Raw genomic sequence first — 140,218 nt, 5'->3', positions numbered from 1 at the left:
AAATAACCAATTTCGGGGTCTGTCCTGGCACAAAATTGCATGGTGGATGCGTGAATATTACATTAGACAACACCAACAACATCGTTAAAATTCCATCCATCAAATGATTGACGATTAATGCACATGCTCAATATGGTACAGAATCTAATGGACATGTTCAAATATAGATCAAGTCCATCCCCACAATGTGCTTTTTACGTCACGTGAATTATAAGGAGGATCTTGAAGCGCAATCAGTGCTGCAACTAAGCCTGCATTGCTGGCTATGTTCGGTTCAGTGAACCTTTGGTTGGTCCTCTGATCCATGAAATTGTCATTAGTGTCTGGTCCTCCCACCATGGCTCCCAAAAGAACCTGCGGATTTGGATCTTTAGAGTTTAGCCATCTCTTACCATCGTCACAATTGTAAGGTTGGTTATTCCAAGGGATTGATGCACTTCTATGATGAACTTGGACAGGATACCTGTCACCATAGCCCACTAAATAACTCATTTTCATAGGGTTCTGCCCCAAGATGTAGTTAACCTGAACAACACATGAAAAAAGGAAGCATAAATATACTTTTTCCAATTTACATGCAATGCAACAACCAAATGGTAAGGAAGCTAGGAATTGCCTGAGAAGTGGCAAAATCACGAAGCATTTTCACAGAGAATGAATCAGTCTCGCAACTTGCACCAGACATTTTGAGATGATCCAGGTAATCGCTGTATAATTTACTGAGAAAAGATGCTGTAGCAGCAAACTGGAGTAATGGTTCATTATCAGGTTTCAGGATAATCAATCCACCTATCATTATGCTTAACATGTCATATACATAGGTAAATAATGGCAAACAAACAAAGTATATATGTTGATCGTAGAATTAATTACCAGGTGTCCTGCTAAAGTATTTACTGAATAGATAAGAACACATGTGGGCCTCGGTTAAGTTAGATGAAAGTTTCAAAGCATCCTCATATGGGAAACCAGGATCACGGAAATATCGAATACCGGTTAGCAAAACCTACAAATATCAAAGATCAGATTAAAAACAAATTCTCCTGAAAATTGAGTTTGTGTATCTATTGGAATTACCTCCACAGCATTGAGCTTGTTATTCCAGTAAACAACTCCTTTGTCAACGCTTGATTCATTACCCTTGGCTGAAAAAAAAGTTTCAGTTGCAGTTGCAAGGTAATTAGTGTCTTCAGTAGCAAGAAATAACCATGTTGCTCCCCAAGCCAACTCATCTTGGTAGCTGGTTGAGTTATAAAGCATTCTTGCTTGTTTTCCACATCCATCAACCATGGTGTAAGTCCCTTGTTTTGCAGGTATTGCCCCAAACAGCCTTTCTGCTGCCTCCACAAGTCTCTTTGAGTAATCTCTGTCGTCCTTGAATACCATCGATGCTGCAGATAATGCTGCCACGATTTCACCAGCTAAATCTGTAGCAGAGCCATCGCAAATTGAAACTGATCTCTCATATTTCATATCTTCGGGCCGTTGCCAGCAACTCAAATCACTATGTTCATTGTTAATTCTGATGGTACTTCCAACCTAATCAAATTGAATAAAACAAATAAAAAGGATCAATTTATATTCATATCTATTAGTATTTAATTCAGAATAGGAATTATGGCACAAAAATAAGACTGAATCCTCTCATAAATTTTTTTTAGCATTAATTTAAATTTTGCTTGCATCTCTCATGGTGCCCCCAATAATTTGAACATAATGTGTCATATTATCATACACACAAGATTCATTCTCAACAAAAAAAAAATTGTAACTTGCCTGGGAATACAGTGTCAAGTTTGATCCATCTGCTGAATTTGGCAGAATGAACACCTTGAGAAGGTAGTCACTACCCCATCTAATGATGTCCCTAACATGATCAAGTTCACCAATATCAGCATATTTACTTTGATATTCCATGACAGTCCAACTCAACAAGGTCATTGTATAAGCTGTGGTAAAGGTAAACTTAATGTTGTTGCCAGAATCATAAAATCCACCAGTAAGATCAGTGTTAGCCGAATCCCCATCTTGTAATCCTGAATCTCCTCGAAATTTCACTGGACTGTTGCTTGGATAATGTCCAGCTGCAAAAAAAAAACATAATAAATAGCTGAACTACACCAATAATTTTTTTTTGTAGCAGCACAAATAGAAGTATTACATTTTTGGGCATCATAAAATGTTAGAGCCTGGTTTATTGCCACTTTGAGATTGATTGAAGACCCTTGATGCTTGTGCTTCTGAGGTAAAAAATACACCAATAGAACAGCTGCTAGGATGGCTAAAATTATTGTTACAAGAACAAAAATAAAACAATGAAAGTGCTTCCTGTCAGTGATGACAAGATCGTAGTCAACAGATTTTGGGTATTGAGAAGGGATAGATTCATAGGCGGTGGAAGAGTGAGGAGCAAGTTTAAAATCAAGTGCTATGGAGTTCCATTGGCTAGCTGAAGGAAGAAGGCGACCAGCCTCTGAAACTGTATGCACATATATCACAGGGGCTCTCTCTGACTCAAAAGCAGATGACACTGCTGGTGGCATTATTATGGAGAGGAGATTGCTATATTTGGATCTGTTGAAGAAAAAACTAAAATGAACAAAATAAATCATATATTGTCATAGAAGAATTTGGCTTCTAGTTTCTATCTAAACTACTAGTTTTGCCAGTATATACACACATACAGCTGGTTCGGAAACAAGGCTAAGAAATTTGGAGAACATAATCTTATTTGTTGGTATATGGTTATGAATAATTCTTATTTGCAAAATTCTTAGGCTCACAGCTAATCATATTAACTAACCGTTGCTTTTGTCTAAGTTTAGCTCTCACCCCATAAGTATAAGCTTCAAATATGCTGCAGAAAGTTAGAAAATAATCTCTGTATAATAATGTATATGGTGTGTAAACTAAGAGATACAAAATGTGAGGCTGTCTAATTAATTACTAATGTAACAAAGAGATTTTCAGAAAAGAAAATAATAATCTCCAAAGGTTGATATATTAGTAAATCAATTTGGTTCATATAACTAAACTATGTTATTGGTTGTGTTGGTGAGTTGGGTCACCATAGCTTATTGGAATTGATTTGGGTTGATATTCCAAAGCATGGGTTTTGTCTTTTCTGTGCCGTCCGAATTCCAGCACTATAGGTGTCAAGATTGTATTATAGTAATAGCAATTAAGCTCAAAAGTTGAAGCTGAATGAACAATGAATAAAGCCTAGTCTGAATAATCCTTCCAATAATTTAGGGATGCATATCTTCTCTACTACTCCCATTGTTAATTACTTGGTTTGACCTAATTATAGACGGATTTTTTAAATATGTAAATAACAAAGTAAAATTCAAGAATTTAAGAGATTTAATACATTTTTTTTTCTATTTCCACTCTAAATCATCAAATATTTTCTCTATGCAAAGTTTTGATTTCTTCTTAGAGATGAAACGTTTTGTATTAGATTAATTTTAATTTCTTGATCAATAGCCGTTTTTTCAAATTAAAAACTCTAATTTCTTCGAGCATCTTTGATATTGTTGCTTAGCTGAGTTCTTAAATATAAGAAGTAAACCCAACCTTTATTCATGGTTGGAGCAAGTTTATATAGAAAGCCACATGTAAACAACCATGCTTTAATTAGTCTTTTTTTATATAATTATAGAACTCGCATTACCACATGAAAAATATCAGTAAAATATAAAAATATAAGTAAAAATTGGAGATTAAACCAAACTCACATAAACATAAAAAAAAAAAAAAAAACTCTCTCAAGATATATTTTCAAATTGATCTCTAACCTTTTTTAATATTTATCTTATAAAATTATTTTGTTGTAGTTTTGAAAAGGGTAAGCAGAATATGCATCTAAAGATAACTTTTATTAATTATAAACTTCAAATAAAATAGTGTGCATTTTCCAGATAAACAATGTACGAAGGAATAATAAAAGAATTGGAGTTAAATAATAGATATGGGATTATACATGATTATATAAAATAATTAAAGAATATATAAAATATTGATTCTTCATATATTTGACAAATATTTTACCATTAAACATCACAGCATATCATAAGAATTAAGATTTATTCCTAATATTTCATTATATTAATTAAATTTAATGAGATCCAAGAATCATTTTTAAATTATTTCCTTAAGTTTTAAAATTATAAATTATAGAATCCTCTCATAATTTAAACATTAAAAATAAAAATTCAATATATTTATTTTTAGTTAATTAATATATTGAAACGATTTTAATAAAACTTAATTTTAAAAGATAAGTTTGCATGTATCTTCTTAAAATTTATTATAAAAAATTAAATATTTAACACATAAATAAAAAAATTGAGGATATACTAAATTATTAATATCGAAAGAGAATATTACAATAAATTATAGTCATTCATTATAAGATAAGATGATAATGTATTCAATCACATAAAGTGTCACGTGATGACTTTACATATAATAAAAACACTAGATAACAAAAAATGACGTTTCCTAAGTTGTTTCATGGTGGAAAAGCTTACATTAAGAAATTATATATGCATTCTTATCTCCAACTCCTCTTCATATACTTTTCTCCCCAGCCACTATTTTCTATAAAAGCATGCGTTGATAAAGAACACATTACATTAAGTATGAGTTAATTGTTCAAATAATCTTCATTAAATTTGAAGAAATGTGATGTCTTTTGGAAAAAAATGTTAACAAGATTGGATTTTAGCATGCTCAATTTGTGCTCCAGTCAAAATTTCACGGTTTCAACATTCTTCCCTTGTTAAAGTGTTGGTATGTTATTCTCTTTTTCTTTTTTGTCCTCTACTTAATTCTTTTCTTCTCTTCTTTCCTTTTATCTAAAGAAAAGTCTAAATCATGTAAAAATGTGTATAAGTATATTATTTATATATTTTATTTTAAGATTTTTTATGTTTTAGTTACAAGTAAATACTATAATTTATTTCTTAATATATTTAAGAATTAACATTTTTTTATTTTTCTCATTTTATATAAATTATTTGCAATTTAAACCTCGAAAAAGCTAATATCATGGACTTGCTTATTTAGTTTAGGACATGACATACACCTTAAGAGAAACAATATATTTGGAACTTTTTAATATAAAATAATATTTCCATTACCTTAAATATAAAAAAAAAATACTTAATATTTAGATTTCTTTTAACAATGAGAATTGTGTGTAGTTGATATACGTGATTTAAAATAATTTAGAGGAAAATATTTAAGTGAAACAATTGTATATAAGATGAAAAAAAAGTAAGGAATGTGTGCGAATTGTTTTCTAAATTATTAATTTATCATATGTAAATTTTTATATTTTTTGTCATTTATTTTTTAAATAATTTTATTTATTGAATTTTCCTTGACTTTTTTATAATAATTATTATCGAACTAAAATTATTATTTTGAAAATCATTAATATTTTTATAAAATAATATATTTTCATTTTCTCAACCAATATTTTTCTAAAAAAATATACATTTTCACATTACACTTAAAAAACAATTTATCTACTTCTATTAATTGAGTAAAACTTTATACTTTGAAATCATTTTATTTATTGTTTACTTTTTCCTTTCAAAAATATCAATTCTTCACTTTTCATCCTCCAATCAAACAAAGCATCTTCTGAATGAAAAGTTTAAGAGATTGAATTCTTTATTCTCCTTACAAAAAAGTAAACATGTGATGTGATTGAGATTAACCTACTTAAATTGTAACTTTATACCTGCAACCTTTTAGGATGGAGGCGGCTATTGCCAAGTATACATCAATACTTTTAATTTAATTAATAGCTTTAAGTTAAATATTTTATTAAATATTCTTAAGAAAATACTTTATTGTTTATAATAAATTTCTTTGAATTAAGAAAAATATATTTTATAAAAATATTTAGATTTTATAGTAGTAGATTTTTTAATTAAATATATTTTTCTTTTCAATATTATAACACGAAATTCTTTTTGTATTTTATCAAAAAAAAATTATAATTATAATAAAAGAAATATGAGAATGAGTTATTGTGAGTCATAATATTATAATAATATAATACAATATACGTTATATATAAATTAGTATAAAATATTTTAATATTTTAATTCACACGTATAAATTAATATGAAATATTTTAATATTTTAATTTAAATTAAAAATTTATTTATTAAATAAATTAAAAATTTATTTATTAAATAAATAAAGAAATAATAATGACTTATTTAAATAATTTTTTATTACAAATATTTAGCTGACCTAAAATTTTAATTAAGAACGAAAACTAATTTTGCGTAGGACGATGAAAAATATATTTAATTTTAAATTTTTTATTGTAAAATTATAATATCATAATTTATAATCATAAATGCTTTTTAGAAAATTATATTAAACTAAATTTTGTAATATATATGATTTATTTAAAAATATAAAATTAAAATAGGAGAGAAAAGAATGCATGAATGATTTAGAAGATAAATGAACGTAGTTTAAAATTGTCTATATTAAGAATGTGAAATTAGTAAAATCTGAAGCGTGAGAGTTTTGCCCTCCAAAAATTGTGCATTCCTATTTCTAACCGTTTTTTTCATAGTATATATTTTAAATTAACTCAATCAAAAAACATATAATAAAAATAGATTTAGAAATTTATATACTATAACTAATCTTCCAATTTGTTTATAGTATATATAGAAGGAAATGACTATTAATAATTATTTTAGTTAAAAAGATAGATCAATATTTTTTTAGCTCTCAATGAAAGTTTTATTCTCTTCATAAATATTCATTTGGATAGAAATAGATACTGAAGAAAGTAGAAAAAAAAGAAAAGATTGTTATAAAATTGTTTTCTCCATGGATCATCTAAAATGTAAGGTGTTTTAGGTCTATTCACAAAAATAGAAGAACTGAAAATGTTATGGTCAATTTTAACAGGCTGCAAAAACTAATGCAGCCGACAGTACAAGATAAGAGAGAATATCAAAGAAAAAAAAATATAAGAAAATGATTTGCAAATAGAAAATTTAAGAATTTTCAACACTCCTCTTAAATGGTGTGTCGAATACATGTATCAGACACCGACACTCGTAGACACATAACCGTGAAGTGTCCAAGTCAAAAAATATTTGTTGAATTTATGATAATTATAGCATAGTTTTAACACAATTTAAAAAAAAATTACATTAATTTTTTAAAAAATTAAATTTATTGTATAATTTTTTATTATGATTATAAAAATAAAAAACAAATCATTTTGAATCTCTCATGAAAAACATTTTTCTACTTCAAAAAATAATTTGAAACATACTTGTACACATAAATATTTATTATTAATTTATATAATATATAAATTTGTGTCCCAATTATACGTATTCTGTGTCAGTGTATATGTTTGAATAAAAAATTATTACTTTTAAAGTAAAAATATAATTATTATTTTTATCACAACTATACTTATTACACAGCCACCATTAAAAGATATACTATTAAAAATATATTGGATACATTGAAGATGACTTAGGAAAGGGAGTTGCAGAAGCTTATTATTACATGGGGGATAGGGGATATTACCAGTAAATTACAACTTTAATGGTAGGATTAGGGTGTAAAACCTAGCAATTAAAGAAGGCAGAAATAAGTTTTGCAACTATAGTTTTATTGAAGGTTAAACTTTTTGAACATGTTGTTCTCTAACCAGTGTTCCTGAGTACAGGACAGGTCGCAACAGCATCTTCAGCACTGCCCTCAAACTCACCACCTTTCAGGAGACCTGCCAGCAGTTCCGCAGGATCATAAAAGAACTCCACCTTCACTACTTTTGAATTCTCATCCAACTATCACCATAGATATATACATCAATCAATCTATAGTCTTATCAATATATTCATTATTGACAGTAATTAGTATAAAGTAATGTATTATTACCGTGAAAATGGCCATTCCATAGAGTTCAATTTTGTCCCCAGTGGGTGCGTGGCCTTTGAAGGGCCCCTCCATGTAACCCCAGTGCCTGAACTTGTACACAATCTCCGGTGGTCCTGAATAGACGTGCAGAATCTCCAGAGCAAAGCCGCGGGGAAAGGCTGTGGTAAAGGCCTTGTGAGATGAATCTGCTGTTTCTGCATATGGATTGTAGGGCCTCAGTTTCTCTGGCAGAGAGGTTTGCAGAAGAGGGATATACCCTCCACCAAGCTTCCTTTTCTCTTCCAAATTTATGCTCTTCCTTCCTGTCCAAACAGTTAACATCAAACAAATTCAAACCATCAAATAAAAACAACAACTGACTCTGATTCTGCAGATAAAACGCTACCGTTTAGGCTGAAAGTGTATTTCTCCGGATCCACTGATCGGTTCTCCAGGAAATCAAGCTTGTGGAACATTTCCATCTCCCATTGCTTCACTATAGTCTGCACCCGCTCTTCCAGTGAACCCGGAGCCCATACCTGTCATCAAAAAAATCATAATCAAACTCTTGATTAAGCTATACATATACAAAATTAATTAGCATTAAACTCGTTGAAACAGAAGAAGAAAAAAAGCCCTAATTATTACCTTTGTTCGGCCTTCTTCAAATAGTTTGTTGACAGCTTCATAACTTGGAGGTCCGTATCTCCATTTGGTGTTCTCCTCAATGTCTTGGCGCAAGAAGGGACGGTATTTGTCTTCTTCTACACTTGACGCTGCCATCTTTAGAACACTGTGGTGTTTTTCTCATCTCTCCTTCTTTTATGGAGATTGATGGAAAATGACTTAGATACACTCAAAATATCCCTGAACACTCAAAATATCCCTGAACACTAAAAATATAATAATGATAAGTTTATAGGATATATAATATGACAAGTCAGAATAGTAAGATTATAAAAAAATAAGATCCATAAAATAAAAAATATTTTTCTATTGTTAAAAAATATATTTTTTTCCAAAAAAATAAATAAAATATTAGTAAAAGTGTGAGTTTTATAAAATTATTATTTTAAATAAAATTATAAAAATATATTTGAAAAGGATATGACACATTAGAATTTAAAAAAAAAAAGTTAAATTAAGACTCAATAGAAGTACCTCCTGTTAAGAGAAAAGATAAATAAATAAAACGTTTAATTTATGTATATGAAAAAATTGAGGTATACCTATCATTATTCTTGATTTTGGAAAGAGTATTATGTTATTATGTGGAAAGAATTTAAAACCAACTAATCTTTTATTTTCCATGTTCTAAATATACAATTTTATCTTAAAATTCGTAGATTACATAAATTATGTAACTTCTGTGCATGAATGATTAAAAATAATTAATCTATACTTTATAAAAATTATATAAAAAGAGGATTTCTTTTTATAATCGTTTTTTATTTTATTTTATTCTTATAACAATTTTTCATTCTCTTAAATTATTATCATAGGCATTTCGTAGAACAATTTTCAATTTGATTTAAGAAGAGTTTTTAATTTCTTTTTACTTGATTCTTTATTAAATTTGAATATCTCTAGCTACTACACATAACTCAAGTACACATCCTACTTCTCACTTTCTTTTATGTATCTACTTCTCATTTTTTTTTCTTTCTTTTTCACTTTCATTTAAAAACATACTTTCATTCTTACTTTTCTTCCTCTTTCTATGTTTTGATTAATATTTGTGGAACCTTAATATGACATTTGTCTTATGAAATTGATATTGAAGTTTGTGACTAGATGGAAGAGAAAAACTTAACAAAAGGAGTTGCGGGCACCATCACAACAATCGATAATTCTCTTTACGTGCAGTTCAATGTGTGAAACACTAATTTGTCATTTTTCTTATGAAATTGTAATTGAAACATGTGACTAGAGGAATAAGAATGACTCAACAACAAGAGGAGGCATAGGGTACATGATGAAAGTCCTTGATTATAAGACGTTTTTTTGGAGTAGTTTTATGGATTTAAATAAAAATCATACAGAACAGTGACTAAAATATATTCTCATTTCCTCACGGAAAAGTTACATCCGATTTTCTGATTTTTTGTCATACCACTTATGTCTATGTTATTCCTCTATATTTTCTTCTTTTAGATTTTTCTTTTCGACAGTACAATCATCTTAACTTTTTATAAATTGCAGATTCAAGAGACCACCTTCAAAATAGAGATAGTGGGATTTGGTCACCAGATAACATTATGGAAAGAAGGTATGTCACTAGTCTTTGTTTGTTCTTTATTTATTAATTGTAGATGGTTAAATTTCATAGCAAAATAGAGAAAGAAGAGAATGAAAAATTTCATAAGTAGTAACAAGAGTTTGTCTTCTTCCCACGAGTTTATCTTCTCCCCATTTTTTATTTATTTTTTCTTAGTTTATTATTACTGATTCATAATCTTCAAACATGAAGAAACTTCCGTTAGAAGAATGTAAAAAGAGGAAAAACGTAGAAAAAGGAAGACACTGAACCCCAAGACACTATTTTCCCTACACTTTTATATAACTGTCGTGCTTACTCCTCAAGCACAAGTTAACAAACAAAGCAGTTTTTTAATTTTAAAAATTCATTTTATTTATTGTCACTTAATAGTTGTTAGATGTTGACCACTTTATTTGGAGAGAGTGGAGAAATTTGTATGCTCCTGTTTTAGACTATTTTTTTTCAATTGCTATAAAGTTTTGAATTTATGAAATTTATGATTGGCTTTTATATTAACGATTTTTAATCTCATTGATTATGGTATAATGCATTTTATTACTTTTTTTTAATTTTTAATTTGATTCAAATTAATCACGAAATAGATTGGTTTTGAGTTGTGGCCGGTTTGCTTTAGAAACAACTTTTCTGTTTTAAACTGATTTTCTTCTTTATTTTTAAAATTAAAGATATTTGTAAATTTGTCATATATAACATACACTATGTTGACTATGTTTCCTTTACAATATGTCAATAGATGCACTTAGACCATTTATAAATCTTCTCACGTATATTCATATTTATTAAAATATACTATAATAATATTAATATTATTATTCAAATTTTAATATTAAATATAAATATATATAAATAATAATAAAAAAAATACAAATACATAGAAACGGTATTCCCGCAAGTATTGATAATTGACAATGTAGATACAACACAAAAACTTATAATTATTTTACTTAAATGTAATTTTGGTATATTTTATCTTGTATGATAAAAATATTTAGTTTCAAGATAAACACTATTATTTGAATTATTTTGAACCATAATTTATTAATAAAATAATAAAAGAGTAAAAGATTAAAAATTGACAGAGAAAAATAAGGAAATTATAGTAAAAGTGAAAACTGTTGAAGATCCCACATCGACTAGAGATTAGAGCCTTTCATTGTATATAAGTGGGTGCAAACCTCAACCCTATGAGCCGGTTTTATGGGGTCATCGACTTAAAGTCCACTTCGTAATAAAAACCTTAAAAGTATAACTATAAATTATACACCTTAATAAATTTACAAAATGTAACAATTAATTTTTTATAAAATAATGTATTTTTTCATTGATTTTAATTTTACAATTTAATTCAACCCAATATTATCGACACACTAAAATAATAAACATTTTTTATGATTGTTAAAATAAAAAATAAATTTTTTATATAAGTTTTTAATTACCTCATAAAAAATTTAAACTTTCTATAATTAACATAGAAAGTGCATTTTTTTTATTTTAAAAACATTGTGATATTGTGATATGTATTCATTTTCCTACTTACATACAAATACTCTCATTAATAATACTATTTATTCATCATAATAAGTAATGTAATGACATTTATGTAATAAATTATAAATTTATTATGACTCTTGTATCTAAATATTACTAGTAACATCTTATGATGGTGAAAATATTATATGTCATAGAAAATGAATTTTTTTTATGATGGTTGTACAATCGTCATAAAAAATACAAATTTTTTATGTTGTATGTATCTATGACAGGTCTAAAATCGACATAAAAAAGACATATTTTAACTGTCATAAAAAGTGTTTTTTACATTAGTGTCTATACAATAAACAAGCACAAATTTCTAAATAAAAATTTTGTTGCATTAACAATTTTATTAAAAGTTAATATATTCTACTACATAAAATATTGTTAACTATAGAAAGTTGTTAATCTTTACATGGTCATTTTTAATAAATACATAAACAAAATTATGATCATTGTACTTTTTGTAACACTTCATCTTTCAATGAAAATGAAACATATATAATTGTATAGGTTATATCGTGATAGTGGTTGTCATTGCACCGAGTTGCTGAAGGATACTAGAATGTGATTATTAGGATGTGGTTATGAATGACTAACAACTTTCTTTTCTTTTCTGAGAATTATTTTGTACATATAAAAAAATCAAATAACATTAATATACATTAATTTAATTAATTGTAATAAAAAAAGACAAATGCATAGTTTATAATTTAAGGAAGAAAATATACCCTCACACGTGAATATTAATATGTTTATATCTAGTTATGCATGTCGAGTTACCAATACTACTTTTAAGTAGTTTTAAGTCAAGAAATTAGATATTAGTATGATTCAAATAATGTAGTACATATTTTTGAAAGAAAACCATACAATTATAATATATATCAATTTGTATTTCCATTTCAAAGTAATTATTGTATAAATAAATATTATAAAATAAAATAAATAAACAAAAGAGAACAAAGATAAATAAAAGAGTAAAAGGAAGACAAAAGATATGAGAATGAAGATCTCTTCAATTGTGTTTATAATCCACTTCATAATAATAAAGATTATCATGGATTTATAATCCCAACCACTATTAACAAAATCATTGAAATATAAAGGCTATTAGGATAATAATATTGGTTAGGATTATAAACCATGTTAATATTTTTTTATGCAATAATTTCTTTTGAGAGAAAAGATACATGTTATTTATACATTTTTTTTCCACTCTACTCTAATTCATAAAATACATTCACGAAAATGAAAATGAAAAACAACCCTTATTAAAATTATGATTCTCGATAAGTTAGTCTATAATGAAGAAAACGACTTTAATGACTATTGTAAAAACAAAACTTGATTTTGTTAATATTGGTTGGCATTACAACTTGATTCAAAAAAAGCTTTTCCCTATATGGAGTGTACAGAAGCCCACTTGCCATTTCAATTTAACAATGTAAGTTATACATATTATATTGTTCCTCAATTTAACTTCCTTTTTTCAATCTTCCAAAAGAAACAATATAGTTTTGCATTTACATTTTTCTATCGTATTTTCACTTAAAACGAAATAAGTTTTTTAAATTTATTTCTGTATTTCATTTAAGTATCTAAAATTAATATTGATGTATTATATTATTAGTTGAGTGACTTAAATGATAATAATAACATATATTTAAAAAACAAAAAGGAAAGTTATACAACATAGAAACAAAAAAAAATTGTATGGTACATGCATCTAGCACATAACCTTAATAATGTTTTAATAATTATGCGGTGTTGGTAATATGGTAAAGTAAATTTTTTGCTCTAACTTTTGATTAATAAGTAATGAAAAAAATATGAATGCCTTAAAAGCATTAAGAGGAAGAGGAACAAGGGTTGGGATATTTGATTAAGGAATAATAGGGTAGGATTGAAAAGAAAGATAGTTGCTGCTGAGAGGAGTCGATCCACTCTCTCTTGCCTTCTTCCTTTCCCCTTTCCATTTTACAATTCTTTCTCCCCTTTCTCCCTTATTTATTTATTTATTTATTTATTCATCTTTTATTATTCTTTCTTTTTTTTCTCAATTATTCTTCTCCTTCGAAAATAGGAGAAAAATAGAGAGACCACCAGAAAAAGTGAAAAAAAAGTAGGTGACAGGAAAGAAACTGTAAGGATCTCCAGAAGGATCCACCAACCTATTGCAGCGCCGGTATGTTTTTAGTTTTTACTTTCGTTTTGTTTTGGAAATTTGGTTTCGATTAAAGAATTTTATACGATCCCTGATTTTCTATCGCTGCTGAATGATATGATTGTGTATGCTATTTTGGAAATTCGCTCAATTGTTTAGCCGTTTGTAGATTGTAGTTACTGTAGATTGTAGTGATCAAGGCATGATTTGGGGATGTTGATAATGAATCGATTATGCTCAGTTTTTGGTATCAACTAAAATCTTTGCATATGTATTGGGGACTTTTACGATGACCGGGTGCTGCTGTGGGGACGTTCAACAATTTTTTGCTATTGCGATAGTACATTTTAGGAATGTGTGATATTCTTCTTTTTCTTTGAAACAGATATTATTTTCTAGATTATGCCTCTGTTACCCACTGCCTTGCTGTGTATTTCATGGTTAAATTAGCAATAAGGAACTGGATTTCCTGCAGCTGAGGACTGGGATTGCACATGTGGTTGTTACTCTCTAAGTATGACCCAGCAATCGGTGTGATAATTGGTATTCATAAATCTTATTCCTCACTTTGGATCGCTGCCTGTGTTATTGTACAACCTGATTGGAGGGGTGATCATCAAAACTAATTTCTCTGATAGGTTACTAAGATCTCTTTAAGATATTCATATGACCTAGATCTTTATTGCCAAATTGACTATTAATGGTATATTATTTGAGGATATGATTTGGTTTCTTTTGAAGACATTTATAATTTTGTTGTTTCCTAATCATGCTACTAATATTTAAAGTTATTATAAATATAGTTGGATAAACCTGTTAGAAAACTGATTTCGGACTTAGGAATTGATTGAGAGCCTGAAATGCTATTATGTGCGTGCATATTGGGCCTTAGGAATGTGTCCAAGAATCTAGTTATGTGTTGCTGATATTTAGAATAACTTAGTTCTTATTGATGATTCATTATGTGCTTGTATATTGGGCCTTAGGAATGTGTTGTTTGATCTCAACTCATAACTCGTAACAACTCTTCTTATCTCAACCTTTTTATCTGATTTCACAAACACAGTGGAGGATGTCGGGGCGGGTTCAGATTGATGATTCCAAAAACGACGACGTTCCAAAGGATGAATCCTCTCCGGTTCAACACGACGAACCAGAAGAGAAGCTCCGTAAACGGGACTACATCGACATCTTTTCTCACCCCAACTTGATGAGGCTTCTGAACAAGCAAGGTTGAAGCTTCCCTCAAAGTAACTCATTTTTTTTCCAAAATTAAAAAAATATTTATCACTCTTATACCAGTTATTTTAATATGCGTCTTATTTATGAAATTTAAGAGTAACGCATTACAATTCATGAAAATCTTATATATTGTTGTAGAAGAAAAACAGACACAGTAATTCGTGAAAATCTCAAATGTTGTGTGGGGTTCGGTTTTCAGGTGACCAGATCGTTCTATTTGCAGATAAAGTTTTGAAGTTCACTGGTTCTGGAAAGATGAAATATCGATTTCTGATGATTACGGATTTTGCGATTTACATAATTGACCCTGAAACTGATTCCCTTAAACGGAGGATAGCCCTCGCAGCGGTTGAGAAGATTTGTGTCAGTGAGCTAACTGATAACTTTCTTGCAGTTATAATTCCGACAGAGTATGATTTGCTTATAGCTAGCGCTAGAAAGAATGAAATCATCACTGCCTTTGTTGAAGCTTATGAACCTGAGGTCGTTTCTTCCAATAGGTACTTGGAGTTTACAGCTATTATTACATTTCTCCATCCCTTGTCATTGCATTTGTATGTTATTGTTTATGTGATCTACAGTGGGTTCCCGAGGATTTCTACAGAATGTGTTTAGAAATTTTGAATACACATGCTAGCAAACAATTGAATTTTTGGCAATCCTTCATTTTCAAATTCATGGTTTAAAGAGAGATGGCATGCTTACAAATTAGCTTGTTAAAAGATTTTTTTTCCTTGTTTCAACAAATCGTGTTACATTTCATGCTACTCCGTTTAGCTGCAATCTTCTGTGTGGGCTACTGATTGAAGTTTTACACTATAAACATTGAAAAAACCTAGAGATTATAAGAAATTAGTCCATTTGTACCATCCCAGTATTTCACCCTTGTCTATCTTGGTTAGGTACGATGATATTTGGTATGACTCTGGTAGCTGTATAAAATTATTGATTATGTAGGAAAATATGGTACATTTCCAATGGGAATTCTAAATAATTTGTTATACCATTTAAAAGATATTCCTTGACTCCTATAAAGATCAGTATCCCATTTCTGAAGTCCTAATACTCACAAGGTAGGTTCTGATGAATGAAAACGTCACGCTGGCTATACACACACTATAGACCTGCATACCCTGATCCCTTTTTTGTTGTATCTCTCTGTTTTACTCTTCTGTTGAGTGTCTCTCAGTTTTAGTTATGTAGGACAAGAAGCTGTTTACATTTTTTTTCTATGTTTGTAACCTTGTAATGTGCTTTTTTATGTGTATCTCTTGTGCCCTTTATTATTTTTTTTGTTGATAAATAAAATTACATAGTTAGATTTGTAATAACATTTTCTAACCCGAGTTTTAAGTTGTTTCTAGTAAGTTGTTTTTTGTTTATAGACATGGTCCGTGCTGTATTCCAAAGCTGACAATCAAGGACTAATATGTGTTCACGGGATGTGGTTTCCCCTAACCAAATATTACTTCAACCCTGCAGGAATTTACTAAGTTTGATTAATTTTTTTGTATGGTCTTCTTTATAATATTGTTTTCAACCATTACCTCGAAATTTTCTTGACTTTAATCTAGCACTAAATACATGTTTTGTAAGTCCTTTTCAGGTTTGAGTATAATGCAGCATCCGACTTGGTTAAGGAGATTGAATTTGAGGAAGTTGAAGGTATGTGGAGGAAGTTTTTCTTTCCTTTAATTTTTTTTAAAAGTTGGGGGAGGAGCTTGGAAGGGGAATTAACGATCTAGGTCAACATTCCATGCTTATTTCTCTTATTATAGTACTTTCAGCTGCATTTTTTTAGTTTTCTCTTATTTTTCTTATAATATATTTCAGGCGGTGTCAAAACAAGAATTTTGAGGAAGTGAATTTCTTTTGTATTTTCGTGATAATGTCTGTAAACTTGGTGGATATACGTGCAAGAAATTATTGTTGAGCGATTGTGTAGAAAAGGTTCTTCTTAAGTTTAAGCAAACTGCACGGGTGAAATTAGTACCATATTGCTTTAATCTGTTATGGCATGTTTGGACTACTGTTCCTTATATGCTGAATGTACTTTTGGAGAAGGATAGTCTTTGTATTTTTTTATACTAAATGTATTTTTGGAAGCTTTCAAATGGCAATACAAACATGCCTATAGATTCCCTTGGATATGCTCTTGGATATGCGGAAGAATTCATTTATGGCAGATTCTTCCTGCACCAGATGATTTTGGACTGCACTCAATATATGTAAAGAAAAAGACCAAAATACTTTTAATGAAATGAAAATTAGAGTTTAGGTAAAATGTGCGCCTAACCCACACCCAACCCAGAAGTGCACCCTTCATTTATCTGTGGTCATTGTGAGACAGCGCCCCGGAAGCTTGGAAACTTAAACAAAGAGCAACTCAAGCACTTCCATTCTTATTCTTCTTGCGACTGTGGCAGCATTGAAACTTGGAAGTAGCTTTGATGCATCGCGACGATAGCAAACGAAATCACTAGAGAAGGATTGAAGCCACTGAAGGATATGAAGCCACCAAAAAAGGACTGCTGCCTCATAGTGACCACAAAAAAACGAGGGGTGCACGACTGGGTTGGGTGTGGGTTGGGTGCACATTTTACCTAAACCCTAATTTTCATTTCATTAATGGTATTTTGGTATTTTCCTTTACATATATTGGGTGCAGTCCAAAATGATCTGGTACAGGGAGAATTTGCCTTTGTTTCTCCCTACATCTCCATATATGTTCTTCGGACATTCCATACAAAACATGAAAATACATTTTTATCTTTCTTGTACCACCTTCATTCAAAACATGAAAATACATTTTTATCCTTTTTTTGCCACTCTCATATTTTGGATTATATAATTTGGAAGTTAATTTCAAATTCAGAAATAGTTTATGAATTATGTAATTTGGAATATATTTTTAAAAAATGGTATTTTGGATTATATAGTTCAGAAGTCTGAATTTGAAAGTAGCCCCGTATTATATAATTTTAAATATTTTCAAAAAAAATAATATTTTGGATTATATAATCTAAAAGTCTGAATTTGAGAGTAGCTTCTAGATTATGTAATCTAGACATGTGTTTGAAAACAGACTTTCAGATTAAATAATCTAGAAGTTAAAAAGACTTCCAAATTAAATAATCTAGAAACTAACTCTGTATTTGAAAAATGATTTTTGGATTATATAATTCAAAAATCAATGTGAGAGACATTTTTTAAAATACCAAAATTAGAAAACATGAGGTAAAATGTCTCAAATAATCAAATGTTGGTCGTTTCCTAATTCATGTCCCGGTGGTAAAAAATTGACCCAGCTCTCTATTGTAGTGGCCAACTTCTTCTTGCACCTCTACAAATTTCTTCCTGCACCCCATCATTTCCAGAGAAGACTTTTGGATTATTCTTTATGAAATATTTCTCGAATATCTTTTCTGAAACATGTTTTATGAATTCTGGATTTATCAATCTGAAAATAAAAAAATGTATGTGTGTTCAAGAAAAGTTGTTCTGGAATGACTTTTTTGTCTTATGAATTTTTTATTTCAAAAATACTCTTTGTTTAAAGAATCACTATTCTGGAAACACCTAAAACAGCAAAGGATAATTTTGGTATTTTGGAATAATGTAGGAGCTGAAAGAAAAAATGTAGAGGTGTAGGAAGAAATTACCTTGTAATGGACAAGGCTCATACTTCATGGCCCAAAAGTCTGTTTCATTAACCGAAAGTACAGGAATTAGGCAAATTCTTACACCCAACATATTTGAAACTTTATCTAACATAATTTTAAAATTCTGAAAATAATCTTTATTCTGAAATGAAAATTCGGAATAGAAAATAATACATCTAGAAGAGTTTTTTGTGTTATGTCTATAAAAATCCGGAAAAAAATTAAAAACCCATTCTGGACAAGAAAATCTGGAATACAAAAAATAATATTTCGTCTTTTCCATTTGGAATTGGATGCAGTTATATGGTTATATGGTACAGGAAGCAATTGCCCAGGAATTAATGAATTTTGCGAGTGTTTGTTGATGGAAGGTTCAATAGGAGACGTCAACCTATAGAGAAAACTTCTTTACACTGATAGTACGTACATATTTGTATAATGGAGAATTATGAGCGTTCAACTTCTCGTAGTTTTGTCTCCCAAAGTTATTTTTCATCTCCCTCTTAGCATGGCAGATTTTTCCCCCCCACGAGTGATAAAAAAAATTTAACATTTGCCGTTTAGTTTTGCTTCATTTGTAAGTAAATTGGTAAGATTTAGCTTCATGTTGAGCTTTAACAAACAAACAATACAGGATAAAAAGTTCGATTATAAAATATAAGTACGAAGTAGACAATTTATTTAATTTTTAAATATTGACTAGTGGAACAAATTTGTCATTCACAATAAAAGAATGTTTAAATTAAAAATAAATAAATTAATACTTATAATTGTAAAAGATGTATGCAAAAATTTGGCAATGTAATAAATTTTAATAAGTTAAAAACAAAATTAATCAATAAAGTAATAAATTTAATTAATAAAAATGTTGGATTATAAATTTTTTCTTCTTATAAAAAATAATTAAAAATTAAATATAAATTATTTATTTATGCATAAAACTAGTCCGAATTAAAATACAATTTCCAGTATGATTAAATATCTCAGTTAAAAGAAAAAAAATTATTTGATATTGACGTAACAAATTATTTGATAAATAAATATTATTTAAATATTTATATTTATAAAAATTTAATTAAAATTTAATTTTTATATTAAATTTAAATAATAATATTATTTTTATATCTTTTCATAATTAATATTATTATAATATACTTTTTTTTTATTATATGTAGATATTTGTTAGCAATAAACTTTATTTATATATATATATATATGTGGTGCTAGATCTTTATTCACACGTTATATATATATATATATATATATATATATATATATATATATTTATTCACACGTTATATATATATATATTTATATATATATATAAAACGTGTGAAATTGAAAAAAAGTTCTGAGCAGTTGGTCGCGTTTATAAATGTGGGTAAATTCTCTATCTAGCACCATTTATATTTTTATTTCTCCCATTTAACACCCTTTTGTTTTTATTTCCCTATCTAACACCCTTTTGTTTTTATTTCCCTATCTAACACTCTTTTGTTTTTATTTTCCTATCTAACACCCTTTTATTTTTTATTTCCCTATCTAGCACCATTTCAAAAATAAATAAAAATAATAATAAATTAAAAAAGTTGATAATTTTAATTTTGAATCCATTAAAAAATAAATATTTTTAATGTTTAAAATAGTTAGAAATATAATTAATGAATAAAGAAATGAGTTTTTACAAAATAAAAATAAAAAATTAATAAATTTAAAATATTTAGTTTAATTTCTTTTTAAGAATGAAGATAATAAAAAATTAAACTCTAGGACAACATAAAAGTTGAATCTATAAACATAAATTAGTATTTATTTTTATTATTATTGATGATGTAATCATGTTAATTTCAAGTAAAAAAATACAAGACATAATTATAAAAAAATCAAGTTGAATAAAGACTGATATGGACATAAGAGAACAACATGATCAAATAAAAAAACGTTCATATTGTCAAACACTAGGACACACATAAAGAACATGTCCCAACATTATTGGATTGTGCACTTCTCGTCATTAATTATGTTTCATTTCGCACAAACTATTTAATGTATCATTGAAGAAAATATTAAATGGATGATCATCTTTCATTTATTTTCTTTTTTATTATCAACATATACTTATTTAATATCGCAGTATATCTCTTATATTTATCTTATTTGGATTTTTTTTATATCTTTTATCTTTATCTTATTTTGTTTTGTCTTTATTTTATATCTTTTATGTTTTTAGTTATTATTTTTTTCTGTCATTCTTTATTTATTTTTGTTTTTTGTTTTTATTTTATTGTTATTGTTTTTATTTTCTAGACTTATTTATTTTTGCATTTTCTTCTTCTCATTTTTAAGTATTAAGTGTAACATTTGCATTAGTTTTTTTTAGGATTTTGCATTTAGAGTAGACACTTCAATATTATTTGTGTGTCCACCTATGTAACACGGATACAGACACTTACACGATATGAATGCAGACATGGAGATACGTATAATCTCTAAAATGTAGGATACGGGGACACAAATCTATATATTATAAAATTTTGAATTATATAAATTGAAAATAAATATTTATGTGCAAAAGTATGTTCCAAATTCTTTAGGGAGTAGGAAGATATTTTTCATGACTGGTTCAAAAGAATTTGTTCTTATTTTTATAATCATAATAAAAATTTATACAATAAATTTGAGTTTTTAGAAAGTTATTGTATTTATACCTTTTAAAATTGTGTTAGAATCGTGCTAGAATTTTCAAAAATCCAACAAATATTTTTTTGAATTGAACACTTCACCGATAAGTATCCTACGAGTGTCGTAAGATTGTCGGCACGAATACGTGTGTCCGATACGGATACGCCATTTAAGAAGAAGTGTCTGAGCCTATTAATTAATACTAACTGACTTTGTTTTTTTTTATAATTATGTCCTGTATTTTTGACTTAAAATTAAAATAATTACATCATCAATAATAATAAAAATAAATACTAATTTATGTTTATAGATTCAACTTTTATGTTGTTGTAGGGTTTAATTTTTTATTTTCTTCATTCTTAAAAAAATAATTTTAAACTAAACATTTTAAATTTATTACTTTTTTATTTTTATTTTGTAAAAACTCATTTCTTTATTCATTAATTATATTTCTAACTATTTTAAACATTAAAAATATTTATTTTTTAATGTATTCAAAATTAAAATTATAAAAAAAATTCATTTTTTAATTATTTTTTAAATAGTGCAGATAGAAAAATAAAAAATAAAAGAGTACAAATAAAAATAAAATGATACTAGGAAAATAAAAGTATAAATAGTGCTAGATTGAGAATTTACCCTAAATGTTGAATTAAAAGCTATTCTTTAATTTTCAAGTATCTAATTTTTCTGCGTAGCGAAATTATGTGTTCTCTGAAGACATCACATAGCTAATATTCATACGCACCACCACAATGAAGGAACTGGGCGTGGTTACAGCGATATTGACGTCACAGTTAATGGATGTGATCGTCAACACTCTCAGCAAAGCAGCTATGAAGAAGGGCATCAATAACTTTGTATTCGTCATCTACTCCAACGCCTTTGCACCTTCCTTCCTCTTTCTCTTTACCTTCATCTTTTCTAGGTAAATTTAACAATTCAAAATAGTTCTTATCTTATTATATATGTAAGTTAATTTTCAATATTATAGTTAAAGTAATTTGTTTATTTTGGAGGATCCTAAATGTAAATCCTAGATATTTCAGAAATTCACTAATAGTCTGGAATAGGTACATAATTTTCATAGTTAATCCTTAAATTTATTTGGGTTTAATCTCGGGTTTTTGATCATCATGGGGTTATTTTTTTACTGTTTATCAAAATGGGGTTCGTTTTAAAAAAATTACAAATTTAGGCAAGTCGTGCCAATTTGACACAACTTCATATGCACAAATCGTCCCAATTAGACACGACTTTGCCATGTCATAATGAACTCGTGCCAACTTGCCACGACTTCTGCCTTATCATACTGAAGTCGTGTCAACTTGGATGTTCTAAGAGTGTTATGGATGAATAAATACATAGATAAAGAAAATGAGAAAATTAATAATCAAACTTGAATTGAATTTTATTATTAAGCTTGTCTGTGCGGACAATTGCTTCTATTGTGACCTTCCATTCTACAATATGAACATATTTTTGGCTTATTTGGAATTGAATCATCCATTTCGTTACGAATGTGTTGAGTGCTAGGTCTTCCTGATTGATGTCGACGCATGATGGGGTCAGGTAAGAAATTTGGTCCCGTGTAAGTAGACCAATAATCCTGATTTCGAACTGGATTAAATTGGACCTCATAAGCCTTTAAAATATTGTGCAAATTGTATAATGGGACCTTTTAAATAACGACATTTGTGGTCCAATATATAAACAATAAAATTTTAAAAAAATTATGACATGGCAGAAGTCATGCCAAGTTGGCACGACTTCAGTATGACATGGCAGAAATCGTGTCAAGTTGGCACAACTTCAGTATGACAAGGTAGAAGTCGTGCCAAGTTGGCACAACTTCAGTATGACATGACAGAGTCGTGTCTAATTGGGACAATTTGTACATATGAAGTCGTGTCGAATTGACACGACTTGCCTAAATTTGTAATTTTTTTTAAACGGACCCCATTTTGATAAAAAACAAAAAAAAATAACCCATCATAGTCAAAAACCCTTTAACCTCTATACTTTCCGTTCCTACTGCATTGATTTCAGAAAAGCTTTGAGACTAGGATTTAACCAACAATTCAAAAGAGTTTATCATATATATAGTGTCTTGCTAACGTTTTTAATGTGTCTGTATTTCTCGGGTGCATGAAGAATATTTACAAGGGTCTAACAACTTACTTGATTTATCTGCAGTGTTATCGGAGCAGGCATAGTAGTTATTGGTTTTTATGCTGTTCTTTGGGGGAAAACTCAAGAGAAGGTGGATGAAGAACCCACAGTGTGCGGTTCCGAACCACATAATAATGAGGCCACTCTTTTACTGAAATAAGAAATGGTGTGAAAATTACTCAAAATCAAACCATTTGTAGAGCTTAGGACATTGTTTGTTGTTGTACCACTAGATGGATGGTGCACTATATTGTCTACAATGTTGGAGATAGTAAATAATGTGTAACCGTTTTTTCTTCTTTTTGTTATGAGGTTGGTCTATGTATAAAGTTACTTGATAAGAAGAATGTGATCTTAGTCTGCATTCTTTTATTTAATAGACATTTTTTTTCTTTCGAAAGTTAAGAAGATTTAAAAATATCACTACAAAAATTATTAATTTTAAGAAGGATTTATTAGAGGAGGTTATAATAATAACCTCTATTAAAACATCTATTTTTTTTAGGTTTTCCAGTAAGTCTTAGGTTTTTTTTTTAATAAATCACTGTAAAAAAATTATTATTTTAATTTTTTTGTGTTTTAAGAAACTACCTCTGATATTTACAATTTTCAATAGAATGAGAGAAGCATAACCAGAGAAAGAAAGAAGATGGATTATCTTGAAAATGTTCAAAACATGATCAACACCGAATCAAAGATGAATAACCAAACCTTAAATTTCAAATCTCAAAATCCTTAATCACCACCACAATTTCCACTTTTAAATCAACAATTAAAATCAATAAATGTCTAACTTTTTGCATGAAATTTCACTAAATAATGAGATTTATAAATCTACAAGGACGTTGGTGGTTAAGAGTGCTAGCTTCTCGGTTTGTTAAACATTTATAATGAAATATGATCAAAATAGAAAGTTGTGTTTTGAATTATTTTTTGTATGATTGTTGTTATACTGAAGAAAACACATTATAGTATTCATTGTATAATGGAAAAGTCTTATAGACTAAAACTTGAGACTCCTAAGCACATATTTACTAGAATGTTTGAGTATGTTCATGCATATATTTTTGGGTTTTGGGTTTGACATGAACTTAGATCTTTGGATGAAATTTTTACTTTCTGACCATCATAAATGATTATCGAGGAATGTGAGATATACATCTTGAGAATTAAATTGAAAATTTAAAAGATTTAAGGAGTGATACAATCTAGTTGAAAATTAACGGATAACCAAACTAAAAATCTTAAGACTAACAATGATTTGATATTTATCTTAAATAAGTTTAAGAATAACATTTTTTGTTGTTAAAGCGACGACATTTTTGTCATTAGAAAACTTATATAGCCTAGAGGAAAAACATGTTTGTGTTAGCAAAAGTTAATTTGTGACTAGTTTTACCACAAATGCAAAGTTTTCTATGTTCCTCTGATATCCGTATATTAGTCAAGAATTTGTTGTCAAAACATTGACATTCTTGTTACGCACCACAAAAAAGGATATTGACAAAATAGATGATAAAAGATCCATAAGAGTAGAACATTAGATATGACATTACTATATTGATAATCTAATGTATGTAAAAATAATATGACTTGATCCTCTATTTTTTGTTTAAAAATAACAGTTAAAATGTTAAAAAACACTTTGTGATGCCGATATACACAATATTAAGGATGAAATTATCAAGTTCATTCCAAAACCCACAGTTTAGTAAAGAAATTAGTCATAAAAACATCACCTTATTTTACTGAAGAAGCTTTAAACGAGAGATAAAAACTTACATGTAATGTAACACTTGAAAAAAAAAAAAACTATAAACAAAAGGCAAACTACTACAACAGTAGAAGGTGCACAACACCTACAAGATACACTACAAGAAAATCATAAAACAAATTTTAGAAAAAAAAATAATTAATTGTTATAGTGACTAAATTATAGATTATTTTAGAAACTAAAAAAAAAATTGATTTCTAATTTAGTTTCTATTATTGTTAAATGGTTTCTAAATTGGTAGCTAATTAAAAACTAAATAATTGGTAGTTAAAACCTAGGTAGCTAATTAGATATCAATTTAGAAACTATTTAGAAACTAACTTTAGAAACCATTTTTTTTAGTTTCTAAAATGATCTTTAATTTAGTTACTATTGCAACTAATTATTTTGGTATCTAAAAATTGATTTTTATTTGATGATTTTCTTGTAGTGATAACATATAACAATCAAGACAAACATAAAAATAAATAATAATAATAGGATTATACTAAATTAAGCTAACACGTGTTTTAGAATAATTAGAGGATCAACACCCTAATTAAAACTTCAATATACAAGAAGATAAAATTATAGATTAACAAAATAACTAAAATGACAAGGTAGATGTACACAAAATCAGTCATCCTTCCGTATATTTATTTTACAAAATAAGGCCTTCAAGTGTGAGCAAGAGAGACAATAAACCGTTCTGAGCATGAATAAAAAATATCGGTGAAGATATGAAATTTCAAAATTTTAAGTTGTAGTTTTTTTAAGTTTAACAATGCTAGGGCAATTTAAAAAAAGAGAGTAGATTTTTTTTAAAAAAACTAGGAGAGTATGAGTTAATTGTGTTTTAATGATGTGTCTTCTTTTTTGTATTTAAAAATATAATTATACCTTTTAATTATGCTCACTTTAAAATAGACTTACGTTTAATTTTTTTAAATTGCGTTTCAAAACAGTAATTATATATATAGATATATATATATATATATATATTTGTTATTTTTTTAAAACAACTTTTAAAAGTTACTCTCTCCTCTTAACGGACCTTCCTTTTTTGTATTGACGTTATTGTATTTATGAAAAATAAAGAGAATGCAAGATCTTGATTTAGAGAAAAGACAGGTTTTTGTCGACATTCTCACCATACGCACTTTCCTTTGTCATAGGGTTTCATTCACCTGTTGTAGTAAATTTAGCGACAGTTCTGCACTTGAAAGGAAAAGATGCGTCCAACACAGCACAACATCATCATTTGGTACAAGTGTGTCTTTTCTTCTTACACGTTATCTAATCCACCTTATCAACCATTTTTTGAGTTTTGAAGATATTTTCTTGTTCTCTGTGCCCCCACAAATTTCAGTCATTTTCACTGGATCAGCTCCACTTGAACACAGGTGCCTCTCATCTTTATAAACAACTCATACTCAGAAAATGCTTACCAAATTGTATTCACCAGAAATTCCTTCAGAAGACCACCATGAGGGAATTGTGCGTGGTTGCTCTCCTGTTAGCCATAGAGTTCTTGGATGTGATTGTTTACACTGTGAGCAAAGCAGCCATGACGAAGGGCATGAACGATTTTGTGTTTGTCATGTACTCCAATGCCTTTGCATCTTTCTTACTTCTTCCCTTAACCGTATTCTTTCACAGGTATCTCCGTCAATACTTCTTTTCTTTTCCCTTTACCCATATATTAAATAATTCCAAACAAGTCAATACATTGTCCTCTCTCTCTCTCTCTCTTTTTAATCGATTTGATGACTTAGCAGGAAAAGAGATCTTCCGCCACTCACTTATTGCATAGTGGCCCAAATATTTTTTAATGGCTTGTTGAGGTAATTGTTTATTTCACCTATATTGTAAACAATCTCAATTTTAGTTTAATCTGAATGAATAAGGTGGACTTCCTTTCACCTTTTTTTTCTTCGAACTCGTGTTGTCTGTCTTGCAGTTGCAGTGTTCAGATGCTCAGGTTTTTTGGAATAGGTTTCAGCTCTCCTACTTTAGCAACTGCAATGTCCGATTTGATCCCTGCTTTTACCTTCATACTTGCCATCCTCTTCAGGTTGGTATGTTTTCTCTCATTTTGTAACATTTGTTTTCTCTTGAAGGCACTGAAACTTGAGATCTCAGCAATGAACAGTGATGAATGCAATCAAATTTTGGAATTAATAACTACCTTATAAGTATTGCTTCATTTTCTGAATTAGTCCTTAAGCTTATCCTTTTGGTAATTGTTGTTACAGGATGGAAAAATTGGATTGGAAAACTAATAGCACACGGGCCAAGTCCATTGGGACATTTCTATCAATTATTGGAGCCTTAATAATTACTCTGTACAAAGGCCAGGCAATCATACAAAATCATCCATCTAATAAATTGTATCCCAAAAACCTTGTTTCATCTGAGCAATTTGATTGGGTAGTTGGAGCAGTGTTGCTTGCGGGTCATAGCATTGTTCTCTCATTGTTGTTTATAGTTCAGGTAATTAATGCCAATATCGAACACCCTTTTGGCTTATATGCAAATAAGTATAACAATTGCTAAAAATGATTGGTTTTACTTAGTTTCTTTCCTATTTGTAGACATGGATAATCAGAAATTACCCTGCAGAGCTTGTGGTGGTACTCACTCGCGGTGTTTTAGTCGCTCTGCTATCTGTTCCAGCTTCACTGATTTCAGTAGAGGATCCAAAAGCTTTGAGATTGGGATTTGATGTGCAGTTGATAGCTATTGGATGTCAAGTAAGAATAGAGACAGTGATACTATTTCCTGTATTATATAAGTCTTGTTGTTCTGATTTTGAGTTAACTTGATGAGTTTCTGAATGTAGGCAATTTTCAGCGTATCCTTTCGAAGTGTTGTTCATATATGGGTGATGGGAAAGAAGGGCCCTCTCTATGTTGCAATGTATAAGCCAATTGGAATAGTCTTTGCGGCCATAATGGGCATTTCGTTTCTTGGTGACTCTCTCTATCTTGGCAGGTATAAATTTCTTTCATGTCTTCATCATAAGAGAAATTTTGAGAGAAGCTTTTTGTTTGCGTGTGAGTGATGGCAGTCTAAGGAAGACAATTAGGAAAGGGGAATATTCTTCTTTTGTGCATGAATGCAATTGAAAAAATACTTTAGTCTTAGAAGTCTTGGCTTTGTTTTATGTACAGTGTTCTTGGAGCAGCCATAGTGGTGATTGGTTTTTATGCTGTTCTTTGGGGGAAAAGCCAAGAGAGAACGAAGGAAGAGAGTGAGGTTCAGACGTTGGAATCATACTCCCCCGTTGTCCCTCTTTTGCAGAACAAGACAGTGGAAGAATAGAATCATCCCACTGATATTGATGGAATCAAACACTTTGACTTTTGTTTAGGCAAATGCTGAATTTATGAGCATTTCTAGATCTTCAAGTTAAATGTCTCATGATGTAATTTTTGGCAACAGACTGAACAAATAATAAAAAAATGAGTCATTGTTCGGTTCATTTGAGACCTTAGTCTAATTTAATAAGATAACATGGGTCTGTTTTATGTTCAAATCAAATCATTGGCCCCTTCATTTGCAGCACTGCACCTATGACAGTTTCTTGCATCAGATGTTCATTCTTGAATATCAATATAATCTGTTTTAATTGTCAGCGCATTTGCTATTTTTGAATAACTTAAGTATGATTCATGGCACATACATAAAAAAAAAACATTAAATATAGTTAGAAAAATACCATAAAATACAGGTACTTGATAATATTACATCTCTTCTTATTTGTTAATGGGTTATTCACATTTCCATATTAATTTTGCTTTCAGTGTTATGTTATTTTACTTAATTTTCAATCAATATTATACTTAAAAATATAAATTAAATATGTAAACTCAAATTTTTAACTTTTTTATTATAATAATGAGTATTTTTATCTTCTTTTTCCTTGTAGAATCTGAAATATATTCTATAGTTTATAATCTAAAATATATTTTTGAATGTGATTGGATTAATAAATCTGAAGTACATTTCAAGATTGTAAAATTTGGAAATTGTAAAATTTGGAAATGCATTTAAACATCTTAAAACACATTTAAGATTATATAACCTATATATATATAAATGTATTTTAAATCACATAATTAGGATATATTTTTGAATTATAAAATCTAAAAATCTATATTTTTTTATTAAGTAATTCAAAAGCGTAATTTGAAATATATTTTTAATCAGATTGTGTAATTCATGTTTCCAAATTCAACAATATGGAAAATTAAAGCATGGACATTTTAATTTCTTCAATACTCACATGAAGATGAAGATGTAAGAAGTAAACATGGAGGAGGAAAAAGTAATTACCTCGGTTGTATTTGGGAACTAACTACTTTTCAGTTGATTTTTTTAATGATAAATTTTTTTGTACTTTCATACTTTCCTTCAACATTTTCATATCTTTTAATAATATTCTTCTCAATATGGTTGAGAGTTTGATGTTTTTTTCTTTATTTTCGGTAGTTATTTGTGGTGAATATTAATGATTAAAATAAGTTTTGTGGTATTTCTATTGACATGATTATGTTTTTCTCACTTATTTTTAAATTTAATACAATGTAATTAGTTTTCATATATTTATTTTTATTTAAAATAACTCAAGTATATACTTCTAAAATTATTCTCATTATAAAAAAAATAAAAGTCTTTTTTCTAAAAAAATAAAATCACAGTACTAAAGTCTAACCTAATAAGAACAATTTCAATGGAATGAATTTAATATAACTGAAATCGTGAATCTAATAAGAACAATTTCAATGGAATGAATTTAATATAACTGAAATAGTGGACACTAAATAGTACTAGTTTATCAGTTTTACATTAAAGTAGGACTACTTACGGTTACACAATATTTAAAAAGTTGCACTTTACACTTACAACTTCAGTACTAATTATTTTTTTTCGCGTTTTAAGTACTACTAATTAAAATCATATGCACATCTTTTATTTATTTTTATATATATATATATATATATATATATATTTTTTTTTTTAATTTTTAAAAATCCTGAACATATGACGATTTCTTTAAAATCATTTCTCCTCGAGATGTATGACTTATCCAATTTCAATTTTTTTCCATGTCAAAAATTAATAAATCTAATTACACTGGAAGAAAACATATAAATGATAATAAGAAAGGTAGTAGTATCTCAGAAGAGATCAACTCAAATTTTGTGAGTTCTGATGTGTTAAGTTATTTCAAAGACTTTTGTAACTTTTTTCATATTTAATTAATATTTAATTTAATAGTTCATAGAAATACACATTTTAAAGATATATGCATATATATATATTATTTTATCTTTATAATTTAGAGTTTTAAGTTTTACATTTTCAGTGTATATAGGAAAATTTTATACGACTCAGATTTTAAAATTAGTTGTGTCTTTGAGTATAGTCTTTACAATAGAAATGTCCTAGATCCTTGCATCATAAATATTAAATTTGTTTTATTCTTTCAAAATACTGAATTTTTATTTGTTTCATTTAATATTTGTTTTAAGTTAATAGGAAATTAAGATGCTACTACATATTTAATTTACAATAATTTAAAGACAGTTATATAAATTATTGAAAACAATGCATTTAAATTACATTTCTGTCCCCAGCAACCAGGCCGTTAGGTCACGTAACCTCTGCTCAGTGACAATCTTGCAGAGTCACCACGATCTAATCCGACGGTTGTGGTACAGAGAAAACCTTGATAGAAACACCGGACAGGATCCAAACTGGTTCATAAGAATGAGGAAGAAACACAGAGTGGAAGTTGACTCTTCTTGAAGATTGCTGCGGATAATAATAAGTGCAATTTATGTGAAAATGGGGAAGTTGACTCTTCCGTTTGTTGGAATGATCATGGCTGAACTTGCTCAGGTTGGGTTAATCATATTGAGCAAACAAGCCATGTCACAAGGAATGACCAATTTCATCTTCATCTTCTATTCCAACGCAATCGCTGCCCTCCTCCTTCTTCCCATTTCCTTCCTTATACACAGGTTACTACCTATCTCTCTGTAAATTATTATCAGTTCCTATTTTTCTGAAGTGGACTTCGCCATTAATGATTGTCTTATAATACTTGGCAGGTTTGAACGTCCTCCAATCACCTTTTCCACCCTTTGTGGATTCTTCCTACTTGCACTGCTCGGGCAAGTTCAAAAATTCACCTTCATCTATATGTGCTCTGCAAAAAAATGTGTTTTCAGTTTTTATACATATTTCTTTTGTTAAACTTGATTTTGTTCTTTATGTTTTTAAATTGATTAATTTACGGACAGTTTTTTACAAAGTGAAAAAGAGACTAAATTCACATAGTTGGATAATTAATTTATTGATTTAAAAGTATAGAGATCAAAACCGATTTTTTCCACAAAATATAGGGAATAATAAAAGCATAGTTTTTCCTATTTCATGTTATACATATGAATGAGCTAAAAAAAACTATTGACTCTAGTGCCTGAAATGCCTTTTGTTTTAGTTTGTTTTAGTTATTTGGCGCAGGCTTTTGGGTACGCTGGGATTTACTACGGCTCAGCTACACTCAGCACATCCATGCTCAACCTCGTTCCTGGTTTTACTTTCATACTTGCTGTTCTCTTTAGGTTCTGCCCATTTCCTTCTTCTTGCTTATGTCCTTGCCCTTCCTTCACTATGTGCTCTTGCTTCCTATACTTAACTCTAGCATGAATTATTTCGTTATGGGGCATTGCGAATGTCATGTTTTGTTCCACAAACTAGATGTGATTTTCAAGTTTTTACTTGCCAATGGGTTAAACGTGTCGTTTTCATGATTTATTGTTTCTTTTCTTAGCTCCAATATGAATGTTTTGAAATATTTTGTTTAGCCAGTTTTTGCAACTTGAAGATGTAACTTACCAAGTATACTTTCGTTTTAATTCTAGAAAGAGTTTATGATTACGGCTGATAATGTAGAGTGTGTTTAACGCTTTATACAAATATATCAATGGTCGTATAACAAGTGTTGGTAATCTCTAAAAAGTATGATAAGTTATAGCTTGCACAAAACGCACACATTAGAAGTTTCATTATAAAGAACATATACATATACGAGTCTCATTAAATATTGTTATCATCAAAATATTTATATAGGGATGGCTTAGTAGTTCTAAATTGGTTAGACCGTCTGAGTCTTAACAAGAGTTTGATTCAAAGTTGGAATTCTAGTGTACATTGGGCTTTCTAACCATAACGACCGGCTTTTTGGGATGGCTCTCCCAAGGTTCTTATCATAGTCTTTGAATTCCATTTCTGGTTTGTTTTTTCAGAATTTCTGTTCCCTTTAGATGAAGTTGTTCCAGATAATCTGGACCTATCCCTCCAAGCACTCTGGTTGTGGCCATCGTAATGATGAATAAAGAGGAAAATTGGACTATGGAGCCTTCTAGTTTTTGTCTAACTCTTTGGTATTCTAGGAGCTATAGATTGATAATTATGTTGTCTTGAAAATGGAAAACATTTCATTTTGGAGTTTGGACACCTGGTGCCAACACGATAACTTTATGATTCCGTATATATATAAACATAAATCTGGATCGATTGATGAGTTCAGTTGGGTTGATGAATTGGAAAGTCTGTTGTAGTTATTTTAAAATTAAAGGCTCGCTAAATATTCACTTTATTTCATTAAAGAGCAAATGATGACATTGTTGTTCTTTCTATTGGTGGTTCACCGCTATAGATTTATTTAAACTTTTCCCACTTTCTGGTTTCAGAATGGAACAATTAGATTGGAGAAAATTTAGCAGCCTAGCTAAGTCCTTGGGAACAATAGTATCAATTTCTGGTGCATTTATTGTGACTTTGTACAAGGGCCCTGCACTTTTGCTGGGAGTGTCATCTGCAAACTCATCTCCGAAGCCACTTTTCACGGATGATTCTAATTGGATACTCGCAGGATTATTTCTTGCTGCTGATTGTGTAATGGCTTCAGCATATATTATTTTACAGGTAAAGTTACCAACGTAGTATTATTGATAGAGCTTCATAATCTGTGATTTCTACCCTCATATTGCAAATACTCTATAATTGCTTAATTGTAATTTGCTATATTACAGGCTTCTATTCTTAAGAAATATCCAGCAGAGTTGATTGTTGTATTCTTTTATTGTTTCTTTGTGGCCATTCAATCTGCTGTGACTTGTTTAGTTGTGGAAAGAGACATCAGTGCTTGGAGCTTGGAACCTAAGTTAAGGTTGCTTGCAGTTTTATACTCGGTAATCAAAATAATTTAAATTACCACTAATAATTATTGCATTATCTTTACCTAGAAGTCTGAACTTCATCTGTAAACATTGACAGGGAGTTATGGGCTCTGCATTTCAAGTTGGTATTATTTCTTGGTGTTTGCACAAGACAGGACCAGTTTTTGTTTCCATGTTCAAGCCCTTAGGAATAGTCATATCAGTGGTTTTAGGTGTTCTCTTCCTCGGAGACGCATTCTATCTTGGAAGGTGAGTTGTGTAGCTTGTGTTTAACTGTACTGTTGAGTTTATTTTATCTAACATGAATTCATTGTTACCATTCAATGCAGTCTGATTGGTGCTATTGTGATTGTTGCCGGGTTTTATTCTGTATTATGGGGGAAAGCCGAAGACATTAAAGATGGTGGAGTGAGAATGATACGTTACCAGAAAGTAGGAGATGAGTTCCTTTTGGAGGAAAACAGCCATGAAGACATACAAGGGCATTAGTTCATTTTAAAAGGATGCTCCAATTCTGCCATCAAATAGGAAGTTTCAGTTGTTTTACTCAGAAGAATAAAGGAATCTGCCCTGTCTCTGAAGTATATTATTTCTCTCCTTTCTTTTGGGGATGAGTACTAGTGTTTACCTATATACTAGTGTGTAGATGTAGTGTCGAACTACAGTTGGAATTTAAAGATGACATCAACCTTGTGAGTTGTAACATCTTTTGTTCATCAAATCTTGAAGACAAGTAATGTTGTAATATCCTTATTCTTGTAAAGAAAAAAAATGTTCTGTGGATACCAAAAGTTTGTCCACACTCTACTCCATGAGAGAGAAAGACTGTGAAGAGGGAGGGGTTGATAACATGGTAGGTGATAAGATTTGACAAAAAGAAAAATGAAAGTGAGATGTTAAATGGGTATTTATATTTGTTGATGTCTACATATCTTTGTTGGAAAAGTAAAATTCATCTAATATGAGCATGAAGTTGCATTTCAAGAAAATAAGAAGCCTAGTTAGAACAATCTATAACATCATTCAGAAATGAAAATCCTACTGCAGTAAACAAAATGCTATGACATCTCGTGGAAATGATAGTTCCAATATCTTCAATGAAGACTACAAAGAAGTGAGTAGGAAAAGTGATAAATATCTGAACAATTTAAACACATTTCTCAACTATTTCTGAAAAACTAAAGTATCTGTATTCTTCAAAATAGTTCGTGGAGCAAATACACTCATTTCCCATTGTAGAAGCAGACCCCCCTTGTTTATGGTCTAGAAAGAGAATTGACTTTTATTTCCTTTCAATTGAACCACTCTGAACTTTTCTCTCCTCTCCCGTCCCCGTCATAAGAGTTCTATTCAGGAATCATAGGTAGGAACTTGAAGAAAAGGTGCATTACTATATGAGAATATACTACACAAATACACACGCTTTAGCTTTTGTTCTCTTCTGCGCTCCTATGCTACCTGATGGAATTAATTGGTAAGATTAGGTTTGAACAATTCGTGTCATTAATCTATACTATAAATTTATGTTGGAATGTTTGCTAATATTGAAATGCAAAATTGATTTTCCAACTTTAAAACAAGCCGAGGCCATAGTCATACGGTTTCTAAGAGCACTTATTGACTTTGTTGATATTCATACACATTGACTTTCATTTAGAATGCAAAATGATGATCCATTTTTCATCATGCTCTCAATGTAGTTCCTATCATTTTGACTTTAATGAATGAAGTTCGTTGTATTAAAAGAGTAAACTCCTTCTGATATATCAGTTGTGTTGACATTGGTCAATATATATTGAAGAAAGAGTGCTTGCTTAGGTGTACAGTTATTGAATTTGGGGAAGGTGGGTATAATATGCCATTTGCTTTTTGGTGAATGACCAGAAAGTTAGGAGTGCTTATAAAGTTAAACATTTTGGTTGAACAAAATCAGTCAATAATTATACCTGTTTTATTTATCTGTTTCAAATATTATACCTGTCTTTTTTAAAAAAAAAAAATCATGTTAAATATTATTATGAAAATTGACATTTCAGTTAGATTGGCATTCCAAATTTTAATTATTATTATTATGAAAAAAAATAAAGAGAATACATAACTACTATGTTAAAAGTGTCCTTAAATTAGTTCTTTGATAGTATGTCTAAATGAAGAAATATTGAGTGTAAGTATATTATTACAATATCGCTTCAGTATAATTAATTAATTGATTGAATAACAAACTAAGACATTGTGTTATATTTTATAAATACACCGACCTTATACATCATTCAGCCCAATATTTTAAAAACGCCAAAGTGATAGTTTTTTATTTTTGGCTTTTCCATTTCAAGCGAAAGAAACTTCCCAATTTTTTTATTTAAAATTATTAAAGGTCGTATACGATGATGAGTTCTAACTTGGAATGAGGAAGCAAAGAAAAGTCATTTTTCCCTTTAAATGTCAATTTGATACTAAACATATATTAATTCATATTAAGTAAATTTATATAAATGGTCTGTTTATCTTAAGCTTGTATGTTTACTCTACTAATTTAACCAAACAAAATGTGATTATGTGAATGCTCTAGTAGGATGTTAACAGATTTGGATCCATTCAATCAAATTGATAGTTTAAATTAAATTAGTTTATATTTTTAAATTCATAAAATATAATTTGATCCAATTCAATGTTAATTAATTTCAGCATTGAATTTATAATTTACAAATATTTTGAACACCCAAGTTAAACTATGAATATGTATTTTTCCTATTATTACTTATTATGGGAATTTTATCTTATAATATTTTTTTTTTATAAATTTTGCTATCATTTTGTTTGTAGAAGTCTATTACAATTAAATATACTAATGACATTTTTTAATAATAGAAACATATGTGATTTTTTTTATAAAATTATATTTAAAAAAAACACATTTATATAGTATTAAATACAATTAATATACTCATGAAAATTAATTGACTTTGATTTTATTTTCTTCTAAATCTAAATTGATCAATAAACACCCTTATTAATTTTGTGACAATGTCGCTTAAAAAAGATGTCAAACTTTTTTCTTTATATGTTTTGGTCCACCTTACAGAATGAAATGATATAAGCACTTATCCATTGCTGTTAGTAGCAAAGCAAATAGATATCCTTATTTTATTTAAATTTTCACTAAGTTGCCTCTGTCAACCCTATTTTATCATTGACCACTTTTATAAAATAAAATTAAAAAAAGAGAGTTAGTGGTAGCACATTGTGGATATTATTGTATAAAAGCTTTTTGTGAGGGGCTCTTGTATATGAAAGGAATTTAAATGAAAGAATAAAAGGGAAGAAGTTCAGCCCTCTCCTCATAGCAACCTTTCACATTCTGAAGGAGCAACAGTAACAATGTTATGGGCTCAGTTTGGTGGTTTCTCCCAACACTGTATTGACTCTGTCAGGCTTGGCCAACAGGCCCACCACCAAGCATGAGTCTTGACGACAACCTGGTGGAGTTTGATTCATTTGACAAAAGTGTGCAAAGATTCATAAAATATTCCACTCTAATACACAAGGTGAAATTAGTAAAATAGTTAAATTAGTTCATATTAGTTTTTCCTTTTCAACTAGTGAGTTACTTGCTTGTTTTTAACTATTAGATTATTCTGTCTTGGTAGTTGTTACATTGATAGTAATTTTGTTACTTATTTTCCATTTCTAAAGTATATATATATATATGTAATTCTCTATTGGTTTTTCATAATAATGAAGAAGATTGATTATTTAATATATTTAAGTTTCAATTATTATTTTGTTATGATATCAAAATACTATTAATGAGTTCTCGTGCACATTTCAATGACTGATGAAATGACATATTCCTATATTTTACAGATGCATGTAATGCATCAAATTCTCTATACATCCATTTGAATGAAAGTTCATCTACCGTTCTTGTGTTGTCACTATTCACTAACAAGAACTATCACAATTGGTCTAGTGCGACGAGGATGAGCTTGTCAATGAAGAACAAATTAGGGTTTGTAGATGGCACATTGGCAAAACCACCAAAAAACCATGCAGTTTTTCCTTTTCGAGAACGAGGGAACATGTTGGTTCTCAGTTGGCTGATAAAATCAATGAGCATGGAGATTGTACAGTCATTCTCTAGCGTGAGAAGACTTCAAATGTGTGGAAGGAACTTGGTAAGATATTTTCTCACACTTTAGAATATCACAAATTCAAGAAGAAATCTTCAATCAAAGGCAATATGACAATTTTGTCTCAAAATGCTACACTTCTTGAAATCTCTATGGGACGAATTAGATGTTTTGAATCCTCTCCCTGTTTGTATGTGCAACCCCAAATGTTTATCCAGCACAATCAAGAACATTGAAGAAGAACAAAACAAAAATTAGGTGGTTAGATTCTTGAGAGGGTTGAATGATCAATATTCAGGGGTTAGATCACAAATCATGTTATTAGACACTCTTCCCAATGTGACCCTAATCACTTAGCAAGAATGATAATTTCAATTGTTTCAAATCTCATAATTAGTATTTCCTAAACATTGGTTCCTCTCTAATCATGATGATCCAATAAGCAAATTACTACGATAAGATCCTCATGTGAAGTTGAGTATCAAACACTTGCAAAAACAATATGTGAAATACAATGGTTTTCTTATTTGCTACAAGATCTACAACTTGTTGAGTCCTCACATGTGTCACTCTTCTACGATAATCATCTCGCAATTCATATTGCTCATAATCTCAACTTTCATGAATACACAAAACATATCAAGTTAGACTACCACATTGTTCAAGAAAAGCTCAACCAAGGACTTATTCATCTCATACATTTCTCTTCAACACAACAATTTGCTGACATTTACACAAAACATTTGATCATTGCACCATTTAGATCCATTTCTTCCAATGGGAATGATTGATATTAATTTTTCAGTTTGAGGGGGCTAATACACAAAATCAAAATGGTCCAATTAATTAACTTTATACTCTAAAGTCTAAGGTATATATATGTTATTTAAAAGTGGATTTTTTCATTCACTTATATACTATAAAATGTTTTTATCTCTAATCGATGTGAGATTGACAATATACACCTCATGTTGATGCCCTCAAACTAATGCGTGAGACTATATATTTATAGTGATCTTCAAATAGTAGGTAGCCTAATAGGTCAACAAACTCTCACTAGATAAACTCTAATACCATATTAAACCGTAAACTTTAAACATAACTTAACTTTATAAAAACAAATTTATATCCATTAAAATATTTTTATTTATAGTGTTACATATAAAATAAGATTAACCATTTAATATATTCAATTGTTATTTTATTGGACGCAGTAACATTGAGATGCTAATTGAATATTTCATAATTACATAAAAACGTGCAGGTTTATATGCAGGCGATATTAAATATTCTCAATGGTAGGGCCATAAAAGATGTATACCACTAATACATTCCAAACCATACAAGAAAGCTTTCCCTTATTGGTCCAGAATTATTCATGTATTATACCATGGTTAAAAACTACATAAACAAGCCAGATCATTTGTACATATAAAAGTGTTTTTTAACCTTTGGTTCGAAGAGAAAATGTGAAATTAAGACAAAAAGAAGAGAGGACAAATAATGAACGGAAATATGAGCACAAGATCTACCCAAAATAAATAAAAAATAAATGATTTCAAGCTACTTGGGACGTCAGCTTTGGTCCTTTGTTTAAGAATTTGGGACACACGAGTTGCAACTTCTCCTCCAAAGTAGCTTCCCCATTTTGTGAAGGGTTATACTTGCATGGCCCCATGTCTTCTATTCCTCTCTCTTTGCTTCTTATATATATTAGGAAGAGAAAGCAAGCTTTTCAACACCAACTCAATATAAGAGGGTAAGAGAGGTTGTTCTTGGAGCTCAAGCTCCTACTTAGGGTGTGCATATATAAAGCACCTTTAGTTATTAGTAAGAAAGGAAGAGCTTTATATACCACCACTCACATATATCACTCTCTAAGTGAGAACACAAGAAAATTCAAATGGAGGGTAGGACTGAGATGTCTGAGGTGCTGCCATTCATAATCATGGTGATTATGGAAGGTTGGACCATAGGACTCACCATTTTTGCAAAAACTGCAATCACTAATGGAATGAGCCCATTGGTGTTCATAGTGTATACCAATGCTTTGGCCACTATAATACTGTTCCCTTGTTCCTTTTTATCACACAAGGAGGACAGGTCTCTCTCTTCCTAGATCTTTTTCTTTTTCCTTAAGACTCAAGTTGCTAGCAACATGCACAAAGTTGTTTGCATGGAAGATTTGTTTTGGTTCTGATCTTCAATGTTCTCTTTTTTGCACAGAAAGGAGCTGCCAACGTTTACTTTCTCTTTGTTCAAGCGATTCTTGTTCCTTGGTTTTATAGGGTATACATGCATTTCTCTCTCTTGAGGGTTCTTGAATAATTGAATTAAACTTTTATGCATTTTTTATGTCCTTCGAATACCTCATATGTGCATTTATTGGTTACAGTATTCATGATTTTACATTGATGGATTTTGCAGGATAAGCATGGCTCAGAGCTTTTTATTCCTGGGTCTAACTTATAGTTCGCCAATTCTTGTGTGTGCCATGGGCCTCTTGATTCCAACGTTTAACTTTCTTCTCTCTCTCATTCTCAGGTATCCTCAAAAACTTTCAGTGACTTGATTGTTTATACACCTCTTCATTTCGATCATATTGCACATTTGCCATGTAACAGGGTGTATCAAAAGATTTATGCGATATAACTTTATTAGTAACTTGTAAAATTGTATATATATAAAAAAATAATACATGTATAATTTTTAAAAAGTAAAACGTTAATGGGTATCAAAACGGCTTTAGATCATTTCTACGAATGTAAAATAAAATTTGGATGTGAACTTTTATTCCAACTTACTCGTTAATAATCTTGCACAAGAAAGATTATTATTTCATTTTTTTAATATAAGAAATGAGAACTATAAACACAGAAAACAGTTTATATATCCAATTATCATTACTATGAGTAAATTTAATATTTTTTTTCAATTAATATTATACAAGAAAAAATAAATTATTTTTTCTCATAAATTAAAATTAATTTATACTTAAATGAAATAAGTTTAGTAAAAAAAATCATATATTCAACCAAATGTATACTATAATCAAATAAATAAAACTGTGTGAATAATTTATTAAGTTTTATGAAAATATTCCAAAAGTTATGTTTATCGTGAATTCAATTTAGTTGATAATAAATATATATAATGAACAAAATTTTAAAATCTAATAATAATATAGCTTTTGATCATATACTTGAAGGATGGATACTAAAAAAATACACATATATATGTTTAAGAGATGAAAAGTATGATGTGAAGTGTATAACTAAACTTATAATAAATGATTGAGTTTTATTTCAGGAAGACAGAGTTGAATTTGAGAAGCCCTGGTATCCAAGTCCAAGTAATTGGTATCCTGGTATCAATAATGGGAGCAGTGTTAGCTGAGTTCTGGAAGGGACCACTTATAAGACCCTCTTCTCACCACCTTCTACAAACTAAACAACTTCTTGTCTTCTCCTCAACACCAGAGTTTTGGCTTCTTGGTGGCGCTTTGCTTGCTACAGCTTTTTTCTCTCTTTCACTTTCCAACGTTATCCAAGTATGCACCTTCTCTTTTAATTTTCAAACCCCTTTTCATACTTTTTTCTGTTCTTAAAATATTTCCCTTTTGAATGAATCTTCATGGTAATTAATTCAAGGTTGTTCTTAATTTACTTTTCACCCTGCTAGAAAGAAACCCTCCAGCTATATCCAGAACCAATGAAGGTGATTTCTTATTCTAGCTTAATTGGAACGATCCTCAGTGCAACAGTGTCGTGTTTTGTTGAGAGGGACATAAATACTTGGAAGATAAAACGTAACAAGGATCTTATTCTCATTGTTCTAACTGTGAGTATCAACAGTACATATAGTTGAATCTCATTGATATGCATAATTAAATAAATGTGTTGATGAGAAATATATGTAACAGGCACTAGTTGGAGGTGTGATTCGTCCAAATATTCAAGTATGGTTAACTAGCCTGAAGGGTCCACTCTATGTGTCACTGTTCAAGCCCTTTGGTATTGCCTTCGCCACTACTTTTGGACTTTGCTTCTTCTCTAACAGTCTTCATTATGGAAGGTACTTGAATTCTCTTCACCCCAGATGGAGATTTTTATACGTCTTTTCTTTTCTGAAGTAATTAATTATGCACAAGACTTTTGGTTCACTTGATTTGTCTTTATCTCTCCTTTATACGTAATTTGTTTTTATTTGATTTTTTTTTTGCAGTGTGATAGGAGCAACTTTACTTGGAATGGGATATTATACAGTGATATATGGACAAATCAAAGGAAATGAAGACGAGACAAGCGGTGACGATAGCTCTGATTCTTTGGACAAGATACCTCTTCTGCAAGAAAAGATGGAAGTTTGAACAGTTATTATCATCATCATAATTTTTTCTCTCTTTCGTGTGAATAAAAGTTCGAAAGAAATGGTAGAGGAATTCATCTATTTACCAGAACTTCCTCCATACCATATCGTTTCAAACCGATCGTGATAGAACTTTCCAGCTATATATATAACATGAAACATGTAAGTATGCAAAACAAAAAAGGTGGAATTTGAGACTTTTAATTATAATATCTTCGTTGTACAAAATTTTCTGTGTATATAACATGTATATCCATGGCTACTGCATTGCTGTACGTGACCCACATATTTCTTGTCCAGTCATTCAAATTTCCCATCGAGGTTATATAAAAGAAATTCACAAAACAGCCAAAACATGCACAGTATAAGGGTGATGAACTCTTCAAATGAGAACCAGACTTTTTGGTTGAAAAAGACAGCCAAAATCATCATTAGACAAACTAAAAATTATAAATTTAAGTGCATGATATTATTATAAAATCAAAAGCTAAAAGAAATTTTCAAAAAAATAGACTTAATATTCCAAAGATAAAGTGTACAAAAGATGCTTTTATTCGAAATACAATAGTTTTACAAAGCCCTTATCAAGATAAAAAGACGAACCATAAGAGAAATGCATCTTTTCTTCTGCTACATCTATTAATATTGGTGGTGAGTGATCAGTGCCATAAATAATATTAAATTACTTAATAATTGGCGCATTTAATTTTAAATTAAGTTGTCATCTAATATTTATGTTAAATAGTTGTTTTTTATGTTTAAATTAGTAGTTTTTTTAAACTTTGGACGCAACTAGAATATGCCTTATAATAGATACTGATTGATTTATTACTGATCTTATATCTTCCATGGTGATAAAATATTTTTGGACTAGGGATGAATCACCCATTGAACAATTCATAAATTTAACATGAGTATAAGATTATAAGATCTTTCCTAGTAAATTATAGTTTGCCTGTAGGATTGAACCTTGATTAATAGCTGATGTAAAAATAAATAAAAAAAACTTGTCAACAGTCACATTAATTTCCTTGTTTCATTTAGTATTGTTCAATTAGTCAAACTGGTTCTAAATTCATTCAATAAGATTTTAGTGGTTTCTTTTTAAAACTTATATATCTATATATTTCATTGCTTTCTTTTAAATTGTCATTTCTTAATAAAAAAAATATTTATTTTATTTGTTATTTTTTTTAAACTTAAGATAGCATATTTTTATTTGATTATATCTTGAAATAATTAACATGAAAAAAATAGTCATAATAACATAGAGAAATAAAATTATATATAAATGTATATTAAAATTAAAAAATATAATAGATAACTTACTTAAAGTTATATTAAAAATAAAAAAAAATCAAATATTCTTCTTAATTTAAATGAAAACTATTAAATTATTATTATAAAATAATGGCAGAAGTAAATATTTTTTATATTGTTTTGTGCAATTAAAACAAGACATTTTATCATAATAACTTATATAGTGACATTTGATAAAATAATTTATTACACTGATGAACAAGATAAAATTATTATTGTTCTAATTGGAAAGGACACCGGTGAGACATACATTGGACGGAACAAGATGAATTAAAGTTTTATCCTTTTTACTATAAGTTTTTATTTCTTCATCTTCAGAATTAATTTTTACTTGTTCATGTTCTATAAATAAATATGTACGCCACTTCTGTTTATGTCAGCAATTTGCTAGCAACCACCATAGATGCCGGTGGACCTCCACCGAGGGCCCACCCACCCACCATGACCATCTTTCAGGGACCCACCTCATATCATTTGGCCAAAATGGTGGTATCCGACTAGTTAAGGTTGTTTTTCTAATAAAAAAGAGAGACTAAAATGTGACCTAAACATACAGTCTCTGAACCAAAAAAGAAATGTAGTGTATGGAATTCCATCTTTAACTATAGTGCCTTAATACTTTTATTATGCGCATAAATCTTGTCTTTACCTTAATCTACAGTTATGTTTTCATTATCCACCAAACTTTTGTCATGTCAAGATTTAGTATAAATAAACTATAGAAAGGCCAAAACATCACATTCAATCTAAAATAGTAATATACATTTTTAGAAATGCTTTTACTTGCGGATAAAAAAAATACTTATATATTATTAATCTATTTAATTTTATCTAATGTCGAACTTTCGAACTCATCTTTTATTATATATTTTTTTCTATTTGGAAACAAATGGCATGAGATATGGAAGTGTAACCCATGAAACCACATGTGTACTAAAGAAGCTAAGCTTCAAATACATGAAGTGAATTGTCATTTATTTTCTTTTAGAGAGAACTTGTTCCTCCCAATTTAAGAGACTTCTCTTCTTTTTCTTCTTTTCCTTCTTTTCCTTCTTTCCACACCCTCCATATATAATCTCTCTCATATGTTAACTCTATTTTTTTTTCTTTAAGTAGCGAGAATATACATTAACTTCAAGGTTGGTTAACTCAATCTTTATGACACTTTTTTAGGAGTCAACTCCATCTGCAAAATAGTAATAGTAGAAATAATGCTGATTTTTTTCAACTATTTTGGGCTACTAAAGCAATGTCAAATGCACTTGGGTTGACTTGGAGGATTACCGTGGAGAAAGTGACTACGAGAACAAGCCTAGTTAGAAAGGGAATAAATTTAGATACTTTGCTAAGCTCTGTTTAGAGCAGAAGGAAACTGTTGAACATCTCTTTTTTACGTGTAATGTTGCATCTACAGTTTGGAATTTGTGTAATGGTTGGATTGGAATCCAATATGTTTCACACAACTCTCATTTGAATATTTTTTTTGTAATTTCACTATTTTAAGCTAGATAAAAAACAAAATAATGTATGGAAAGAGTTATGGATTGTTATTGTCAGCATTATATGAGATCATAGATATAACAGTTTTTAATGATGTCAGATAGATGCTGAGGACATTTTTTACACGACAGGATTTTTTACACAATAGCTAAGCATTTACTCATGGAGGGTACTACATGCTAGTTTTATGTGGCATTGGAATTCTAAAGTGTGGTTTACTTTTGGATAATGCAATACTATGATCCCTTAGCTCTGTGTCAATAATGATGGAACCAACCACCAAAGTAATGGCTGCATATGAAATTACTCTAGGCTATGTGGAGTTTAAAGCAAGTGAGGGTGATCTATATGCTAAACAAGCTCAAGTTGATATGTTTAATGTTTAGAACTAATATAAACAAGGTAATGTTATGCTAAACATTTTTTGTGGAGGTTGGGAGCAAGCTAGGACTTGAAAGGGATTAAAGAAAATGTAATGTAGAATACCTAGCTAACAGTTCTACCTCTTATTTGGAACTTATAACTGAGTTTTTTTGAAATATTTCTTTTTTTTAGTCTTAGGCTCATAACAACTTTGTTTCTTTGTGTTTAGAATTGTGTTCTTGGCTAAGAAGCCCAGGTATGGATACGACACAAACACGGATACAAAGATACGGTTAAACTGAAAATTATAGGACACGGGACACGACTATATATAAATTTAAATGTAGTAATATATTTTGTTATATGAAAAAAAATCAAGAAAAACATAATGTTTAACTTTTACTTTTTTGAAGATTTTAATATTTTGTTTGAGATTTTATCATATTTATGTGAGATTTAGTGTGGAAAAGAAGAGGTCTTTAAAACATTGAACAACGTTTTTTTTTCTAGCTTTTCTGACGTGTTCAAGGAGAGAAACATGTCTCCTCCGACGTATCCAGAAAAGGGTCGTTTCCGACCCAATAAAAAACGTCTAACACCGTGTCGGTCACGCTTCCGCTGCGTGTCCGTGTCTGCTGTGTATCAAAAACACCGACGACACCTTTTTAACGGTATCCGAGCTTCATAGGTTCTTGGTAGAACTAATTAACAAGCTCTAGGCACATCTATGTAATCAATAATATTATAGGTGTTTTGTATGACTTTTTAAAGATCTGCTGATATTTATTAGGATATTTTTTTGCTTGATGTTATTTTTGTTGAGTTATGCAGGAATCATAACGTTAGTTGTAATAGATGGAAGCATTCCTAAAATATTTTAAATTTATTCATTATTTGTTAAATAAAAAAAATTCTCCATTTATTAGTTGTTATTAACAATTTTCACTCAACTTTTAAAAGGAAGGAGTGATGTACCATTAGAATTATCTCTTAAAGTCCTCTTTTCTTTTAATATTTGTTTAATCTACTTAAAAGAAAAATGAGAGAGCATCTTATTGTTTTCTTCATTTATATAAAACATAAATGTTACTAAATTTTTTTATTTATTTTTATATTGTTCTTCTTTACTCATATCTTATTTTTTAGCTATTAATTTATTAGTTTTATAGCCATCAGTGATATTAGAGACTTTAAGTCACCGATATTAATTATTTTGCTGCAACACACGTATACAGTATTGGATATAGGAAAATTCTTATTATGATATTCCACGTTTGATAAAAATATACTAGTAATATAGTGTAGCAGTATGATAATTTTTATGTTTTAAAAAATTAATAAAATTTAGTCATTCGAAATATAATTTAGGAATTTAATAATTTTAATCACTCTTGTATTTTGTTGAAAGTTTTCCATGCGAGAAAGTTTGAATCATATAAAGCGTGAGTTAAACAAAATCTTCTATAACTACTACACGAAAATCATGAAATAGAAGAGACAAAAAATAATTAGTTACTATAGTGACTAGATTAAAAAAATTTGATTTCTAAATTAGTTTCTATTATTGTTAAATAGTTTCTAAATTGGTATCTAATTAGCGACCAAGATTTTTGCTACCAAATTTAGAATTTAAATAATTAGTAGTTAAAACTTTGGTAGCTAATTAGATACTAATTTTATAAACTATTTAACAATAAAAAAAACTAATTTAGAAACCATCTTTTTTTAGTTTCTAGAATAGTCTCTAACTTAGTTACTAGAAAATGAAAATCATAATTGTGGTTTATGGAACCTTGTTTTTGTTAGGGAAGATGCGGACCGGCCTATAGTCAGCTACCAAAAAGTGCGGGGCACACTCACTAAGCTAGTTCGTTGACTTGCTTTGGTCCGTCCTGCGTAACCCGTACCTCATGCGGGTTAACAACGGGGCAGGGCGGGTTGGCCGCTGGCCTGCATAAATAAAAAATAAAATTAAAAAATCATACTTCATTCATCCATTATTGTAGAGTGACCTTTATTTTATTTAAAAAAAATGAATGTTTTATTTTAATCATTTAAAGGAGTTAGTATTAAGAGTGACAGTAAATTTAGTTTTAAGTAAAGTCTTATATATAAAATTTGTTAATAAAAAGATAATATAAAGAAGAGATTTCAATAGGATAGTTAAAAAATTAGTCTTTTTCATTAAAATATTTTGTAGCAAAACTTTGATAAGATACTTTTATATATTTACATACATATATAAAAAAAAATAGATGTAAAACAAAATTTTAATTATTTTTAATTAAAAATTCCAACAATCCTCATACTTGAATTTGTAGTTTTATCTTAATTTAACGGATTGAAACACAAATAAAATTTTAATTTTTCAATAATAAAAATAGGATTTTTTTATAATTAATAAAATTTTAATTTAAAAAAAAAAATTTAATACGAACTGATCCACACACTCGCAAATTATCTCTTATGAGCCAAATCCATATTTTATGAGCCAAACTCATAACATGGCTATGCGCCGGCGAACAAACCCACATTCCACCCCTAATTGTATGTCCACTGCAAACCAATCAAAATTGGGCTCTTCAAGAATAGAATTTCAACCAGGTATTTGCTCTTTTTTATATAAAAGAACGGTTTTTAACAAAAACAATTAAAATTGTAAGATAATGCATTTTAAATAAATTTATTTTAAACTAGTTTTTAATAAAATGATAATATTTTAAAATGCATTTATTATTTTTAAAATGGAAAATAATTTAAAAACTTTAATTTAGTTTATTTAATATTAATAATAAATTTATTAGTATATTTTTATTCATGAATTAATAAATTAATTATTTTTTATTTATTTAATTTTAATATATTAATACATTTATTTATTTTACATAAATTTGTTGTTAATACATTAAAAGATTATATAAAATTATTATTATGATTAAAATAAATTTGTAAAGTAAATAGAAACATTTAATTTAAAAGTATTGATGTTTGAAATTATTTTTTTTAATTCATTTTTAGAAACAAAAAAAAAATGTTTTCAATTTGTTATTGTTTTAAATTTATTTTATATAAAATTAAAAGCGTAAAATTTAATTTTAAGAATAAAAAATAATACTTTGAATACAAATTGAGATTTTAAATTTATATTTAAATTAAAAAAATAGTATTTTTATTTTTATTAATTGAAACATTTTAAAATTTTATTATTATTAGCATTAAGGTTAATTTATTTATATTATTAAATATGTAAAATTAGTGTTAGTTTTAAAAATATTATTACAGATAAATTTATTATTATTAATTTAAAGGTTTGATTGATACTATTAATAAATTGTATTTTGTATAGGTTATCTACAAATTTTGGCAAGGCTAATTACTATCATCACCACTTCTTATTTACATGATTTATTTCATTAAATATAACATTACCATGCTTTGGTCTATAATATCTATACATAATCTCGTAAATAGTACACACAAAGTTCAAAAAATATTATTTTAAATTATGGATAATAATACATGAAAAATATGAAATACATCAATTATTTAATTATTTAAAGTTGACATAAGTAACTGAAGACACTTGTTTCTGGTGTGATAATAAAAATAATATTTTAACAACCATGTACATTTTGATTCTAATTATACTTAATTTAAGATGATCCAAGATTTTCTTTTTCATTTTGTGTATTGGGATATAGATTTATAGCATATTGTACGGTGACCAATAATCTTCGAGTCTTAGTTATCCAAATAATTTTTCTATGCCTTCAAAATTTTATTATATAATTTATATACATCTTCGAACTATGTGAATATGTTTGCAATCAATAAATACGTGTAAGCATGGTGTGATGAAACTTTCCACACTTATATCACATTTGTCTATTCTTACTCTAAAAGTTTGTATTGGTTGTATCTCTTTTAATTAATTGTTTCGCCCACTAGAAATCTTGCACTTATTTGACCAAAGTCAAAGTCAAGTACTTAATGAGTTTTTTTACTTTGGTTATGATTTTTGGTTATGATTTTGAAGTGTTTTACCTACAATTTTATAGTAGACATGAATAATTGTAATCATGTAGTCACTTTTAGAAGTTATTTTATCTTGTGTGTTTAAAAATGACAAGTCTCTATCTCCAACTCTATGTTTCTGGTATGTTCTCATTGTTTAAAATGGTGCTTATGACATTGATTAAAACATATCAATTACACAATTTAGATTAAAACATATTAATTACACAATTTTATGTGACATTATTATTTACTCATCAAGAATTCAAAATCCGTCATATATGATGTTAGTTGTCATCCAGTAAGAATTTTATACATAATTTCCTTTAACACAGTGTTTCAAACCCAAATTTATTATATGCTAAAACACCAAATAAATGGCCATAATTGCATTGACAAATTCAGTGATCTATATCTTTCCAATTAACCTATAAATAGATGTTTATGACAATTGCTTACTCACACGTCTATTTGCATTTTGCTTCTTATAACAACTTTCTTTTCCTATACCAATATTATTAACCATGACAACAACATAGACAAACTTATCATAAAGAGAAAAGTTTTGTTGACACCATAAATAAAAAATATATATTTTATACTGTTTATAATAATATAATAATACTTTTAAATTAAAAAGAAAATATTAATTTATTATGGTATGAAGTGTATGTTTTCACTGGGTGTTAATATATAGCACCATATCATAAAACATTAACAATTTCATCGACGGAACCCTTTATTTTGATGACCACATATAATCTTCAACAATAAAAATGATTTTGATACCACATTCGCATATTTTCAACCAAGAAAAAATAACAACAAACTTCCACATATACTGATCTTTAGTAAACTGTGATATGAACATTAGATTGTCGACTTTAAAAAGATGTCACGAAATTATAGTACTGTCATTCTCTTGGAGTTATTGAATCGAAGCTTGTTCACAACTTTGTTCAAATAAAAGTTTATGCTAATATGACTAAATCTTAGTTTAAGAGAAAAGATTTTATACCATTTTTTTTTCCAAAAAGTTTGTAAGACAATATTAATTTTTTTTGGTACAAAATTTATGTATGACTACCGTTAAAAATGTATTTCTATGACTCAAAATAACTCCAGTTACTGAAACAAACAAGAGAAACAAGTGATATTTCTTTGTGTTTTTTACATTTTAAATATCATTTTTCATTATTGTTATCATCTTAATTAATGATATTTGTATTTTATTTTAATAATTTAAATTTAATATTTTAAATTATGTTTAATAAAAAAAGTACCCTTTTAATAAACTAAATTAATATAAATAACTTTAGATATTCTTTGAAAAAATATTTAAAGTTAAAGTTTAATAATAATAATATATTTAAGTTAATAAAAGATTTAACAAAATATCATTAATTTAGTACTAAATTTTAATAAATAATGATACTAAATTTTAATTATTTTCAAGTTTCAACATTAACAATGATAAATTTAATCATTTAATTGTTGTAATATAAATTTAAATTTTATGTTGTTAATTTATATTATTCATTTAATATTTATATTAATCATACATATTAATATAATTTTCTATTTTTCTTGAACCCGAAACCAAAACAAAAACTAGACTAGAATTCGTTTCTAAAAAGTCGAATTCCAACTAATTTCTTACTGGAGTAAAAAACACAGCTTTTATTCTCACCTTTGATAAAAAAGTGCAATTCGGTAAATAATATGATATTTTGACACCATTAAAAGATAAAATACACTTATTTGATATCAAAGACAAAACATTCATTTATTTTTTAATATAAAATCATAATGTATATTGTTATATCATTAAAGTGAAGTGAGAGTAAATTTGTAGGAGTCAAAAGTAATTTTCTTTTTATGAACTCATGAGTGTAGTTTGGAATTAAAAAAAAAACGTTTAATTGGGGTAAACATGTCACCTCACTCATACGAGGTACAGGGTCCCACAAACTTGACCACACTGCAAAGATTCAGAAAATAAAATATTCCACAGAATAATATTTTATTCAGATTCTAATTGAATCTTTCTCCATTTATCGATAAATAGGTAGCTTAGCAATAAATATCCTCTAGTGGTAGGGCCACAATTGATGTCTGCCACCAATGCATTCCCAACCATACTATAAAGCTTCTTCTTATTGGTCCCAATTATTTATATATTATACCATGGTTAATTAACTCCACAAGATCAACTGCACTAAGCCAAAGACTGATAAACAACACTACATATAAACAACTGTTTTTTTGCCCTTGGTTTACATTAATGATGCCAAAATAAGATAAAGAAAAAAGAGGACAAATTAACAGAGAACAAGTGCACAAGATCTACCAAGAAGAAAATAACTCAAATCATTAAAAACTCCCTCACACGTCATCTTTGGTCCCTTGTTTAAGAATTTGGGACACTCGAGTTGCAACTTCACCTCCAAAGTAGCTTCCCCTTTTTCTGAAGGGTTGCAACTTGCAGGGTCCCATCTCCTTTCTTCCTCCACCTTTGCTTCTTATAATAGCAGCAAAAACAAGTTTCTCAATTCCAGCTATACACACAGGGTAAGTGGGTTTCTTGGTGCTGCTTGCACAAGCTCCTACTTGGGGCTCACACAGACCAAGACAAGATCCATATATACCACATACTCAAACTTCCTCCCTCTCTATACCTATAAATATATAAGGAAGAAACTTCTATTCTCTTTTTGTATCTCCATTAACATATCATCACTCTCTGACTAAGAACACAACAAGGAAAATTCAATGGAGGCTAAGACTAAGATGTCTGAGGTGCTGCCATTCATAATCATGGTGATTATGGAAGGTTGGACCATAGGACTCACCATTTTTGCAAAGACTGCAATAACTAATGGAATGAGCCCGTTTGTGTTCATAGTGTATACCAATGCTTTGGCCACCATAATACTGTTCCCTTGTTCCTTTTTGTCACAACAAGAGAACAGGTCCTTCTCTTCCTCTTTTCTTTCTCCTTGTGTTGCTAGCTAGCTACCTCGTGAAGTTTCTTGCATGGAGGTTTTGTTTTGGTTCTGATCTTCAGTATTCTCTCTTCTACACAGAAAGGATCGGCTAACTTTTACTTTCTCCTTGTTCATGCGATTCTTGTTCCTTGGTTTAATAGGGTATATACACATACATACTCTCTCTCTCTCTCTCTCTTGTTACCCTACTTGTTAATTATCAAGTGCTGAAGATTCTTATTTAGCACAACAGTACTATTCATATTTGTAACATTCATTTACATTAATGGATTTTGCAGGGTAACCATGACTCAGGCCTTTTTATTCTTGGGTCTAAGCTATAGTTCACCAATACTTGTGTGTGCCATGAGCCACTTGGTCCCAACGTTCAATTTTCTGCTCTCTCTCATTCTCAGGTTTCTCATCATCAAAACTCACTCATTTCTCTGTTTGTATTATCTCTTCATTTTTGCCATCTATTGTGATGCATCCAAATATTTTACTAGAGAAGGTGAAATGAAACATATTTTAATTTTCTCTCTTCCAGATCTGATCCCTGTTTTTCATCATTTTATGCTTTTTTAAATTTTCGTTCACAATTTTTTTAAAATATATAATTTGTATCCAATTCTTAATTCCAAGAATGTTTAATTTTTTAATTTCAGTTTAATTGAACCCTCAAATTTATCATATTCATTTAAGATGCTACCAAGGATTGATTTAATTAATTAAATTAAAAAAATAAACATGTACAAAATTGATAATTGAACTAAAATTGTAAACTTTTTAAAATCTGAAAATTAAAATTATAGAAAAAAATAAAAAGACCAAAATGGTAAATTTAAAATTAAAGAGTACTAAATTATAATAACTAACACACACACATATAGATTTTAAATCACAGAATTATATTAATACTGTTTTATATTTAAAAAATGAAATCTGAGTGTAAGTAAAAAATATTATCTAATCTTTAACAATGTGCTTAAATTTAAGATACTATTTGTAAATCTAAAGAAATTGAAATTAAAATTGTGAATTATTTTTCAAGAGTTTGGTGTAAATGTATTTAGTTTATACTGTTTATATCAGGAAGACAGAATTGAATCTGAGAAGGCCTAGTATTCAAGTCCAAGTGATCGGTGTCTTGGTATCAGTAATGGGAGCAGTGCTAGCTGAATTCTACAAGGGACCACTTGTAAGACCTTCTTCTCACCACCTTAGACAAACTAAGCAACTCTTTCTCTTCTCCTCAACACCTGAGTTTTGGCTTCTTGGTGGCGCTTTGCTTGCTGCATCTTCCTTCTCACTTTCAATCTCCAACTTCATCCAGGTATACTTCTTTTCTTTCTTATACCCTTTTAATGTTTTTTCCCTTCTATTCTTAAAATCGTATTTTCCCTCTGAATGAATACTTGTGCTCATTCAAGTTTATTCCTTTCTTTTCACCCTGATAGAAAGAAACTCTAGAGCAATATCCACAACCAATGAAGGTGATTTCTTATTCTAGCTTAATTGGAATGATCCTCAGTGCAACAGTATCGTGTATTGTTGAGAGGGACATACAAGCTTGGAAGATAAAACGTAACAAGGATCTTATTCTCATTGTTCTAACTGTGAGTATCAACAGTGCATATAGTTGAATCTCATTGATATGCATAATTAAATAAATGTGGTGATGAGAAATATATGTAACAGGCACTAGTTGGAGGTGTGATTCGTCCAAATATTCAAGTATGGTTAACTCGCACGAAGGGTTCACTTTATGTGCCACTTTTCAAACCCTTTGGTATTGCCTTTGCCGCTACTTTTGCAGTTTGCTTCTTTTCTAACAGCCTTCATTATGGAAGGTACTTGGTTTAAATTCTCCTTCATTTGTTGACCCCCGATGGATATTTTTTTATACAAGTATGAAAAATTTGGTACACTGAATTTGTCTTTATGTCTCCTATATAATATTTTTAAACAAAATGTGCAGTGTGATAGCAACAAGTATACTTGGAATGGGGTATTATACAGTAATGTATGGACAAATCAAAGGAAATGAAGAAGAGACAAGGTGTGACGATAGCTCAGATTCCTTGGACGAGAAGATACCTCTTCTGCAAGAAAAGATGGAAGTTTGAACAGAACTTTGAAAGATTCTAGAGACAGAGGAATTCACCTATTTTCCAGAATTTTCCTCAGGATCATATAGTTTCAAACTGATTGTGATACAAGTGTCTCCCATGTTGCAAATAGTTCAACTGTATATAAATCATGAAACATGTAAGTAGCACAATAAAAAAGGTGGTTGAAACCTTTGCATTGTCGTTGTACAAAAATATCTATTTGTGTATGTAAATACTTTGGACATGTATCTCGAGTTTTACTGTATTGATATGAGGTTTGGAATGATGAAATTTGCAGTTATGGTTATATAAAAGAAGGCATTAAATCAGCCAAAGACTTGAAAAATCAAGCACAGTGTAAGCGAGATGGAGAGTTCACATCAGTACATGACGGCCCTTCTTTTGATCGAAAAAGACAACCAAAATTATCTTTTCCACAAAAAATTAAACAAACTAAAAATTTATGAATTAAACGGAGTGATATTTTATAAAATCAAAAGCTAAAGTAAAAGTTTCATAATTCATTACTATCAAGTTACTATCAGCGTAACAGACAAAGTCTATTGAAAAAATTACAATTCACAGCCAATTCAATTATAAATATTTTAACCTGATTTCTAAGATAATTAAAAAAAATATAATCATACATTTCTTTTCAGCTGCTACAGATCTAACTTTCGACGATAAATGTTGGTTTTATTAAGGAATGAAATGGAATTGTTTTAATGGAAAGTGCTGTTGAAAAGCTAAGTTTTCTCAAAGTAATAATAACAAACAAAAGTTGCTGCTGCTATTCCTACGGGAAAATAAACAAATATTCAGTTCTATGAATATTTATAAATAGATCTAAAAGAAACCAGAGGCAAAATTTAGTGAAATGGTATTTTTAATACATTTTATTATGGATAAATTTTATCAACTAATTGTTGAATCATGTAATATTATCACGATGATTGTGTATATAAATTATACATGGTATACATATATAGACATGACATTGAATACGGATTGTCTTTGAATATTACTTATATTTAAAACGATGCATCATAAATTTGAATAAAGTATAATTATAAAAGTCGATTAACTTTTAATTGCGTTAAATTTATAAATTGAATATATTTCATAAAATATAATTTCGCTGTTAAATTAATAAATTTACTTATTGTAATATGATGCGATTTGATTGTGTCCCATATTGTTGTTATCGATAAAATCACATAAATTAAGTATAAAAATAAATATTTTTTAAGCTTTTATTTTGAAAGCTTTAAAATTAGTTTAATTATTAAAATTTTATTTTAATTATAATTTATAAATATCTCATTATATTATATGTTAATTTTTTTTATAAATACACATTTATCATTATCTTATGAGATAGAAAATAAATAATATAATTTAGAATTGTAATTTCAAGTAGGTTAGAACTTTGCGCTCCTTCCTCCCCTTTCTTTCAACAAAGACGAGATATAAATTTTTTTAATAAAATTTCTTTGATACTTTTTTTTATTACCCTTTCATTATTTTTTTTTCTATTAAAACTCAGACTAGAAAATATGTGTCATTACATAAATCAAAAACGAAAACAATAATGAAGACTAGACTAAACTCATGGAAAATAAAGAAACTCTAAAATGATATATGATAACGAATATTTTCATCTATCCTCTTTTTTCCTCCTTAAAAAATAAAATTATTGTTCTGGTAATTCAATATAGTCCTACATATTTAAAAGTCGAGATCAATGACAATTTATAGATATATTTTTCCTTTAATCCTCCTATACGTTTTTAAGGATAAAACTCATGACGGAACTCCAAATTTCAAAGCAGACAATACCTTAGATGTGATGATTGACTCTAACAACGAACTTGAGGTCGAAACATTGATATTATATGTGGATATCAAAAACTCATTTCCTTAACCCTCAACTGAGAGTTTGTTTTAGTACACTCAATATAGTCTCACACATTGCTTAGGTGTGAGCATCATAAACTTGTTTTCTTAGTCCTTTGGGAGGCTTGTTAAATATAATCCAATCAAACAAAGACAAAACTAAAAACTTTTAATATATTCTCATTTTTAGAATTAAACTTTTTGTTCTAATCTAACTTTTAATTTTAATTTTTGAACATATTATATCAATAAATATTAATATTTTCAAAAACTAAAATATTATTTATATATTTTTATTATAATAATAAAATTCTAATTATTATTAATAATAAAGCTTACTTTTTTAATTTTATAAATTTTATTTAAATTTAAAACTAACGTAGTTCTTCTTTTGTTTTCAACATTTGGGTTTTCCCCATTGATGTCTTATATTGTAAGGACTGAGAAAATTAGTCTTAGAGTACAAGTGGTACAATTAAAATGGATTAAAAAATTAGGCTTTATTATTAATAATAATTAAAGTTTTATTATTATAATAAAAATATATAAATAATATTTTAATTTTTTTTTATAAAAAGTTTTCATGTTAGGCATCATTATGCTACTTGACATCTCAGCTAGACTAACACCTCAAGTAACAATAATCATTTGTCATCACATGAAAAAAGTATTATTAAAAAAAAATACAACTATATGGAAGGAGTAGACCAAAACTCATATGTTAACAAAAACAATACATAGGTAGACTATACCTATTAATAAAGAATTCTAAGAACAGACTAGATGGAAACCTATTATACCAATGAAATGATTCTCTATGAATAAATCCTAAATTATCTAACTTATCATCACATAATATTTTAGTTTTCAACATTTGGGTTTTCCCCATTGATGCCTTATATTGTAAGGACCGAGAAGATTAGTCTTAGAGTATAAATGGTACAATTAAAATGATACCTTAATATTTTATTATTAAAGTGAACAGACTATATATAAATAGAAATTCAATTATTTAGGTATCATTTTTAAAAAACCACCATCTCTCTAAAAACCTTTTTTGTTTCCTTTCTTCTGCCTTCTCTCTAAGATTTTAACCTCATAGCTCATCAGATCAACGATCGGAATCCGTCATTGAACTCCTGACAGTGAACTCTACAAAACTACCCGATCAAAATATCATATAGAGTAAGTTCATTTTGGCTCCTTTTACTTTGAGTTAGGTTTGACTTTAGTTTAAACTCATGTTGTAAGGATCTATAAAATAACCTTAGAGTAGAAGTGATATATTTTAAATGATACCTGAATATTTTATTATTAAAATGAAAATGACATATAAATAGAAAATTCAGTTATTCCGGTTTCATTTTAAAATAACCACCATCTCTCTAAAAGTTTCCCTTTTCCTTTCTCTCCCTTTTCTCTAAGATTCTGACCTCCTCGTTCATCGATCAGACTCCTGGCAGCAAAGACTACAAGACTACCCGATCAAAATATATGATAGAGTAAGTTTATTTTCGTACCCTTTTCCTTTCCTCTCCTTCTCTATATGATTCTGACATCCTCAGTTATCAGTTTGACGATCGGAGTCTGCCATTGAACTCCTGCCAATGAACTCTACAAGATTGCCCGATCAAAATCCTAAATAGAGTAAGTTCATTTTTGGCCCTTTTCTTTGAGTCAAATTTTGAACTTGATAGGTTGTCTACATGAGTTTTACATGTGACTCTTTTAGCTTTAGGGTTAATCTCTATTAACTCAAGGTCCTAGTTATATAGTTAGATTTTGATTAGGACTCTGTGGTGCAGGTTAATTACCTTTAAGCTTTTGGGTAGGTTTGGAGCTCTTAGTGAGCATCAATTAAAGTTCAGGTAAGGGAAGCTAGTCTTATTATTTTCAATAAAACCCTAGGTTAGAAGATTCTGGATGTGGAGGTGACGTGGTCACCAATTCTAATTGTTTTTGCTTGCAGGATTGTCTCTCTTGAAGAGTAAAGTAATATATTGACTGGAATGGTTGATTTTGAATCTGTTATGGGAATAATTTGTTGAAATTGTTTGTGATTGAGAATTGAAAGTGTTTGAATGATAATATAAATGAGTTGAACTATTCTTTTTGAATATTTTGGTTGAATTACTTAAGTTAGATGTTTGATGAGAAGTGTTGTGTGATTTCAGATGATGATTGTTTTAAAGAGCATATATTTGGAATTAATTATGTGTTTTAAGTAAAGTTTGAGATATATTTGGATTGTTTAGAAAGTTTATATATATGAAGTGATTGAGTGGTGCATTGATATGTTAAATGATGTATGTAATGAGGTTAAAGTGTGATCAAGACGTAGTATTTTCTGGAAAGGAAATACCATGTTGAGATTGTTATTAGGGTGTATTGATTTGTGAGTGTCCTGTGAATGAGACGATCCTGACTCTACTGATATAATGGAATCAAATAGATGAAGTTATTCAGTTGGTGAGAGTCGAAGGAGGTCCATTTGGCTGATTCTGAGGTTTGAAAGAACTGATCAGAGCACAAATGGATTTACCCTGTCATATGAAGATGATGAGATATTGAGATAATTATGTGCATGGCTGTGTGGGTTTCACAGCAGTAGTATGACAGGTGCAGGTCTCTGAATGCTAATTTCAATACACGAGTCTTCCAGAAGTAGAGTCAAGTGTCTATGTGTTGTGAGTCAGTAAAAGTCTGACATATGAAAGATGAATTTTATGAATGTAATAGACACTTGATGGTTTGAGAAATCATATGAGAATTGATGAATTATGCTTATTAATTTGAAATTTAAATTATATCAAAACTTTTTATATAGATAGCTAATAAGTGTCTAATTTCAGTAATATTTCATATTAAAATATAGGCACTTATGAGGATTTATTGCTAATTTACATATAAAATAATCCCTAATTTATGAATTTATACCTTTTTACATTTTGTATGATCTTTATTTGAATAAGAGTATTTTATTCCCAAATTTGGTGTTAATTGCAGATTTCTGAGGAAGATTGGAGATTTGGATTAAAGATGAATGATTTGAGCCAAAAAGATAAAGATAGAAGGTCCCAGAATGAAAGAAAAAAAGAAAGAAAGATTGGGCCTTTTTATGTTTTATCATTTAGCCCATTAGCGCGACACAATAAACAACCTAACCCTAGAAAACTAGGATAAATAGAGGGCTAGAGGCTCAAACTTAGTGTGCCAGATTGAGAGGAAAACACCATAGAGTGAATTGTAACCAAGGTGATAGAAGTATGCGTGGCTAATTCTACCCTTTGGGATTGGGAGTAATCTGCTCAAACTCTTATGTATTGAGGTGATATTTTATATATTAATATTCAGTTCTTGATTGATTATTGGTATTGTTGTTTTACTTTTAATTCTCCGTGACAAATTGAGAATCTTAAATCTGGCCGGGAGGTATTTTTAGGGTTCGGACCTAAACAACAATACTTAACATATCTGAGCTTCGTTCTAAGTTGTTCTTATAAGTATGCGAGGGATCGATAGTTAGGGAACATTCTTAAGGATTTTATATGCGATGAATCGATATAAATGATTTTTATACGGGCATCAATTTCAATTAAAAAACTTAATATTAACATGCTAATCAAAATACATGAGAGTGAGAGAGATGAAACTTAATCCCAATTTTTCCAATTGAAGCAACTAATTCTTTGTTTGCTTTCTTATTAATCAGTGCCAACATAATCACTTCACACTCTTCTGTTGTTATATTTAGCGAATATTGTACTCGATGATTCACTGTTCTTTGTGGGATCGATATCCGTCCTTAGGGACAATCATTACTTCTGACAAACGCGGTGCACTTGCCGTAAAAAGTCATCAATAGCTTACCCTGTTATTTGTTTGTGTTTGTTTCTTTATCTGTGATGATCGTGTTTTACATGGGAGCAGATGAGATTTCAGGTGATAGAGCTCCTTAGTGAACAGCTGGGATAGTTTTATTTGAATGTTTTGTTTTGTTGTTAAAACTTTTGATGTATATATATTAAATCCCTATGAAGAGGGATATTTCTTTTGAGATACACATATGAGAAAGTAGTATATGTTATTTGTAATTAGATATTGTTTGTTTTACTTTTATTACATTATATATGGGTAAAATTAAGGATGTTACACATGTGATGCTTTTATCTTTAAAATTAGTCTATGTTAGTTCAAAGTCCTAGTGATATAGTTACATTTTTTAGGACTTTGCGGGGCAGGTTAAGTTACCCTTGAAAACCTATAGGATTTGGAGCTCTTAGTGAACATTTGTTCAAGTTCAGGTGTAAGTCTCTGGATGCTAATTTCAATACACGAGTCTTTCGGAAGTAGATTCAAGTGTCTATGTGTTGTGAGTCAGTAGAAGTCTGACATGAGAAAGATGAATTGTGAATTATAATAGACACTTGATGGTTTGTAAAAATGTATGAGAATTGATGACTTTATATTGATATTTAAAGTTTTAAAAATAGCTAGTTTACCCGGTTGTTTGCATTGTGTTTTATTTTCTTTAATTTGCGATGATGATATATTTACACGGGAGCCGATAATGTCGAGGTGAAAGAACTCCTCAGTAAAAAACTAGAGGATGAAAATATAATATATTTTGAAACATTGTATGAAAGAATAATATATATGACCGATTATGATTATTAGATAAGATTATGGTTATTAAACATGGAATAAATATAAGAATATTACATATATCATAAACAAAAGTGTTTCATTCAATTAAATTTATAAGAATCACAAGGTATTTTTAATTTAAATATATTAAATCAAATAAATTAAGTCATTTAAAATTACTAAAGTATAAAAATTAGTTTAAATAGATAAAAGAATGTAAGAAGCTTCAATTTAAGATTTTAAAATTAAAAATTGAACAAGAACAATTTCAAAATATATGCAAACAAAACTGTTTATATATAAAAGTGCAGTATGATTTAAAAAAGGCTGTGGTTTGGTACCCAATTTAGCTTAAAAATCCAGGTATTTATTTCTGTACTTTCATACTTTTCTCTATGTACTTAGGAAAATTGTATAAGCTGAAAATTAAAAATTAAAAGTGTTTTTCAAATTTTATAATTTAGCAGTTATTTTTAATTTTCAAATTACATAATTTAAAAATGACATTTTTCTTAAAAGAAAGTTTTCAGATTTTAATATCCAAAAATCAAGTTTGGGATGACTTGTGGGTTGTCCAGATTAGAATTGAATTTGTTTCCTTTCTCTTTCTCTATTCCTTCACCCCTGAGTAGGACTCAGTAGGAGAGACAGCGTAAGCCATTTCTCCTCCATTGCCTTCTCACTGACAAGTGCCACTGACCACTCCTCCACCATCTCAACATCTATCTGCTTATGCCGCCATCGCCAACCTCATCACTGGGTTTCAAATTACATCGTATGGTATAAATTTAAAATACTTTCTTTCCTGTGGAATCTGGAAGGAGATCAAGGACAAGTTAGATAATAAGATTTCATAATCAGAAGTAATTTTTAATTTGAATTTAGAGTTCACAATTTAAAAGTTATTTTTAATTTTTGGATTCCATAATTTAAAAATTACTTTTAACTTTCAAATCATATAGTACATAAATTTTTTAAGGATTTTTTTTAAATTGATGTAATTTAAGAATTAAAAATGACTTTAAATCTACATTTTAGAAAGAGTTTTCAAATTATAAAATTTGAAAAACTATGAGGAGGATAAAGTATATATTTATGGAGGTAGAAAGAGTATGGATATGTTAGCTGAGAAATACCCAACTATACATTTGATCCTTGTCGGCTTGAGATGGTTCATGGTAGGGATGATAATGCATGACTTTACTTGTATTTGGTCTATAAAATGTGTCAGATTGACCTGTCTTAGTGTAGAAACTAATTAAAATTCTACAAAATTGTGAGATGACTGATTCATAATAAAATTTAAATTAATAACTAATATTTAAAGTTAATAAAATCTAAACTAATAACCAAGTAAGAAAATTATTTTCTAAAAGTAAAATGTTATTAATTAAAAAAATATATTTTTATATATATGTATCAGAATATCTTATTAAAGTTTCACTGCAAAATATTTGAATGAAAATGACTAATTTGTTAAAAGTATTTTAATAAAATCTCTTTTTTATATATTTTTTATTAATAAAATTTAAATATAAAAATTTATTTAAAACTATATTTACTCTCCCTCTCTTAATATTAACTCTTTTAAATGATTAAAATAAAATATTAAATTTTTAGTATATTAAATTTTTTTTTTTTTAAAAAACAAAATAAAAGTCACGTTATAATAATAAGTGAATGAAATATAATTTTATTTATAATAACTAAAATAATTTATTTGTTTATACAAACTAGCAGGGAAACACTAAACTCTACTATTAACTCGTCCAAACTACAAAGTAGGTGGCGGATGATCGGCATAATCCAACCACATTGTCATCCGTAGTTCGTGGCCTTACTGTTCTTATTTCTTTTTGGGTTCAAAATATCTCTTTCTTCCCAATAAATTACTGCCAGGTTATAATCACAGTTATTATAAGACTGTTTCTTCCTGCACCTCCACAAATTTTTAAATTTCCAAAAATGTTTTTCTATAAATTCCGGATTATATAATCTGAAAGTCATTTTTCAAATTTATAATTAGCTTCCGGATTATGTAATCCGGAAGCCTTTCTTCAGATGCATGATTACTTTCCGGATTACATAATCCATAAGTCTTATTTAGCTTCCGAATTATGTAATCCAGAAGTCTTTTTTCAAATGTATTCTGGATTATATAATCCGAAAACTAATTTATGGAGGTGACACAAAAAAGATAAAAATGTATTTTCATGTTGTGTATGGAGGTAGGAGAAGAAGATATGGAGGTGCAGGAAGAAACAGTCTTATTATAACCCCTTTCCCAAATCTGGTTGCCATCCACGTGGATACCACCTATATGTCATCTACCTATATAGAAAATCTACTAAAAATGTACCTACAAATAAATGTGTTTATGAATTTGTTTATTTTTTAAATTTAAATAAAATATATATATATGTTATATATGATGATATTTAAATTTAAATAAATAGATATTTAATATTAACGGGAAAAATAAAAAAAATAAAAAAAAAATAAAAATATATATATATATATATATATATATATTATGATATCTATTATCCATTTTTTATCCATTTCGAATTGCCCAACCCAAGCACAATTGGATTTTTGTTGTCATCCTAGCACTTCCGAATAAAAAACAAAAATTAACTGGAAGTCTTCTTTAAAAACACGATTTACTAAATTTTATAATATTTTTAAAAATTATCTATTTGTGTAAAAACGAAAAGAAATTACCTCTTTTCCAGCAAAAACACGCAAAAATGGCGTAAGATATTTATACAATAGTTGAAAAGGCTCACCAGATTATGCCTTTTGGGTTATAATTTGACGTCAAAATCTATCAGAAACTTTCTATCTTGTAGGTGCAAAAACTATACTTTGTTCAAGGGTTAAACTATCCTCTCTTCCCGGATGCGGACGCTTTCGATGGGAGATGCTGCCTCTTTCTGTTGGGCAAACCACTATCACTGACACTTCCTTCCACAAGTCTGTCGTGGACATCAGAAAATTCTGGTCTCCAAGAACGCAAGGGAACAAGGTAACTGTCATCCTTGACCTTTGTGCTTCTGCTCCGCTCCTCTTCATGGCGTTTCACATTTTCGGATATCTGATGGAAGGCTTTGCTTAACTTTGCAATACCCCTTTCTACAGGTTCTACTACATGTGAAACTGTAAATTTCATGTCATCGACAATCTGAAATAAAAGAGCAGAAGCAACGCAGATGAGTTTGACAGAGATTCATGATTGGGGAAATTCAAACGTTATAGTGTTTCATATCTCACAATTTCACCACTTCCTAAGACCACATCCCGAACATTATGGGTAAATTTCATACGCCTCTCCATGTCATCATGTCTACCCAGATGCATTTTAGTTGAGCGTTCAGAATCTTGAACCTCAGCAGGATCAGGAGGGGTTCCTAGTGATGCATAGTCTGCCATCACTGATACATTACGGACACACCTCTCTCCTCTTTTGTAAGGTACTGCAGGAAAGACGTAAAGGTGCACAACAGCAGCAACACCCATCTGTTAACAAATAAGATGGGGAGTCAAACATAATACCAATACCAACCAAGAACTACAGAATTGATTGAAATATTTTCCAGGTTGTTGATACTCTTGGAAAGTTTAAGTTATATAGCGGCATCAAACAACATATTTAACAAAGAAGAAAACTGATAACTTGCTAAGCATATAACACCTGATTCAGCTTAAAATAAAAGCGAGTCTGTCTCAGTTCGAGAGCAGAGCAGTCGTTGGTCGTTTAAAAAACACAGCATAACCTAATATTTTATAGAATAAATTACAATGCTAAGTCTAAGGTTTTTCCAGATTGCACATAATACCCTTGTTTTCATAAGGTTTAAAATAATCATTCTCATAGGAGTACACCTAATATTTTTTTCATACAATTAAGGGAAATTAGCGTAATGTATAAGGATGTAACAAAAGAATTTTTCTGCAAGTCTCTAAAAAGAAGGGATATAGTATCAGGTGAAATTCGAAGGAAAAAAAAAGGAGGGACAAATCCAATTTCATATATAGATACCAGAATGAGTATTCCAGACTAGAATGAGTATTTCAGACTACTGAAGTCCTATTGGAGTAGGTCCTCTTCATCTATGTAAGTGCCTCCCCAGAGCTCACAACAGTCGAAGCCGGGAGTGCACATGTAAGGATATCAAATGAGGTGAACATAACACAATTGACAACTTAATCGTACATAGACTCGAGGAGATTGATATCACAGGTATCACAGTTTGTTACCATTACATGCATTCATACATGATACGGATATTCAATAGTCCACCACTAAGGGTGGGTAAAAAATCCAATCCACAATTATCCAAATCCATATTAGTTTTAATCCCATTTAAATGGATTTATCTCAAATCCAAATCCATATTTTTGAATTTTAAATCCAATCCATTTAATTGGATATGGATTAGATATAGATTGGATCCATTTTTGGATTATCCAAATTGCATTTTGGGTTGGATTTTGACTTAGACCGATCCAGGTTGAGCCAAGACAATTCGGGCCCAGGTTGAGCAAAGTCGACCCAAGTCCATGTCGAGCCGAGTCGTCCGGGCCCAAGTTGAATCGAGTCAGTATAGGCCAAAGTCGAGTCAGGTCGTTCCAGGCCAAAGTCGAGTCGAGTCAACCCTGGGCCAAGTCAAGCTGAGTGGGTCAGAGCCCTAGTCAAATCGGCACCCGGACCAGGTTGAGTCCGCATCGGGCCCATGTCGAGACGAGTCAATCCATACCCATCTGGACTAGGCCAATGATGACTCGAGTTGGTCCGGGCCCATACCGAGTTGAGTCGGCCCGGATCCAATACCGAGCCTAGTCGGCTCGAACCCATATTGAGCTGAGTTGGTCCGAGCCCAAATTGAGCAGAGTCCACCCGGGCCAATGTTGACCCGAGTCGAAATAGGACAATGTTGACCCGAGTCGAAACAGGACAATGTTGACCCGAGTCGAAACAGGACGATGTTGACCCGAATAGGTCCGAGCCGATGCAAGCCGAGTCAGACCAGGCCCATGTCGATCTGAGTCGCCTTGGGCCGATGTCAAGTCAAGTGAGTGCTGGCCGATTTCGGGCCAAGTCGGTGTGGGTTGACATTGGCTCGAGTTAATGTGGAGTTGAGTCAGTCCAGGCCCATGTTGAGTTGAGTCTGTTCGATTCAATATCGAGTCAAGCAGAGTTGGCTCGAGCCCATGTTGAGCCGAGACTTTCGAGTTTGATATTGAGTCGAGCAGGCCCGGGCCGATATTGAGATGACCAGGCCAGGGTTGATTCGACCCGAGCGAGCCCGGGCTGATGTCGAGCCGAGCGGGACCGGGTCGATGTCAAGTCGAGCGGGCCCGGGCCAATGTCGAGACGACCGGGCCAGGGCTGATGTCAAGTCGAGCAGGCCCGGGCCAATGTCGAGTCGTCTAGGTCAGTCGAGCAGAGCGGGCCAAAGCCGATGTCGAGCCAAGCAAGACCGGGCCGATGTTGAGTCGAGCGAGCTTGAGCCGATGTCAAGCCGAACGACCTAGGCCGATGTTGAGCCGAACGAGCCTAGGTTGATGTCGAGTCGAGCGGGCCCAGGCTGATGTATAGCTGAGTGGGCACGAGCCAATGTCGAGTCGAGCAGGTCTGCGCTAATATCGAGTCAAGCGAGCCCGGACCGATGTTGAGTCAAGCGGGCCCGGGCCGATGTCGAGCTGAGTGGACCCGAGCCGATGTCGAGCTGAGTGGACCCGAGCCAATGTCGAGTTGAGCAGGCCCGGGCCAATGTCAAGTCGTCAGGGTCGATCATATCGAGTGGGCCCATGTCGATGTCCAACCAAGCGAGACCGGCCAGATATCGAGCCTATGTTGGGCTGAATGGGCCTGGGCCGATGTCAACGCAGGTCAATGTCGAGCCGATCCTGGCCCATGTTGAGCCGAATTTGTATGCGCCGATATCGAGTAGAATTGGCCTGAGCCCATGTCCAGCCGAATTTGTTTGGGTCCATGTCGATTCGGGTCAATGTCGAGTCGAGTCGGTCTAAGCCAATGTCGAGCCGAGTTAGTCCTGATCGATGTCGAGCCGAGTCGGCCTGGGCCCATCTAATGCCAAATAAGTCTGGGCCGATGTCGAGCCGAGTCAATTTGATCCGATGTGGTGCCAAGTCGGCTAGGTAGATGTCGAGCTGAGTCGGTCAGGGTCGATGTCGAGCGGAGTCGAACGGATCGATGTCGAGCAGAGTCGGCCTAAGCCCATGTCGAGCAGATTCGCTCCTGGACAATGTCAAACCGAGTCGGTTTGGGCCAATGTTGTGCCGAGTCGACCTGGGTAGATGTTGAGCTGAGTCGGTCAGGGCCGATGTCGAGCGGTGTCGGCCTGGGCCCATGTCGAGCATATTCGCTCCTGGACGATGTCGAGCCAAGTCGTTCTGGACCAATGTCGAGCGGAGTCGGCTCGAGCTGATGTCGAGCGGAGTCAATAGGGCCCATGTTGAGTTGAGTCGATGAGGGACCATGTCGAACTAAGTTAGTCCGATGTCGAGCTGAGTTGGTCCGCATCCAAGTTGAGTCGGCTTAGGCCCTGTTCGAGCCAAGTTAGTCTGTGTACATATCAAAATGGATTTAATGTAATCAACAAAGTGAATTTAATCTAGATTTAATCCACTTTAAATGGATTTTTAAAAAATCTAAAAAATTTGATCTAATTAAAATGGATATGGATTTTAAATCCAATCCATTTGTTTGGATTTGGATTGGATCTAGATTGGATTTCCAAAAATCCAATCCATGACCACCCTATCCACCACACTTCCTTATTGGCAGAAAAATACCCCCAATTTCATGTATCCAACCTTATCACGGGATCTAGTTAAATTGTTGGTTTTCATAAATAGATCATACATGGTGATAAAAGTTTACGTGATATAAAGTATATGTACGATGATTTCCTTAATATAGAGATGATTTTTTTGGTGGTAAAATTGAGATGATTTAGTAATGCGATATGCAAAAATACAATACCTCTATACAGATGATATAGTCTTGTATACGTGTTTTCAGCTCTTGAGCCAAAGACCCTTTAAATGCTCCCATGGAAAAAAGAAATGCAACAGCCACACCTTGCCACCATGTCAAGAAGACGATTGACTTAAAAGTTACGAATTTTGCCAATGGTTTTATTGGCTCCAATTTATCTTTCGTGACAGAATAGAACTGTACAAGGCAATACAGGGCCCATGTCTGACTAAAATTAAGAATGCATGCTAAATAGGGATACCTGCAAGCACATAGTAGAATTGGGCTTCAACACGGGTCATACAAATGTGCCCCAATACCAAAAACAAAAAGTAGAAAAAAGGAAAGTACAATACAAATAATAAAGCAAGAAATTTTATCTATGATAAAAAAAAAATACTTATATTGTAGTTGAGAATTGAGATTATATATTTATGGTATGCATATCATAGGTACAACACAAGCAAATATAATCTTACCCATATTTCCATTCAAATTTTCCTTCTCCATAAACCCCAAAAGACTGCAGAATCATTGACAGCAATGCACAGATCATTTTCAGTATCATCTGGAATATAAGATTTAGTCAAGAAGAAGAAAGAAATTGATTCTTATTTTACAGAAAGAGAAGACTGGTGGAACAACCGCACAATTTATCAAAATCTAACATACATATTGTACGATGCCAACTTTCACAGATTGATAGAAGTCAGGGCCAAGATACCAGTTTCTTAAGAAGCAATTTAAGGGAAATGGATGCTCTACAACTCCATATGCATATGTTTCTTTTAGAAGAGGAGTTCCGGAGTCTGTTAGGCTCATACTTCCAATAAATTGAATTGTTTTGTCCTCACCACCTACAAGCAACCATACACAATTTTTGTATTACTAAAGGTCATGACAAATCCAACATAATTCAGAAGTTGTGAAGGCGTATGACATCTTTTAATCATTTAACATTCAAGCCTCGCAAAGATTTAATAGTTTTTATTTTTGAATTAGACTTGAGATTAAAAAAAAAAAAGGAGGAAAACTTGTGTGATATCTCAATCCTTACACTTCTGCATTTCTGGAAAATATATATACATAATAACAGCTACCTAATGAAAATCGTGTAGCTGTATAATCTGTTTGGCATACCTAAGCAAGCGATCAAATATCTTTCAAAGCAATATAACGCAAAAGCCTCATAGCAGTCCCGAATAACTTCACAGTTAAATGCTGCACTGGAATCCAACAGTGACAAAAACTGCATCATAAAAACATCAGAACTTTCTAATTTACTACTAAAATCGTGTTAAAAGGAAACTAGAAAGAAAAACTTCCATGACTGGATTATACACACAGCAGGCAGATTAATACATTCCTGGAAAATAAAACCCAAAGCTTTTCTGAAATTATACTCAGTTAACATGAATAAAAATCTTTTGAGTATGATCTATTTAAAAAAAAGAAGTTCTATTTTCAGTGTCAATTATTGATTTTAGATATCATAGAAATCACTATTAGATTAAACGGATTTTAGTCTGACTGTGTTTGGCACTCACATAAATTCTTTAATCATTAAAAAATGTACAATTAGTACTTTATGTAAGCAGCAGTGAAGCAGAAAATCTAACCAAACAGCATGCACCAGTAGGTAAGTTCCAATATATTCAATGTGGTATCAACAAAAGTTTAGATAAAATTAGAAGAGTTGCAAGTGGAATATTATTTAGATTCCATACCCAAAAAGAATACAACCAACAGTTATCTTCTCTTTAATGAATTAATAAACCCAAGTAAAAGATGCTATATAAACAGAACAACACACGGTATTTAGGGTTAACTTAGTCTCCCTTACCGATTCTAAGGAATAAACAGGAACCATTAAGATGAGACCAATCAAAAACTTCTGCTCCTGAATCAAGGAAAGAATATACATATACATATACATACATATATATAGAAAATAATATGAAAGGTAAGGAAATTGTAATGAAGAGGAGAAAAATGGTCAAGTCAGTTGAAAGTGTGCAATTATAAGAAGCAGTAAGAAAAGGGAAACTGGGCATTACATAAACACGAAGTTTATTGGTGCAGGAGGAAAGATAAGTAAGATCCAAAAGTAAAGGGAACAAAGAAAATACCTCAGGCTGATTATAGGCAGCTAAATGCTCAAATATCAGATATGTGGAGAGAACAAGAGCTACAAACATAAATATACTTGAACTGAAGACTGTCCAGCTGATGGTTCCAGTAAATTCCATTCCTAATTTTAGAGGCCACAAGGTCCCTGACTTGCTTGTGGCCTCAACCAGTGTAAAAAGAAATATGGAAGAACATAGAATATCAATCAAACCCATGCCCCCAAAACTTAGAATTCGCTGTAACAAATAGTCTTCCCTTGACTGAGTCAATTATATGTTTTACATATTCCACCCAAGACAATGAGAAGGTCTCCACTCCACAACCCTACAATTTTGTATAACTTTCCCTTCTTCTGTTCTTTCTGTATGGCAACCAGTACAATGTAAGATACAGTATACGCAAGAAAACCACCTTTCTGGTACAAAGCAATTCTTCAAATTCAACATGCAACATGTAGAACTAACATAGTTTGCCAACAGTTGACAATGACATTGGTTTTTGATACATGTACGAAATCCCAAATTGAGATAGGACAATTATCCTGCATTAGCAATCAAATCACTTAAGAAATAATATTTATGTACATATATTAAAAAAGAAACTCCTAATTCTCTTTCAAAGCAAGTGCAGGTAATTCAACTAGTAAGAAGCACATCCACTATAAGACTATGACAAGATTTAATAATGATAATTTTAGAAATATAAAATATCATAAACTTAGAGCTCTAGCAAGTACATTTCTACTGGAGAAACCATAATCTGAAGCATCCTTCAATTTCTAGACATAAAGGTACCAATAAGCCTCTAACTCAAACAAAATGAATAACTATGTAAGAACTTGGCTGGCATGCCATTTTTTTTATTAAGTATAAAAATCGCTGTCACAAAAACTTTAATGCGTATAACTATTTACTAACTATTAGCTGGCCACCATCATATCAATTACCTTTAGCTAGACAACAACAACCTCATATTAAAGGTTTTTGTTAATGGAAGGGGACCTAAATAAAGATCGCACACATAAACATCCCGCAAGAATGTTCCACATTGTCGAGGTTAGGAAGCTTAAGAAAGACAAAATAGCAAAATGTTTCCATTTAAAATATTGTTACAAAACTCAGTCTTAACATTCTTCATTATCCCCAAAACCAAGATGGTTACATCAATTATCTTTATATCATCCAATTGCAATATTGCTGCCATGCTATGAACCAAAGACGCAATATGACATCATCATTAGAAACAAAGCAGACAGCAGAGAGATTTCAAAGATAGACTACAATGTCCAGTATATAGGTTAAAAAACACGCACACTCACTTCTCTAAGTCGTCAGTAAATAGATGTCCACAGTTGCTAAAGAGTAGTAAAAGACAAATACCAAAAATAAATTATTTCAAAACAATAGTTCCACTTCTCACTTGCGAAAAAGGATGAATACTGTATTTTGAAGACACCAACCATTTTCACTCCTCCTGTCATAAGTTCCACATATAAGCGCAGTGCAGTTTACGACACAAGCAATGCAGCGGATATGAATTACGTACGTCAGCAACACAAGGTTAAAAAATTCTAAGATTAACACATAAAACTGTTGTAGGAGCAACCTTTCTTTTGACTTCTCATCGACAAAATGCATTTTAGCGGACAGAGGCACTCAGCAGCAACCGCCGATTCTCAATCCAAACAAATAAATAAATAACGGTCCATTCGGAAATTGCTAAGGCGCAATTCACCGATGATTTTTCAAGAAATGCTACATTTTGGTGGCAGCGTTTAAGATAGGAGAAAATGAGTGAAAAAGAAGGCCAAAACCCTAGACCTCGAATATATGCATTTGGAGTAAAAGAAACACGCAATGTGCCGAAACGAAAATCAGAGCAGCAACGGTAACAAAAGAATGATAGCAATGAGTCGCAGAAAGCATGGAAGAAACATTTAGGAGAGAGTTCAAACCTACGTTCAGTGTTTTCTTCTATTTTCCGGGAAAATCGAAGTGGATATTTAGCGGGGAAATAGAACGCAAGTGAAGGAGAAGCAAATGAAAATAGCAACGACGAAGAAAAGAAAAAGAAAAACAACGGATTTTGCTTCGGTAGTTGGAAAACATAAATTACGATATCTTTATTATTCGCAAGAAAAGAAAAACAGAAAAGAGGGGAAGATGATAAATGGACTTACATGGGTAGATTTGTTTTGTCACAGGTGCATGTGAGTCGCTGATTGGAACCTATTTCTTATCTGGCGTTTTTCGTGAGGACTGTGACGTTAAAGAATATGACCAGCCAGTGAACTGGGAAAATTCTATTTCCCACGTCAGTGTGTGTACGTGACAAATGAAGAAGCGAGTGCACGTTTAATGAAATTAATACTAATACTATATATATACTGCATAAATATTACTTCCCTTTTAAAAAAATTAAATTAACTGAAATTAAAAAGATTTAAAAAAAAATATTATTTTTTATTTCTAATTTATTTTAAATTAATTATTAATTTTCTCAAATAATATAATAAATTTACCAAAAATGGAGTTATTTACATAAAATTATTTTGAAAAGTTACTAATCTAAGTAAAATTAATAATTTGTGATTATTATTTTTTCAAAACAAATATAGTTTATTTTTAAAAATGATATTAAAATAATGTTCTTAATTTTCAATTAATTGTTAATAAAATTGTTCTAACAAGTGATACATTTATTACTATTTTTAATTAAGAGAAAAAAAATCTTTAAAATGAACATAGTTTGTCTTTATAACTTCAATCGAATTTTACATGTTTTGAGCTGTGTAGCTAAGGTAGTTTGATTCAGTTGAAAAATTTCTTATAGATGCTGAATTATTATTGATGAAAAAGTTATAATAATTTAATTAAATTAAGATAAAATTAAGGATAACCGAAGAGGTGTTGCTTCTCTACCAAGGAAAATATTAAATATGTTTTTTTCTCTCTCTTTCTTTATTTAATATACATTACATTATTTTAATTTTGTTATCTCTCGTATTATTTATTTTTATTTATGGACCCATGTTTCTTAAAAAGCATAAATTAGGAGTATCGTTAAATGGTACCAGAAAGTCAGAGAGAAAGTAGACTTATTGTTTGGTCTCGTTAATGACTCGTGGGAGACAAGACTGATTGGTTGCTCTCGTTTTCATTACGATAGTGAGAAAATAAGAGAAATGGAAAAAAAGAAAAAAAAAGTTATATTTTTAATATAAAAAATATAAAATTTTGCTGCTTTAAGAAAGTGAAAATTAGTGATGTAAACTTGCCGGATTAAACTCTTAAAACTTGAGTTTAATTTTGTCAAATATTAATGGTTTAAGTGTGATTCATTTATTTCATTGAACTTAATTAAAGTTTGAGTGTTTGGCTGAGAAAATATTAAACTTGTTTTTTTTCCTTATTTATCTTATTTATAATTTGATTAATATTATTTTATGAAAAAAATATATATTAATACTACTCTATTAATACAGTTATACATAAAATAATATGAAAAAAATGTACTCATACATAAAAAAAAATTATTTTTTTAAATACAATTCTATTAACTAATAGAGCTGAATTTTGAAGCTAAAATACTAACGTCTTAATAAAATATAAATAATAATACTTTTCAAATCTAAACTTTATATATATATATATATATGAGTTACGAGTTACTCATAATTTTTTTAAAGTCAAACTTTAAAAATTCAACTTAATTTATTTAAATATTCAAGTTTAATTGAGAATTATATTTATTTATGTGGCTTAATAAAATTTAACAAATTAAACTCAAATATTTTACAAATAATTTAACCCATTAAGTCAAACTTTTAATAAAAAAAATATTTTGGTTGTTTAATTATTATTATTATATGAATGTTACCATGTTAAGTTTTTTTTCTAATAGTTTAGTATCAAACTTTGTAACATTTCAGACATTTTACTAGTTAAAGTTATTAGGAGAAGAATAACGTGTCATAAAAAAAGTTTCAAAAAAGTAACATATAGTAAAAAAGGTATTGTTTTGAAAAAAGTTTATAATGGTATTAAATATTTTATTTAAAATAGTTAAGTAATAAAATGTATAATTAAATTTAGTGTTTTTCTCCTACTGTTTTGTTCAGCCTAAGTATTAAAAAAAATATGAATATAAATAGTATGGAAAATTATATTATATGAAAATAAATTTGAAAAACTAGAGAAATGCAAAGTTAATATAGAGATTATGAAATGGAAGGGATGTGAAACAAATAGGTGAAATGTGAATTGGCACCAAATAAGGTAACAAAATTATATTCTTTGCTAAGGATTACTTTCAACCATTAGCATAACGTAATATTTTGTGTGCTTTTAACTAATGGAAAACACACTTATTGACTTATTTAAAATTATTTAATTAAAAGGTTATTATTTAATATTTTTTTTTTTATAAAGTTTTCGTGTTAGGCATCACTAATATTATTTAGTATGTTATTTCTATATTTTTTTTAGATGGTTTGAGTAGACTATTTAATCTCTTAATGTCTAAATTTTATTATAAAATTGTTTAAGTGACTTTTCTGTTTAATGTGTTTCACTTGATTCAGTTATAATGATATTGATGTATAAATAAGATCTTTGTATTATCATTCTGAGTTGTATTTTCGTGAAAATTTACTATGAGAAAGAAGATTCTGAGTTGTATTTTCGTGAAAATTTACTATGAGAAAGAAGATGTAAATATTGTAATCTTTGAATTTAAGGTATTCTCAAGTGGACATCTATAAAATTCATTAACACTTCAATTAAACTATCTAAATAATCTATGTGTGACTTTTTTTTATCTTCCTCTTATTGTTTATTTTCCATCCTCTCTATTTCCAAGTTTCTCTGTTATTGAATTTTGTTTGTGGTATACACTCTCCGGTCAATTTGATTGTGCTAATTTCTTATTGGAGTATTTCAGAAACAATTTATATTTCATGACCCGATTTGGAAATATCATTCAATCTTTACATATTTTAATTATTAAATTGTTTTATTAGTTTGTCAAAAAAGGGACTTCAAAAAGATAATATATTTCATTTAATGAAAACAAGAATAACGAGTCTAGATATTACATGAAGTTGTAATTTGTATTTTCATCTCATAATTTTTATTAAGATATCACATATTAAGCTAAGGTACCGTTCACTTGAAACACTTATTCCTCTGGTTTTGCTTTTAGGAATGGGTGAATTTTTTTATAAAAAAGTGTGGAATTATTAATACTCTTTTCAGTTGAAATAAAAAACACTTCCTGTGCCGCATAAGAAAGATAGATCGCCACAAGGTTAGGATGTCTCAGTGAAACATTGACACCATTGATTTGTCATTAAAGGTATACACGAGAATGAAAGTTTGGCACTAGACTCAGGCCTCTTCACTAAAAATGGACTTTGCAACCTATTCAAACCAGACTACTCTGATCGCTCTAACAGACACAAAATGGCATCAATAAGTGCATTGTATAATAAATTATATTAATCAACACAGACTCACAACCTGAACTTATTATGGGTCTGTAAATTTGTAGAAGGCATCTGTTGGTATACAAAAGAATGGGGCATTCATTACACGATTATACAAAATTGTTTTTTCATTAGCAAGTGTCAATACCATTAGATTTGATCAGCAAAAATGATGACCAAAAATTACACAAAAAGGTTTCTTTCATTGTACCTATGCGTTCCGTGTCTACTTTAACCACAGCCCCCCCTGGCCCCCCCCAATAAAAGAGAGGGGAGGACGGTTTGTCCTTGATCTTCTCATACTCATATCTCAATCGCATTCATCTGCAAGAAATCAACTAGTACCTAACCTGTGAAATGGTTGATGGTGATCATATCATCTGCAGGAAAAATGGATTAAGTCTGATTCCGCACATCAAGCTCCGTCTGCAACACTTACTAATACATATACATGGGTCCAAAGCAGAAATCCCCAGCCTGAAGCTGTAAAACTATATCCATCTGGCCCTCGAGATGAAAAGATGTGCCAGGATAAACTTCAAACAACAGTGGTGCTAGAACGAGCTACTCTTTGAGCTTCTTCCAAGTCCCTTAAAAACCTGTAAATTGAAAAAGAAAAACATCTATGCTGGTAAGAAATTCAGAATGTCACAGTGCAGAGCAATTGAATGTTTTTGCAGTTAACTAAAGCACCCTGAACCAAAAAATGAATAATCAAATATAACCAAGCATTTATTTATCAGACAAATTTAAGACCAGTGCAATAAAATTTATCACCTAAACCTAGGCCAATAACCCAATTCAAGCAATATTTCAAAATGACTAATTAGCCCAAACTATGACTACTTTCAAGTTTTGCAGTTGACGCACTACAGAAGATAAAATTGGAACTGTCACTAAAAAACTAGTATCAATTCTGTCATGCCAAATTGAAAGCACAATCAAAAGTGAACATCTCCACTAATCAAATTCAAACTATCCTTATGCCTTAATCATACCTTTTAGAATTAAGAACAGAAGAGCCACCAAGTATAAAACGGATGCCGGTATTGTTGGCATTTTGTAAAGCAACAGACCGAGACTCCTCATAAGTTGTCCCTCCAACAATGAAGATGATTACATCCTGCGGCCTGCTTTTCATATAGTCGCCAACAACACAGATTGGATTATTATATGATAGTAAAAATAAAAATTAAAAACTTCTATTACAAATGCACTGTGTGTGTACTTGTTAGAATTTCTGAGATGACAGATGGACAAGGCTTTGTCCGTCCCTGATTTTCATTCTGTTTTGAAAAAAATCAAGTACACAAAGGAGATTCCCCCTTTCACACTGAAATCTGTCCACTTCGTATTGTAGCTAACAAAAAGAAAAGCTCCCTCTTTAATAACAGAGGTCCTATTTAAAGAAAGTTGGTGTACCAACTTCTCTTATAAACTAAAATCACCATAACTCCTAAACAGAAACTAACTCACTTGTAACAGAAATCCTAACTAATAGGCCAAAAGATAAAACATGTATGTTTAATTCCTATTCTGATCCCTTTATACACTTACAAATGCCTAATTGTATTCATTGGTTCCTGATGTCTAATAGAACCGGTCAAAAAGCCTTTTCCTAGATGATTCGTGAGAGACTCAGGATATTGAACAGACATTAAACAGAGCTTTGCATTGAAACTTTCCAAACTTCTAAATAATCATTTTTAACATGCAGCGCATAAAATTGTGATAGGCCTACGATAGAATTATCAGATAACTAATCAGATTAACTCCAAAAATACAGTTTACTCTTGCAGCTGTTAGTCAAATACAACACATTTAACAGAATGCATAAGTTACAGGTTTGTGAGAGGGTATTACTAAAAGTACAGATCATAGGCCACTGCAAATATAAAATCATGTGATGTGATGTCAATGCTACCACATCACAGAAGTCTTACAAGGTAACACGCACAGATTAAGGCAGTTAAAACTTCTTATGAATAGGAAGAACGGAATTAATATTTGTCTTCCCTCAGAGATAGTGTCTGTACTATGGATAAAATAAACTTAGAGTATAATGCTGAAAGAATTGCAGAATCTTGTACTCATCAAGTGTGTAGACTCACTACAAAAAAACTCAAATAATAATTTGCTCTCAAAGCTCAAGATAGTGAACCCCCAAAGCGGGGCCTGTGACACTGTTAAATGATAAATTTCCAATACAACTTATCACATAAATGGTGCCACATTAATTGGAATAATATTATACATCAATTTGATAAACAGCGAGTACTAAAAAATGAGAAGTTTGTAGAGTCACTTCAATTAATACCACATTATTTAGAAATCAGGCCACAATGTAGTTGCATCACTTTTGGATAGACACAATTACATCTAGAAATTCACAAATAAGAAACAGTAAGGAGTTTATATTTAATAGCAACAAACCTTCCCTGTTGATAGTGATTTCCAACAAATGGGTAGTCCACATCTCTCAACCTCCCCTTGACAATGCTTTCCATGATTTGAAACAGAAGTGGCTGATGCTGGGTGTAAACATTCTCAACACCCTGCTCAAAAACTCGGAATGAAATATTTTTTTAAGCATGAAGACTTGGATTGGATCATCAAGGATATGGTATAATAATCATATATTTCTATGCTTACCTTCAAACCGCGAGCCATGTTACGAGCAATATTCATTAGATCTCGATTTCCAAAAAGATCACCCATTCTCTTGTCAACACCCGCTTGCTTCAGAAGAAACTGGACAAGCTGTTGCACCACAATAAAGATATCAATATCAGTAACTCTTGTGTAACGATATCAGAAACAACAGTGACATCCATCTATATGCTATAATGCTAGTCTAAATTTAAATTTGAGTCCATTTGAATGTAAATTATACTTTCAGAATCCAAAGCCAGTGGCATGGAAAGATAGCACAATAGCAAAAATTTCACCATCACTACTCAACTATCCAAGGATTAAAAAGTACATATCCTGATAAGGTTTAAAGACTAATATTCAGACATTCTTGCGCGAGAATCATGGATTTAAGAAAAGGAACAGCTTAAGTTTACCCCAGGTTTGTACTTGGCAGATCTGGAAGCCAGTTTGTTGAAGAGTTGCATTAACTGAACAGGGCTATCTTTCTCATATCGTAAAGCATACAACATGACTAAACGTAGTCGGTCCAGATCTGATACACTTTCATTGTTTAGTAGATTTGTCACTGCCTGCAGAAGAATACATTAGAGACATAAGTTATCACCTTTACTGTTTTAAAGCATTAATCAGTACACAGAATAACAATCAATAAAGGAAAAATGGAGGGATACAAGATTGGCTTGGTGGTGGTAAGTGGAAGGAGGGTAGGATAGGCCGCGGGTTCAAATCCCCCACAAACAAAAACTAATGTATTAACAATTAATATTTGTTGATCCAAAAAATAGCAAGGAAAAATAGAAAAAGAAAACATTTTGTGAGGTGGTCGTGAGGTTGTAATAACAACATTGTTTCATAAACCATATATTCTGTTATGTTATGTCACATATGAATTATTTGGACAAGTGAAACCAAACTAATAAGGATATTTTTCGAGGATTTGTTTAATCTTATACTTAACTGTTAATTGTCGATACTTCTAACTTCTGAGGAAAAACATATGAAGATTCTGAATTCTTAGGGTATCATATGAAGTTAATGAAGATAGAGGCTAGACTGATCACAAGAGGGATAACATGCACGTTCTAACAAATATTTGAACTGCCAATAGAAATAGAAATACTGCAACAAGTCCCATGTGCAGAGCACAAGAAAAACAAGTCACAATGTACATAGTGAAATTTCAAAAGAATTCTCCCAGTCCACTAGACCAAATACTAATTTTTCTCACAGTATTCATGAGTGGAGAGAGATTAACAGAGAAGGAATATAATGAATTATTTGTATCGTGTACATACGAGCATTTTTATTTATAATGAAAAAGAGATACAATAATAAGAAACAAAATCAATATCTAATAATGGGAAGTATTTGGCAACATATTTCCTTATCAAATCATATTATATATCCCTATTTAATGTAACGAAATCATACCTTCAACATAATAAAACCATATCTCTAATACAGGGGTTCTTAGTTTTCTTATTTCTTTTGCTTGTGTTGTAAGGAAGAGTTTGTCTCTAATAAGGACCTAAGTATTAAGGGAACCCTCCCATAAAAGCTAACTATTAAAGGGGAAGTGAATCAAGAAAGTTATAAATATTAAATATACTCCACCTAGCATCCTATAAAAGTTTATTTTGGACTTAAGACCGCATAATGCTCAAGTCCCCATCATATCATCATTCCTTACAGCTAATGTCTCAGCAGCTACACTCTGATGCTTCACTCAACCTTTATGGTCCATTCCACAGGTAGCCGTTTTGGAGATATTGAAAATCAGCTCTAATACAAATTGATAAGCTTCCCAGGCTAGAGGAACCCTCCCTCAAAAGCTAGCAGTTAAAGAGACCAAGCTACTTATGCACTCAACTAGTATCTAATATTACTCAATACGAGGCTTAGGCACCCCATAATACCCTAGTCTCTATCAAGCTCCTAGTCAAGATTTCAATCTTCATTTAGTTTACATTTTGTAATAGAGGATCATTCCTCTGGATTCAGTGACTACTTCCATATAAATAATACCTCCCGTTCTTATTTTTTTCAATTTGATTCCTACAAGATCCTAGCCCAAGGACCCAACAAAAAACTATTTATAAGTTCAAGGACCCAATTTTAAAGTGTAGTACAGACCTATTTAAATATTTCCAAGTAGTCTAGGGACTAACAAATTAATTTAAGCTTCCATGGCCCTACAATACAAGAACTTCTGAAATTTGAGCAAAAGCAAAGTAGAATGTTTCAATAAATTAAGACTATATAATCTATACCTCAAAAGCAGCTCCTTGTCCTCCATTGCAAGCCAACTCCTGTTCTGTTTGGGAAACTGACATAAGCTTTCGCTCATCAACTATCTTGCTCATTTCAGTTACTAAAGTCACATGTTTTGTCACATTTCCATGCATTTTCCTGTACTCAGGATAATTATCAACAAATTTGGCCATGTCCTCTGCCAAGAGTCAAATCATAAAGTCAGTGAATTTTATACTACGCCACCAAGTGTATAAATAAGTTTTTACCCATGTAATTTTTGAAGAAAAGTTTACTCTGATCTGAGAGGATGAAAAAAAATACAAACCTATTGTTTGGATGTTCTGGTTACTTTTTGACACTTGTTGAAATTCATCAACCATTCGCTTGATATTCATACCTATATCCCCAAAATTCTCATACATGTTAACTTTAAAAAAGGGGTCTTGTTCCGATGACAACACAACTTCCTGTAACAAGAAATAGCAAATGAATTGCTTTCTAATGAGCACAAATTATGTACTGCAATACACTTAAAACACAACTAGCCAGTGTAAGAAATGTATCTAACCTCTTGATCATTTGGAAATTTACCAATGGATTTTAAGTCCACTTTATTGTCTTCGATTCCTATTAATTCATGAACCATTGCCTGTACAGTATAACACCACAATGAGCATCGCTTATATGAATGAACAACTTATCACATTATACGCACTAGACTTTTGTTCATATCCCAGATACCTGATAAGTCCATTGATTTAGCAATGGGGTTACAGGATCATCCCTCCTGTCAATAACTAACAACAGAGGAGAAACTTCCATTCGCCTAAAATCAAAAAGACCACTTTCCTCTTGGTACATCAGTTTCTGTTCAAGCCCAACAATGTAAATTAGCTTTCACTAAGTATGCCAAGCACAATCACAAATGATAAATATGGCATGTCGTGATACAGGCATAGCCAGAATCATATAATGATGAAGGTATAAAAGTTTGAATTCATTGCAGAAACTGATAACCACATTTCTAAAATGCATATATAATTATTTCACATAAAAGAAAATGTAGTGAGTTAGAAAAGGTGATTTGAACTCACAGATGCTTCCTGTGCTATCCTTTTTGCGATGTCAGATGTCCTTTGATACCTAATTACTGGTCTGCGTTTTAATGCCAAAAAAACAGCTGCAAGACCATCAACAACTCGGTCACAAAAGCGCTGCACGGTTGAAGGATCAACCACAGCTGGGAGCATATATATGTAATGTGAAGGCACATGGAAAGTGAAATGATAGGGATCAATTGCAACAAAATCTGCATAGAACTCCTGGATGACCAGGACAACAACTGTATCAGAATTAAAGTTTGCAACACAAGACCTGCATTTGAGATTACATTCGCACACAAAGTGTTGGGGGGAGGAGGAGAAGGGAGTGAAGGCTTAATAATCAACAAATGTGGAGCCATTGTCAGATAAAGAATGTAATATTATGCAATCATAGGATAGGAGAGGGACAATAAAGAAGCAGATATTATTTCATCTCCATCCAGGATTTTAATCATGCAAACTCGTAATACTATAAAATAAATAGTAAAGTTCCCAAGTCCAAGTGGGGAGAAAAAAAATACAGGACAGTGCACGAATAAACAGCTACCTGAACCTGCTGGACAACTTCCTGTTCATCTGAATCAGCAAGTATGTGAATCTGAGTGTCCTTCAATATGTTGGAGAAAACTGTAATTTCAGAATGGATTCACAAAGTGGCTTCAAATCATGGGAGAAAATTACTAATTAACAAGGGAAAATTAAAAATGAAATAATAAAGGATGGATTGCACCGCAGCTTATCTAAAGATTCAAGTATAAAATTAAAGAACCTACATAGGTGATACTCTCCAAATCTAGGACTAGCCAGCTGGCGGCGCAAAAACTGGATATTCTCTGATGTAGGTCGAAGGAAGTAAATGGCCTTGAGATGCGACATTGATTCGCTCGACTTGGAAATAGAATCTACCAACTCAACCAAAAACACTTCTTTCTGGAGAAGCTCTGACTGCGAATACACAACACTCACAACACCTACCTGCATCAATTTGCCAAAAAAGTGGATTCAAAATCAGAACACCACTTTCCTCCTTAACAAGGACAAGCAAAATAGATTTCTACAAACCAAGTCCGCTTGGCAGGTTTACATACGATTTTGATAAAGTAAAACAATATAGTATAAGCCAAATCATAAAGAGAGTAACTCTATACAACCGTATCAACGCTATAACTTGAAAACATAATGTCAAAAGAGACCAATATCATAAAATAAATCAATCCATTATAATTGTCAAGGGTAGGGAGCCTCATCATTTTATTTCCCTTGACGAAAAATACATATATACATACACACACATACATATACGTAAACACACAAATTCATTGAATGCGGAGTCTCACCGCCACTGCACAGTGATCTCAATCCAATAAACAGATAATTCGAACTATCACGGGTGGCACTTAATTGTCTAAAATTCAGAGCAAAAATTGAAAAAATATATAAACAAAGACGAAAAATCGAGCCAACTGTGAGCAACACAAGTGGTTTTTATTAAAAAAAAAACGAAAAGAAAATCGATAGGTTGATATTCTGATCAAATTTCCCAGCATTGTGGAAGATCCTTGAGGAAAGGCGCAGCGTACCGTTTGAGAATCAAGGATTAGAACCTTCATGCCGGAGATGTCTTGCAAGATGCGGTTGATATAATCACGCGCGGAGGAAGTGACCACCATCTTGTGTGCGTGTGTGTAGGAGTTGAATCTCTCCGTGGACACGAATCGATAAACCAGTTCAACTGCGTAGGCGAATCAAGGAGCACGGAAGTGCAGGGATTCGGACTTCACAATTCAGAATTCAGATCCACGACGAACGAGGACGACGAATTCGCTGCAACGCACCGTTTAGAAGTAGAAGTTGGTTCTTGTCTTTATGACAATTTTTATTGCAATTCCTTTACTTTGTCAATTTTCATCTCTCTTTTCTTACTTTATTTTTATATATGCATCATAATATAAGATAGTGCTGTTAAATTATTTTCATATTCTCACTTACGAAATTTGTTTTATTTAATATTTAATTTTTATTTAATGGTTGCACCTATTTTGTATTCAGAGTGTGATAAACAGTACTATAAATGAAACAAAAGGGAAAAAGCGCTTACATTCAATCATAGGACACTGTATTTTTATATCAATGAATTTCTTTATCTGACCACTACCAATACTTGGATCAAATTCTTTCATCGTGAATTTTTTTAAGTGAGAAAAACTGAATTTTCTTGTTTTTTTTTTTAATTTAGGAGAAATTCATCAATAGAAAAGTATAAGAACTTTAATAACGTTTAATTAAAATGACAAAGACTAAAGGTTATGTTATATTCTTTCTTTAGCCAAATATAATTAAAAAACATATTTATTAGATTTAAGTGTAAAAAAAGTTAACTTATTTTATTTAATATTATTATTTCAAAAGTATTATTATTTTTAAATTCGAGTAAGGTATCCAATAAATAGAGTAAAAGGTTGTTAGAAAAAATATTTATTCATTTTATAAAATCAAGAAAATTAAATAAAAACAAATCATAATTTGAAAATATTTTTCGACAACCCATTGTTTCTTGCATCAGAATACAACTTGTGGGTGGATTGCTTACGTGATAGGGACGTTTTTGTAAAATGGGCAAGATATAGGAAAAGACGAAATTTTAATTTTCAAAATCGTTGGTCAACTCTTCAGTTAATGGTTGAGTCTTTCCAAGTCTTTGGAAGAGAGGAAACTGGATAGCAAGAAAGAGTGCGGGCTCTACAAATACAAGGAGAGGAGTGAAGTGTGGTTGGGGCGAACACTGCGAAGGGCGAGGAGAATGAGTGGAGAGTTTGAAGAGCGACGACAAGGCAGTGACGTTTATTATTTTTTAGTTTTTTTCAGGGTTTTAATGGGTTGTTTGTGCTTATGACGTTTGTGGATGTTCTATTTTAAATGAGTATGATTTGAAATCATTGTGGTGGTGGATGTTCTATTGTGTGATCATTAGGTTTTGTATTTGTAGTTGTGCGGGTTTTTGTCCTTATTTATTGATGTTTTTATGGTTTAGGGTTTAGGGTATATTTATGTTTTTTTTACGTCGTTAGTTTGTTTGAGGATGTGGTGACATTGTTGTGAGTTGTTTTGTTGACTTTTTTTTTATTAAATGAACTGTTTTTTAAGATTTGGAAAATGACAAGTTTCTTGGTCTAGAAAATTTTTCTCCCATGGAGGAGACGAATTGAATGTATTATTTTTTTATATCGTCTTCATAATAGTTGAATATATTTTGAAATGATAGTGTTCAATAAATAAAGATGGTATTGTTTTGTTTTTTGGTTTTGTAATTACGAGTTAGACACTGCTCTGCTTCCTTCTCCCTTCAAAAGCCGCCCAATCGAAAACCTAAACCCCTTCAAATCCCTCTTTCCAAAACGCAAGCAACACTTATGCTTCCTTCGCAAAACACCCAAAAAACTGCACCTATGCTTCCTTCGCAAACGCCAAATCCTGAACCCTCAAAATCGCAACGCTCCTTCCTTCAACCTAGCCTTTCAAACGCTTAATTTTTTAAATTTGCCACCTAAACAAGTGAGACCCACAATCTAATTGATTATTATTTCATCAGTCAACTCAGTCAGTTGTATTCTGGCGCAATGACGTTCTAGTTGTCAAATAATCGGTAATCAAATTCGAAAATGATTTTTCGACAACCCATTGCCCCTTGCGCCAGAATACAACTTCCTAACGTGGTTGGTTGCATACGTGGTAGGGACGTTTTTGTAAAATGGGCAGACATAGTAAAAGAGTAAATTTTAATTTCCAAAACCATTATTCAACTCTTCAGTTAGTGGTTGGGTCTTTCCAAGTCTTTGAAAGAGAGGAAACTAGACAATGGGAAAGAGTGCGAAGGGCTCTGCAAACATAAGGAGAGAAGTGGAGTGTGGTTGGGGCGAACACTGCGAAAGGCGAGAACTGCGGACAGAGAGTGTCAAGAGTGTCAGTTGTGTTTGGAGTGCGAAGAGCGACAACAAAGTAAGTGGAGTTTTTTATTTTTTGGGTTTTTTTTTTATTTAAGATTTTGAATGGGTTGTTTGTGCTTGTAGCATTGGTGGACATTCTCTTTTAAATGAGTATTATTTGAAATCATTGTGGCAGTGAAAGTTATGTTGTTATGACCATTACGTTTTGTATTTGTGGTGGTGCGGGTGTTTGACCTTATTTGTTGATGTCTTTAGGGTTTATGGTTTATTTAGGTTTTTTTGACGTTGTTAGTTTGTTTAAGGATGTGGTGACATTGTTGTGAGTTATTTTGTTGTCTGTTTTGTTTTTAATTAAATGAACTGTTTTCAAAGGTTTGAAAAATGACAAGTTCATGCTTTAAGGTTTTTTTCTCTCATGGAGACAAATTGAAGGTACTGTTTTTATATTATCTTCATAATAGTTGAATATATTTTGAAATGACCGTGTTCAATGAATAAAGATGATATTATTTTGTTTTTTTATTTTGTAGTTACGAGTTAGTTACGAGTTAGACATTGTTCAATAGAAAACCTAAACCCTCTAAATCTTTCTCTAGAAAATGCAAGTGACACTTTTGGTTCCTTAAAAAAAGGCCCAATCTTAAATCCTCAAAATCACAATCTAGCATTTCAATAGCTCAAAATTTTAAATTTGTCACATAACCAATGAGACCCACAATCTATTCTTTATTATTTCACGAGCCAACATAGTCACTTGTATTCTGGCACAATTAGGCTATACTTTTCAAATAATCGGTACTCTATAGAACTATTGACTTGAACCGTTACAGAAGAAGTCCAAGTTTCCGTAGATAAACGCAAGTGGACTGGACGTATGGGCTTGGGCTTGGGCCTGTGGATTTGATTACACAAGCTCGGCTTTTAGAATTGATCATCACCTTTTACTGTTTTGTTGCTGTTTTGCCCTGGCAATAGATTCTTGGAGCCGAATGGATTTGATTAAGGCTCTGAGGTTGAGCCCTTGCGTTGGTGCAATTCCCTCACCACCACTTATCACTCTTACTACTGCTAGTTTCTGTGCTACTCCTCTCTCTACAACAAAACTCTCTAATCATTTTTGCTTCTCTACAAGCATTGGCACAAAGCCTTTCACTCCAATTCCACGTGTCAGAAAGAAAGACTCCGATTCAGAGCCGCTTCTAGAACCCTCCATTGTCCAAGAACTATCGTTCCAAGAGGAAGAAAAAGAAGAAGAAGAAGAAATCCTCGACGAGTATGAATACGGTAAAACTGCCTTCAGTCCCTCAAATCTAATCGTCTCTCTCTCTCTCTCTCTTTCCGAATTCATTCGAACTTCTCATTTCATTTCACAGAGACAGAGTTGGATGATGAAGACGACGATGAATACGACGGTGAAGATGACGAATTCAATGAAGGAGAAGACGAGGCTCGTGTGCCTTATGTAATTTTTTTGTTAGAAATTAGATTGATAAATGTGTTTTGGTTGGGGGAAATGATATGATTTATTGATTTATAACGTTTTGAAGGCAGGTGATGGCGGCGCAGGCGGTGGAATTTCCCTCGCCGGCACATGGTGGGACAAGAAAGCATTAGCCATTGCTAAAGATGTTACTCTCTCTTTTGATGGCGAATTGCAAATTTATGCTTTCAAAACACTGCTTAACTCCACCATTCAAGTGCGCATTGAGAACCTTTCCAAGAAGTAAGACGAAAATATTCTTCTTCTTATCCTTGTTATTGTTTTTATTATGATATGCTGATGATGGAGGTAGGTGTAGAGAGAGCTAAAAACGATACGGCTGACTAGGACTATATACTTTTTTAACCTTTTTTTACCAAATATTCAAATGTAAACAATTTGCTCAGATTAAATAGCAAGTAAACTTGGCCACCGCAAGTATGGTTTTGTCTGTCAGTTATTGGCTGAATAATTCCTTCCTGATTCAGATTTATCGTACCTCCTTGAACAGACAGACATTATTAGTTCTATAAATTTTATTATTGAATGGTTATTATGAACAAGTGCAAATATCTGAATGGTTTGTGACGAATCTTTAGATTTTTTTATATAATTGTGGGATCGGATATAATATGTAGGATCTTTTTCTAATTGATTATATAAAATATAATTTTGGAATTTTCCAATTGTTTATGAAATTATCTTGTTTACAAGTAACCTTGCACCTTAAGCATATAATTAGAGGTTCAATCTTGAACTCTATGTGTATAGATAAGGATTTGTTGAAAGAAGCCAACTGCTTAAATGCATATCTTCATGATTAGTCTTTTAGTCTGGCTGGAGGATACCCGAGGTTCACATAAAAAAAATATCTATGGAATTTTAGCAATATATACATATGTGCTAGAAATAAGTAATGCTATATTGAGGTTTATCTTTCTTTTTGGTATACTAAGATACGTTGGTGAAATTTATGTTCCATATAACAATGTTTCCTCTGTAGAATTAATGTTACATTGAGGTTTTATCTTTCTTGTTGGTCACTTGCTCAACACACAACAATTTATCTTGGTTCACCTAAATCCGAGCTACATCTAGCCTCCTTAAGCAACTGTTTAAGAGCTTCCACTAACCAACACACTTGGTTATAATGAGTATTCTTACTTTTCCAAATTACAACAAGTTTTCTCATTTCTCCAGATTACAACAAGTATTCGTACCTCTCTAGGTTACACCTTAACCTCTCCTGAGATTAATAACTCAAGAAAACAAAGAACATTCTTAAAGAGAGCACAAACAAAGCTCACAAGGGTATAACTTCACAATGTGAAGAATTACAATGGTTTCATACTTAACCCAAAAGACTAGATGCTCTAATGGCTCGATTAGATACTCGTTGCAACTCCTGTATTTTCAGCAAGATCACTTGTATAACTTTTGTTGCTTGTCTTGTCTTGCTTTCGTTCTTCACCTTCAATCTCTTTATATAGCCTTTCAAATTTATTCTTTGATACTTGAATTGGTTAAGTTCGGATATTGAATATCTTCATTTGTTTTTGTGCTAGACGCTAAAAAACATAAAGCTTGGATTTGCAATATTTTAATTTACAATTGTTTCGAATCTGTTTAAGAAACTAATTCGGAAGTATTTACAATGAGTTAGTAAAAACAAATCAAAATATTATCACAAAATCTTTTCGTTCTTGATAATATGTGATACTAAAAACAGAGTACTTGAGATTTTCAATTTGTTTGTGTTTAGAAAATATTTAGAGATATTCGCAATATATTTAAAAGATATTGTGAGACTTGATTTGAACAAATCTCTTTAGGAAAATATAGATTTTAGAGTCATTTTGCAGATTGAAATCTTTTCATTTTTGGATATAATACCTCTTTGATTGATCGCGTTTTTAGTAGATATATGATTTAGAAGAGTCCATTAAATTGTTATAACAAAAACTCGTTTCTCGTTCAATACGTTCATCATATCGTCTAGCATGCGTCAAAATTGTAGACGCCTAGAGGGTTTACGGAATACTGAAGCTTCCACTTAACCATTTAAATCACAAATAAAGTATATTATTCAAATGACAAATATGACATTCAGTCTTAATTTTGTTATACAATTAACAAGTCTTATAAATTGTCTATAATGAACACATGTGGTAGATGCTCAGAGGATATATTGTAGTGCAGCCGTACAAAACATTTTTAGAACCTCAAAATCCTAATAAACCATTCAAGTTGTTTTTGCTAGTCAAAATATAAATCTTCTGGTTATCAAACTGTCTGGTTGGTCATAGATCGTGTAGTGTCTCAATAGACCGTCTATAGGGTCTTAGACCATCCTGGGTCTCAACAAATATACATGTTATGTGGATTAGATTTAACTTTGTTATTATCAAAACATAAGAACATAATTGTCACATATGATATTTTGGTCATCAGATCGTCCATATGATGGTTCGTAGATTGTCTAGTTGGTCAAAAGACCGTTTAGGGACTAATCAGACCTTCTAGACAAATAGTTCAAATAGTCTAGATAGTCCAGAGTCTCAACAGTAAATTGATGCAATTTTATTTGGAAAGATCTACACTACTGAAAATGGAAATGCTGAAGTTGAGTGCACTTAATTGGTCTTTATTATTCCCGTGGCCCTTGTACTTGTATAGTTTAAGGATTGTGGAGCTTGTGCTAATAAGCATTCATTTTACATCCTCTCTCCTAAAGACGTAAAAAAAGGTTTGACGATTTTTAGACGCGTGTTTCTAAGTGCATTGGACGAATGCAAAGTGCCTGATTTACCACAATTTCTGAAGGCAAATCCCTATCTGTATACTGCTCAGTGAATGGATTTTTGGCTAACTACGTACACACTAACCAAGTATCAATGATCTGCCTCATTTCATTTTTCACATAGTGCAATTTGTGGCTTAAATTATCATTCTATTTTTTTATTAAACTGCTGCTAAAGTTGCTAGCTATATCATGGATGTCTGCTTAGTTGCTGTCTTCTTTCTCTAGGTCTGGTTCCCCCAGCATGGAAGATATTGAAGCCTTCTCTGCAACGTATAGAGCAAAATTGGATGAAGCAGAACTTACTAAATCAGTTCCTGACAATTTATGTTTGGAGGTATCATCTCAAGTTTCTTCTTGACATTTTCTATTAACTTTGGTGGAGGATACAATTCGACGTTATTACTATGATCATTATTTGTAAGCACAAATTATGAAGTACTCTTAAATCCAAGACTGCTCTGGATAATGTTTTTTAAACATTGAAGCAATGATTTGTAGGTTCTTATGGTTATGCTTCTCTCTCTTGATTTTGAAGGGTGATCGCAAGGGATTGAAATTTTGAACATCAATGTTTCATATTATTAGCGTTTGATATGTGTGCTTTTTCAGGTGTCTTCTCCTGGTGTTGAAAGAATAGTTCGGATTCCAGATGAACTAGATCGATTCAGGGAGCGACCTATGTATGTGAAATATGTCAATAATAATGATTCAGATAACCCAGCTGCAGAGAGTGAGGGTGTCTTCATGCTTGAATCCTTTGACATGGAAACGAAGTGTTGCACCTGGGGTTTAGCAGATGTGAAAGTCAACAGACAGAAATCAGGTAAAGGAAGACCACTGAATAAAAAGCAAAGAGAATGGCGTTTAAGCATTCCCTTTAATTCCTTACGTTTTGTACGGTTGCACTCTGATATTTAAATAATTCATTTTCCCTGGAAGTTGTTGATTAGATTTCCATCTTTCCCATGTATACAGTATACGTGTCTCCACCTGTATTTACACACATAAGCAACTGCATTCGTAGATAATTGGAACAATTAACTTTAACATTTATCGAGTTTAATTCTACGACTGTAAAAAGTTATATTATTAAAATTGTTTTACAAGGTTATTCTTCTTATATTTATTTCATGGGATGCTATGGCAATCCAAATGCCATATCTATGAGTAATGTCTTGTTACTGTGACATACATTGCAGTTTTTCCGTTGTACAATTTTTGAGAAAAAGAAAAAAACAAATATATAATAATAATAATTATTACTCACTTCTGAATAACTTTGGAAAGTTTAGCGAGGTGTCACTATTTCATATTTTTCTTTTCACTTATTTTAATATTTATAATTAGTCAAATATTTTTTGCAGATTTATAGTACTTTTTTTTTCTCAATTAATTATTTTGAATTTTAAATTTAAATCTTTTTAAATTCACATGCGATTATTAAAATTTCATGATGTTGACTATTTTTGCATCCGTGTCTTTTGTACATAATTTTTTTTTCATTAGTTCTGCCCAAAGAACAATTTTTTTTAACCTTGCATTAATATAGTTTTTAAAAAAAATCATCATAACCTAATGATTCTAAATTAAATCAACTCAATATTCATTATACGAGTTCGATTTGGATTAACTCATTTTTTAAAATTTAAAATTAGTATATAATTGTAAATCACTCTAAAACAAAGTCTTGTAGGATTCTTGTGGGTTTGTTCAAAGGTCGTGTGCTTTTGCAGAGAGACATAATTGCTAATTTGAACAAAGAAGTCATTTTGCTAAATGCTTTGAATGTTCTTTTTTACTTTTGGCTTAGACAAGTAGCAGACAAAAACACGATTAGTTTGAAATCTGTTGATCCATTTTTGTGACGGGGTTTGGTAACCCTTGCAAAATCTAGTATAATATGTTGCGGAAAGTGGAAACCTACAATATCTCTCAGAAATGTACTTTTCCTTAGCTCCAATTTTGGTATTCAAATCCTGTTTCATAAGTAGACAACTAGTGTGCCGACTCTTTCAATTTTGTAGATTTTTTTCCCAAATCAAATGTGCATTTGACATATATTTTAGTTTATATAAGAAAATGACATGAAAAAAAAGTGTCTCGCTCACACGCGTGAGTATATTTGTCTCTTCAAAAGAAGGTTAAAGATGTATTGCTAAGAAATATTAATCTGGCTACTACATTTAAATGTTTATTAAGGTCTTTATATATATACATAATATTACCAATTTGACTTCCATCACCTTCATTTTTTATGCGTTTTTAATATTTTCCTTAAATTTGACACATTCTTAATTTAGCTTTGCATGTATGTTTTCTACGCCTAAGACACCAAATTAAAAATGCTTTAAGAATCTAATTAAGAATGCATAAACTAAATTAAAAATCTCCCAACATGCTTTCACGAGAACTTTATATGAAAAATAAAGAATTAAGAATGCTTAATGAGTAAATAAAAACAACTTAATAATAAATTCTACAAGTATGAACTTGTTACATTTTGATGTAGAGGAGTAAAAGTAGATGGTAGTATATGAGTAGTTGCTTTTGAATTTGAGCCCCGCGCATGTTTGAAAAGGTATAAAGTGTTTTGCAGTCACCTTTTTTCCTTATCCTTTGGGCAACAAAGTAGAAACCTTAAACAAAACTATGGCACAGTTAGTGATGCGGTTGAGACGCAGAAAGTGAGAGAAGCAAGTGCGGCGAAATTGCAGGTAAGGTAGTATTAAGTAGTAGTTGTGCCTTCCCAAACAAAGTAGAAACGCATAATTAACAAATGAAATTTAAACACAAAATTAATAAATGTTCCTCTCAAGCCATGAATCTGCCGCTCACATAGGTCCAAAAGAAGATACCGACTTTGTTTGATGATCCATGATTATCTTATCAACTTTGGGACATTATGTTTACCTTTGACAAAATTTTCTAGGGTTTATCGATATATCCTTAGAGGTAACGTTCCCCACTATGCTACTTTCTTGGCTGTGTCTCTCGGTTTTTGAAGAATAATATGCAGTATTCATTGCATTGGAATAATGATGTGTCGCAATGTGGCTTTAACCTTAAATGGATCAGAGTGTATTTATCTAATAGTTTAATGTTTGAGATTTGAATGGAAAATTTCTCTTGTTACAGTCAACCAGAGAAAATTGAAGTCTGCAGCATAGCATTTATCCGTGCATTTGATTTGAGGGCATATAACATATTCTATATACAATTCAGATCTTGAAGTGGGAATTCACCTTTTTTGTTAAAGGAAATCCGGGATTCACGTGCATGCTTCTATAGCAGAATCTGTTCACTAAAGATATGGTATCATAATTCATTTCTATTCATTCTGTTCTATTAAAGAAACCAATTGCCTTTTTCAGAGGGAAGCTCCAGTTTAATACACACGCCTTACCTCATGCATTTATATATACAGATTAAAAACATATATATTTTAAACTTTCATCTTTACTTAAATATATGTGATCTCTTCAAATTTGTTCTCTTTATTTATTCCAATACAAACGCTGCAAATGTAAAATTATAATAAAGTTTAAACACCAAACTAAACATATTCCTATTCATTTTCTATTCAAACATATATGCAAACTAGAGATATAATACTTTTAGCCATTTGTTTACTTATATAGTTTGATTCCAATTTCTGACTGTACATGTAGGATGGACCAAGTTCAAAACAATGTTGCTTATATGGGCCAATATATAGTAATTAAAAATATGATTTAACTACTATATAAGAGTGAAGGATTCCTGAGGAAATGGAAAGAATTGGATTTGTGAGGGAGTTGAAGGTGTTGAAATGAAAGGGTGTTGGTTAGTTGGGGTCTTGATTGTGGTAGGGTGTGCCTGCTTGTTGGGGAGTGTTGGGGTAGAAGGGTACCCTGCTGAGGATCTGATAGAGAGGTTGCCTGGCCAACCTAATGTTGGGTTCAAGCAATTTGCAGGGTATGTGGATGTAGATGTCAAGCATGGGAGAAGCCTCTTCTACTATTTTGTGGAGGCTGATAATGATCATCACAACAAACCCCTCACTCTTTGGCTCAATGGAGGTTGGTAGTTGGTATCCTTGCTCTTCTTTAGATGGATCAAGTTCCTACTTCTAGACCTCTCATTGCTCCATCACATCACCTCTTTACCTTTGTTTCTTATCAAATTTCCTTCATTCATTCATACTCTACAATTTCATGTTTTTCAACATTTGACATGGTCTCTAGTTTGTTTGTGTTTTCACCTTCATTTTAAGGTTATTTTGTCTAATTTTTTTCATGTTCCTGTTTGTAAAGCATAGGTGGTTGGCATTTATCTTTCCTTGTCCCTACCAATTTAGGTTCTTCATCTCACTCAATGAAAATCCTGTTTTCTAGGACCCCTCACAGACAGATCCTTTGCAACAGTTTTTTTTTTTCTTTCTTATTTTGAAAAAAAAAAACTAAAACAGATCAATCGAATATACCTAACTGTAAAGGTTGACATGTTGTACAAGACACTATAAAACTGTCAAACTCCTTTAACTGAGCAAGTACCATTGTTTTTCAGGCCCAGGATGTTCCTCCATTGGAGGAGGTGCCTTTACTGAATTGGGTCCCTTTTATCCCAAAGGTGATGGACGTGGTCTTCGAAGAAATTCAATGTCTTGGAATAGAGGTATAGATATTATATGTGACAAATTTTTTACATGAATTTTCCTTGTGATATTGGAGAATAATTTGGGTTTACATTGATTCCTGATTCTGACATTATGTCTTTTTCATAGCATCCAACCTCCTTTTCTTGGAGTCCCCAGCTGGAGTTGGTTGGTCATACTCAAACACAACTTCAGATTACAGCTCTGGAGATGCATCCACAGGTAAATAGAGTCACCAATTAATATATTTTTTATTCTTCGTTTAAACTTCTTTTTAATAACTCAGACTTTTATTAAGGCTGGGAATGAATTTATTATGTGATTATGTATGCATTTTTTGAAAGTTGTTTTACTAGAGTTGAGCTTTAATAATTTTTTCTATTTTTGGCAGCCAATGATACGCTTCTGTTCTTGCTGAAATGGTACGAGAAGTTTCCTTCTTACAGATCAAGGGAGCTGTTTCTTACTGGAGAAAGCTATGCAGGTCCAACCAATAATAATCTCATCCCAATTCACAATTATTTTATTTAATTGAAACTCCCAAAGTTGGTCTCGAGTCCCAAAATATTCTATATAATAGTACATTAGCTGACGTGATTTAGTGAAGATTAAACTTTTTATTCTATTATTTATGCACATGCAGATAACGTAATGTTATCATTCCTAACAGGGGTCATGATATAAAATTATTGCACTAGTTTACCTTTTTATTATCCTTCTGCAAAAAAAAATATATTTTTGTCTGTTACTGACATTTAAATGTTATACAGGACATTATATACCACAGTTAGCCAATGTTCTTTTGGACCACAATGCTCATTCAAATGGTTTCAAATTCAATATTAAAGGAGTTGCTGTAAGACACCTTTCATGTAAATATTTCATTTATTTTTCTGCTGCTGATGTTTTGATTTGAAAGTTATTTCACTCCTTCCTCGTTGGCTTTCGTTTGTTAGATTGGAAACCCACTTCTGAAACTTGATCGTGATGCACAAGCAACATATGAATACTTCTGGTCACATGGACTGATTTCCGATGAAATTGGCCTTGCCATTGCAAATGATTGCGATTTTGATGATTATGTCTTCGCAAATACACACAACGTGTCTAAATCATGCAACCATGCAATCAATGAGGCAAATGAGATCGTTGGCGAGTACATAAACAACTATGATGTGATTCTGGATGTTTGTTATCCATCCATAGTTGAACAAGAACTGAGATTGAAAAAGATGGTACAATGCCTCTTTCATTTCTGTTTATTTTAAAACGATTATTTAGATAAAATTATAGACTAAATATTTTGATTAACTAATGCAGGCTACTAAAATAAGCATAGGTGTAGATGTATGTATGAACTATGAAAACGGTTTTTATTTAAACCTCCCTGAGGTTCAGAAGGCTCTCCATGCAAACCGTACTAATCTTCCGTACGAATGGTCCATGTGCAGTGGGTAAGCCATTCATATATATATCGTGCTGTTAATTACTCCATGAAAATAATTCCTTTATTAAATTTTAATCCAAGGACAATTCCAATGATTTCTCTATAACATTCTCCAAACTGACATAATCATGATAAACACAAGACACTATTTACTTTCGTTACTGATGTCTAATCCTACGTTTTCTTCATTGCAGTGTCTTAAATTATAGCGACACTGATCCTAATATAGACATCCTCCCAGTTCTCAAAAGGATAGTTCAGAACCATATTCCAGTATGGGTTTTCAGGTAAATTAATTTCCTTCAACAAAGTATGGAGCATTATGTATGGTAGTTAGGTGTGGTACACTAATTATTAACGTTAAATTATCACAGTGGAGACCAAGATTCTGTTGTGCCATTACTAGGTTCTCGAACACTCATTCGTGAACTAGCTCACGAGCTAAAGTTCAAGATTACAGTCCCATATGGAGCATGGTTCCACCAAGGGCAGGTACATGGAAAAGAAATGATGTAAAGTTTGTATGTTATAGTTCCCTATGCTAATTGATGTTTACTTGGTGGGATTTGTTTGTGTAAATATAGGTTGGAGGTTGGGTAACAGAGTATGGAAATTTGTTGACTTTTGCAACTGTAAGAGGAGCTGCTCACATGGTGCCCTTTGCACAACCTTCAAGAGCACTCCGTCTCTTTAGTTCATTTGTGCGTGGAATGAGATTGCCAAACACAACACGCCCTTCAATTGACTAGTAATTATGAGCATTGAATGGATCTGCTGTCTAGTTCATTCTTAGATTTGAAGAGTTTTAGCCTAAAATAGTAAGCAGTGAATGAAAGAGAAAGGTGTGTGTGTGACTTAGGCCATTATTACCAATTGTATGGAAAAAGGAGGCAAGAAAAAAAAAGTAATAAAGATTCCATTCTTCCAGTCAATTCATTCCCTTCCTAGCTACCTGCTGCATTGCATCTTCATCATTCCTTATTTGGAACCCCATTTGGCCTTTATTCCTAAATCTCTAAGTTAAAGTATAAATTGTTTTGCAATTTCATCATTACCATCATATTCAAGCAGGTGAACAAGCCAAAGGTTCAGACTAAATTCTTTCCCTTTTCTATTCAAACCCAAGTTTTGAGTACAATGTTTATTTGAATTTGATTTTTACAACACAAAGACCTAGGACAATCAGAAGTGATCCAGTCAAACTCTGGGGTTCCTAGTAGAGTGTTCTCCGTTTGATAATTTCAGGCTAATTTATTATGGTTATCATCAGTGTTCCACAATGTGATGCAGTGGTTCTAAATTATAAGTATTTCATGAAGAGCACAAAAACCGTTATGTTACATTGAAACCATATAATACTGTTGCTTGCTTTCCACACATCAAGTTTTCCAACTTTTCCAGTTCATGTCCAGTTTGACTGATTTTATCTCGATTCAAATTAAATCGGATATGAACCTTGGATCTCTTGATTAAGTGACAAATTTTATGCTAATAAATGGCAGTAATATATTAATTTCAATGTTATATATGGTTAAATCATATAATAAAAAATATATAACCTAAGTTAGAATATATTTTATAATATACATTTTGAAATAAGTAATATCATTATAAATACAATATTGTATCATATTGTATATTATTTTAGGGAGTGAAAGATTGTTGTTGTTAATAGAATATACATTTTATTAAGGTATAATATACTAATTTGATTTGGATTGAGACACCTAAAGGCATAATCCAATTTGTCATTAAAATATATTAAATGTAATTTTAAAATTTAATATTTATTGTGTTAAATATATTTTTCGTTTATATATTATAAATTTTTATTTTATAAAATAATATCTAATTTAGTTAATATAATAATTAATTATTTTAATTTTTAAAATTAATTTTTATTTTTTTTAATCAATAAACAATAAATTAATAAATAAAGAAGCACAAAGAACCTTTATTCTCACAGCTTTCTACAAAGCATGAAAATTTGCCAATACACGGTCAAATAAAGCATGTTGTCCACTCCAAAAGGAAACAAAGCTGCAGGATGCGCATTGCAACTTCACAAAATAGAAAAGAAATTTCAACATTATATAAGAAGACAGTAAGAAAAATAAAGATGTCTTTATATTCTCTTGTGTCTATTTCCATAACTCCATGTATATGATGTATAGGAAATATATATGGAGACTTTGACTAATTATGTAGGGATCCACTAATGATGAGACTCTATCATTATTAAATTAATGACATATAATTGTGTATAATATCGTACTACAATATTTGACAATGTTGTAGCGTAAAAAAATGTTCTTTCACAGTGCTTTCGTAAAAAATATCTGTGAGCTGGTACGGTGTACATATTAAGGACTCTAGTTATTCCGGTTGTAATTTTTCTCGCACAATGTGGCAGTCTATTTCAATGTGTTTTGTGCGTTCAGGAAATACTGGGTTTGCTGCTATATGTAATGCCGCTTGATTGTCACATAAAATTTGAGCTGACAAGTTACATTACACCTTCAATCCTGCAAAAGATATCACAACCAAACTATCTCCAAACAAGTATTGGTCATCGCGCAGTATTTTGCTTTCGCAGATGATCTTGATACGTTTGTCTGTTTGTTTGACTTCCATGATATAATAGAAGAACCAAGAAAAATGCAATAACCAGATACTGACCTCCGAGTTGTTTGACAACCTTCCCAGTCTGAATCGTAATAAGCCGTCAATGTCAGATTGTTCTCGGATGACAATAGCAATCATTTTCTCGGTTATCCTGTGATGTACTTTAGGACTCGAATTGCGACATCCCAATGAAGTTTCCCTGAGCTTGTATATATTGACTTAGGGTCCGAACCGAAAATACTATGTCAGGCGGCCGAGTACGTGAGGTATATCAGTCGTCCCACAAGTCGCCTATATTTGACTAGATCCTTTAATAACTCTCCATCGTCTGGTGTGAGTTTTAGGTATTGTTCCATTGGAAATTTGTCTGGACGAGCACCTGTGAGTCCCGTATCCTGCAAAATATGAAGCTTATATTTTCTTTGGGACATGTAAATACCAACTTTGGAACGGGAAAATTCAATCCCTAGAAAATATTTGAAGTCTCCAAGATCTTTAATGCAAAATTGTTGTAATAGACCGTCTCGCTGAATTTCTGTCAGAAGAATATCGTCCACATAAATCAAAAGGTAGTAAATGATGAGTTATTTTGTCTTGTGAATAAAGAGTAGTCTGTCTTGGACTGTTGAAATTCTGCAGAGTTAATCACATGAGAAAATGTTGAGGAACCATGTCTGGGATGTTGTTTGAGACCATAAAGGGATTTGTTGAGTCGACATACAATGTTCTCCCCTATCGATGATGCCCGGGTGGTAAGTCCATGTAAATAATTTCGTGCAATTTGTCTTGTAAGAAGACATTTTGCACATCTAGCTGGTGAATAAACCAATTTATGGCTGCTACAATGGTGAGAAGACACCTCAAAGTTTTTAATTTCGTTGTTGGTAAAAAAGTTTCACAATAGTTAACACCTTCAATCTGAGTGTACCTTTTTGCGACAAGGTGCACCTTATATCTGTCGATGTTGTCATCTGAGTTGTACTTCATTTTATAGACCCATTTGCATCCGATAGGTTTCTGCCCAGCGGGTAACGGTGTCAAGTTCCACGTTTGATTTAGGTGCAAGGCGGAAAGCTCTTTGTACATTGCTTTTTGTCAATTTGGATCAAGGATAGCTTGAGCTTAAGTTTGTGGTTCTTTGGTGGCTGTGATGTTAGCAAGATATGCACTATGTGTAGAAGAAAATCGTGAATTAAAAAGAAAATGATGCATAGGATACCTGATTCCATTCAGCCGGTCTTGGGCAGTGGTCGAATGATTGGCTTGGGATCTCGTTACGTAGTCTTGAAGCCAGGAAGATGGGGTTGATATGCGACTGGATCGTCGAACAGGAAGGTCGGTTGGAGAAGGTCCAATATGGGTGTCAGACTTCCTGGCGTGGGAGAAGAAGGTTGGTCTGCTGGAGATTCAAGTGCATTGTGACGAGTAGGAGAAGAAGGTTGGTTTACTGGAGGTTTAGGTGCATTATGACGAGTAGGAGAAGAAGGCTGAGCAAGTGAATGTTGGACAGGAGTGGGTAAGTCAATGTCAATAGCTGGGCAAAATACCTTGTAATGTAGGTAAGGATTGCGGTTGAGACTGTTGGCAGAATGAGAAAACACTTTCATGGAAGATGACATCCCGACTTGTAAAAAAAGTGTCTGCATCTATATCAAATAATTTGTATAATTCTTTTTATTGAGAGGATAACCAATGAAGATGCATTATTAAGCGCACAGATAAATTTTTTTCATTAAGTGCGTAACAAAGGCAACCAAAAGTTTTTAGGTGAGAAAGTGAATGTGAGCGATTATATATCATCTCAAAAGGCTCGTGACATTCAATACCTTTTTTTGAGAAAAAAATTAGAAATAAATTTCAATCCATTGTCAAATGGTTTTAATAGATGCCTGAAAATGATTTTGTGTAAAAGTAATGAATGATTCTAAGAGATGTTGTGTTTCAAACTTGTGATTCATAAGAAATAGCCAAGTACCTAGTATAATCATCGACTATGAGTTGGGGTTTTATGAGGACCCCAAATGTCACAATGCGATTGATTAAATGGAGAATGAGATTTTATTCTGTTTAAAGGAAATGGTAGCCTTGTCTGTTTAACTTTGGGACAAATACTATAATTATTATGCATGAGAATGAGATTTTTATTTTATTGATAGGTAGTAATGAAGATGCGAGTTGTAGGCGCGCCGAAGAAGAATGTCCGAGGCGCTTGTGCCATAAATCAAGGTCGGTCAAAATTTGAGATGCATGGGTTTGGTTTGGAAGAGGTCACCGCGTGTTGTTTACCCGAGTCAATCATCCTTCCCATAGCCAAGTCATGCAAAATGCAACCATGTGGAGTAAAAACGACACACCAATTTAGATTTAGTGAACTAGTTACTAACGGATGAGATTTAAATTAAAAGAAGGAACGCAAAGAACATCTTGTCATTGAATTTAATTGTGTCCGTAGATGAGATGAGCGCAGTCGAGTCTGTGGGCAAATTAACATTTTGAAATAAATGATGGTGAAGTGTGTGAAAAATTGTGAATCAGATGCAATGTCATTGATTGCTCCGCTATCCAAAATCCATGTTTTTGTAGGAGCAGAATTGATAGACGAGTTATGGACAAACAAACCTGCAACGTTTATAAACGTATCACTTTTACCATTATGGTTGAGCAAGTAAATAGGTTTTGCCAAGTGCCGAAAGCCTTGTACTAGGTTTCCATCTAACTCATTATTGTGCCTTTTTTGCCAGACATGATCTCTTATTTTAGTTACAGAACACCAAAATCGGTACTCTGATATCATGTAAGAAAATTATATAAGGAAATATATACAAGTGTATGGAGATTTTCTCTCCAAATTATAAACTAATTATGTAGGATCCACTAATTATGAAATTCTATCATTATTAAATTAATTACATATAATTGTATATATAACTATAATTACATACAATAATTTTTATAATTTAACATTACTATTTCTTTAATAGATTATAACCATAGATAAAGAGAAGAAGAATATTCAGAAAAGAACTGCATACAACTGCAGGTAAATAGACAAACAATGTCGTAGAACTATCTGCTTCTGTTCTGCTTCGACGGACCCCTTAGATGTATTCCAGATAGCTTTCCTTCCCTATAACAAGACTCCACTTACTAAACCTGTAAACAAACCCACCAGACCAAGTGAAAGAAATACCACTCTATCTTCCCACGCAAATCAATTTCTTACTATCCTGTCATATTAATACATGTATTTTCAGAAAAAGAAAATAACACCCTCGAGGTCTTATTTTTTAACCAAGTCCATGACTACACTTGGGTTAGGGAAAAGATTTCATTCGCATCCACTTTTTGCTTGATTAAACACTATCTCATTCTTATGTTTTCAAATGCACCAAATGATGGATACCACACTCCTTTCCACAACCTATTGCCTTCTTTGCTAAGCCAAGAACAATAAAATTATTCGAAGTGTTCCTTCAGATAATTATGATTTATAGATCTAACCCCAATCCATTTACTATAGAGATTCCAAAAAAACACTCGCAACTTGGCAAGTTAAATGAGGTGCGGAGACATTTCCTCCTCGCTCTTACATAAAGCACAAAGTGAATCTGCAAGTTGGACCGACCTTCTAATCAAATTTTGCTTTGTAGCGATCTTGTTTTGCAATGCCCTCCAAACAAAGCATTGAGTTGATGGTGGAACCAACAGTCTCACAGGACCCTAAACATAACATTATTTGCACCTGATAGAGAATAAGAAAGGATTGTATATGCATATTTGACAGAGTACTTACTAGTTTGCGGGTCTCTTCATAACCATTTATCTTCTTTACCTGATTTTAAGGTTTGACCTTCTAACACCGGCATCAATTCTTCTACTTGGGCCTTCTCCCACTCAAATAACTCCAGTTGACAATTTTCAATCTTTAATTAATTTCTATTTAGTAATTTTATATTTTATATTTTATATAAATTAGTCTAAATTATCTCAGTTTACAAAGTCATAATTTGTTTGTCTAAGTCATACTGTACAAAATTATTATAGATTGGACGAAAGTGTTGTTTGTAATACAGTTTAATTACTTTAGCAATAACTTTATGTCCCCTAAAATTTATAAAAAAATTACTTGAAGGAATAAAATACAAGTATGATATAATGGCTAGCAGTGAGAAAAAATTATCTATAGTTGAATTATAGTTAAAAAAAATTAGAACACTTAATAAAATAAATATTTTTAATAAAAATTTAATTAAAAATGGTCAAATTTATAAGTTGATTAAAATTTAATTAAGTAATATATTTATTTATTAAAAAAGTTATTCTAATACAAGATCTGGCTTAGAAGCTATGTTTGTGTTTGGGAGCAGCAACCTGGTGCGACGTCGCTTTCTCATTAATCCTTCTTGACCACACATGCTACAAACACCACTTTTGTTGGCTGAAACGTTGGAATATGTCCAATGAGGTTCTTCTCCGATCTCATTATTGGTTCATACATTGTTTGCTTTGGGGGTTTAAATATTACATCATATAGTTTCAACAACTGCTTCCAAACCTAATATTACTGTCCGTTATCGAATTTATTTACCAAAAACAGAAGAATACACCCATTTAAATTAGCTCTTTATGGTATGAAATAATTAATTTCTAAGAGACTTCCCTAGGTTTAAAATTTCCATATAAATTAAGCGTCCCAAATTAAGAATTGTCGTGACGAAATGAAACAACGTGCGACCAAACTTAATTTGTTAATTAGTGGTTTCAGTTGTTGGGTGTGTATTATTCATTGCAATCTCAGTCCAACTGAATCATCTAACTAAAGACACCAAAATTGTCAACAACTGTGTCAATATTCACAGAAAGGAATTGAGTCGGACTCAAGCCAGCTTATTATTGTTGTTGAAACTCACATATCAATATGATCCAAGGGATATTATTCAACAAAGTATATAAAAGTAAAATAAGAAAAAATAGAACTCCCTCAAAGAGAGTTTTAATTATTTTATTTTATTTTTTATTTCCAGAATTGGGCCAAGCCTGTTGCAATATTTATTTATTTATTTACCTCAACAAGTTAGTGTACGAAAAATAACACAAATAAGATAAGAGGCTGTTTCAGTAACTTGGTTCGTTTCCTGATATGCACCGACAGATTTTAGCATGTATTTACCGTTGGTTCTCTGTGTATTTTAACTCCTTTTTAACGAAGCCAAACCCACCAAGCTATTTCATCCACCAGAATATGTCCGTAATGGCCAAACTGCCCCTAACTCAACCAACTATATTTTCACCTTTATTTATTTTCCATGCTGCAAACACAACCAACACTAACTTCTTCAACCACAATCACCACCTTCTGCATTAAAACCCCCACCTCTCTCAGTTCCACTAAATCTATCTTACATTTCTGTTTTCTCTCTCATCACTCTGCAATGCTATGTCTCCAAACTTGTTATTTTCTAGTCTTGGATTTGGGTTATAATAGTTATAAAATGTTCTGTTTTTGTGTTAAGTAAAATGGTTTTCCTTAATTTAGACATTGAAAGTAGCTTTGTTTTTGTCTTTTGATAAATGAAAACTGCGTCCTTTTTCCATGTTCACTTCTTAGAGAAGTGTCTGTAAGTTGTAACGTAAGTGATTAAATTGTACAGGCTGATTTTGAGTGTTTTTTCCTGAGTACTTTTACAATGGATATATGGAATAGTTGGTGGGTTTTGCAAATTATGCAGTTGCTGGGGCTTTTTAGTTTTTGGATTTCATTTGCAAAGTTTAGGACTTTATTGTCAAGAGCTTTTGGTTATGGTCACAAAGTTGTGAAGGATGATTGCAGTGCCTGGATCTTTGTTTCCTTCAATGGGTTGGTCACAGTTGGTTCTTTCCTATTTTTCCTCTTGGTCATTTCCGGGAGTTATTTATTTGCATTTCCCATGTCTCCCACAGTGATTAAGAGTTATGAGACTTCCAACAGTTCTCACTCATCTGTTCAGAGTCATGATATTCCCAACAGTTCTCACTCCTCTGTTCAGAGTCATGATATTCCCAACAGCTCTCACTCTTTTGCTCAGAGTTATAATGAGATTTTGAAATCCAATGTTTCAACGGACACATGCAATGTGTTTGAAGGAAGTTGGGTAAGGGATGATAGCTACCCTTTGTATGATGCTTCTCACTGCCCCTTTGCAGAAAGGGGTTTTAATTGCCTTGCTAATGGGAGAAAAGATAGAGGTTACACAAAATGGAGGTGGAAGCCTAAGAACTGTGAGATTCCAAAATTTGATGCCCGTCGAATACTAGAACAACTTCGTGGGAAAAGAGTGGTTTTTGTTGGCGATTCGTTGAGTAGGACGCAATGGGAGTCCATGATATGTTTGCTAATGACAGGAGTTGAAAATAAGAAGAGTGTCTACGAAATCAAAGGCAACAAGATCACAAAACAGATAAGGTTTTTAGGTGTAAGGTTTAGTACTTTTGATGTTAGAATTGATTTTTATCGATCGGTATTCCTGGTCAAGCCTGGTTCTGTGCCTAAACATGCACCCCAGAGGGTGAAGACTACACTCAGATTGGATAAGATTGATGATATTAGCAACGAGTGGATTGATTCTGACGTTCTTATATTCAATTCAGGTCACTGGTGGACACGGACTAAGCTTTTTGACATGTGAGTGACTTCATTCTCCTAAGTGTGATATGATTTGCATTTTTGTTTAGATAGTAGAAATACATTTTAAATACCATGGTTTCCTTTTCTATTTCTTTTTATAATTTCAACATTGAATTTACTCCTCAGCATGCTTTATGATGATACTTTTGGACTTAATTTTCATCTTTGTATCCCTAGAATTCATGTTTTACTGGAAGTTTACAAATCTTACCTTCACCACTGATAAGAAACGATAGGGAAATGGATAAACTGCGGTTGTATTTTATACTGCACCTACCGCAGTCATAATCGAGGGGCTGAAAATTTTTCAACATATTTATTTTAATATTTTAGCATAAAACCAATAAATAAAAAGGGGTGGGGATCCTCTGCAGTTTTTAATCCAGATGATTCGGAATTTCATTGTTGGGTGTTAAAAAAAATTCAACTCGCAATAGCTTTTCTTCAAATTGTAACCTCATCCTTATGGTAATTTTGGACACTTGGTGCAGAGAAATTTTATCTTTCTGAATGTTTTTCATGACTCGTGAGTATCACTGGAAAGATTATAAAATTGATCACATTTTGTCTGTTTCTAGAGTACTTCTGGCCATGTTTGAAAATATTTAATTAATGGTATTACTTGTATAAACCAGTTTCTCCAAAGAAAAGCAAAAAATGAGGTTTGGTAAGATACCAAATAATGATTTTGGCAAGATTGGGGTGACTTTGGTCTTCATAATTCTTCCGATGAAATTATATCTTATCACCAACTCTGATGAGGCTTCAAAAATATGAAATTAGGCTTATTTCTATTGGTATGTATGTAAAACTGGTTTTGACTTGAACAATAGAGCTTGTTGCCATGAATCAGAATATTGTTGCTTTCAGACTATGAATAGAAATCAAACCCATCCTTTTACAGTTTGTCTGTTCATACATGTGAAGGACTATCTATCAACCATTTGGTGCTAACGTGATCTTCAGACAGGGGGTGGTATTTTCAGGTTGGTAACACGCTGAAGCTTGGAATGTCAATTAATTCTGGTTTCAAAACAGCTCTTCTCACCTGGGCATCTTGGGTAGAGAATACAATTAAAACAAACAGGACAAGAGTTTTCTTCCGCACCTTTGAATCATCTCATTGGAGGTGGGCAGGCACCATATAACTTCATTTCTTTAGCAATCTGAGACAGTAGCTAGCTAGCTATGAACCAAAAATAATATTTTACCATTCTTTAAGCTTTTGGTAACACGAGCCATCACAGTTTATGGTAGCTGTCAAGTGTTAATCATTAAGATGCTTTTTGTGTTTTGTGGCAGTGGACAGAACCATAATTCTTGCAAAGTGACTCAACAGCCTTGGAAGAGAAGTAATGGCAAGGAGAGAAGCCCAATTTCAGATATGATCAGCAAAGTTGTGAAAAATATGAGTCTTCCTGTGACAGTTCTGCATGTCACACCAATGACTGCATATAGAAGTGATGGGCACGTGGGGACTTGGAGTGACAAGCCATCTGTGCCCGATTGTAGCCATTGGTGCTTACCTGGTGTTCCTGATATGTGGAACGAAATTCTCCTCTCATATTTGCTACCAAAAGAAGAAGCAAATTAAGATGAGAGGGACCCAACATGGTAGACCCTTTTATCTTCTAAGCCATTTATAATAGCTTAGTACTCAATTCAACTCAACACCAACCTTCAGGGGTACCAAACTTGTACTTCTATGCCATTCCACTTAATAAAAATGTAATTAACGCCACCTTTATATAATTAAATAATACTTTTATTTAATTATTTTATCCATAATAGTTATTAATTATTAGTTAATCTGTATAACCTATTATGAAGTAATTATTTACTATTAGCAATAAATTAATGTAAGGTTTACCAGATTTTTTTCACTCTTTTTCCAATTTCTTATTATTATTATTTTAAAAGTTATCAATTTGGTTAACAATGAACAACGTCATCTATTAAAGTTAAAATAAGTTTGCCAGATTGAAGTTAAAATGACTGTCATCTGTACTGACAACGAATTTTAAGTATCACTTTATCAACATAGTCACCATGAATTTCAGAAAATAAATTACATTTAAAAAAATAAAACAAATTAAAAACATTCAATACAATGGAACGATATTAAAAAAATACTAATGGTAGAAAAAAAAACAAAAAGACAAAAAAAAAAACTATTTAACCTTAATTTATGTTGTTAAATAAGTCTATAATATATAAAAGAATGCTTAAATGTGCACAACCCAACTTAATATTATTATTGATTAATTTTATATAATTATTATCGATTTTTCCGTTTAGTATTCTTACATCATAAAGAAATAAATAATAATATTATAAAAAACTTTTACTAATTTTATGTTTTTTTTCTTGGTGCTGGAGATTCCACAATTAGAGGTTTTATGTTTTTTTTCTTGGTGCCGGAGATTCCACAATTAGAGATTAGTGTCTTTTCTTGTATATAAGGGGGTGCAAACCTCAACCAACCTCATGAGTTAGTTTTATGAGGTTGTCTTTTCTTGTATATAAGGGGTGCAAACCTCAACCAACCTCATAAGTTAGTTTTATGAGGTTTAGTTAGGCACAATTTCTTCCACTTCAATTCAAACACCATGCAGTTAAACAATGTATTCAGCTTTATAGATTGATTGAGCTACACATATATTTCTTTCATCAAGAAAGAAATCTCAATCAAATTACCACAAGAACAACTCATCCACACAACACAAATCGTTCTTTACATTCAAACATGGACAAATTCTCACAGATTCAAAAATCCTGAAGAGATTAATTATACATAATATTTATTTTCTTCTTTTCTTAACCAGAAAGAGAACAAAGTCCCACCACAGGAACTATGTCATCATTGATTTTGTAGTTCTACTCTCCCATACGAATAATGCATCTGATGGACTCCCCTTTCAGCATGTAATCAAAAGCTTTGTTAATTTCTGAGAATGGAACGGTGTGAGTGATGAATTTGTCCAGTTCCAATTCCTGCAGATAAGACCAAATTAGCATACAAGACATCAATTTGAATGCCCTTATAGACCGCACAAATCAATATATGTACTTATGTATGTGTGTGTGAACTTACCCCATTCATGTACTTCTCCACAACTGAAGGAAGATCAGTGCGAGGTTTGTAGTTTCCATAGAAGGTACCCTTAAGAGTCCTCTCGTTCAAAAAATTCACTGGATGAGTTTTGAATGCATCATCTTTGTTTGGCACTCCAACAAGTACAGCAACACCCCAACCCTGAAGAAATAATCAAGGATCAGCCTTAGAAGCTTCATATAAATTGGTTAGCACCAAATAGAGAAAACAAGGTATGATTTATGTACATCATGAACACATTCGAATGCTGAGATCATAGCCTGGATGCTGCCAGTACATTCAACAGCACGATCCACGCCCCCATTTGTCATTTCAGCAATTACCTGGAAGCCAAAACATTCAAAATAAAAAACGATTTTGAAAAAACCCAGCTTTAAGAGTCAAGAAATATAATTTGTCCACGAACTAACCTCTTGTACAGGTTTGTCATGGTCTTTTGGGTTCACAAATTCATTGACCCCAAACTTCTTAGCTGCCAAGAACAACAGAAATGAGAAATGTCATCCACAAGTGAATAGCCATTTAATATATGTTTAGCCGAAATCCTTCATTTATTGGAAGAAGAAACCACTCTACCTTCTTCAAATCGGCTTGAAACTAAATCAACCCCAATGATTCTTGATGCACCAGAAATCCTTGCCCCTTCAGCAGCCTATAATTTGATCAAAGACAAGAGCAGCAGTTAATATTGTACTTTTACCATTTGCATAATAACTACAATGCTCACACACAAAGGCATTAGATTGACATACAGCAAGGCCAACAGCTCCAAGTCCAAAAATAGCAACAGAAGAACCAGGTTTCGGTTTTGCAACATTGACAGTAGCCCCAAGACCTACAAGCACGGATGAGAAAAACTGTTTGTTTGATGTTCACTAAATTATATTACAAACTTATCTCAAGGTTAGGATCTTCCAAACCTGTGCATATTCCACAACTGAGAACACAAATTTTGTCAAGTGGGGCAGCAGGGTTGACTTTGGCAACACATCCAGCATGGACCACAGTGTATTCACTGAATGTAGAGGTACCAACAAAATGGTAAATAGGTTGTCCCTTTATAGAAAATCTTGTTTGACTATCATGGATCATGACACCCCGATCAGTGTTGATCCTCAGCAAATCACACATGTTGCTCTCTTCTGACTTACAATGTGCACACTCCCCACACTCCCCAGTAAACACAGGAAGGGCGTGGTCCCCGGGTTTCAGATGAGTCACACCCTCACCTACGCTCTCCACAATCCTGAATAACAACATCAAGTTAACATTATTGGTAACTTGTATTAACGTACATAATAGAAAAACAAATGCTTAACCCAAAACCAAATAGACTTCACAAAAATGAATCAATAGCCCGAATTATAAGCAAAGATTGATAAATGAGATTGTGTGCTGAATGTTCAGAAGAGAAACATACCCTCCAGCCTCATGACCAAATATACGAGGAAACAATGGAGTCTGGCCCTGAATCGAGGATATAAGAAAGGAAATCATGTTAAATTTGTGAAACCTTATTGAATGTCTTGGTACCTATCAATTAATTGATTATTTCCTAGCATTTTCTTAGATCGGATTAAGTATGTTTGGAGGATCATAAAGGAAAATAGAATTGAGGTAAGAAGGTGTAGTTACCTTGGCTTCCCAGAAGTAAACATCAGTGTGGCAAAGAGAGGTGTAGAGGATCTTCAAACGCACTTCACCAGCCTCTGGTGGTGCCACCTCTACTTCCTCCATCACCAGTGGCTTCCCTGCCTCCCATGCCACCGCGGCTGCCACATTCATTCATTTCAATCAACCCATTTAGTTAGTACATTCTTCCAAACGAAACACGTTTCTTTTATTGGCATTACAAAATTTGAAACCAAATTTGTACTTGTTAATTGCTAAATAACCATAACCTGTCGTTAAACAAACTTGTATATACCATCAACCACTTTAAAATGGTGGGCAAACAAGATTTCAAGACCCAACAAAACTAACTTCATAATTCAAAGTTGAGAAAGGACCCAACTTTTAGTACCCACAAAAGAAAGTGTCAAAGATTAAGGTTTTTTTAAGTAAAATTCAAAGTGACCATAACATGGATGCATGATTAACATGTTACTAAAATTGAAAAAGAAAAAGAAAAAAAAGTGGAGAAGAATCAGTGCTATGTAGAACATCAAAATTGAAAACAGAGAAGGATAAGATGAAAGTGAGAAGAAGGGTGGAGCAGTGACCTTTGCATTTGATGACCTGACCAGCTGTGCTCGACATGTCTGAGAAGAAAAGATGGTAGAACAAAGCAGAATTGATGAATTTGTATTGATTGATTTTGACATGGAAGAAGAGAGTGTAGAATATATTTATAGTCTGAGAGAGTGATATTGAAGGAAAACAAATGGACAATACCACTCTGGTTATGCTGTTGTTTAGTATTCAGGCGGCGCCTTAGATTCTTCAGACACCTTCCAGATATCAATTACCACTTAACACAACACAGCAAAACAGCTCCTGGTTTTATTTTTTTTATTTTCTTCAGCTGTTCCTTACTTGTGACACCGACAAGTGGTAATTCTCTCTCCAAGAATGTTTTAGTCTTTCAATTGTTATAATTGAATAAACTTACTTAGTTTGTATATTTTAATTTGTGTTTTTATGAAGATGATGTGGTGAGGATTATATGAAAAAGATGTGAAAATTTGAGAGGAAAGTGTAAAAAAAGTGATTGTGTTTTTAAATTTATGAAAAAGTTTATTAAAATTTGTGAGGGATGTAATGGTTGTAAGGTTTTTTTTTTTAAGTCTAAAATTTAAGTTTACAAATTTATCCTTATATTTTAAAATATTTAAATAATAAAATATGATGTATTTTTTTTTTTTGTGTAATTTTGAGTTAATTGAAACATGAAAAGAATAAAAAACTAATATTTTCTAAACATAAAATTTATTGTTATACTTATTTATACATTTTGAAAGTTTTTTTTATATTTATTGATTTAGATTGTATGTGATATATAATTATATAGATTTTTAGAGGACATTTTATAATAATAAAATATTATATATAGATTGAATTGTAAACTAATTTATTTATAAAAAAGAAAAAATATATAAAATAAAGTATGAAATATCATAAAAAATAATTATGATGGAAAAAATAATAAAAAAAGATATTATTATATTATTGTATGAATAAAACAAAAAAGAATACTAAAAAGAAAAAACACCACTATTCTAGATGATTTTTTTCTTAGATCTTTGGATATGAGGAGGATAAGAGAAATCTTCTTTCTCTGATCTTATATCCATTCAAATCCTTTCTTTGAACAGTAAATAGAGCTTATTATACATTATGTTTTAATATCTTTTAACTCATTGGTTTTAGACAGTATAGATTAAAAGTTATTACACATTATATGTATAGAAATTAAAATAATTATATAATTTCTGTAGTGGTCAAAATGAATTATTAACGTCGTTTTTTTTTTTTTAAGAGTACACATCTAACAAAAAGACAGAGATAGTTTAGGTTGTTTATTTAAGTCAAAGTGTAATAGTGCACAGTTTTGAAAACAGGGACACAGTTTGAAATCAGGGGCACAACTTTCTTGTTCTTTCCTTTATTCTTCTTACTCATATAGCTTTTAAAATTAATTTTATGTTTTAAAATTTATACTCCCTCTTATTCTTAATAGATAATATTCAACATTTGATTACACCAACTGAAATTCAGAAGTTTGACTTTGTGTTGGTAAATACTACTGAAATTATTATATTTTCATATATAAAAAAATTATTGGTGTAAAATATATGTGACAAAAATAGTTTGATGTAATCGCTGTATAATATATAGAATATAATGAATTATATCAAGTATATTTTTTTAATTTGATTAAACATAATGAATATAGAAAGTATCTTTTTCATAATATTTGATATGGTAATAGAATATCATTTATAGTGATTCTAAAAAAAAAATTGTCTTTTCCTTTTTCTCGACAATCATGTTTGTCGAAAAATTCAAAAACGTAATTACAGATACATCAAATTCATACTACATGCAACATTCAAATCAATTCAGCCACTTACTTGTCCCAAAGAAATTAAATGACTCAAACTACCCAATGTGGAGCAAATCAATGACTCATGCTCTCATAGCCAATAACAAAATAAGATTCAATGATGGTACAATTAGTGCTCCTTTAGTGGAGTAAACCAATGCTCTTTACCTAGATTAGACAAAAATCTACTAATTGTATCAACAACATGTGCAATATCTGGTCTTGTACACACCATTGAATACATCAAACTACCCACAAATGCATAAAGAACCCGTTGCATATTTGATTTTTCAATTTCATTAGAAGGACTTTTTTTTGCAATCAATTTAAAATGAGTAGTAAGAGGAGTGCTTACCACTTTAGCATTTTCCATCTGGAACCTCTGTACTACTCTTTTAACTTAGTGCTCATGTGACAATCGAAACTTCTTCTCTTGTTTATGATTTTTATACCAAGAATTTGCTTAACAGCTCTCATGTCTTTCATAGCAAATGACTCACTCAATTGCTTCTTCAACCGGTTGATCATGGAAATATATTTCCCAACAATAAGCATGTCGTCAACATACAACAACAGGATAACGAAATCATTATTAGCAAACTTTTTAACAAACACACTAGGACATCAAAGGGACACCCGGGCAAGGACTATTACTTACCTCTGATAATGATCTTACTACAGGGAGCATATTATATAGATACACAAGCCAAAACTCTCACAACACTAAAAACATATGAGATGTATATTGTGTTTGTTTTTAGATATGTGTAATGAGGAGGGAGGGAGAGAAAATGCTTTTTGTATTTGTTTCACTGATTTTGAGAGTGAGAGAATGAATGGGGGAGATGGTCAAAACCTTTTTCCATTCTTTACACAAATGAAGAGATTTGTGCTAATCACATGTAAGATTATTACATTTTACCAAAATACCCTTGTGCATGAATTTTATTACAATATACAAAATTAAATATTACACAAATTTATTTAGCAATTCCAAAAATATTTAATTATAAATAATGAAAATAATAAAATAAAATTATAATGTCAACAAAATATATATAAGTATATAAAATAACAAATGTATATAATAATAAATATTATTTTCATAAATTTTAAAATTTATTTAAATTTAACACAATTTTTTTTTTTAATTTTCATTAAGAAATACAAGTAATTATGGATATTATATATTAGAAAAATTTAATTAATCCAAACCTACACACAAAAATATATCATAATTTATTATTTAAATATGTTTTTAATAGCAAGGATAAACTTATAAACTTACATTTTACACCTTTAAACTAATTTCTAAATTCTCTTTCAATTATCACATCATTCACAAATTTCAATAAATCATCTTCACAAATCCACTTTATCATCTCTCAATCCAAACAATCTCATATACATCCTCTCTAATCCTCACAATCCACTCAAATGTTCTTAGAGGGCTTTTGAAGCAACTAACTTCTCCTCCTCTCGATTCCTCGGTGAAAGGTCTTTCACTGATGATTTGGGCTTCGGTTACTAGATCAATTGACTTGGACTCTCCTATTTGGGCTTGGGCTTCCTCTCAGCTACTGAATTTGGGCTATCTTTCGATTGTTGGATTTGTATTAACTCTTAGTTATTGGGTCCATGCTCACTCTCACTTGAGTGTTTGTACCTGCAAGGTACTTCGATGATAAAGTTAGATTCAGTTTCTTTAATTATTGAATAAAAAGACTATACTTTAACACTTTACAATTACTAAATAGAACTTTTAGTTTTAACACTTTATAATTACTAAATATATTTTTAATATTTTAGATCTATTTATTGAACGTTATACAAAATTATTTTATTATTTTAACTTTATTTACTTTTTAATATGATTGGCGACTTTACACTTAGAATATCTTACAAGTTTTAGAAGTAGAAGTGTAGCATACAAGAGCTAAGGATGAAGATACTAGTTGAACATGAAGAGAGTGTACAACCTCTCTCTGTGTCCCTTCATTCTCCACTGCCATCACCACCTGACACCGCGCGTTATGCCGCCTCAGTGCTCCTCCGTTTCCCCATTATCCGCCACCTGGCAGTCCACGCTCCCTCCCTGGCCCTCGCCCTCTTCTCCCACATGCACCGCACCAACATCCACTCCATTTTTCTCAAACTCGGTTTCCACTCCTCCATTTACGTCCAAAACGCCCTTTTAAACTCATATGGAACCTCCGGCACCGGCTCCCTCCACATCTTCCTTAAACTGTTCCACGAAATCTCCCACCCAGACTTGGTCTCATGGTCCTCTTTAATCTCCTCTTTCGCCAAACACGGGTTCCTGAATAAAGCCCTTACGCTCTTCCAACAAATGCAGCTCCGCCACACTGATATCCTACCCGACGGGGTCATCATGCTTTGTGTGCTATCTGCGGTTTCGAGCTTAGGTGCCTTGGAATTAGGTATCTGGCTTCACGCTTTTATTTCCAGAACTAAGCTTAACCTTACTGTTCCTTTAGGTACTGCACTTATTAACATCTATTATCGATGCGGGGACATTGATCGTTCTGTTAAAGGCGTTTGATGAAATGCCTCACAGGAATGTGGTAACATGGACTGCGCTGATTAACGGGCTTGCCATTCATGGAGATGGTAGGGAGGCTTTAGAGGCCTTTTATGATATGGTGGAGTCTGGTTTGAAGCCTGACTGTGTTGCTTTTATGGGTGCCTTGGTGGCTTGTAGTCATGGTGGGTTTGTGGAGGAGGGGCAGCAGGTTTTTCAGGACATGTGGAGTAAGTATGGTGTTGAACCGACGCTTGAGCATTATGGTTGTATGGTTGATCTTCTTGGCCGCGCAGGCAAGATGCTTGAAGCTTTTGAGTTTGTGGAGAGGATGCATGTTAAGCCAAATTCGATTATTTGGAGGACTTTGCTTGGGGCATGTGTGAAATTAGCAGTGGCTTTTGTTCTTCTCTATCATAGGGATAGAAAGACCATTAGGATCATCAAGAACCTTAGGATTTGTTATGACTGTCATAGTTTCATGAAGCACGTTTCAGGTTTCTTTGATAGATGTATTGCCATGGAAGTCGGTTTCACCATTTTAGCAAGGGATCATGTTCTTGCCGAGATTTTTGGTAAGTCATCCGTGTTCAAATGTCAAAAATTATATGCTAGCATTCATTTATCTGAATCAGTAAGAATTAATGGTTTAAAGCTTTGCTTGCAGTAGCTTCTACGGTTATATATGATTCCATAAATTGCAAGGCTAGTATTAGCATCCTATTCACTCAAATTTAGTGTTCTGTATATAAATAAAGTCTAACCTTAGTTCTGTTTTGTTAGCAAAGGCTAGCCTACTTTTCCGAAACAAGTAAAAAAAGTGTTTATTAGAAAAGAAAATACACAGTAAATTAGATTAAATTCTGGCTTTAGTCTTTTGTTTTATGTCCAGTTTAGTCTTATTTTTAAAAAAAATTAACCTTTTTTTAAAATAATTAGTGTCAACATTAACAAAAATTCAGGTTAATGATTTTTATGATTTAAAACTGTCGATAATTATTTTAACTTTCAACAAAAACAATTTGTTGCGTTTTAAACTGTCATGAATTGCTTTCTTTGTATTCTCTGTTCAAGCTTCTTTTTTTTCTCCTTGCTCTCTTCGAATATATATGTTTTACAAAATGGTCCTCTCTATATATTTGTCAACGTGATTTATGTAAAAAAATATTTATTTTAGTCCATGACAAATATAAAATGTTATGTTCAAGGGACATGGTATAACACATTTTTTTTATTTTGTTTGCAGCAAGCACCACTGTAAAGTTTGACTTTGTGGTGGTAAATACTACATTTATACTACGTTAAAAAATATATAATTTATTATTTTATAAATCATTAACTAAAAATATAAAAATAATACTATCTAATTTTAAATATACATATAAATTTATTATTAGAAAATTAGGTAGTCATTATTATGTATAATATGTTGTTGTATAAATAAATAAATTGTTTTTATTTATTAAAAAATAAAGTATTATATATAAAATATTAACCTTTACTAAATAATTGTTATTACTAAATAAAAATATATTATAAACTATAAAAAAAATTGTTAGAAATAATTATAAAAATTAAAAATAGTCATTTAAAGTGTAAATAGTAAGAAATTGTGTATAAAAAATATATTCAATAATATATTGTTATAGATAATTTTTTATGACTTTATTATTAATTATTTAAAAGAGTCTTTTATTATTAATATATTATATTATAATTGCTATGATTATGATCTAATCAATTGTGATATAACATAATCACATTTAATAAGTAGATTATGCGTAAAAGCGATTTAAAAATATTTCATTTTAAAAATTTACATAAAGATAAATAAATATTTTATTTTCACTTTTTGACAGTCAAATATCTCAACGAGTTCATCACGTCATGCAGGAATGACAAAATTAAAGCTTGTGAAAAATATTTTTCTGCATCGACATTTCCAAATATGTTCTGGTACATCGATTCTAGTTAGTGATACCTAAAAGATACCATCCCTGTTTTTTTATTTTTCAGTTTCCCTAATATTAAGGGAGAAACTAGTATTTGGTAGAAGTAAATATCCTTGCGTAGTGGGATTTTAACATATTAAGCTAACCAAGTTGAAATTGAGCACTGCAGGGAGCATATTTATATAGACACACAGGCGAAAGCTCTCACAACAGTAAAAAAATGACATTAAGTACTATCTCTACATAACCTTGTCATGATTGAGCTAATTTTGCCAAAAGAACCAAGTCTAAAATCTTGACATCCAACGTGTCATCTACCTTTACAATTCCATCAGTACCATCTACACCAATCAACTTCCCAGTGGCACCACGTAATACCCCACCCATAATCTTTATTTTGTCTGATTTTCTTGGTACCACAGCCTCCATTTCATTAGGAAGGGCTGTAATCGTTTCACCATTACCACTAGATCCAAGAGCTACCTTGTACGAACCATCCTGAAGAAACAAAAAGATGCTAGCGTCAATGAGATCATTAGACGGAAACCAAGCAATTGGAACGAAAATACAGCTTCAAAAGATTTAGTTTGGCATATATTCACTACTTGAAGATCGTACAAATCTAAAGCACATGTACAAGAACCATACCGGAAGAACCTCTCTTATAACTCCAACAGATTCGTCTCCGGCCCTGTGTACATTGACTAATATATCTGGTATAAACCATGGGCCTTCATTGTCCCCACCTACAAAAAATTAAACCAGCAAATTGGTAAAAACTAGCATGAAATGTACATTTTAAATTTTTAAGGATGATCCAATTGAATTAGTACAAGTAACAATTCCAGGGTTATTATTCTCGGTACAAAGTAGTAAGGTTTAACAATTATCCTCGCGAGGATGTCTCCGTGGTAGACACGATAAAAGATATGACCTTTGAACTAAAACCATCGCAATAGAAATGCAAATAATTGAACCAAAAACCATCTTAAACAAATATGACAAAGACAAAATAACCACACCATCTTTGAGTATCAAATGAGATGAGGAAACACAATGACAACACAAATACGATGTGCGGAGTAATAATTATCTTCATAGTATATGCAACATAACAAGTGTAGAATAACAATTACGAAAGTAAATCATTGAGACACACTAGACACCTAGCACTAGTCGTCCTTCATTTGAAAGACCAAACTCATGAGTTATTTTACTATTCATAGATGAAGAAAATTAGGTATATCAGTTTGATTATGAAATCAAATACACAACTGAATAGATAAGCCAAAATAAAATATACATAATAAACTTCTCTATCATAAGATTGACAAAACAAACTTACCTAAAACTGGAGACATCATGTCCATACCACCAGTGCCTGGAGTCATAGGCTGTCCTCCAGGAGTGCCCGGAAGATAAGATGCTGAACTTGGTGTCATAGGCTGCCCACCAGGTGTTGATGGTAAATACGGGCTTGGAGCATTGGCTGTGAAAAATACAACCCCCATCCCCAGAATAGAGTATTAGCATAAAAATAAAAAATAGATATATACAATTTGTTTTGAACGGGTAAGATGTAGCGATACCATAGGCAGAACTGTCCCGAGGCGTTCCAGCTTCACTATAATTTCCACCAGGTGTACTAGCCCATCCAGCACCAGGAGTCGGGGCTTCATATGGTCTTGATGGAGGACTTCCAGGCTGAAAAGATCGAAATGGGAAAGGAAAATAAACATAGTTCCTAATATGAAGTTGCATACATATAGTATCTCAAGTCTGCTAAATCTCCTGACCTGATACTGTGGACTTGCTCCCCAAGAGCCTGGATTTCCATCTTCCCAGTTGTCCCTGATTTTATTTTCACCATCAGAATTCATACATCACATAAAGATACTAACTAAATAGCGCCACAGACTGTACAGAGGTAACAATGTTTTAACTACAAAATTCCTTATAAACCCCTTCTAGTTCTAATTGCTTCCATTTGTGACATTAAATGTCTACATGGAAGTTGATTAACTAAGACATTTTTTTACCTTATCCTGTTAGATAAAATACATCAAAAAAATGTCCCCATATACAAATTGGAAGGAAGAAATCTTTTTATTGAAGCAGAAACTATGTAAAACAGAGAACAGTGTATATGAAAATCAACAAGGAACAACATTAATTGGACAAACCTTGGAGGACTCATTGGAGTGTAAGGATTCCATGCTCGGTCACGCATAGGTGTCCTCATTCCATCATGAATTGGTGTTGCTATGAATAGCAGTACATTTATCAATTACCAATTATAACAATAGGTCAAAAAAACAGGCTAGAGAGTGTTAATCCTACAAAATAAATTAAATGAAAATCCATATAATAAAATCAAACCTCCAGGATCTCTCATTGGAGTCATATATGGATGTAAGGGAGTCCGAGAAGGATGCATTGGGGTTTCACTTCCCATTCCGTAGCGAGATGTATCACTAGAAGAACACATAAAAGTCAGATGGTTGAACATCTTCTAATGCATACTTGGACTCACAAATTATATGTACATATATAACTTACCGATATGGAGTTATAGCCACATTGTCAGATATATGGTTGCGGTCAACTGCAAATCACCAAGTCAGCGACCATGCAAATACCAAAATACTTGCAATACATGTGTTTTCTCCACTTAGACGTACCTGTTACAACCTTCATTTGAGATTCCAGCTCAACACGAACTGATGCACCTTTATCATCTATAACACGCCCACGGTAACCTTTATAGGGACCCTGACGTACTTTAACAGTTGTACCTGCCAAACCATCATGCCCCCTCCCACCCCTATGTCTCCCTCCAGCTATACCACATCCAGATAAATTAACATCAGACAAGTTACTTAAGGAAATGTACAACAAAATGATAGACTAGTTCCATATAATACATGAAAAAAAATTAGACATACAATCCATTGGCCCTCCTCGAGGAAACCTCCTTGGAGATGGTGGAATACGACTAGGGCTTCTAAGAGTGGGAAATCTTGAGTAGGCATCACCCTAAAGAAAGAAAGGAATGAAATATGTAAAACACCATCACAATGCTAAATCCTAAAACAAAACTTTCACAAAAATTAAAATAGGAAAATTGGTTACATTTCTGTCACCACTGGAGCGTGAACCTCCCACTACCACACATGATTGGGCCTTAGCACATATAAAGCCCGCATGTTCAAGATGATGGCGATCAAAGATGAACAAGACTCCTCTATATATGTGTTCCACGGGACCTTGTTTCCCCTAGCCAAAATTAAATAAATTAAACAAATAAATAAATATGAAAAATATTATCTTTCAAAGCTAAATCTAGCCAAAAGACAGAATCTCACTTTGCTGGAACCATCAACAATCCGGACAACATCCTTTGATGAAACTGTATTCTTAAATCTATCCTGCACGCTTATTTTCTTATCTATCTTGCATTTGATCTCTCTTAATTTAACAAGAACTACTTCGTGTCTGTCAGGAATCCCCTTCAGAACCTAAAATAGCAACAGCAATTAATATAATGACAAACATCTCAAAATTATAATAATAAAAAAAATTGAATCCTTAAGGCACTGACATGAAATGCTTCACTTTCTACACGGATTATCACACCAAAGCTCATATTACTGCACCATATTAAATAGAAGTGAGAAAACTTTGAACCATATCATAGAGACAACATGGTAGTGCCATAATCTCGGGCAACAGAAAAGGCTTACTCTAGCAATACAAGATCACGAAGTTCATAGTCCCCAATTCTAGTAACTCCAGTCGTTACTTCTGAACTTTCTACAACATCATCTGCAAATACACGGATCTAAAGAGAAGATATTTTTATGTCATTTCTGAACTATATATAATTAGAAAATAGAAATTAACAAATCTTTCAGCAAATCTCATATACAGACTAAAACTCACATGCTCTTTTGTTGTATCAGATATTAAGATCAAGACATGCTGCTCCACCTTCACAACCATGCCCGTAGCCCCTTCTTGAGCACCAGAAACAACCTTAACGTGGTTTCCAGGCTCAAAATATTTACAAAGTTCCTTTTCATTTACAGCAATAGTTTTCTGACAAAATGAAGAGGTGACCAATTAATTATCAATCATCAACATGCAAAACTGGCAGACTATACAACCATGACCAGTTAATTTTCCTTCATACTTACTGGAAGTCCCTCCATTTCTGGTCTTATATGAACATTATCTTCATCAACTTTCTCCACCTTCCCCTTCAAGTTCTTTAAATCACCCTTGACAACAATAATTGCATCACCTTTCATAAAGTGCCCTTTCTTCCTGTTTGCAAACAAAGTTGACAAACTAGCAACATCACCATCTCCACTCTCACCCGGTTTACGAAATTTTTCCAACTCATCAAAACTAGGTTTGATGTTCTGAGCACTGATGGATTTTATTGATACAGTTTTGTATAAGAAACCATCTTTGAACATCATGCCCCCAATTGCATCAAATCGTTCCCCATAGGCATCGCGTCTATGCTCCACACGGATATGCAGTTCCCTGAATAGAACAAATTTAATCAGATCAAGAACAGATTTCCAAGACATAAGACTTTCAGCAACAGAATAGAGAGAGCCAGCAATACCTTGCTTCATCAACATTCATAAATCGAGGAGGAGGAACAAAAGCCTTCTTTTTCACAACCTCCCTACCTTCCTGCATGGCACAAGTGATTTGTATAAAAATAGACTCATGCTATTTCTTCCAAGGAATTTAAACATTACCCGAGTAGAAGATATTAATTTAACAAAAAACAGCAAAATTCATACCAACTTATTTGCGAGAGCCTGTAGGTCTATCCTTGGAATTAATTTGACAGTAACCCTCTGCCGCACATTATCGACATCTACTACCTATAGAAGAGACACTTGACTGTGAATATAGAAAACAAAATGGATGATATCATAAATTTTCTAAAATGTGATACATACTTTAGCAAGGTCCCCTTTATATGTCCCTATCTTCATTCTAACCCAGGTATCCCTAGCAAGATCAATAGCTTTGCTTTCAACTGACAGAACATCAGTCATTTCTCTGATTGGGACAAGAGTTATTTTTTGGCCAAATATATTGCGTAGACCTTTGCAAGCCTGAAAGCATATGCATAACATTAAAAACACACAATTTAATCCATAAAGTGGATATTTATGAACCAGACATTTTGCATCACATTACCTCTCTGACATGGGCTTCTTTATCTGCTTCCACGTATATATAGTTTTTGAGATGATCAAGAGCAATAGCTGATCTGATTTGAAATTCAGATGGCCTATTTATGTACTTTTGCATGAGGCAAACAGCTGTTTCTCTCTCATGACCAATCTAATGAAAAAAAAATATAAATACATGACATGCTCCCATAAGGTTGCAAAAAAAAAGAACTTCTTCACAAAAAGGATAGTGACATACTGCGCATTTGACCATCCAAAGCTTAGGATCTCTCACAGACGGCAAAAGAGCCTGTTGTTCTACATCTGTTGTTTCTTCATCATAATCCGTTAGGCGCCTTCCATAACGTTCCTGGATGCTTCTGGCCACAGCTTCAAGATCTTCATGATCTTCTTGGTGATGTGGCAGCATCCGCCTATTACGCATCCTTCTCCCATCATCTTCTTCGGGCAGATCGGCTCCACCCTCAACAATGAAGTCTGGATGTTTCAACATTTGTTAACTTTCTACATAACTAATAGATATATTTTACACAAGTATCTGGGACAAAATTCTAAGAACTGCTCAATCATGTGAGCCAGAGTATAAATAAACACATAAAGTTCAATCATTCCCCCAAAGTTAAGTCACAAGAAAAAAAATGTAGCATCAAAATAAAATATACATATCCATTCCAAGACATGTCCAAAGATGGAGATAGAGAGGATTCAAAGCAATCAATATGTTTTGTATTTATATTCATGAAAGCTCTTTTTGTATGGCCTGTTTTCTAAAAAATAAAACACATTTGGGGTTTTAATTGTATTTCATACTTTTGAAAACTTTCTATACAATCTGGTTGTAGAGCTAAATGGTTTTTAAACAAATCTTAGATGTTTATGTTTTCTTTAACATGTTTTCAAGGTCACATTAACCATCACTAACACCACTTCCATTAAAGTGTGGTAAAACACAATTCATCAAATGAATTCTTTGATATTTTATTCTGAGAAATAATTCTCAAAATCAAGAATAGAAGGAAATAAGCCCCCAGACAGTGCTTTGAAAACTTTATGCTGTTTAATCAGCACTTAGAAGACTGTCTTTCCAAAAAATCAGAAGACAGAGAGTACCAATTACAATACTAGATCCCACAAAAATGCTTTTGAGCCATATTGACATACTTGATTTATTGACTACCACGATAATTGATTTTGGTCTCAAATTTCAAAAATCATTTTTTTTCTCAAACCATGTTGCACATCAAAGACAAATTCGATAAAAACTGAACTACAACAAGCGCCCACAAACCAAACCCTTACTCAAAAAGGGAAGAAACTTTTGAACCACAAATGATTTGCTGACTGCATCCCAACACTGCCAATAACATTCATACATAATTATGACAATGAATCTACATGAAGAAGAACTTAACCGTTGTCTGTCAGTATTTTTATCCTTCAGGACTTATCAGCAATGTCATAAAAACGCTTTGTGGATAGATAGACATGATTTAGTGTAAACATTGCGATGTTGCTCAATCCATGCAGCAAATCCCACATAGCAGAAAAGAGGCTACTATTATTGATATTGTAGTTGTAAACACATAAAGCCTATAACAACCCCTATGATTTTTTAAATTACAGTGACCTCCCTATACAATCATCTTAAAACAAATGCTTCCGATGTAATTATTTTAGCATCTGGAATCTTAAAAGATGTCCCAGGTGTGAATTGATTATTGTTTTAATTCAAGATTCCAAACATGTACTGCATCAATTTTACAATACTGGAAACTCTCACCCATAGTCATAGGTTCTTTAGATTCTCACCATCCAAAAACGGTATGATAACTACCTAACCATATGCACTTATCAAGCCTCTACATTCTACCAACAATAATCACGACATCACTCACAGTTATACTGCATTTTCCTTGCCATCCCTATCAAAAACATCAACCATGGTTCTTGATTATACTGCATCCCATCAGCCCAATATTCTCCCAATTTCACAAACAAGTTAACTTCTATCCTGTTTATACCCCAGTCATCACTAACATTGATACCGCACCACCCAATGTTACTATTACACTGGCAGTTTCATTTCTAAAACAGAACCAAGATCCTAAAGGAAAATTGCCACAAAAAATCGTAATGGTCCCAAAAAGAAAATTTAGGGCCTGTTTGGCCTGTAGAAACATTTTATCTTCAATTTAATTTTTTTTAGATTTAGAAAACATAGTTGGTCTGATTTAATGTTTTTTGTTCTAAAAAATGAAAATGTTTGGTTTAACCATTTTCAAGAAGAGTTCATTACTTTCTCTTATATAAGGCTTCCAAATAAGTTAGAAATAATAAAAATATACTGATATGGTCGAAGATCTCACATTGACTAAAAATATGGTCAAATTATAACTGCAAAAATCACCTTACAAGTCCATCTTAGGAGGTAGATTTAGCTTAAAGTTCACTCTCTAAGATGGTATCATTGCCTATCCAAGCAAGGTTTGTGAGTTGTTTGGCCTATCGTGTCACATACAGGTGGAGCATTATCAGACTACCCATAAATAATTATTCTCATGCTCGAGATATCTAGTCATCGACACAAGGGGGCGTTAAAAATCTTACATCAACTAGGGATATGGCCAAATTATAGTATATAACTTAACGCAAACCTCGTCTTATAAATTGGTATTGTGAAGTAGAGTTAGGTTAAAAAGTCCACTTTCTAAGATGGTATCATAGTCTATCCAAGCAAGGCTTGTGAGTTGTTAGGCATATCGTGTCACATACGATTGGAGCGTTATCAGACCACCCATAAATAATTATTCTCATGCTTGAGATGTCTAGTCATTGATACAAGGGATATTAAAAATCTTACATCAACTAGGGATATGCCCAAATTATAGTATATAACTTAACACAAACCTCATCTTATAAATTGGTATAGTGAAGTTGAGTTAGGTTAAAAAGTCCACTTTCTTAGATATACCTTTGAATAATTTATCAATAAATAAATCTATAATATGCATAGACAAACACACTCTATTAAATTTGTCCTATGTTAAATCTTATCAAATATTGAAAAGATTAGAAATATGGTACAAGAAAGAAGTATTTCTGTTTTGAAAAAACAATTAGAATTTTAAGAAAGCTTTGCACTCATGAAAAATCAATAAAATGACATAACATTTACATTAGTGCAACCACGTTCTTTCTTCTCACATTGAAAGAAAATGCTGAAACGATTATTCTTTCATGTATACTTTTAAGATGCCTTCTAAGGAAAATCATACAAAATATTTTCTAAATACAGCCAAACACATTTTCTCTAGTATTTTCTTTTTTCAATTAAAATGGAAACTAAGGAGAGCAAACAGACCCTTAATTCATACATCGATATTATTGAGAAAATGATGCCTAGGTCACACCAAAACTTCCATCAATTAAATATCACGTAATCAATTTGATGGGAACTGACTAAAACTTCAATCAATCAAGTATCATATAATCAATTTGATGGGAACTGACTAAAACTCCCATCAATCAAATATCATAGAATTAATTTGATGGTAATTGACTACAGGATCTGAGATTAATGGATCTATTATTTTCTATTTTCAATGAAAAATGGAAACCCCAAATAAGGAGAGCAAACAGACCCTTAATCCGAGCATCAATGTTATTGAGAAAGTAATACACAGGGCACACACCAAAATCATACTCCAAAATCTTCTATATGGATGTTATGCTATATGAAAGTTACGCTTTGCAGTTTATTTGAGTAATTGAGAAAAAGAGTGTAAGTGCAAGTTTGAGACTATAAAATATTATATGCAAACAGAATACCATCGCTGTAGTGTGTAATTTCATCGTGTTCAGTAAATGTAATAAATGTTTTCAGTTCAAATTTGATGTTCTATCATAAGCAAAAACATAAATAACAAGATTGATTCCCAATTTCATCAGTGTAGTCTGTGTGAAAAAAGAGTCTTAATTTACTCATTCAAACTTTATATCAATTTGAAAAAACCCCCACGAGAAGAAGTATTTACTTCATGAATTACAAACAAGTAACTCATCATTTCAACAAGTAACAAAGTTATCCTTCCCATTTACATTAGATTCACTTAAACACAATTTATTTACAATAGATTCACTTAAACACAAATATGATCTAAAGCAAAGATTTGAATAGCAGGCAGACCACATCATTGATCCGTCCAGAAGGGAATGAATAACATTAGCCTAATCAAGTTTAAAATCAACCAAAACCACCTAACAAGAAAACAAACCATAAATCCGAAGTTCCAAACCTAACTTCATACATCCCGAGTTCATATTCAATCATCTAATCTAATAGAAAACCAAATTAACAAAAGAGAAAAGAAAAAAAAACGCACCGTCTTCGCCTTCTTCCTCTTCCTCTTCCTCATCGCTATCCACCACAGCCTCCTCGTCAAAAAAATTGGAAGCGGAAACCTTCTTGTACTGGCGCCTGCGACCGCCCCGGGCATCGAAATCCTCGTCATCGTCGTCCTCCTCCTCTTCATCCTCATCTACCTCCTCTGCGTCATCGTCAATGAAACCAGATCTTCTGCGTTTCCTGCCGCCGCGCCCTCGGCGGTCCTCCTCCTCTTCGAAGTCGGCGACCTGCTCGTCATCCATGTAATCGTCATCGTCGTCGTCCCGGTCTATTCCCCGGTGGCTCATGCCGCAATCGCAAACCCTAAACTTGGGATGTGAGTCCTGTTGTTGCTGATGTGCTTGCAAATTGATTTACTTAATTGTTATTCTACCCTTGTTATATTCCATCTATACCATTATATTACAATTTCATGATTTTGTTGTCTAAAAGAGATATATCTCTTTTATATTTTAATAAAACATATGTGTTTTATTTTATAAGTAATTTTTTAATTACATAGTTTCATATGTAAACAAATTATTATCCAATTTTGTCTTTATTAATTTTATTATTTGTAAAAGTTATCTATAATAATTATTCACAAATGTTATATTTATATTATAAAAAATAATATAATAAAAATTCATTTTATCATTATTTTCATAATTTTTATTTTAACAATTATTTATAATTTATAATTATATTTCTTATTTCTTATCATAAAAAAAGGATACACCTGTTTCCAACAGAATAAGTATTCTTTTGAACCAACTTTAATGTGTCTTTTTATTTGATATTTTTTTTAATAAATTATATAAATGTATATATTCTACAATAAAATAGAAGATTTTTTTATTTGGTGTACAATTTTTAAAAAAGAAAAATAACATCAGCTTAATGTATCAATTTAATAATTTTTCTTTCTTAATTTTATCTTTGAAATTTAATAACTTAACTTTTTCTTAAAATTATCAGTTATAACATTTTTTAAATAACATACTTCAAATTTCACTATTTTTTTCTTTTCTCCTTTTACACACTCTATATTCTAATTAATCTATCAAAAATTATATTAGGTGAATCTATATTGAATTTTTTTAGTTTTTTTCAATTCTTCCGTACTACTTACTTTTCTTATATAAGATTCTTATTTTTATTATCATTAAATGATTATTTAACACAAAATAAATTAAAATAAATTTTTATAAAATATATAGATATGAAATCTCATTAAAACAAACAAATTAAAACACATAAATTAAAGTTTTCATCAAATATATAGATTTGAAATCTCATTAACATTTTCTTTTATTAGTAAGATTAGTTTTTTATCAAAAAAAATTAAGTTATTGTATTTCTTATTATTATTAAGTTACATCTCAATTATTAATAAACACGAATTTTCAGTGACAGATAACATTTTTCTGTCACCGTAGATGGTATAGAGACATTGTTGTGCTGTTAGAATACAGGAGCACAACTGTGTAAACTGTTTAGAAAACATGAAGTGATTTTGAGTGACTTAGAGATCTTACTTGATTTACCATTATAAATCAATTTTTGCATTTTCCCATGAATAGTACGAATCTTCTATGCCAAATCAAATCTATCTTAACTCCAATGCCAACCAAAGAGACTCTAATATTGAGATTCATTTAAATTCGTGAATTGTTATAATATATATTCAATTACATAATCATCATCACAATGACATCATATAATTGTTCAAATTTCATGGTCCTAATTATAACTTATGGTTAATACGTAGTTAATTAATTAATATACATTATTTATCCTCAATAGGTTTGATAAAATGGTGATCCTGAATTTAAATAATTTAATAATTATTTTTAAAATTTTAATTTTTCAAAGTAATTATTTATTAAAAATAAATTATCCCATTAAAAAAATTATAACAAATCAACATAGAGAAGAATCAGAATATATACTTACTTGATAGCAGTTGTGTTAAGTGTCTTATCTTTCCTTTACTTGGAGGATTTTTTTTTTCAACATGTATTAATTATTGTTGATAATTTAGTATACATCCTTTTTCATAAACTATGTACTTTGTCTTATTGAATCCCTGATAAGCTTAGGGCGTAGGTTGACAAGGATTCTTGGAGATATTGTGTCATTTGTTTTTTTTCCAAAAATGTTAGATTGGGTATTTTTTTAATAGTTTAAAAATAATAATTTGTAATTTATATTAAATTTTTTTTTTACATTTTAATATATTACATAAAAAATAGAAAATATAAATTATAAAATATTAACACTAGAATAACAAAAAGAAATATAAAAATAATATTATAAATAAAAGACAAAAAAATGACTATTTAATAAAGAAGAAGTGAATTATCTATAAGAAAAATTTATAGAGAAAGGAGAAACAACATTATCCAGATAATAAATATTGTTTCAAAAATGCCATTGACTCAATAAATAAGTAATGTAACTAACATAAATATTATATAACATAACAAATATTATTTTTATATATTTATCCTTTTTTATTATAATTATTTATTATTATTCATGAAAATTGAATCACATGATGTTATTTATTTGAATAATATATTCTCATCATTATATTTTTCTAACAGCGATATTCAATCTTTTTTGAAAAGAAATTTCATCACAATTTCAAAATTTGCAAACTCCACATAATTTTCCTTCGAGCAAAATTTGAACAATTAAAAAAATATGTGATTAATTTATGAGTCTTTAAAAAAATTAAAAGTTACATATATGTAATTGAATATAAAAAAAATACCAAAAATTAAAGAAAAATCATAATTAAAAAATTATTATTATAAAATCATGACATCATTAATTATTATCTTCTTCTTTAAAACATATATATATACACACCGAAACATAAGTTATAATTTGTAATAATAACATTTGTAAATTTTGTGTATTAAAATACTATATATGTTGGTTGTGTTTCCATCGATATAATTTTTCTAAATAAGCGTAAAGCCTTATCACAAAAAATAATATTTTTTTGTAATAACATTTGTTGTGTTTATAACAATATTTAAAAAATTAGAATATATAAAAAATTATGAATTAGACTACTACGGTATAAATTTATAATAATATATTTAAAAATATGGATATACATAAGTTTATAATAAATTAAAATATTATAATATAAATTTTATAATAACATATTTAAAAAATACGGATACATATATTTATAATCAAATTAAAGAATATAGATGTAGTGAACACTTCTGTTTCCAATAACTTATATACTATATGTTTTCACAAGTATACTATATGCTGTGAAGATTATTATTGTTACTAGGATCATGATAAGAAATTCTTTAAGTAAGGCTCAATAAAAATCATTAAAAAAAATATTTGTTTTTAAAATAAGATTCATATTTTATTTTCTTAATATTTTTAATAACTTATTTTTTTAAAGAAACTTTTATTAACATTTTTATCTTTTTAGTTACTTATTTGCCTAAAAAAATAATTGAACTCGTCTTCTCTCATTGTCTTTATTTAATTAAAATTTTCAAGAATAATATAAATATAATTTTAATAATTAAAATGAGCTTGAAAATCAAAAGTAAAAAATAAAAATAAGATTACAATGATTGATTAGATTAAACTTTGTCATACACTACACATGATTATATTATTATAAATAAATTTGTATATTATAATTTTAAGACTTTGCATGTAATTTGATGCGTCTATACTATTAGTTTTATATACATTTGAACAATAAATTAAAAGTAAGGGAGAAAAGAATTTAAAAAATGATTGATAAATATTATACATTTATTCAAACTATTGAATATTCTATTTATAGAGCAAACAATAAAAATAAAATAATAAATGCAGTTACAACTAATAGAGCAAACAAGTGTAATTACAACTTATAGAGTAAACATATGCAAATATAATTTGAAAACTGAATAATTTATGAGATCAATTTTATCATCTAATAGCTTCCTATAAGTTGAAGCGTTCATATATTTTATGTTCAACTTGGATAAGTTCTTACAAAAATAATCGATGATGCAAAGGTTTGACCAACATAGCAACCAATTAATTAGAAGAAGAAACATTAATTAAATGAATGAGGTATTTTTGAAGTTTAGTCTAAACGATGACAATTGATAATGTGTTTCGTCCTCTCATAAATGTGAGATTCCTTGTTATGCATATAGTAGTTTTATTGTCATTAAAGTTTCAGAAATATTATTATGCAAATTATGACACATATATTGTAACCATTGAGGTTCACAAACAAGTGAAGCTAGTGTTTTGTACTATGCCTCTAAAGAAGATATTGACATTGTAGAATGTTTTTTAGACTTTCATGAAATTAAAGAGTTTCCTACATACACACAATAACCATTGATATTTTAGAATCAATGCAAATTCCTCAATCAGAAAGAGAAAAAGCTTTAATAACAATTTGGTTATTATTTGGAAAGAATAAACCAAGTTTAGGACATCCTTTCAAATACTGTAGTACATGAAGAGTTGTTGTCATATGAGGTTATTGTGGAATTGAAACAAACTAACTCAATTTTGAATCGCAAAGTTGATATCAGGTTTAGTGTGAGTAATGTATAATAAACGTCCAATCAATCTTTTATATTGACTTGGTTCCAAAAGCAATGAACCTTCTCTTTTATAGAGAGAACAAGATGGTTGCATAGGAGAAATGACAGGTTTGCAAGCCAAAAAACCACTACCATAAAGAAGATATAAACAATATTTTTGTTGATTGAAAACAATACTAGAAGGTGAATGACTTATTTCAAATCTCAAGAAATAACTAAGAGTACCAAGGTCTTAGATACTAAATAAGTTATGAAGATGAGTTTTAACTCATTGTATTTCCTAAAGATATTGTCAGTCAACATAATGTATCAACATATATTAATAGAGTTATGAAATAATGATTGTGTGCGAATAAATAAAGAATGATCACCTACACTTTGAACATAATCAAGTTGTATTACATTGTGAGTTAGTTTTAAAGTTACATTTGGCTTTAGAAGGTGGGTTGAATACAACACGGACCCTTTTTCGCATTTGCAAAAAATTAAGCCAAAAAAATATCTAAAATATAGAGAATATATATAGAGAGAGAAGTATGCATAGACTTTATATTGGTTCACCCACAATTTGGACTACGTCCAGTCCCCTTAAGCAACCCACTTAAGAGTCTTTAACAACACAAGTATTCTACACCTTTCTAGGTACACAAGTATTCTACACCTCTCTTAGTACATAAGTATTCTCCACCTCTCCAAGTAAATAAGTATTATGCACCTCTCTAGGTAATCCTAATCTTCTTTTGACATTAAGACCTCTCATCTAGGTACACAAGTATTCTACACCTCTCTCAGTACATAAGTATTCTCCACCTCTCCAGGTACATAAGTATTGTATAACTGTACCATATGTAGTGGCTTTAACTGTGCCAATCCTCTCTTGAGTGAGATTATCTTGTATAATGCAGTGGGTTGAAGTGAAAGTTAAAGTGCATTTAAGTTGGTGTGTGAGTTTAGAAACAGATATTAAGTTTAATTGAAAATGAGGCACGTATAACACATCAGACAAATAAAACTGATCATAAAAACGTACTAAACCAGAATATGTGGCATAAACAGTTTGGCCATTTGGAAGACTAATTAAGACAGGTTTAATTTTAGTATAAGTAGTAAAAACGTTCAAATTGTGACAAACATGATCAGTGACACCAGAAAATAATCCAAGATTCTTTTATAGAAGATAGTGAAGAGAGAAACTTACCTGTTGAAAAATGCTCAGTATTGGGGATTTCATCCGTAGAGATGGTGCCGACTTGATTAATTTGAGTGTGAGGGGCAGGATCCTCAAGGTTTTGCTGACGCAAAAGGTTGGTAAGGAATTGGCACTGTTGTGATGTAAGTTGAATCCCCTTTACATCTTGTTCTTTAGGAAAAAGCTCATAAAAAGTGTCAGTAGTAATCATATTATTGGCTTGGGATGTCCAATTGGGGAATTTGTAGCCAGGAGGGAACCCATGCTTTTTATAACAGGTGTCAACAGTGTGGCCAAGACGATTACAAAAAGTGCAGACTTTTCTAGTAAAAGAAAACTTTGAGGTTTTAACATTACCAGAAGGAAAACCCACTTTGCAAAAACAAACAGCCTCAGTATGACCATATTTACCACAAAAATTGCATGTAATAGTGTGACTACTATTAAGAATATGAAGACTAGGGTTTTCATTAAACATTGCCTAAAAGATTTTTAAAACCAATCAAGATTTTGAAAGAGAACAGAAAAAAAATAAAAAATAAAAACCAAGAACAGCAAAGAGGGAAATAAAAATAAGAGAAAAGCGCAACAAAACTCTTCATTCGAAGAGCTGATACCATATTACAGTAAATGAAGATGAATATTCCTTGTCTGATGTGATGCTTTAATGTAGCGCACGTAATCGTAATGAAAAAAGAGAGGTTTTGATGAACCCTAATTGTAGAGAAAAATAAATATAAAAGAAACTTTTATTCACTTGTATATTAGAGAGTAAAATACATGGTGTATATATAAGAAAAAGATTAAGACTTAGCTGAAACAGAAAAGGAAAGTTGGGTCAAACAAACAAAGCCCAATAATTTAAAATAGAAAATTAAATATATTAACAGTAATCCTAATCTTCTCTTGAGATTAAGACCTCTCAGTAATTGATAATAACACTATCGACAAGAGAGAAAACAATGAAAACTCACAAGGTAAACTTCACACATTGAAGGATTTACAATATAAGGCTCAATCCCCAAACTATGAGTGCTCTAAATAGCATATATGAAATATTCTCTTAGAACACTAATACAATGAACATTAAATTTATTTTTAATAATCTTTGTATGCTCATATGTTCTGACCTGTAGCAATCGAACAAAATAAGGAAATTTCTTGTCTTGCGTCTTGATGCTCGTTCTCACTTGTTCTTTCCTCAACTTGATCTCTTTCGAGATTCTCCTTCTCTTTACATGCAACAACTTCCAATGTCATGAATTTCGCGTTGGACGCTTAATAAGGAAACTTGTCCATGTCCTCCTCTGCATCTTGATGGTTCCTAAAAACATATTAGGAAACCTTAGTGATTACCCAATGATTTAATATATCCAAATTCTTATAACAAATATATCATTGAATAAAAACTTCTTAATATCTTTGAATATTAAATGAATTATCAATACATTCAATTCTTAGATATTAATTCAAATATATAATCAATATATTCAAATTAATCATTGAAATTATCAATCATAATTTCTTTTGGATATATTCTACAAAGTATATTTCAAAAAAACCTTATAAAGGAACTAAATGCATTTGTGCTCTATTTTTTGGAAACCTTTCCAAACACAAATTTAAATCTTAATCAAGTATAAATGTGTTTTTGCAATATATTTTTTACAAAGATATATCAATATAGCTCATAACTAAAACATTGCATTTTGACCAAATATGATTTGTATAGCTTAACACAATCAAAACTCATTTAGAACATATGTAATAGTGAAAGAATTAAGTATGAAAACTTCTCTGTCACTAGTTCATCCAGCGCATAGTCTTTGTCTGTCATGTTCTTTTGATCATCGTTTGGTCTATGTAAGGCTCATGTTTTTCTTGCATGCAACATATCACATTAAGCATAATCGTCTAATGCGTCTTAAGCTCTTTAATATTTAGACTTCTTCTAACACATTGTTTATGGCCACTAAGTTCTTTGTATACTTTGTCTATTTCATCCTATTGCATCGGAGTGTTCTCAAAGTTTCATTAGCTTTTTGTTATCATCAAAACACATATGAGAGTTCTTCTCAAGGGTTCTTCTAAGACTTAATCGTCTTAACAAGTTTTTAGTTTCATTGCTTACTTGTCTACTTTAGTCCATATAAATATTTTCAAAGTTTACAAACTAGCACTGGACGATAAATATTAAGGCCAATGGGAAGAGTCATGTAAATTCTTCATCAAGATTGCCATGAAGAAAGGTGTATTTATTTGTTTTATTTTCAATATTTTATCGATATACACCTAATTTTTTATGTTTGTGATTAATAATTTATTGATTTATTTATTGAAATAATTACTTTTTTAATTATTAATATAAATTTTATAAAATATAATTATTTTTTAATTTCATTAGATTTATTATTTATAGATAGAGTGAGATGCTAAATTTATTTGATTATAAAACTTTAGTATATGTGTTACAAGAAAGCCTGTAGAAATAATTAAATAATGAATTATTATTAAAATGTTATAATACCTGCAATACTTGGATGTGACTCTAAAAATGTCATTAGAAATTTTTAAAAATGATATGATTTGTATAGTTTAAGGATTAAATAACTATTACTTACTTATTAAGACCAGAAAATAAAATTATTTTATGAAATAATTTTGAAGATTTATTTATTTTTTCTAATTATTCATCTTAAATTCATTCGTAGCTCAATCACTAATTTAGTATTTTATTATATATTTCATAAATTAAGATTCATATAGTATATGTATTTATATAAGGTCTAAACAATACTTACTGCCGGTTGGATAATTGATTTTTTTTCAATTTTGTTTTTCTTCCTCTCATTCTTATCCTATTCAGACTTCAACTTCTAGTCGAAAGTACATTTGTAAAATATTTTTTTATTACATTCAAATAAATATTCAATATTTGAGTATTATGTGTTTATTTATATAATTTATGATGGATCCTATGGTTGATAGGTTGTATTTAACATATATAAGGAATTAATAAATTTGAATGTATGGCTATATTATATATGAATAAAAATGTAACTAACAAAAATATAAATTTAACATTTTTTAATATTTCATACATAATTTTAGTATTCCCACACTTCATAATTTTAAATAAAATAATATTAATAAATTATTTTAGTTATTAAAATATTCCAATGAACTTTAACTCGTTAATCAGTTTTAAACCTAAATTATGATACGAGACTATTGATTAAGTTATTGATTATGTTTTACCATCAAAGAGAATATTTGCATTCAGATTTGATTGATAAGTGAAAGTAATTAACAATTAAATATTTGAATCAAGTGAATCTATGGACTCTTTGAGAATATATGATTTTTCTAAAGATTAAATTAAACTCACAATGTTGTTAAAAAATGTAAAAAAAAAAAAAACTTTGAAGGATTGTGGAATGGTACTAGATTGTTGGAATTAGACTAATAAATTGTGTGGCGGTCCTTTAAACTTATAAGAACGAACAACCCATGTATATAATTAAAAAAGGCTCCTTTATGTTTGATGACTTTATGAATCTGCAAATATGAATTTGAAATTAAAATATTAAAAATATAATCTTAAAGTAGTAACTGTCTATTAAAAGTTATTTAATAATATTATTATATTTAATAAATGAAGTATATTTCTTAAAAATACAATTAGTTAGTCAGTATGTTACACAATAAGAAAACTACTAAAATATACTGCATTTTTTTTATATACGCACATCTTAGTTGTATGAATAACACGTGTCAGGCCAGAAATAGATACTTAGTTAGCCGCAAGGAAAGAAGAAAGGCTCGATCTTCATGAGCACAATAGCACCGTGTCCACAAAATTATTAAAGCTCGGGATCCTTATTTGGACCTCAACTTCTGCATTAATCTTTCCATAAATCAGTTTCTACGACAATCTGCAGTCTTGTATTCTGAGCTGCCCAAATTCTTTTCCCTTTTCAATCTCATCCTAAAGTAACCACTAAGCACACCAACCTTCGTGGACATGGCAACAGCCTTGTCCACAACCACCGTGCTATGCTGGAGGAATCCGCAGCACATGCATGTCCCAACCTCTCCACATACACTTTGCCACTCCTCACAGCAAATTGGGATTCTAAGAACTCTGACTACTTTAGCCTCAAAAGACAGAGAAAGCGAGAAGTGCTCCTCTTTGGTGAACAGAAGAACAATTTTGGCTGCTGGGGTTTCCTTGTTGGGTTTTCCGGGTGAGAGTTTGGCCGTGGTGAAACAAGGCCTTCTTGCTGGGAGAATTCCTGGCCTGTCCGAACCAGATGAACAAGGTTCGTTCGCTTTGGATTATAATAAATTATTTGTTTGCAAAGACAAACCATTCTGCCATGACTACACTTTAGTCTATCTGTAGACTATAATGTCGCAAAGTAAATGAATTTGTAATGTCGCAAAGTAAATGAATCTGTAATGTCGCAATGTAAATGAATTTGTAATGTAACAATATAGACATATAAACGTGCATACAAACCATAAGAAATAGTTTAATGTAAGCCGTGATAAAGGAAATGTACTCGGTTGCATGATGAAGGATGCCGTGGATGTAGTGTCAAAATTTGTTGTAAATGATAAAACTATGGTTGTTTAGTTTAAAAAAAAGTTCGAATTGGTCTAACACTGGTTTAATCTTAATACCCTTTAGGAGAGGCAAAAAGTTTCAGTCTACTAGTTATCAAATGGTTCTTCTAGGAAAGAGAAAAAAATATCTTCCATAGTTATACAATTGATGTTTAATTCTAAACTTGATTAGATACATGTTTAAGTTAGAATTCCAATTGTCTCTTCTGTTATAGATTTTAAATGATAGTGAGATAACGTAGGCAAGGATTTGATCAGACAGGTTGGAGGACGTATCGCAGGCCAGATGAGAAGTCTGGTGGACATGGTGTTGGATGGAGTCCTATAATCCCATACTCCTTCAGAGTGCCTCAAGAATGGGAAGAGGTGATGCTCAATGATCTTTTCAAGTTAGAGTTGGAAAAAATCACTATAAGATTTCTGTTCTATCTCATCCAGTCACAAGTATTGAAAAGTTTTAAATATACCAGTGGAAATTCCTTCGAACGCTTAATGAAAGAACTCCTATATCTCTCTTTTTGTAAGAGCAGTTTACTTCTCTTTTTGTCTGAAGATCTGTTACAACGTATGTTCATCTAGAGGACATTTTATCTTTTGTTTTCTTCAGCTCCACGATTTCTGTATACTTCAGCCAGCATGTATATGCTTAGCAGGTACCAGTATCAATAGCAGATCTTGGTGGCACAGAGATAGATTTGAGATTTGCCAGCTCTAAGGAAGGACGCTTGTTTGTCATTGTTGCTCCTGTTCTTCGATTCTCTGATGGTGAGTACTGAGTTTTGCTTATTTTTCTTTCTCCATCTTTGCTTTCTAGAGACAGGGAGAATAAATTGAAACAGAAAGAACGGTGAAACCTCTGGGTGGAATTACCATTTATTACTTATGTGATAATATTTTTACTATAAATCTATACAGATCTTGGTGACAATGCTACAATAGAAAAAATTGGACCTCCAGAGAAAGTGATCAATGCATTTGGTCCAGAAGTGATTGGCGAAAATGTAGAAGGGAAGGTTCTGAGCTCTAATGTAGCAGAACATGAAGGAAGAACGTATTACCAGTTTGAGCTAGAGCCTCCTCATGTTTTCATTACTGCCACTGCAGCTGGCAATCGCTTATATTTGTTTGCTGTAACAGGCAGTGGTATGACTATTTATCCTCTTCTAAGTCGTCTCACAAGTCTGAACAACTAGAAAGTATATAAAGAAACTAAAAAAACTAATAGAAAAGAAAATAATCTCAACTCAATTGCAATTTGCAGGTCTTCAGTGGAAGAGACACTACGATGACTTAAAGAAGATAGCTGAGTCTTTTCGGGTTGTATAATTTGAATCTTTTGTGAACCGAGAGATCGTTGAAATGCAGCTTTCTGTATTTGTAGTATAGTACAAGAATTGGTTGTTTCTCAATACTGTGACTAATTTGGAATTTTTATGTTGAATCTTTGAACCATCAATAATATACCAAACATTGTTACATTCGGTAAATGCTATGATTAAGAAGCTTGGTTACCTAATTTTGGAGAATTTAAAGTTTAAGGGGTGGGGTATTTGTTCTAGTCCTAAGTCAGGGCATTGGCACAGAAGGTCTCAGTAGAGGCTTATCATGACAGTTATGAATGATCTATCAATGAAGGACCACCAACAGAATGAATCAATGATCTACCAGTAAAATGCAGTTCCTTCACACTTTCTCAGACAACTCCTTGATCATAATCACAAATCAAATAGCTTCAATAGTGCAAATCTGTTGGAATATTACGTCATAATGGAGGCAGAAACCACGGATTGATCTTGGCGTGGGGCTCAAAGTACAAAAGCCCTTTGCATTATTATTGCCAGCAGGTTATTTCATGTACAGGCCAGTGCTTATTTTGGTATTTCTCCTTTTTAGATTGCACTTAGGCCATTCATTTCAATGTGGGGCTTCCTCACTTCAATCCACAAGAGTCACTAAAGATCATTGAACTACACCCAGTTGTCTTTTGAGATCCTCCATCTACCAGGATTCTCCTCATCCTTTCAGCTTTCTCCCATTTTTCTGAAGTTGCATAAATATTGGACAAAAGCACACTGTGAGAATTTGCACCTGCAACAGAGTCTTCATGGATCAACTTCATTACTTGTTCTGCCATGTTTATATCTGAATGAATACGGCATGCACCAAGCATTGCCCCCAAAACTGTGTCGTTAGCTTTCACTGGCATTCTTATTATCAAGTCATAAGCATCTTTTAATCTCCCTGCTCTTCCCAAGAGGTCAACCATGCATCCATAATGCTTGATTCCTATTTCAATTCTATATCCCTCCATTTTAGATATTACTTCCAAAGCCTCACGGACCAAACCCCCATGAGCACAAGCTGAAAGCACAGTAAGAAAGGTGATACCATCAGGCCTTATATTTGAGTGCTCCATCCTGTCAAAAAACTCAAGAACCTCTCTGCATTTTCCATGGATAGCAAAACCTGAAATCATAGCATTCCAGCAGAAGATATTCCTCTCAGTGAATCCTTCAAACACCAACCTTGCATTGACCAAGTCACCACATTTCGCATACATGTCAACCAATACACTCAACACAAACTGGTTCACAGCTATCCCTTTATGTTCTATCATGTGATGGATTTGCTTACCAACATCCAGGCGCCCCAGCTGCCCACAGGCAGATAAAACACCAACAACAGTGAACTCATCCGGCTCAAACCCTTCAGCTCCCATTCCCTCAAAAGCTTGTAGTGCTTTCTCACCAAATCCATTCTGGACATAGCCAGCAATCATGGAATTCCAAATCTCCAAACTGCGAACCAGAACCCGGTTGAAAACAGCCTCAGCCTCAGCGATATTGCCCTTCTTGAAGTACCCATAAAGCATAGATGACCACACAAAGCAATTCCTTTCGGGCATCAACTCAAAGACCTCCCTGGCAGCTTCCATCTCTCCTATTCTAGCATACCCATCAACCATCACAGTCCATATTAACACATCCTTCAACTCATGGGGAATCTCATCAAACAACCTCCTAGCAGTCACAATATCCCCATTCCTAGCAAACCCAGATATCATCTGACTCCAAGTCACATGAGTTTTCCCCTGCATCTCCTCAAACACAAGAGAAGCAGATTCCGTGTCTCCATTTCTCAAGTACCCACTGATCATGGCATTCCAAGTCACAACATTTCTGTCAGGCATTGTATCGAACAGTTTCCGTGCATCCCTGGTAGCATCACATTTGGCATAAGTTGTAAGCAATGCGGTTCCAATGATCACGTCGCTCCCTGAACCGGCCTTGATGGACTCTGCATGCAAGGTC

The 140,218-nt window shown here is 31.3% G+C and overlaps 16 protein-coding genes and 1 pseudogene across 41 annotated transcripts in view; 10 read left to right on the top strand and 7 right to left on the bottom strand.

Annotated features, from left to right (window-relative positions):
- Positions 1 to 3,066, bottom strand: part of LOC137821538 (endoglucanase 9) — a 3,164-nt gene extending 98 nt beyond the window's left edge. The window contains exons 1-7 of one of the 3 annotated variants that reach the window (XM_090295841.1): positions 2,162 to 2,997; positions 1,998 to 2,084; positions 1,777 to 1,867; positions 1,078 to 1,539; positions 874 to 1,006; positions 617 to 789; positions 1 to 525 (exon numbers count right to left, since the gene is read on the bottom strand). The exon at positions 1 to 525 is cut by the window's left edge and continues 98 nt beyond it. In XM_090295841.1, coding sequence (XP_090151967.1) covers positions 169 to 525; positions 617 to 789; positions 874 to 1,006; positions 1,078 to 1,473 — 1,059 coding nt within the window. In that variant the 5' untranslated portion in view covers positions 1,474 to 1,539; positions 1,777 to 1,867; positions 1,998 to 2,084; positions 2,162 to 2,997 and the 3' untranslated portion in view covers positions 1 to 168. Of the gene's footprint in view, positions 526 to 616; positions 790 to 873; positions 1,007 to 1,077; positions 1,540 to 1,776; positions 2,085 to 2,161 lie in introns of all 3 variants that reach the window. The other 2 variants (XR_016515813.1, XM_068626177.2) reach the window with 2 other exon arrangements.
- Positions 3,067 to 7,470: 4,404 nt separating this feature from the next.
- Positions 7,471 to 8,810, bottom strand: LOC137823040 (pathogen-related protein). Its single transcript, XM_068628144.1, has 4 exons — positions 8,569 to 8,810; positions 8,327 to 8,459; positions 7,942 to 8,243; positions 7,471 to 7,850 (listed from the first exon to the last, which is right to left on the bottom strand). The coding sequence occupies exons 1-4, from the start codon at positions 8,701 to 8,703 to the stop codon at positions 7,707 to 7,709; spliced, it is 714 nt and encodes a 237-aa protein (XP_068484245.1). The 5' UTR covers positions 8,704 to 8,810; the 3' UTR covers positions 7,471 to 7,706.
- Positions 8,811 to 13,228: 4,418 nt separating this feature from the next.
- Positions 13,229 to 17,291, top strand: LOC137823039 (myosin heavy chain-like protein). Of its 4 annotated transcripts, none has more exons than XM_090295840.1 (5): positions 13,229 to 13,922; positions 14,968 to 15,151; positions 15,343 to 15,643; positions 16,750 to 16,808; positions 16,977 to 17,291. In XM_090295840.1, the coding sequence occupies exons 3-5, from the start codon at positions 15,399 to 15,401 to the stop codon at positions 17,006 to 17,008; spliced, it is 336 nt and encodes a 111-aa protein (XP_090151966.1). In that variant the 5' UTR covers positions 13,229 to 13,922; positions 14,968 to 15,151; positions 15,343 to 15,398; the 3' UTR covers positions 17,009 to 17,291. The 4 variants fall into 4 exon arrangements, with proteins under 4 accessions (XP_090151966.1, XP_068484244.1, XP_090151965.1 ...); XM_068628143.2 differs by having other exon boundaries at positions 13,544 to 13,922; positions 14,968 to 15,133; XM_090295839.1 differs by lacking the exon at positions 13,229 to 13,922 and adding an exon at positions 13,964 to 14,444 and having other exon boundaries at positions 14,968 to 15,133.
- A 9,240-nt stretch (positions 17,292 to 26,531) lies between these two features.
- LOC150025216 (WAT1-related protein At5g40210-like) lies at positions 26,532 to 28,896 on the top strand. Of its 4 annotated transcripts, none has more exons than XM_090294963.1 (8): positions 26,532 to 26,682; positions 26,816 to 27,071; positions 27,191 to 27,256; positions 27,373 to 27,486; positions 27,668 to 27,905; positions 28,007 to 28,165; positions 28,255 to 28,406; positions 28,586 to 28,896. In XM_090294963.1, the coding sequence occupies exons 2-8, from the start codon at positions 26,899 to 26,901 to the stop codon at positions 28,734 to 28,736; spliced, it is 1,053 nt and encodes a 350-aa protein (XP_090151089.1). In that variant the 5' UTR covers positions 26,532 to 26,682; positions 26,816 to 26,898; the 3' UTR covers positions 28,737 to 28,896. The 4 variants fall into 4 exon arrangements, with proteins under 4 accessions (XP_090151089.1, XP_090151088.1, XP_090151090.1 ...); XM_090294962.1 differs by having other exon boundaries at positions 26,534 to 26,676; positions 26,782 to 27,071; XM_090294964.1 differs by having other exon boundaries at positions 26,542 to 26,682; positions 26,782 to 27,071; positions 27,373 to 27,490.
- A 2,136-nt stretch (positions 28,897 to 31,032) lies between these two features.
- LOC137822295 (WAT1-related protein At5g40230) lies at positions 31,033 to 34,474 on the top strand. 2 transcript variants are annotated; one of them, XM_090294960.1, is made up of 7 exons: positions 31,033 to 31,441; positions 31,532 to 31,594; positions 31,924 to 32,047; positions 33,179 to 33,413; positions 33,521 to 33,679; positions 33,765 to 33,916; positions 33,997 to 34,474. In XM_090294960.1, the coding sequence occupies exons 3-7, from the start codon at positions 31,998 to 32,000 to the stop codon at positions 34,154 to 34,156; spliced, it is 756 nt and encodes a 251-aa protein (XP_090151086.1). In that variant the 5' UTR covers positions 31,033 to 31,441; positions 31,532 to 31,594; positions 31,924 to 31,997; the 3' UTR covers positions 34,157 to 34,474. The 2 variants fall into 2 exon arrangements, with proteins under 2 accessions (XP_090151086.1, XP_068483281.2); XM_068627180.2 differs by having other exon boundaries at positions 31,034 to 31,441; positions 31,934 to 32,047.
- Positions 34,475 to 39,534: 5,060 nt separating this feature from the next.
- Positions 39,535 to 42,440, top strand: LOC137820270 (WAT1-related protein At1g70260). The gene is made up of 7 exons (XM_068624250.2): positions 39,535 to 39,900; positions 40,024 to 40,086; positions 40,225 to 40,341; positions 41,107 to 41,347; positions 41,479 to 41,637; positions 41,720 to 41,871; positions 42,022 to 42,440. The coding sequence occupies exons 1-7, from the start codon at positions 39,701 to 39,703 to the stop codon at positions 42,164 to 42,166; spliced, it is 1,077 nt and encodes a 358-aa protein (XP_068480351.1). The 5' UTR covers positions 39,535 to 39,700; the 3' UTR covers positions 42,167 to 42,440.
- A 9,364-nt stretch (positions 42,441 to 51,804) lies between these two features.
- LOC137822825 (WAT1-related protein At1g70260) lies at positions 51,805 to 54,751 on the top strand. Its single transcript, XM_068627827.2, has 7 exons — positions 51,805 to 52,334; positions 52,449 to 52,511; positions 52,649 to 52,765; positions 53,442 to 53,682; positions 53,807 to 53,965; positions 54,048 to 54,199; positions 54,328 to 54,751. Exons 1-7 carry the CDS (start codon positions 52,135 to 52,137, stop codon positions 54,473 to 54,475), a joined length of 1,080 nt encoding a protein of 359 aa, XP_068483928.1. The 5' UTR covers positions 51,805 to 52,134; the 3' UTR covers positions 54,476 to 54,751.
- An 8,956-nt stretch (positions 54,752 to 63,707) lies between these two features.
- LOC137821401 (organic solute transporter ostalpha protein (DUF300)) lies at positions 63,708 to 72,503 on the bottom strand. 13 transcript variants are annotated; one of them, XM_090295561.1, is made up of 10 exons: positions 72,098 to 72,240; positions 71,559 to 71,612; positions 70,139 to 70,680; positions 69,853 to 69,909; positions 69,150 to 69,258; positions 68,682 to 68,866; positions 68,489 to 68,577; positions 68,016 to 68,271; positions 64,277 to 64,522; positions 63,708 to 64,187 (listed from the first exon to the last, which is right to left on the bottom strand). In XM_090295561.1, the coding sequence occupies exons 3-10, from the start codon at positions 70,352 to 70,354 to the stop codon at positions 63,888 to 63,890; spliced, it is 1,458 nt and encodes a 485-aa protein (XP_090151687.1). In that variant the 5' UTR covers positions 70,355 to 70,680; positions 71,559 to 71,612; positions 72,098 to 72,240; the 3' UTR covers positions 63,708 to 63,887. The 13 variants fall into 13 exon arrangements, with proteins under 13 accessions (XP_090151687.1, XP_068482075.1, XP_068482072.1 ...); XM_068625974.2 differs by lacking the exons at positions 71,559 to 71,612; positions 72,098 to 72,240 and adding an exon at positions 72,319 to 72,503; XM_068625971.2 differs by lacking the exon at positions 71,559 to 71,612 and having other exon boundaries at positions 72,098 to 72,250.
- Positions 72,504 to 75,682: 3,179 nt separating this feature from the next.
- Positions 75,683 to 83,556, bottom strand: VPS45 (vacuolar protein sorting 45). 2 transcript variants are annotated; one of them, XM_068625259.1, is made up of 13 exons: positions 83,216 to 83,556; positions 82,409 to 82,610; positions 82,183 to 82,262; positions 81,627 to 81,854; positions 81,274 to 81,399; positions 81,101 to 81,181; positions 80,858 to 80,999; positions 80,550 to 80,728; positions 78,693 to 78,848; positions 78,277 to 78,384; positions 78,058 to 78,179; positions 76,623 to 76,754; positions 75,683 to 76,223 (listed from the first exon to the last, which is right to left on the bottom strand). In XM_068625259.1, exons 1-13 carry the CDS (start codon positions 83,303 to 83,305, stop codon positions 76,163 to 76,165), a joined length of 1,707 nt encoding a protein of 568 aa, XP_068481360.1. In that variant the 5' UTR covers positions 83,306 to 83,556; the 3' UTR covers positions 75,683 to 76,162. The 2 variants fall into 2 exon arrangements, with proteins under 2 accessions (XP_068481360.1, XP_090151348.1); XM_090295222.1 differs by having other exon boundaries at positions 82,183 to 82,242; positions 83,216 to 83,535.
- A 2,841-nt stretch (positions 83,557 to 86,397) lies between these two features.
- Positions 86,398 to 90,968, top strand: LOC137821139 (uncharacterized). Its single transcript, XM_068625586.2, has 5 exons — positions 86,398 to 86,863; positions 86,953 to 87,041; positions 87,127 to 87,302; positions 90,088 to 90,196; positions 90,472 to 90,968. The coding sequence occupies exons 1-5, from the start codon at positions 86,569 to 86,571 to the stop codon at positions 90,778 to 90,780; spliced, it is 978 nt and encodes a 325-aa protein (XP_068481687.1). The 5' UTR covers positions 86,398 to 86,568; the 3' UTR covers positions 90,781 to 90,968.
- A 2,266-nt stretch (positions 90,969 to 93,234) lies between these two features.
- Positions 93,235 to 96,874, top strand: LOC137821138 (serine carboxypeptidase-like 42). Its single transcript, XM_068625584.1, has 10 exons — positions 93,235 to 93,920; positions 94,408 to 94,515; positions 94,625 to 94,717; positions 94,887 to 94,979; positions 95,266 to 95,351; positions 95,452 to 95,730; positions 95,816 to 95,949; positions 96,137 to 96,229; positions 96,317 to 96,434; positions 96,527 to 96,874. Exons 1-10 carry the CDS (start codon positions 93,671 to 93,673, stop codon positions 96,689 to 96,691), a joined length of 1,419 nt encoding a protein of 472 aa, XP_068481685.1. The 5' UTR covers positions 93,235 to 93,670; the 3' UTR covers positions 96,692 to 96,874.
- Positions 96,875 to 103,797: 6,923 nt separating this feature from the next.
- On the top strand, positions 103,798 to 107,012 carry LOC137820257 (protein trichome berefringence-like 7). 2 transcript variants are annotated; one of them, XM_068624228.1, is made up of 3 exons: positions 103,798 to 105,228; positions 106,202 to 106,360; positions 106,534 to 107,012. In XM_068624228.1, exons 1-3 carry the CDS (start codon positions 104,255 to 104,257, stop codon positions 106,823 to 106,825), a joined length of 1,425 nt encoding a protein of 474 aa, XP_068480329.1. In that variant the 5' UTR covers positions 103,798 to 104,254; the 3' UTR covers positions 106,826 to 107,012. The 2 variants fall into 2 exon arrangements, 1 of the variants encoding a protein (XP_068480329.1); XR_016515820.1 differs by having other exon boundaries at positions 103,879 to 105,228; positions 106,198 to 106,360.
- Positions 107,013 to 107,846: 834 nt separating this feature from the next.
- Positions 107,847 to 110,945, bottom strand: LOC137820258 (alcohol dehydrogenase 1). Of its 2 annotated transcripts, XM_090295392.1 has the most exons (11): positions 110,741 to 110,945; positions 110,569 to 110,607; positions 109,982 to 110,118; positions 109,767 to 109,813; positions 109,267 to 109,592; positions 109,099 to 109,181; positions 108,923 to 108,998; positions 108,757 to 108,818; positions 108,574 to 108,669; positions 108,326 to 108,487; positions 107,847 to 108,225 (listed from the first exon to the last, which is right to left on the bottom strand). In XM_090295392.1, the coding sequence occupies exons 2-11, from the start codon at positions 110,603 to 110,605 to the stop codon at positions 108,109 to 108,111; spliced, it is 1,143 nt and encodes a 380-aa protein (XP_090151518.1). In that variant the 5' UTR covers positions 110,606 to 110,607; positions 110,741 to 110,945; the 3' UTR covers positions 107,847 to 108,108. The 2 variants fall into 2 exon arrangements, with proteins under 2 accessions (XP_090151518.1, XP_068480330.1); XM_068624229.2 differs by lacking the exon at positions 110,741 to 110,945 and having other exon boundaries at positions 110,569 to 110,729.
- Positions 110,946 to 114,302: 3,357 nt separating this feature from the next.
- On the top strand, positions 114,303 to 115,603 carry LOC137821089 (pentatricopeptide repeat-containing protein At5g66520-like; annotated as a pseudogene).
- Positions 115,604 to 117,041: 1,438 nt separating this feature from the next.
- Positions 117,042 to 126,926, bottom strand: GTA2 (global transcription factor group A2). The gene is made up of 22 exons (XM_068623848.2): positions 126,490 to 126,926; positions 122,346 to 122,584; positions 122,112 to 122,258; positions 121,868 to 122,026; positions 121,706 to 121,789; positions 121,522 to 121,592; positions 121,082 to 121,436; positions 120,828 to 120,983; positions 120,629 to 120,726; positions 120,487 to 120,535; positions 120,251 to 120,403; positions 120,018 to 120,161; positions 119,831 to 119,921; positions 119,567 to 119,725; positions 119,445 to 119,490; positions 119,265 to 119,359; positions 119,069 to 119,147; positions 118,682 to 118,736; positions 118,475 to 118,589; positions 118,231 to 118,374; positions 117,534 to 117,631; positions 117,042 to 117,383 (listed from the first exon to the last, which is right to left on the bottom strand). The coding sequence occupies exons 1-22, from the start codon at positions 126,797 to 126,799 to the stop codon at positions 117,138 to 117,140; spliced, it is 3,093 nt and encodes a 1,030-aa protein (XP_068479949.1). The 5' UTR covers positions 126,800 to 126,926; the 3' UTR covers positions 117,042 to 117,137.
- Positions 126,927 to 136,044: 9,118 nt separating this feature from the next.
- LOC137820833 (thylakoid lumenal protein (Mog1/PsbP/DUF1795-like photosystem II reaction center PsbP family protein)) lies at positions 136,045 to 138,394 on the top strand. Of its 2 annotated transcripts, none has more exons than XM_068625102.1 (5): positions 136,045 to 136,600; positions 137,170 to 137,273; positions 137,561 to 137,672; positions 137,823 to 138,050; positions 138,169 to 138,394. In XM_068625102.1, exons 1-5 carry the CDS (start codon positions 136,303 to 136,305, stop codon positions 138,231 to 138,233), a joined length of 807 nt encoding a protein of 268 aa, XP_068481203.1. In that variant the 5' UTR covers positions 136,045 to 136,302; the 3' UTR covers positions 138,234 to 138,394. The 2 variants fall into 2 exon arrangements, with proteins under 2 accessions (XP_068481203.1, XP_090151277.1); XM_090295151.1 differs by having other exon boundaries at positions 136,103 to 136,600; positions 137,166 to 137,273.
- Positions 138,395 to 138,424: 30 nt separating this feature from the next.
- Positions 138,425 to 140,218, bottom strand: part of LOC137820832 (Pentatricopeptide repeat (PPR-like) superfamily protein) — a 2,209-nt gene continuing 415 nt past the window's right edge. Inside the window, exon 1 of the mRNA XM_068625101.2 lies at positions 138,425 to 140,218. This exon is cut by the window's right edge and continues 415 nt beyond it. Coding sequence (XP_068481202.1) covers positions 138,838 to 140,218 — 1,381 coding nt within the window. The 3' untranslated portion in view covers positions 138,425 to 138,837.

Source organism: Phaseolus vulgaris, chromosome 9 (assembly GCF_051622355.1).
Source record: "Phaseolus vulgaris cultivar YP4 chromosome 9, ASM5162235v1, whole genome shotgun sequence".
NCBI lineage: Eukaryota > Viridiplantae > Streptophyta > Magnoliopsida > Fabales > Fabaceae > Phaseolus > Phaseolus vulgaris.
This window is presented reverse-complemented; position numbering and strand designations above follow the sequence as displayed.

What these genes read in the sequence shown, in the direction of transcription:
- LOC137823040 (XM_068628144.1), bottom strand. Translation starts at nt 8,703, where the DNA reads ATGGCAGCGTCAAGTGTAGAAGAAGACAAATACCGTCCCTTCTTGCGC. An exon ending in TTGAAGAAGGCCGAACAAAG is followed by an intron (nt 8,460 to 8,568) that starts GTAATAATTAGG and finishes TTTTGATGACAG; the next exon opens with GTATGGGCTCCGGGTTCACT. An exon ending in ATGGAATGGCCATTTTCACG is followed by an intron (nt 7,851 to 7,941) that starts GTAATAATACAT and finishes CTATGGTGATAG; the next exon opens with TTGGATGAGAATTCAAAAGT.
- LOC137823039 (XM_068628143.2), top strand. Translation starts at nt 14,974, where the DNA reads ATGTCGGGGCGGGTTCAGATTGATGATTCCAAAAACGACGACGTTCCA. An exon ending in GAGGTCGTTTCTTCCAATAG is followed by an intron (nt 15,644 to 16,749) that starts GTACTTGGAGTT and finishes AGTCCTTTTCAG; the next exon opens with GTTTGAGTATAATGCAGCAT. An exon ending in TGAATTTGAGGAAGTTGAAG is followed by an intron (nt 16,809 to 16,976) that starts GTATGTGGAGGA and finishes AATATATTTCAG; the next exon opens with GCGGTGTCAAAACAAGAATT.
- LOC150025216 (XM_090294963.1), top strand. Translation starts at nt 26,899, where the DNA reads ATGAGGGAATTGTGCGTGGTTGCTCTCCTGTTAGCCATAGAGTTCTTG. An exon ending in TTAACCGTATTCTTTCACAG is followed by an intron (nt 27,072 to 27,190) that starts GTATCTCCGTCA and finishes ATGACTTAGCAG; the next exon opens with GAAAAGAGATCTTCCGCCAC. An exon ending in CATTGTTGTTTATAGTTCAG is followed by an intron (nt 27,906 to 28,006) that starts GTAATTAATGCC and finishes TCCTATTTGTAG; the next exon opens with ACATGGATAATCAGAAATTA.
- LOC137822295 (XM_068627180.2), top strand. Translation starts at nt 31,266, where the DNA reads ATGGGGAAGTTGACTCTTCCGTTTGTTGGAATGATCATGGCTGAACTT. An exon ending in TGCTTGCAGTTTTATACTCG is followed by an intron (nt 33,680 to 33,764) that starts GTAATCAAAATA and finishes AAACATTGACAG; the next exon opens with GGAGTTATGGGCTCTGCATT. An exon ending in GACGCATTCTATCTTGGAAG is followed by an intron (nt 33,917 to 33,996) that starts GTGAGTTGTGTA and finishes CATTCAATGCAG; the next exon opens with TCTGATTGGTGCTATTGTGA.
- LOC137820270 (XM_068624250.2), top strand. Translation starts at nt 39,701, where the DNA reads ATGGAGGGTAGGACTGAGATGTCTGAGGTGCTGCCATTCATAATCATG. An exon ending in TTATCACACAAGGAGGACAG is followed by an intron (nt 39,901 to 40,023) that starts GTCTCTCTCTTC and finishes TTTTTTGCACAG; the next exon opens with AAAGGAGCTGCCAACGTTTA. An exon ending in CTTCTCTCTCTCATTCTCAG is followed by an intron (nt 40,342 to 41,106) that starts GTATCCTCAAAA and finishes GTTTTATTTCAG; the next exon opens with GAAGACAGAGTTGAATTTGA.
- LOC137822825 (XM_068627827.2), top strand. Translation starts at nt 52,135, where the DNA reads ATGGAGGCTAAGACTAAGATGTCTGAGGTGCTGCCATTCATAATCATG. An exon ending in TTGTTCCTTGGTTTAATAGG is followed by an intron (nt 52,512 to 52,648) that starts GTATATACACAT and finishes TGGATTTTGCAG; the next exon opens with GGTAACCATGACTCAGGCCT. An exon ending in AACAGCCTTCATTATGGAAG is followed by an intron (nt 54,200 to 54,327) that starts GTACTTGGTTTA and finishes CAAAATGTGCAG; the next exon opens with TGTGATAGCAACAAGTATAC.
- LOC137821401 (XM_068625974.2), bottom strand. Translation starts at nt 70,354, where the DNA reads ATGGGTTTGATTGATATTCTATGTTCTTCCATATTTCTTTTTACACTG. An exon ending in ATATTTGATCGCTTGCTTAG is followed by an intron (nt 68,867 to 69,149) that starts GTATGCCAAACA and finishes GGTTGCTTGTAG; the next exon opens with GTGGTGAGGACAAAACAATT. An exon ending in TCTTAGGAAGTGGTGAAATT is followed by an intron (nt 64,188 to 64,276) that starts GTGAGATATGAA and finishes CTTTTATTTCAG; the next exon opens with ATTGTCGATGACATGAAATT.
- VPS45 (XM_068625259.1), bottom strand. Translation starts at nt 83,305, where the DNA reads ATGGTGGTCACTTCCTCCGCGCGTGATTATATCAACCGCATCTTGCAA. An exon ending in ATTTGGAGAGTATCACCTAT is followed by an intron (nt 82,263 to 82,408) that starts GTAGGTTCTTTA and finishes CTGAAATTACAG; the next exon opens with TTTTCTCCAACATATTGAAG. An exon ending in CTGCCAAGTACAAACCTGGG is followed by an intron (nt 78,385 to 78,692) that starts GTAAACTTAAGC and finishes GTGGTGCAACAG; the next exon opens with CTTGTCCAGTTTCTTCTGAA.
- LOC137821139 (XM_068625586.2), top strand. Translation starts at nt 86,569, where the DNA reads ATGGATTTGATTAAGGCTCTGAGGTTGAGCCCTTGCGTTGGTGCAATT. An exon ending in ATTGAGAACCTTTCCAAGAA is followed by an intron (nt 87,303 to 90,087) that starts GTAAGACGAAAA and finishes TTCTTTCTCTAG; the next exon opens with GTCTGGTTCCCCCAGCATGG. An exon ending in CTGACAATTTATGTTTGGAG is followed by an intron (nt 90,197 to 90,471) that starts GTATCATCTCAA and finishes GTGCTTTTTCAG; the next exon opens with GTGTCTTCTCCTGGTGTTGA.
- LOC137821138 (XM_068625584.1), top strand. Translation starts at nt 93,671, where the DNA reads ATGAAAGGGTGTTGGTTAGTTGGGGTCTTGATTGTGGTAGGGTGTGCC. An exon ending in TTCAATGTCTTGGAATAGAG is followed by an intron (nt 94,516 to 94,624) that starts GTATAGATATTA and finishes TCTTTTTCATAG; the next exon opens with CATCCAACCTCCTTTTCTTG. An exon ending in TACTGGAGAAAGCTATGCAG is followed by an intron (nt 94,980 to 95,265) that starts GTCCAACCAATA and finishes AATGTTATACAG; the next exon opens with GACATTATATACCACAGTTA.
- LOC137820257 (XM_068624228.1), top strand. Translation starts at nt 104,255, where the DNA reads ATGGATATATGGAATAGTTGGTGGGTTTTGCAAATTATGCAGTTGCTG. An exon ending in CGGACTAAGCTTTTTGACAT is followed by an intron (nt 105,229 to 106,201) that starts GTGAGTGACTTC and finishes ATCTTCAGACAG; the next exon opens with GGGGTGGTATTTTCAGGTTG. An exon ending in TTTGAATCATCTCATTGGAG is followed by an intron (nt 106,361 to 106,533) that starts GTGGGCAGGCAC and finishes GTTTTGTGGCAG; the next exon opens with TGGACAGAACCATAATTCTT.
- LOC137820258 (XM_090295392.1), bottom strand. Translation starts at nt 110,605, where the DNA reads ATGTCGAGCACAGCTGGTCAGGTCATCAAATGCAAAG. An exon ending in TCAGGTCATCAAATGCAAAG is followed by an intron (nt 110,119 to 110,568) that starts GTCACTGCTCCA and finishes TGAATGTGGCAG; the next exon opens with CCGCGGTGGCATGGGAGGCA. An exon ending in TTGGAGCTGTTGGCCTTGCT is followed by an intron (nt 108,999 to 109,098) that starts GTATGTCAATCT and finishes ATCAAATTATAG; the next exon opens with GCTGCTGAAGGGGCAAGGAT.
- GTA2 (XM_068623848.2), bottom strand. Translation starts at nt 126,799, where the DNA reads ATGAGCCACCGGGGAATAGACCGGGACGACGACGATGACGATTACATG. An exon ending in ATAAAGGGGACCTTGCTAAA is followed by an intron (nt 121,790 to 121,867) that starts GTATGTATCACA and finishes TCTCTTCTATAG; the next exon opens with GTAGTAGATGTCGATAATGT. An exon ending in TCGGGACAGTTCTGCCTATG is followed by an intron (nt 118,375 to 118,474) that starts GTATCGCTACAT and finishes TATTTTTCACAG; the next exon opens with CCAATGCTCCAAGCCCGTAT.
- LOC137820833 (XM_068625102.1), top strand. Translation starts at nt 136,303, where the DNA reads ATGGCAACAGCCTTGTCCACAACCACCGTGCTATGCTGGAGGAATCCG. An exon ending in TGCCTCAAGAATGGGAAGAG is followed by an intron (nt 137,274 to 137,560) that starts GTGATGCTCAAT and finishes TATGCTTAGCAG; the next exon opens with GTACCAGTATCAATAGCAGA. An exon ending in TGTTCTTCGATTCTCTGATG is followed by an intron (nt 137,673 to 137,822) that starts GTGAGTACTGAG and finishes AAATCTATACAG; the next exon opens with ATCTTGGTGACAATGCTACA.